This window comes from Hypanus sabinus, chromosome 8 (genome assembly GCF_030144855.1).
Source record: "Hypanus sabinus isolate sHypSab1 chromosome 8, sHypSab1.hap1, whole genome shotgun sequence".
Taxonomy (NCBI): Eukaryota; Metazoa; Chordata; class Chondrichthyes; order Myliobatiformes; family Dasyatidae; genus Hypanus; species Hypanus sabinus.
In genome coordinates, this window is record NC_082713.1 from 41234519 (window position 1) to 41378697 (window position 144179).

Genomic DNA, 144179 nt, shown 5'->3' on the forward strand with positions numbered 1-144179 from the left:
GACAACATACGTCTTCAATTCATGCTGTTCAGTGTCAACCAGCGGGTTCAATTACTGCTGTTACAGTGCCAACAACCTGGGTTCAATTCCTGTTGTTACAGTGCCATCAATCCAGGTTGAATTCTTGCTGTTCAGTGTCAAAAACCCAGGTTGGACTTCTGCTGTTACAGTGCCAACAACCCAGGTTCAATTCCTGTGGATACAGTGCCAACAGACTGGGTTTAATTCCTGCCGTTGCAGTGACAAGATACGTCTTCAATTTCTGCTGTTACAGTGTCAACAAAGGGGTTCAATTCCTGCTGTTGCTGTACCAACAAATGGGTTGTATTGCAGCTGTTCTGTGCCAACGAAAAGGTTCCCTTCCTGCAGATACAGTGCCAACAGCCTGGGTCGAATTCCTGCCATTGCAGTGGGAACCAACGGGTTCAAATCCTCCTGTTACAGTGCAAACAAACCATGTTCAATTCCTCCTGTTACAGTGTCAACCAACGGGTTCAATTCTTGCCATTGCAGTGACAACATACGTCATCAATTCCTGCTGTTACAGTGTCAATAAACTGGTTCAATTACGGCTGTTACAGTGCCATCAACCCAGGTTCAATTTCTGCTGTGTTAGTGCCGATAAACGGGTTCAATTCCTGCTGTGATAGTGCCGACAAACGGGTTCAATTCCTGCTGTTACTGTGCCAACAACGCAGGTTCAATTCCTCCTGTTACAGTGCAAACCAATGGGTTCAACTCCTGCTGTTGCAGTGCAAACCAATGGGTTCAACTCCTGCTGTTGCAGTGCCAACCAATGGGTTCAATTCCTCCTGTTACAGTGCCAATAACCCGGGTTCAACTCCTGCTGGAACAGTGCCAACAACTCGGGTTCAATTCCTGCTGTTACAGTGCCAACAAATGAATACAATTCCTGCTGTTACAGTGCCAGAAACCCACGTTCAATTCTACCTGTTACAGTACCAACAAACGCGTTGAATTCCTGCCATTACAGTGCCAACAAACGAGTTCAACTCCTGTGTTACAGTGCCAACAGCACAGGTTCCATTCCTGCTGTTCAGTGCCAACAAACGGGTTCAATTCCTGCCATTTCTGTACCAACAAATGGGTTCAATTTCTGCTTTTCAGTGCCAACCAAGGGTTTGAATTCCTGCTGTTACAGTGTCAACAAACAGGTTCAATTCCTGCGGATACAGTGCCAACAGCCGGGGTTTATTTCTTGCCATTGTAGTGACAACATACGTCTTCAATTCATGCTGTTCAGTGTCAACCAGCGGGTTCAATTACTGCTGTTACAGTGCCAACAACCTGGGTTCAATTCCTGTTGTTACAGTGCCATCAATCCAGGTTGAATTCTTGCTGTTCAGTGTCAAAAACCCAGGTTGGACTTCTGCTGTTACAGTGCCAACAACCCAGGTTCAATTCCTGCTCTTCAGTGCCAACAAACAGGTTCAATTCCTGTGGATACAGTGCCAACAGACTGGGTTTAATTCCTGCCGTTGCAGTGACAACATACGTCTTCAATTTCTGCTGTTACAGAGTCAACAAAGGGGTTCAATTCCTGCTGTTGCTGTACCAACAAATGGGTTGTATTGCAGCTGTTCTGTGCCAACGAAAAGGTTCCCTTCCTGCAGATACAGTGCCAACAGCCTGGGTCGAATTCCTGCCATTGCAGTGGGAACCAACGGGTTCAAATCCTCCTGTTACAGTGCAAACAAACCATGTTCAATTCCTCCTGTTACAGTGTCAACCAACGGGTTCAATTCTTGCCATTGCAGTGACAACATACGTCATCAATTCCTGCTGTTACAGTGTCAATAAACTGGTTCAATTACGGCTGTTACAGTGCCATCAACCCAGGTTCAATTTCTGCTGTGTTAGTGCCGATAAACGGGTTCAATTCCTGCTGTGATAGTGCCGACAAATGGGTTCAATTCCTGCTGTTACTGTGCCAACAACGCAGGTTCAATTCCTCCTGTTACAGTGCAAACCAATGGGTTCAATTCCTGCTGTTACAGTGCCAACAAATGAATACAATTCCTGCTGTTACAGTGCCAAAAACCCATGTTCAATTCTACCTGTTACAGTACCAACAAACGCGTTGAATTCCTGCCATTACAGTGCCAACAAACGAGTTCAACTCCTGTGTTACAGTGCCAACAGCACAGGTTCCATTCCTGCTGTTCAGTGCCAACAAACGGGTTCAATTCCTGCTATTTCTGTACCAACAAATGGGTTCAATTTCTGCTTTTCAGTGCCAACCAAGGGTTTGAATTCCTGCTGTTACAGTGTCAACAAACAGGTTCAATTCCTGCGGATACAGTGCCAACAGCCGGGGTTTATTTCTTGCCATTGCAGTGACAACATACGTCTTCAATTCATGCTGTTCAGTGTCAACAAACAGGTTCAATTACTGCTGTTACAGTGCCAACAACCTGGGTTCAATTCCTGTTCTTACAGTGCCATCAATCCAGGTTGAATTCTTGCTGTTCAGTGTCAAAAACCCAGGTTGGACTTCTGCTGTTACAGTGCCAACAACCCAGGTTCAATTCCTGCTCTTCAGTGCCAACAAACAGGTTCAATTCCTGTGGATACAGTGCCAACAGCCTGGGTCGAATTCCTGCCATTGCAGTGGGAACCAACGGGTTCAAATCCTCCTGTTACAGTGCAAACAAACCATGTTCAATTCCTCCTGTTACAGTGTCAACCAACGGGTTCAATTCTTGCCATTGCAGTGACAACATACGTCATCAATTCCTGCTGTTACAGTGTCAATAAACTGGTTCAATTACGGCTGTTACAGTGCCATCAACCCAGGTTCAATTTCTGCTGTGTTAGTGCCGATAAACGGGTTCAATTCCTGCTGTGATAGTGCCGACAAATGGGTTCAATTCCTGCTGTTACTGTGCCAACAACGCAGGTTCAATTCCTCCTGTTACAGTGCAAACCAATGGGTTCAACTCCTGCTGTTGCAGTGCCAACCAATGGGTTCAATTCCTCCTGTTACAGTGCCAATAACCCGGGTTCAACTCCTGCTGGAACAGTGCCAACAACTCGGGTTCAATTCCTGCTGTTACAGTGCCAACAAATGAATACAATTCCTGCGGTTACAGTGCCAAAAACCCACGTTCAATTCTACCTGTTACAGTACCAACAAACGCGTTGAATTCCTGCCATTACAGTGCCAACAAACGAGTTCAACTCCTGTGTTACAGTGCCAACAGCACAGGTTCCATTCCTGCTGTTCAGTGCCAACAAACGGGTTCAATTCCTGCCATTTCTGTACCAACAAATGGGTTCAATTTCTGCTTTTCAGTGCCAACCAAGGGTTTGAATTCCTGCTGTTACAGTGTCAACAAACAGGTTCAATTCCTGCGGATACAGTGCCAACAGCCGGGGTTTATTTCTTGCCATTGTAGTGACAACATACGTCTTCAATTCATGCTGTTCAGTGTCAACCAGCGGATTCAATTACTGCTGTTACAGTGCCAACAACCTGGGTTCAATTCCTGTTGTTACAGTGCCATCAATCCAGGTTGAATTCTTGCTGTTCAGTGTCAAAAACCCAGGTTGGACTTCTGCTGTTACAGTGCCAACAACCCAGGTTCAATTCCTGTGGATACAGTGCCAACAGACTGGGTTTAATTCCTGCCGTTGCAGTGACAACATACGTCTTCAATTTCTGCTGTTACAGTGTCAACAAAGGGGTTCAATTCCTGCTGTTGCTGTACCAACAAATGGGTTGTATTGCAGCTGTTCTGTGCCAACGAAAAGGTTCCCTTCCTGCAGATACAGTGCCAACAGCCTGGGTCGAATTCCTGCCATTGCAGTGGGAACCAACGGGTTCAAATCCTCCTGTTACAGTGCAAACAAACCATGTTCAATTCCTCCTGTTACAGTGTCAACCAACGGGTTCAATTCTTGCCATTGCAGTGACAACATACGTCATCAATTCCTGCTGTTACAGTGTCAATAAACTGGTTCAATTACGGCTGTTACAGTGCCATCAACCCAGGTTCAATTTCTGCTGTGTTAGTGCCGATAAACGGGTTCAATTCCTGCTGTGATAGTGCCGACAAACGGGTTCAATTCCTGCTGTTACTGTGCCAACAACGCAGGTTCAATTCCTCCTGTTACAGTGCAAACCAATGGGTTCAACTCCTGCTGTTGCAGTGCAAACCAATGGGTTCAACTCCTGCTGTTGCAGTGCCAACCAATGGGTTCAATTCCTCCTGTTACAGTGCCAATAACCCGGGTTCAACTCCTGCTGGAACAGTGCCAACAACTCGGGTTCAATTCCTGCTGTTACAGTGCCAACAAATGAATACAATTCCTGCTGTTACAGTGCCAAAAACCCACGTTCAATTCTACCTGTTACAGTACCAACAAACGCGTTGAATTCCTGCCATTACAGTGCCAACAAACGAGTTCAACTCCTGTGTTACAGTGCCAACAGCACAGGTTCCATTCCTGCTGTTCAGTGCCAACAAACGGGTTCAATTCCTGCCATTTCTGTACCAACAAATGGGTTCAATTTCTGCTTTTCAGTGCCAACCAAGGGTTTGAATTCCTGCTGTTACAGTGTCAACAAACAGGTTCAATTCCTGCGGATACAGTGCCAACAGCCGGGGTTTATTTCTTGCCATTGTAGTGACAACATACGTCTTCAATTCATGCTGTTCAGTGTCAACCAGCGGGTTCAATTACTGCTGTTACAGTGCCAACAACCTGGGTTCAATTCCTGTTGTTACAGTGCCATCAATCCAGGTTGAATTCTTGCTGTTCAGTGTCAAAAACCCAGGTTGGACTTCTGCTGTTACAGTGCCAACAACCCAGGTTCAATTCCTGCTCTTCAGTGCCAACAAACAGGTTCAATTCCTGTGGATACAGTGCCAACAGACTGGGTTTAATTCCTGCCGTTGCAGTGACAACATACGTCTTCAATTTCTGCTGTTACAGAGTCAACAAAGGGGTTCAATTCCTGCTGTTGCTGTACCAACAAATGGGTTGTATTGCAGCTGTTCTGTGCCAACGAAAAGGTTCCCTTCCTGCAGATACAGTGCCAACAGCCTGGGTCGAATTCCTGCCATTGCAGTGGGAACCAACGGGTTCAAATCCTCCTGTTACAGTGCAAACAAACCATGTTCAATTCCTCCTGTTACAGTGTCAACCAACGGGTTCAATTCTTGCCATTGCAGTGACAACATACGTCATCAATTCCTGCTGTTACAGTGTCAATAAACTGGTTCAATTACGGCTGTTACAGTGCCATCAACCCAGGTTCAATTTCTGCTGTGTTAGTGCCGATAAACGGGTTCAATTCCTGCTGTGATAGTGCCGACAAACGGGTTCAATTCCTGCTGTTACTGTGCCAACAACGCAGGTTCAATTCCTCCTGTTACAGTGCCAACAACCCGGGTTCAATTCCTCCTGTTACAGTGCAAACCAATGGGTTCAACTCCTGCTGTTGCAGTGCCAACGAATGGGTTCAATTCCTCCTGTTACAGTGCCAATAACCCGGGTTCAACTCCTGCTGGAACAGTGCCAACAACTCGGGTTCAATTCCTGCTGTTACAGTGCCAACAAATGAATACAATTCCTGCTGTTACAGTGCCAAAAACCCACGTTCTATTCTACCTGTTACAGTACCAACAAACGCGTTGAATTCCTGCTATTACAGTGCCAACAAACGAGTTCAACTCCTGTGTTACAGTGCCAACAGCACAGGTTCCATTCCTGCTGTTCAGTGCCAACAAACGGGTTCAATTCCTGCCATTTCTGTACCAACAAATGGGTTCAATTTCTGCTTTTCAGTGCCAACCAAGGGTTTGAATTCCTGCTGTTACAGTGTCAACAAACAGGTTCAATTCCTGCGGATACAGTGCCAACAGCCGGGGTTTATTTCTTGCCATTGTAGTGACAACATACGTCTTCAATTAATGCTGTTCAGTGTCAACCAGCGGGTTCAATTTCTGCTGTTACAGTGCCAACAACCTGGGTTCAATTCCTGTTGTTACAGTGCCATCAATCCAGGTTGAATTCTTGCTGTTCAGTGTCAAAAACCCAGGTTGGACTTCTGCTGTTACAGTGCCAACAACCCAGGTTCAATTCCTGCTCTTCAGTGCCAACAAACAGGTTCAATTCCTGTGGATGCAGTGCCAACAGACTGGGTTTAATTCCTGCCGTTGCAGTGACAACATACGTCTTCAATTTCTGCTGTTACAGTGTCAACAAAGGGGTTCAATTCCTGCTGTTGCTGTACCAACAAATGGGTTGTATTGCAGCTGTTCTGTGCCAACAAACAGGTTCTCTTCCTGCAGATACGGTGCCAACAGCCTGGGTCGAATTCCTGCCGTTGCAGTGGGAACCAACGGGTTCAAATCCTCCTGTTACAGTGCAAACAAACCATGTTGAATTCCTCCTGTTACAGAGTCAACCAACGGGTTCAATTCTTGCCATTGCAGTGACAACATACGTCATGAATTCCTACTGTTACAGTGTCAATAAACTGGTTCAATTACGGCTGTTACAGTACCATCAACCCAGGTTCAATTTCTGCTGTGTTAGTGCCGATAAACGGGTTCAATTCCTGCTGTGATAGTGCTGACAAACGGGTTCAATTCCTGCTGTTACTGTGCCAACAACGCAGGTTCAATTCCTCCTGTTATAGTGCCAACAACCCAGGTTCAATTCCTGCTCTTCAGTGCCAACAAACAGGTTCAATTCCTGTGGATGCAGTGCCAACAGACTGGGTTTAATTCCTGCCGTTGCAGTGACAACATACGTCTTCAATTTCTGCTGTTACAGTGTCAACAAAGGGGTTCAATTCCTGCTGTTGCTGTACCAAGAAATGGGTTGTATTGCAGCTGTTCTGTGCCAACAAACAGGTTCCCTTCCTGCAGATACAGTGCCAACAGCCTGGGTCGAATTCCTGCCATTGCAGTGGGAACCAACGGGTTCAAATCCTCCTGTTACAGTGCAAACAAACCATGTTCAATTCCTCCTGTTACAGTGTCAACCAACGGGTTCAATTCTTGCCATTGCAGTGACAACATACGTCATCAATTCCTGCTGTTACAGTGTCAATAAACTGGTTCAATTACGGCTGTTACAGTGCCATCAACCCAGGTTCAATTTCTGCTGTGATAGTGCTGATAAACGGGTTCAATTCCTGCTGTGATAGTGCCGACAAACGGGTTCAATTCCTGCTGTTACTGTGCCAACAACCCGGGTTCAATTCCTCCTGTTACAGTGCCAACAACTCGTGTTCAATTCCACCTATTACAGTACCATCAACCCGGGTTCAATTCCTGCTGTTATAGTGTCAACAAACGGGTTCAATTCCTACCGTTGCAGTGACAACATACGTCTTCAATTCCTGCTGTTACAGTGCGAACAAACGGGTTCTATTCCTGTGTTACAGTGCCAACAACCCCGGTTCAATTTCTGCTGTTACAGTGCCAACAATCCGGGTTCAATTCCTGCCGTTGCTGTACCAACAAATGGGTTCAATTCTTGCAGTTCAGTGCCATCCAACGGGTTCAATTTCTGCTGATACAGTGCCAAGAAATGGGTTCAATTCCTGCTGTAACAGTGCCAACAACCCCGGCTCAATTCCTCCTTTTACAGTGCCAACAGTGGATACAGTGCAACAGTCTGGGTTCAATTACTGACATTGCAGTGGCAACCAACGGGTTCAAACCCTCCTGTTACAGTGCCAAGAAACAGGTTGAATTCCTGCTGTTAAAGTGCCAACAAATGTAGGTACAATTCCTGCTGTTACAGTACCAAAAATCCAGGTTGAATTCCTGCTATTACAGTGCCAACAACTGCAGGTTGAATTCCTGCTGTTCTGTGCCAACAAACAGGTTCACTTCCTGCGGATACAGTGCCAACAGCCCGGTTTCAATTCCTGCCATTGCAGTGGCAACATACGTCTTCAATTCCTGCTGTTACAGTGCCATCAACCCAGGTTCAATTCCAACTGTTACAGTGCAATAAATGGTTTCAATTTCTGCTGTTACGGTGCCAACAACCCAGGCTCAATTCCTGCCGTTGCTGTACCAACAAATGGGTTAAATTCTTGCAGTTCAGTGTCATCCAACAGGTTCAATTCCTGCTGATACAACAAACGGGTTCAATTCCTGCTGTTACATTGCCTATAACCCGGGTTCAATTCCTCCTTTTACAGTGCCCCCAATGCGGGTTCAATGCCTCCTGTTACAGTGCCAACAACCCTAGTTCAATTCCTGCTGTTACAGTGCTAACCAATGGGTTCAATTCCTCCTGGTACAGTGCCAACAACTTGGGTTCAATTCCTACTGTTACAGTACCATCAACCCAGGTTCAATTCCTGCTATTACAGTGCCAACAACCCGGGTTCATTTCCTGTTGTTCAGTGCCAACAAACAGGTTGAATTCCTGCGGATACAGTGCTAATGGCCTGGGTTCGATTCCTGCCATTGCAGTGGCAACCAATGGGTTCAAATCTTCCTGTTTCAGTGCCAACAAATGGGTTCAATTCCTGCTGTTACTGTGCCAAAAACCCAGGTTCAATTCCTGCTGTTACAGTGCCAACAACCTGCATTCAATTCTTGCTGTTAAAATACCAACAAATGGGTTCAATTCCTGCTGTTAAAGTGCCAACAAACTCGTTCAACTCCTGCTGTTACAGTGCCAACAAACGGGTTGAATTCCTGCCATTGCTGTACCAACAAGTGGGTTCAATTCTTGCAGTTCAGTGCCATCCAACGGGTTCAAATCCTGCTGATACAACAAACGGGTTCAATTCCTCTCGTTACAGTTTCAAGAACCGACGTTCAATTCATCCTGTTACAGTGCCAACAAACGGGTTCAATTCCTGCTGTTAAAGTGCCAACAAACGGGTTCAATTCCTGCTGTTACAGTGCAACAAACTGGTTCAATTCCTGCTGTTACAGTGCCAACAACCCACGTTCAATTCCTGCTGTTCAGTGCCAACAAATGGGTTCAATTCCTGTTGTTCAGTGCCAACAAACAGGTTGAATTCTTTCTGTTACAGAGCCAACAAACCGGGTTCAATTCCTGCCATTGCTGTACCAACAAGTGGGTTCAATTCTTGCAGTTCAGTGCCATCCAATGGGTTCAATTTCTGCTGATATAACAAATGGGTTAAATTCCTCTCGTTACAGTTTCAAGAACCGACATTCAATTCATCCTGTGACAGTGCCAACAAACGGGTTCAATTCCTGCTGTTACAGTGCCAACAAAAGGTTCAATTCCTGCTGTTACAGTGCCAACAAACGGGTTCAATTCCTGCTGGTACAGTGCCAACAACCGAGGTTGAATTCCCGCTGTTACAGTGCCAACAACCCGGGTTGAATTCCTGCTGTTCAGTGCCGAAAACCCAGGTTGGACTTCTGCTGTTACAGTGCCAACAACCCAGGTTCAATTCCTGCTCTTCAGTGCCAACAAACAGGTTCAATTCCTGTGGATACAGTGCCAACAGACTGGGTTGAATTCCTGCCGTTGCAGTGGGAACCAACGGGTTCAAATCCTCCTGTTACAGTGCAAACAAACGTGTTTAATTCCTGCTGTTACAGTGCCAACAACCCACGTTCAATTCCTCCTGTTACAGTGCCAACAAACGGGTTCAATTCCTGTCATTGCAGTGATAATGTAAGTCTTCAATTCCTGCTGCTCACTGCCAACAAACGGGTTCAATTTCTGTGTTACAGTTCCTACAAACGGGTTTAATTCCTGCTGTTAAAGTGTCAACAAAGGGGTTTAATTCCTGCCATTGCTGTACCAACAAGTGGGTTCAATTCTTGCAGTTCAGTGCCATCCAATGGGTTCAATTCCTGCTGATATAACAAATGGGTTAAATTCCTCTCGTTACAGTTTCAAGAACCGACGTTCAATTCATCCTGTTACAGTGCCAACAAACGGGTTCAATTCCTGTTGTTACTGTGCCAAAAACCCAGGTTCAATTCCTGCTGTTACAGTGCCAACAAACTCGTTCAACTCCTGCTGTTACAGTGCCAACAAACGGGTTGAAATCCTGCCATTGCTGTACCAACAAGTGGGTTCAATTCTTGCAGTTCAGTGCCATCCAACGGGTTCAAATCCTGCTGATACAACAAACGGGTTCAATTCCTCTCGTTACAGTTTCAAGAACCGACATTCAATTCATCCTGTTACAGTGCCAACAAACCGGTTCAATTCCTGCTGTTACAGTGCAACAAACTGATTCAATTCCTGCTGTTACAGTGCCAACAACCCACGTTCAATTCCTGTTGTTCAGTGCCAACAAACAGGTTGAATTCTTTCTGTTACAGAGCCAACAAACCGGGTTCAATTCCTGCCGTTGCTGTACCAACAAGTGGGTTCAATTCTTGCAGTTCAGTGCCATCCAACAGGTTCAATTCCTGCTGATACAACAAACGGGTTCAATTCCTCTCGTTCCAGTTTCAAGAACCGACATTCAATTCATCCTGCGACAGTGCCAACAAATGGGTTCAATTCCTGCTGTTACAGTGCCAACAAACGAGTTCAACTCCTGCTGCTCAGTGCCAACAACCGAGGTTGAATTCCCGCTGTTACAGTGCCAACAACCCGGGTTGAATTCCTGCTCTTCAGTGCCAACAAACAGGTTCAATTCCTGTGGATACAGTGCCAACAAACCGGGTTCAATTCCTGCCGTTGCTGTACCAACAAATGGGTTGTATTGCTGCTGTTCTGTGCCAACAAACAGGTTCTCTTCCTGCAGATACAGTGCCAACAGCCTGGGTTGAATTCCTGCCGTTGCAGTGGGAACCAACGGGTTCAAATCCTCCTGTTACAGTGCAAACAAACGTGCTTAATTCCTGCTGTTACAGTGCCAACAACCCACGTTCAATTCCTCCTGTTACAGTGCCAACAAATGGGTTCAATTCCTGTCATTGCAGTGATAACGTAAGTCTTCAATTCCTGCTGCTCACTGCCAACAAACGGGTTCAATTTCTGTGTTACAGTTCCTACAAACGGGTTCAATTCCTGCTGTTAAAGTGTCAACAAAGGGGTTTAATTCCTGCCATTGCTGTACCAACTAGTGGGTTCAATTCTTGCAGTTCAGTGCCATCCAACAAGTTCAAATCCCGCTGATATAACAAACGGGTTAAATTCCTCTCGTTACAGTTTCAAGAACCGATGTTCAATTCATCTTGTTACAGTGCCAACAAACGGGTACAATTCCTGCTGTTACAGCGCCAACAAACGGGTTCAATTCCTGCTGTTACAGTGCCAACTAATGGGTTCAATTCCTGCTGTTACAGTGCCAACAAATGGGTTCAATTCCTGCTGGTACAGTGCCAACAAACAGGTTCAATTCCTGCTGTTACAGTGCCAACAACCGAGGTTGAATTCCTGCTGTTACAGTGCCAACAACCCACGTTCAATTCCTGCTGTTACAGTGCCAACAAACGGGTTCAATTCCTGTTGTTCAGTGCCAACAAACAGGTTGAACTCTTTCTGTTACAGTGCCAACAAACCGGGTTCAATTCCTGCCGTTGCTGTACCAACAAGTGGGTTCAATTCTTGCAGTTCAGTGTCATCCAACAGGTTCAATTCCTGCTGATACAACAAACGGGTTCAATTCCTGCTGTTACAGTTTCAAGAACCGACATTCAATTCCTCCTGTTACAGCACCATCAACCCAGGTTCAATTCCTGCTATTACAGTGCCAACAACCCGGGTTCATTTCCTGTTGTTCAGTGCCAACAAACAGGTTGAATTCCTGCGGATACAGTGCTAATGGCCTGGGTTCGATTCCTGCCGTTGTAGTGGCAACCAATGGGTTCAAATCTTCCTGTTTCAGTGCCAACAAATGGGTTCAATTCCTGCTGGTACAGTGCCAACAAACAGGTTCAATTCCTGCTGTTACAGTGCCAACAAACGGGTTCAACTCCTGCTGTTACAGTGCCAACAACCGAGGTTGAATTCCCGCTGTTACAGTGTCAGCAACCCGGGTTGAATTCCTGCTGTTCATTCCCAACAGCCGAGGTTTAATTCCTACCATTGCAGTGACAACATACGTCTTCAATTCCTGCTGTTACAGTGCAACAAACTGGTTCAATTCCTGTTGTTCAGTGCCAACAAACAGGTTGAATTCTTTCTGTTACAGTGCCAACAAACTGGGTTCAATTCCTGCCGTTGCTGTACCAACAAGTGGGTTCAATTCTTGCAGTTCAGTGTCATCCAACAGGTTCAATTCCTGCTGATACAACAAACGGGTTCAATTCCTGCTGTTACATTGCCTACAACCCGGGTTCAATTCCTCCTTTTACAGTGCTGCCAACGCGGGTTCAATGCCTCCTGTTACAGTGCCAACAACCCTAGTTCAATTCCTGCTGTTACAGTGCCAACCAATGGGTTCAATTCCTCCTGTTACAGTGCCAACAACTTGGGTTCAATTCCTACTGTTACAGTACCATCAACCCAGGTTCAATTCCTGCTATTACAGTGCCAACAACCCGGGTTCATTTCCTGTTGTTCAGTGCCAACAAACAGGTTGAATTCCTGCTGATACAGTGCTAATGGCCTGGGTTCGATTCCTGCTGATACAACAAACGGGTTCAATTCCTCTCGTTACAGTTTCAAGAACAGACGTTCAATTCATCCTGCTACAATGCCAACAAACGGGTTCAATTCCTGCTGTTACAGTGCCAACAAACGGGTTCAATTCCTGCTGGTACAGTGCCAACAAATGAGTTCAACTCCTGCTGTTACAGTGCCAACAAACGGGTTCAATTCCTGCTGGTACAGTGCCAACAAACAGGTTCAATTCCTGCTGTTACAGTGCCAACAAACGGGTTCAACTCCTGCTGTTACAGTGCCAACAACCGAGGTTGAATTCCCGCTGTTACAGTGCCAACAACCCGGGTTGAATTCCTGCTGTTCATTCCCAACTGCCGGGGTTTAATTCCTGCCATTGCAGTGACAACATACGTCTTCAATTCCTGCTGTTACAGTGTCAACAAATAGGTTCAATTCCTGCGGATACAGTGCCAACAACCTGGGTTCAATTCCTGTTGTTACAGTGCCATCAATCCAGGTTGAATTCTTGCTGTTCAGTGTCAAAAACCCAGGTTGCACTTCTGCTGTTACAGTGCCAACAACCCAGGTTCAATTCCTGCTCTTCAGTGCCAACAAACAGGTTCAATTCCTGTGGATACAGTGCCAACAGACTGGGTTTAATTCCTGCCGTTGCAGTGACAACATACGTCTTCAATTTCTGCTGTTACAGTGTCAACAAAGGGGTTCAATTCCTGCTGTTGCTGTACCAAGAAATGGGTTGTATTGCAGCTGTTCTGTGCCAACAAACAGGTTCCCTTCCTGCAGATACAGTGCCAACAGCCTGGGTCGAATTCCTGCCATTGCAGTGGGAACCAACGGGTTCAAATCCTCCTGTTACAGTGCAAACAAACCATGTTCAATTCCTGCTGTTACAGTGTCAATAAACTGGTTCAATTACGGCTGTTACAGTGCCATCAACCCAGGTTCAATTTCTGCTGTGTTAGTGCCGATAAACGGGTTCAATTCCTCCTGTTACAGTGCAAACAAACGTGTTTAATTCCTGCTGTTACAGTGCCAACAACCCACGTTCAATTCCTCCTGTTACAGTGCCAACAAACGGGTTCATTTCCTGTCATTGCAGTGATAACGTAAGTCTTCAATTCCTGCTGCTCACTGCCAACAAATGGGTTCAATTTCTGTGTTACAGTTCCTACAAACGGGTTCAATTCCTGCTGTTAAAGTGTCAACAAACGGGTTTAATTCCTGCCGTTGCTGTACCAACAAGTGGGTTCAATTCTTGCAGTTCAGTGCCATCCAATGGGTTCAATTCCTGCTGATATAACAAACGGGTTCAATTCCTCTCGTTACAGTTTCAAGAACCGACGTTCAATTCATCCTGCTACAGTGCCAACAAACGGGTTGAATTCCTGCTGTTACAGTGCAACCAATCGGTTCAATTGCTGTGTTACAGTGCCTATGGGTTCAATTCCTGCTGTTACAGTACCAACAACCCAGGTTCAATTCCTGCTGTTACAGTGCCAACAAATGGTTTGAATTCCTGCTGTTACTGAGGAACTAACTGGTTCAATTGCTGTGTTACAGTGCCAACGGGTTCAATTCTTGCTGTTACAGTGCCAACAACCCAGGTTCAATTCCTGCTGTTAATGTGCCAACAAACGGGTTCAATTCCTGCTGTGACTGTGCCAAATACACAGGTTCAATTCCTGCTGTTAAAGTGCCAACAAATGGGTTCAATTCCTGCTGTTACAGTGCCAACAACCTGCATTCAATTCTTGCTGTTAAAGTGCCAACAAACTGGTTCAATTCCTGCTGTTACATTTCCAACAAGCGGGTTCAATTCCTGCTGTTACAGTGCAACAAACCAGGTTCAATTCCTGCTGTTAAAGTGCAAACAAATGGGTTCAATTCCTGCTGTTAAAGTGCCAACAAACGGGATCAATTTCTGCTGTTTCAGTGCCAAAAACTCACTTTTAATTCCTCCTGTTACAGTGTCAACAAACAGGTTCAATTTCTGCCATTGCGGTGACAACATACGTCTTCAATTCCTGCTGTTACAGTGCCAACAACCCTTGTTCACTTCCTGCTGTTCAGTGCCTACAAACGGGTTCAATTCCTGCTGTTGCAGTGCAACAAATCGGTTCAATTCCTATGTTACAGTGCCAACGGGTTCATTAGCTGCTGTTACAGTGTCAACAAACCGGTTCAATTCCTGCTGTTACAGTGCCAACAAACGGGTTCAATTCCTGCTGTTACAGTGCAACAAACCGGTTCAACTCCTGCTGTTACAGTGCCAACAAACGGGTTCAATTCCTGCTGTTACAGTGCCAACAAACGGGTTCAATTCCTGCTGTTACAGTGCAACAAACCGGTTCAATTCCTGCTGTTACAGTGCCAACAAACGGGTTCAATTCCTGCTGTTACAGTGCAACAAACCGGTTCAACTCCTGCTGTTACAGTGCCAACAAACGGGTTCAATTCCTGCTGTTACAGTGCAACAAACCGGTTCAATTCCTGTGTTACAGTGCCAACAAACCGGTTCAATTGCTGCTGTTACAGTGCAACAAACCAGTTCAATTCCTGTGTTACAGTGCCAACAAATGAGTTCAATTCCTGCTGCTAAAGTGCCAATTTCCTGCTGCTGTCTGTAAGGAGTTTTCATGTTCTCCCTGTGACCACATGGTTTTTATCTGGGTGCTCTTGTTATCTGTCACATTCCAAAATGTACAGGTTATTAGGTTAATTGGTCATCTGGATCTATTGGGTGGCAAGGGCTGGAAAGGCCTGTTATGGTGCTGCATCTCTAAACAAGAAGTTTTATATTTTTGTTCATGTGTGTGGTCCCTCTGATTGTTTGTGAAATAAGAAGGCAGTAACATTCAACTAATTGGTGTATCTAGGGTCACATCGTTCAACGTTAAAAGTTCAATACAAGTCTATTATCAAAGTACGTATATGTCAGTATATACAAACCTGATTTTTTTTTCTTGCAGGCATTCACAATAGAAGAAAGAAATATAATAGAATCAATGAAAAACTGCACACACTGAAAAACAACCAATGTGCAAAATAAGACACCCTACAAACAGAAAAGAAAATTATAATAATAATAATCTTAATAATTCATAATACTGAGAACATGTTATGTAGAGTCATTGAAAATGAGTCCAGAGGTTGTGTAATGTTCAGTGTTAAAGTGAGTGAAGTTATCCACATTAGTTCAGGATCCTGATAGTTGAAGGTACTAACTATTCCTGGACGTGGTGGTTTGGGAGCTAAGGTTCCTATACCACCTTCCCAAAAAGAGAGCATGGCCTGGATGGTGGAGGTCCTCGATGATGGATGCTGCTTTCCTGCAACAACACTCCTTGTAGATGTGCTCAGTGATGGGGAAAGTTTTATCTGTGATGGACTGGGCTGTATACACTACCTTTTGTAGGATTTTCCATTCAAGGGATTTGGTTTTTCCTGATGTGGCCATGGTGCAGTCAGTCACTGTGATCTATCGGAGTGTGTCAAAGTTCTAAGTGACTAACTGAACCTGCACGAACTTCCAAGAAAGTAAAGGCACTGCCATGTCTCAGAACCAATCCTCTGATATTGAATTGTGTAAGGTAAGGGAAACAAGTAGGGAAGTTATGGAAACTATGACGATTAAAGAGGTGTATGCACTGGTACTTTTAAAGGAATATAAAAGTGGATAAGTCCAGGTCCTGACAGGATATTCCCTAGGACCTTGAGGGAAGTTAGTGTAGAAAAAGCAGGGGCTCTGACAGAAATATTTCAAATGCCATTAGAAATGGGGATGGTGCCGGAGGATTGGAATATTGCTCATGTGGTTCCATTGTTTAAAAAGGGTTCTAAGAGTAAGCCTAGCAATTATAGGCCTGTCAGTTTGACGTCAGTGGTGGGTAAGTTAATGGAAAGTATTCTTAGAGTTGGTATATATAATTATCTGGATAGACAGGGTCTGATTAGGAACAGTCAGCATGGATTTGTGCGTGGAAGGTCATGTTTGACAAATCTTACTGAATTTTTTGAAGAGGTTACAAGGAAAGTTGATGAGGGTAAAGCAGTGGATGTTGTCTATATGGGCTTCAGTAAGGCCTTTGACAAGGTTCCATACGGAAGGTTAGTTAGGAAGGTTCAATTGTTAGGTATTAATATTGAAGTAGTAAAATGGATTCAACAGTGGCTGGATGGGAGATGCCAGAGAGTAGTGGTGGATAACTGTTTATCAGGTTGGAGGCCGGTGACTAGTGGTGTGTCTCAGGGATCTGTACTGGGTCCAATGTTGTTTGTCATTTACAAACGTACATTAATGATCTGGATGATGGGATGGTGAATTGGATTAGTAAGTATGTGGATGATACTAAGGTAGGTGGCGTTGTGGATAATGAAGTAGGTTTTCAAAGATTGCAGAGAGATTTAGGCCAGTTAGAAGAGTGGGCTGAATGATGGCAGATGGAGTTTAATGCTGATAAGTGTGAGGTGCTACATTTTGGTAGGAATAATCCAAATAGGACATACATGGTAAATGGTAGGGCATTGAAGAATGCAGTAGAACAGAATGATCTAGGAATAATGGTGCATAGTTCTCTGAAGGTGGAATCTCATGTGGAAAGGGTGGTGAAGAAAGCTTTTGGTATGCTGGCCTTTATAAATCAGAGCATCGAGAAAAAAATAAAAAAACATGAAATGCTGGCAGAACTCAGCAGGCCAGACAGCATCTATGGAAGGAGGTAATAACGAAGTTTCAGGCCAAAACCCTTCATCAGGAGTGAAGTCACATGGGATGGTTGAGGGGGAATAAGAAGTGGGGGAAGAGATAAAGTAGAGAGCTGGGAAGTGATAGGCTGGAGGGAAATGGGCTAGGGGCAAGGTGGAGAATTATGGGAAATAAAAGAGAAAAAAAGGTAGGGCTGGGGGGAGAGATTATAGTGAGGGGGGAAAAAGAGACAGAAAGAGAACCAGACTAAAATAATAGATAGGGATGGGGGTAAGGGTGGGGGGCAGGGGTATCAATGGAGGTCAGTGAGTTGGATGTTCATGCCGGCAGGAAGGAGGCTAACTTGGCGGGAGATAAGGTATTGCTCCATCGACCTGCGTGTGGCCTCATCTTGACGGTAAAGGAGGCCATGGACAGACATATCAGAGTGGGAGTAGTCTGTGGAATTGAAGTGTGTGGCCACAGGGAGATCCCGCCACTGTTGGAGGACCGAGTGCCAGTCTGCGGCGGGTCTCCACAATGTATAATGATGTAATGTTAAAATTGTACAAGGCATTGGTAAGGCCGAATTTGGAGTATTGTGTACAGTTCTGATCACTGAATTATAGGAAAGATATCAACAAAATAGAGAGAGTACAGAGAAGATTTACTAGAATGTTACCTGGGTTTCAACACCTAAGTTACAGGGAAGGTCTTTATTCTTTGGAGCATAGAAGGTCGAGGGGGGACTTGATAGATGTATTTAAAATTATGAGGGGGATAGATAGAGTTGACATGGATAGGCTTTTTCCATTGAGAGTAGGGGAGATTCAAACAAGAGGACATGATTTGAGAGTTAGGGGGCAAAAGTTTAAGGGTAACACGAGGGGGAATTTCTTTATTCAGAGAGTGGTAGCTGTGTGGAATGAGTTTCCAGTAGAAGTGGTAGAGGCAGGTTTGATTTTGTCATTTAAAGTAAAATTGGATAGGTATATGGACAAGAAAGGAATGGAGGGTTATAGGCTGAGTGTGGGCCAGTGGGACTAGGTGAGAGTAAGCGTTCGGCAAGGACTAGAAGGGCTGAAATGGCCTGTTTCCATGCTGTAATTGTTATATGGTTTTATGATATGATAACACAAAGGAAATTAAAGTTACTGACCCCCTTCCCCTCCAGTCCCTTAATGACATGGCAGATTTTCTTCCCAAAAATGAAGCAAGGAAATTCATAAACAATCCAGTAGTTACATGATTGGAATCACTGAGACTAAATTTTACAGAATTAAATCATAATTTTCAACCACATCCCCTTTTTGTATGATACATGAGCGTCAGAGTGATGTCTGCTTTGTAATCATATTGTTTTCTATGACGCTGACTGGATTCCCTGCAATCAACTAGGATTTATCAAACTTCTTTTGTCATTTGCCCACCTGCCTCTCCACCAATGATTTAGCTGGATAATGCTAATGTACGAAGAGGTAAATTTTGATTCAAATCTCCATAGTGGTAATCCAAGAGTTTTTTAAAAACATGTAATTATTGGAATTCTGAAATAAAATAAAAAATATTGGAAGTATTTAGCACTTCAGCCGGAATCTATATAGAAAGAGATAATGTTAGCAATTCATTTTAAGAATGTTTATCAAAAAGTTAATCTGTTCATTTATTAGTACATTCATAGAAAAATGTTGCAAAGGGTTTTCAGGCACACTGGACCCCAGTTAGAACATTAAATTTAATTAAACGTCATTCACAAACATTGGCAGTGGATTTTGACTGTGAAACAGTGATGTCATCTGAAAGAAGATATTTGAATTTCTGGTATCATTTATCAAGAATAGTCTAACTCTGAGCAGCCTTACTTGTTCTTTATTTCTTAGTTTCTTGCTTGGGACAATGATGGTGGAGCTACATTCCATGAAGCTGTGGTACATTATTTATTTTGCTTTAATTTTCTTTCTTCTGAACCCTCTCCAACACAAGTCTTTAGTTGCTCTATTGTTAACCTATGGCAAGATAGTATTCCTTTTGTGTAAGCCTTGTCAATGTATATTCAATGTATTTGAAAGCAGAATTAAATTGCCAATTATACATTAAGATTCCATGCGGAGCGATTTGTTGGTTTTTGTGTGTGACTGAGAGGATTGGGGGTTTGGAGTTTGATGTTCTAGCTGGCATTTTCTGTGTGGAACGATCTGTTAGTTTTTTGTGCGAGGGAGGGGGCTGTGGGTTTGAGGCACCCGAGTTTTTGTTTCTTTTTTTTTGTGCGGGGCGGAGTTGATGTCTTTCTTTCAATGACTTCCGTGATTTTCTTTGCTTTGTGGCTATCTGGAGAAGTCAAATCTCATATGTATACGCCATATATACTTTGATAATGAATCAACCTTTGAACCTTTTTTGAACCTCTGAATCTACTTAGAAACTGGACACAAGCTAGCCTTATTTTTTATGCTTGTTCATTCATTTCCTTTAATGTTTTGCCTATTGTGCAGGATCGTTTTTCCATTGTTCCCTAAGAAAATTAGTGAAGTGTTTAAACACAAGATTGTGCTATTTAATTAGATGTGTTCCTCTCTATGGATCAAATATAACAATGTCGATAGCCCAGTAGTCAGTGTATTTGAAAATGTTTCGGTATGTGTGTGAAATCATTTTGGGATTTTTTTTGGATGAATATGATAAACTGCTAACTAAAAAAAGTCTTTCTTCAGATTATGTGATATTGTAGTTATTAGAAGTGTCAAATGCTAGTAATACGTGTAGTTAACAAATGTAAACAACTAGAACTGGCATGTTTCTCTAAGCTGTTCATATGAACTAAGGAGAAGCAGGAGCAGAGCAGAAGCCCCTTCAATCTGCTCCTCCCTTCAATGTTCTTGTTCATTTTACATCTCCTTCACTTTCCTCTTTTATCCCCTTGATGTTCAGAAGCCAATTCATCCTGCCCACAATCTTAAATCAGTGAAAATCATTCCAGTTGCATTAGAGTTTCGGGCAGCTGTCTGCGGGCCAAAGTAGAGAGTGGTAACGTAAAACTTTTCATCCAGAGCAGTTGAATGCTGTAATGGAACTGCATTATTTCACTTAAGGATTCTGAATAAAAACATGAAAAATATAACTTCCCCTTCCCTGCTCTTCCTACTATTCTTTGTTGGCTTTTAAAATCCAACATTACTGCTCCCTGAATCATCACATGTCCAATGTACATTTTGCTCATTTTAACCTTGGTCAATAATGTGGGACACGTCCTTCCAACCGAAAGCACACATCCACCAAACCAATGATTATCACCATTGTTTGAGACAGTTCCTTTTCTGGCAGAATATGTGTTAAAAAAACAATTTACAACAATGTATGGTCTGTTTGGAGGCTGAAAGGAAGGAAGGAGACAAGAATGATAAGTGGAGACAAGATTGATAAGTATCGCAGGAAACATTCTGAGTGATAGTCCTTTTACTTGAGACCTCTGAGAAAATCATTGCTGGCTTGGGAATGGTGGGAAACTACATACTGACTTGGGCTATGGGCCCTGGCATCAGCCAGTGGAAAAGGTCACTGTGCAGATGGAGTTCCTTGAGTGACTTGGCAAACCCCCACTGTCTTTTTCTTTTAATATAAATTAATGCTTACTGGACAGTTAAAGTTAAAAAAATCCACTGTAAATTTTAATAAAAAACCTCATGTGTTCAGATTCCCACTGAGCAACGTAGTGTAATAAATACATAGATCTTCGAACATGATGTTCTTACAAAGTGCCTTATTTTAATTTCATCCTAACACTACTCCCCAACCCCCATGACACCCACTCCCGCTGATTATTCTCCACAATGCTTTGAAGAAACTGGGCAGGGACACAACTGAAATAAAGACAGCCTCTTACATAATGTGATGCTGCTCATGAACGGAAGAGGCTGAAGAACTCAGGCTTGGCAGCTGAGTGTAAGGAAGCTGACTGCAGGACCATCACCTGCCCTGTGGTGGTAGGATGCCAGGGCTTCATCGGCACATTGACGTCAAGGTTACTCCATGATACGGAGTGACTGGAGAGAAACCCAGGAGGGCCACCGGGGAGTTGGCTGAAGAAGCAGAAAAGGGCAGCTTTTGGCTGTGGCTGAGGAGGAAGGACAGGAACTGGCGGACTGGCTAATCTCATTGGAAACTACAGGGTTGGCAGGGAGATGTCCCAGGCACTGCTCTGCCACCAGGAGGGAGCAAAACACCGATGAATGGACATCCCTGGCAGATGACCCTGCAGCGACGTAAGGGCACTGCTGGAGAAGCTGCAGGCTGTGATGCCAAGCAGAAAACAACATCTTCCAATAAATCTCATTGCTGCAGCACCCATGTTAAGCTTCTAAGATTTCTATTCATGAGCGTAGAAGAATGAGGAAGGATCCAGATTGAACAGGCAAATGGGCCAAGATAGAAGTATGTAGGAAGGATGTTGCTCTTGGCTGAGTTAAGTGAAATAGAGTGTTATAGGACGAGATTTACGATTGAGATGAGAACAGGTTTCTTCAGAGGATATTGAAACTCTGGAATTTGCTTCCACAGAGGTCTACCAAGGCCAAGTTGGTGAATATTTTTAAAAAGATAAATTGTAGATTTATAAAGCATCCAGGAGTGAGGTGAGAGCTCGGGAACATGGCATTAAGACTGAGGATCAGCTCTGATGATATTGAATGTGGGGCAAGTTCAAAGAAATGAATGGCTTTCCTCTGCTCCTATTTTCTATCAGGGGAATAAAGAGAAAAGGAGTGAATGAATGAAAAGCATAAAGATTCATCTAGCTTGGCTTTTACTTACCTGACCGTCAGAAACATGGTAATAGATTTGCTGATTAGTCTCCATCAATTTGTCTGCAAGAGGTTGACATGGGATAAAGAAAATCTTTGTGGAGGAAAATGTTGTGAGCCATCTGCTTCACTTGCTCTAGGGGGTTGTTCGAATTATCCATATACTATATCTGAGGGTAATCTTGCTTCAAATGCTCACCTAGGAAACCTGTTTAATAATGAAATAATTGCTTCCTCCTTCCAGTACAGTCTTTATCCACAAGTTCTATGTTTTTGAATAGGATGGCATGTTCTACATCATCCTGTCCAAATTCTAAAGAAGCCGTTACATCATCTCTCACAAACATCACTTCTCGACCACTTTAGTTCCAGTGAGAAAATTACACAAACTTAATTATATCCAATCCAATTATTTGGGTAACTCAGTCCTGATGAAGAGTCTCAGCTTGAAATGTCGACAGTTTATTCATTTCCATTGGTGCTGCCAGACCTGCTGAGTTCTGCCAGTGTTTTGAGTGTGTTGCCCTGGATTTCCCGCATCTGTAGGTTTTCGTCTGTTTGCAATCATTTGGCCAGCTGTTTTCTTTACACCTTCCATAGATCTAATATCAGTTCTGTAATGTGGTGTGCATAATATTTTTTGTGTAATCACAATGACCATTGCAATTTTCAATACGAAGGGACAAAATTAGAATGGATTTTAACTTTCACTAAGAAAAGCAAGCAAATATGTGTGGCTCAAGTCTGAAAAGTATCAGATTATGTCCCTGTACAGATCACTCCAGACCACAGCTAAGCAGGCCTGACATGAAACTTTGAGTTCCTTCAATTTAATTATAACACTTATCACATGGTGAACATGATGCTCACTGAATCAAACGCTGAAGAATGATTTAATACTGAGTCGCTTTGATCCCTGGTCTGAACTAATTTTGTTGCTCTTTGCTGCAGCAACTGTAGGTTCAAAGAACTGGCCAAAGTACGTGTGGGGAAAGAAGGGCTAAGTGCCAACATTTCCACACCAATGATCCCTGCAACATTTATCTAGCTGAATTGGTCTCAACTGCGATGGCTTTCCTAGTCAAGTAAGGTTACCATGAATCACTGCCTGAGTTGCAACATGAAGGCAGTCTTTTGATTGAAGGGCTGACTAAATCCAGGGATAAATACACCCTAATGAGTCAACTCTCTCGAAATCAAAAATCCTTAAGGCAAATAGGATTCTTAACTATTGGGAGGGAATTCAATCCAATGCGGATACACAGTGGCTTACTTTCTGTTGGTGGCACTTATACACAATTTCTCATAGTGTGGTTATCCAGTGAAAAGTCTTGACCCCAAATGTTAATTGTGCATTTCCTCTGTAGATGCTACCAGACCTACTGACTTCTTTCAGCAACTTGTTTCTTAAACATAATGATAATCTTAGGGTAATAGGAGCAATCTATTTACTTTATATCAATTTGGAAAATAAAATTTCACTCACTAACCTTTGGAAGGTTGAGCACAAAGTAAACATTGACATGAAGGACAATGTGAATCACAGCTACCTTGTGAGTGCAAATTAAATTATATTGTGCACCGATTAAACCTCTCTAAGGCCTGAGGAGGGGATTATGAAGTTGGTCAACATTGGACAATTCAGGTGGGATTTTGAATACTCTGGGAGTATTAAACTATACGCCTTTTACTCGGCTGCTTTCTTCTGTGCAGGTGCTATCATGAAATATCTGACTCATCATTAGGTTCACAAAATTGATATTAAATAGACAAAAGTTGCAAATATTTTGCTTATGATGAATATTCATCAAAGATCTAGTTGGAATCAGTGTAAAACCCAAGTCTGACCCATGCTACGCCCATTTTCTAGAGCATGCTGTGGACCCTGACAATTAACCAAAGGGTATGTGGATCCCAGTATAGGAAATCCTGCTCTGGTGTATGCAGAGTTAACTGATTAAAGCCAGGAATTCAATAAGATAAATAGTCTGTGAAGCAAAAAAATCATCCGATATGATATGCGAGCTCTCCTTTATATCTAATGGTCCCTTGCACAAGTGGAGGCTCTGGTAACTAAGGGTATATGCATTTTAAAAATTATAGTATTTACTATCTTGGGAACATTCACTATCCAGGAAAAAAACACATCTCTATACAGGTAGATTGCCAGTGACTTCAATTGTACTGCAGCAATCTATTTATTTATTTAGAGATACAGCATGGAACAGGTGCTTCCTGCCCAATGGGTGGCACCGCCCAGCAATCTATCTATTTAACCATAGCCTAATCATAGGACAATTTTACAATGACTAATTAACCTCCTAATACGTACGTCTTTGCAATGTGGAAGAAAACAGAGTACTTAGAGGAAACCATATAGGAAGGAGGAAACCTGAATATTAAAGTAAAGGAACAAAAACTACAGTATACTCTCAGCCATCTGGTATCAATGAGGAATGGGGTATGCTAGTTGTATGAACAGACTGGTTGCATGGGAATTGGCTGAAAAGGTATTCAATGTATAAGTTGCTGAGCTGTATGTCATCTCCTTATTCTTTTGAATAAGAGTTTTAAAAGCTATTCTGTATTTTAGACTAAACAGCATTAATTAAAATACAGCAAAATAAATGAGTGACAGCACTAGCCATCCAACTCCAAAGGGAATGTTGCTGATAATCAGCCTATAACTGCACAAATACACTAAAAATGTTTTAACACACTTTGTATAACATTTGAGGTGAAATTTGGTGTTTGTGCTTATTTTTTACAAGAACATTTTTTTTAAAAAGTTCAACATAAATTTATTATCAATGTACATATACGTCACCATATGCAACCCTGAGATTCATATTTTGTGGGCATACTCAATAACTTTATTAATAGAACCAACAAAAGATCACACCAACTTGGGCGGTCAACCAGTATGCAGAAGACAACAAACTGTGCAAATATGAGAAGAAAGAAACAATGACAATAAGTAAATAAATAAGCAATAAATTTCAAGAACATGAGAAGAGTCCCTGAAAGCGAGTCCATAAGTTATGGGAATGTTTCAATGAGGGACGAGTGAAGTTTGGTTCAAGAGCCTGATGGTTGAGGGATAATAACTGTTCCTGAACCTGATGCTGTGAGTCCTAAGGTTTCTGTACCACCTTCCTGATGCCAGCATTGAGAAGAGAGCATGACCTGGCTGGTGGGGTACCTAATGATGGATGCTTTCCTGCAACAGTGCTCTGTGTAGACGTGCTCAACGGTGGGGAGAGCTTTACCTGTGATGGACTTGGCCATATCCACTACTTTTTATAGGATTTTCTGTCCAAGGGCATTGGTGTTTTCATACCAGGCTGTGATTCAGCCAGACAACATACTCTTTACAGACATCTATAGAAGTTTGTCAAAGTTTTAGATGTCATGCTGAATCTTCTCAAACTCCTAAGGAAGTAGAGGCACTGGCATGCTTGCTTTGCAATTGCACTTACATGCTGGGCCCAGGACAGGTCCTCTGAAATGATAACACCAAGGAATTTAAAGTTGCTGATCCTACGAAGAGGACTGGCTCATGGATCTCTAATTTCTAGTTGCTTGAGAATTTCAGCGGCATGAACACAGAAAACACTGGACAACAATTTTTTTTCGTAAGTGTTGCTTCCTCAGGATTTTTTTTGTGTATGACAAATTACTTGAAGCTGAACACAAATCTAATGTCAGACTACTCGTATCACATGGGAATTTGGAGGAACAGGAAATTAACTTTTCTTTTGAATATAATGTGTTTCATTGCATAACAGTGCTGACACATTGCAATAGTTCAACTCAGCCAAACCTGTTTTGTTGATGATTTTCATTTGTATTCAGTGTCTGAGGCTTCTCGCTAAGTGGCCAACAATAATCAGCAAGCACTAATGGATTCCAGTTGCCCTGATACCACTTCTCCATGACTGCAATGTTCTGCTGAAACTTTTGACCATGCTCGTCACCAACAGCGCCAATATTTGGAGGGAAGGAGTCAAAATGGGAATGCAGAATGTGAATCTTTTGCAAAGAAAATTTCAGTTTGTAATAGAACTAAAGCATTGCAACTCAAAATTCTGCATAGAGCCCATCTGACTCCAGATCATCTCTCAAAATTTAAGACGGGGGTTTCTCCAATGTGTTCTAAATGTAAAGTAAATACTGGAACTTTCACCCACTGTTTTTGGACTTGACCTAAACTTCAGGCATACTGGAGTGATATTTTGGGTGACACAGAAAAGATTCTGAAGATGGAGGTTGAAATGGACCCAGTGTCTTTTCTCTTAGGCTTCCCCAGCAGTATTATTAATGCACATAAGAAAAAACTTTTTAACATTCTGACTTTTTGTGTGAGGAAGAACATTTTACTTTGTTGGATATCCGATGAGGCCCCTGGACTTTTTGGGTGGTGTGAATTAATCATGGAATACATTCCATGACTTTTTAACATGTATGGTACACTCAAAAACAAATAGTTTTTTTATGAAACATGACAACCTTTTCTGCAATAGGTAGATGTAAACCTGTCTGCTATACTAATAAGGACTTTTGTATAAGATGCAGTGGTGATGTTTATATTTTGATGGAAGTGTTCTGACAGCTGACATCTGTGAGGGGAAGAAATGTAAATGTATCTGGTAATTGAAAGTTTTGTTATGCTAAGCAAAATATATATATATGTAAAGAAAGTGAATCTTCAGTGACATGTTGCACTTCATGGTTTTGTATGCTTGAAGCATGTTGTCAACCAGCTGCATGTAGTTTGGTGCTTTGTAGTTGCCAAGAAAAGTTTCAACAACATCCTTGAATGCCTTCCATGTGATTTCTTCCGGTCCCACGAGAAGTTCTTTGAATTGCCTATCACTTATGGCCTGTTTGATTTGTGGACCAACAAAAATACCTTCCTTTGCCTTGGCATCATGTTATTCTGGGAAACATCTGTCTCAAATTTCAAAATCCTTCACCTTCCTCATTCATCGCTTTCACAAAATTTTTCATAAGCCCCAGTTTTATATGAAGAAGGAGGCAAAAATATCTTTGTTGGGCCTAGAAGCAGCTTATGTGCCACACTTTTCAGGCCTGGAACCAACTGCTTGTGAAGTGGCCAACACTTTTGAAGGTTATCAGATTCTTTAGCTCGACTGTCCCATTCGTAAATGAAACAACTGTACTTGCTGTATCCATCCGAGCTGCATTCCTAGTAGAAGCCTTTTAAAAATCTGTCCTGCTACGCAGCTTCTGTCCTGCCTAAGCATGCCCGGGTATGCCTGGACAAGATAGAAAACCTTCCAGCTTACATTGTGGGCGACATTTTGATTTGACTTGAATTATGAATTGAAATAACAAATATAGACAACTTCCAAACAATGCTGCGTGATGGGGAGATTTCATGGTGATTTCCATGATCAGTAGCCCAAAGTCCATAAGATACACCCAAAAGTATTCAGGAAACAAAATCATTGTTGCCCAGTGTCCACAGTTTAAAGTAAGTTCATCTGCTAGTGATTTAAGACACTCATTTAAAAAGTTATGTTAATAGCCTGAAGATCAAATATTAATGGTGTTAAATGAATTTATACTTTAATACTAATCTATAATGAGCAACAAATGAGAGAAATGAAAGGTGTTATTTCTCAAGATTGGGGTATTGTCTAACAGTGGATAATGGAAACGAACTGTATTAAAATTCCTTTGTCCCAATGAATGACTCTTGAACTTTTGGTGTATCCTGACCCTTGCTGGACTGAATGGATGTCAGAATTGGGTTAGGCTGTGTTGTTGCCAACATGATATGGAGCACCTTAATGATGCTCATGGTGCTATGAGGCATAACTCCAGTTGTGGAAAGATTTTCTCAAGATTCTCAAATTTTACCGGCCCCTTTGATGCCACAACACCAGGTGTAAACTTAAGACTGAAGTGAAATGAATTTAATTTTCCCCTGGTATTCAGCCTTTTTATGTATGCTTGGACCAAGGCTGTAAAAAGATCATGAGGTGAAAGTTCCTGATGCAACTCAAACTGAGCACCGAGGAGCTCAGCAAAGAATAAATTCTGCTGAGGATGATTTCTCCTCTAACTTTATTTATTTATTAATTTTACTGCTGATATAGGTGGTAATTTGCTGGAATAAATTTGTTCTGCTTTTGTAGACGTCATAATATGGAAACTAAACTCCTTTATGGAATAGTTATTAAAATTATAACTGCAACCTGACATGGCTGGCTCCAAAGGATGTCGTCTGATCTGCAGTTGATATATTGATGCAATGCTAGACCCTTTGGAATATCCACTACTTTCCTGGGCAGCTACTTATCCATAGCAATTCCAACTCCCTACCAACTTGCTTGATTCCTTCCAATTATTAATCTTTCACCTTGCCCGGTCTTCAATGTCAATTACCTGTCTGTTGTTCTGTAACTTAATTCCTGCCATCCACTGATCTACCAAACCAGTCCCTCCTCCTCGACCTGCTAAACCGACACATCCATTGTCCTTGCCGCCTCACAATATCACTTCTATGATAAACGTCCTTCTGTTTCCTTTCAGTCCTCCCTGTTCTTGGGCATCTCTCACTCCAGGATGCCAGCACTGCTTTCCACCCTGGATGACACTGGAGCTGCCTGGTATCCATCATTTTATCCACATTAGTGATGTCTAAATGGAAAGGCATTTCTCATGTGGACTTTGTGCACAACAGAGTATTGTTGAAGGCATCTACCCAATAAAATTTTGTTTGGTTCCCTCTTTTTAGAGAGTTTAATACACCGAAATAAGTGCAATTTAATCTCTGGGCAAATCCATTTTATGGATAATGGTTGAGGGATAGGTATTGTTTGGGATATCAGGGCCAATTTTCCTTCTTCAAAGTGATGCTGTGGGATCTCCTACATCCACACAGAAAACAGCTAGGGTCTCCATTTAACAGATGGCATAATACACCATCGAAATGACACACAAAACGCTGGAGGAACTCAGCAGGTCAGGCAGCATCTATGGAGAGGAATCTATGGAGGCAACCTTTCAGGCAAGGACATCCATGGAATGACCGCTTGTATGGTCCACCAACAACTTTGTACTAACTGGGAGAGAGTAACAACAGCTCCAACTATGGACCTGTATCCCAGAGGAAATGGGGGTCGTTGCAAAGGGGAAAACAATACAAATAAAATAATTGTAGAAAAAATGATGACGATACGGGGAAAGATCAGGGGAATAACTAGCTCATAGCCCTCAGGGGCCAAATGACCATCTTCCGTGTTACGGTTCTCTTTTATTTTAATCTCAGGTACAGTTGGGTACCTTAATTTGCATGGTTAATCCCCTCTGGGTTTGCGTGAGTGGGCGTGTAGGAGGCCCAAGCTGAGAAATGACACATGATCTCATTTTGAGTTGTTGATTTCAGATTGCAGCCTTACTGCAAACTCGCCGCAGCTGCGTAAAGAAACAGTTTGTTCCAATGAAGGCGAAGTGCGTTGGGCGCTGACTCAGTTCCTCCCCTTCGCTTTGCCGAGCGGATTCGGACGGAGAGCGCGCCCCGGCGCGGACGATGCCCAGCGCTGTCCTCCGCAACACACTCGGCGTACGACCCGCTTGCCGCCGGCTCCGGAGCTGCGATATCGGCGGTAATGGATGGCTCCGAACAGCCCAACGCCTTCAGAAGGTCCCGCAGCTTCCACTTAAAAAACTTCAGAACATTCCTCAACAAAATGAGCCACCGAGGAGCGATAGGTAAGAACAGATTCTGCCTTTCTACAATTCGTTTTAGCGAATGAGCTGATTGGTAATATAGAAAAAGAAGGCGCAAACAGTAACGAGATTCTGCTTTTGATAGGAGCATGGTGAATTTATGATAGTGTCTGAGAGCCCCCTTTTTCTGGCTGAAAGTTTATACAGTGTATAACAGCACATCCGATGCAGAGCTCCCGAGAATTTCTGCATTCGCTCTGTACTGTTCTACGCTGCTGCCCCTTGGCACTGAAATACTGTACCAGCTTCGAAACGGAGTCGATTTGACAGTACCGCGTTTGAAATACACAGTCGGGTTGAAACGTCAAATAACGACTAATCTTCTACCTGATTATAAAACAGAGCCTGTGCTAGTTTGGCCGCGTGGTTTCCCTCTACACACTTACCATTCTCACCTTTCATGTCACAACTTCTGGTCTTTCAGCATTTATACGAAAAATATTATTATGATTCAAAAATAAAATAATCTAGTTGTAAGGCGGAGTGTTGAAGTGCGGTTGATTTGAAAAGTACCTTCAGAATGTTTGTAAGGACTTTGGTTTGTCAAGATGGTAGTTTAACTTGCAACATCTGGTGTTTCATTTTCACTTACAACCAGCTTGTTAAAACTGCCAGTTTGGAAAGTTTTTAATCAAACTGTAAACCACTACAGGATGTTCACCACAGACTTTGAATATTGCTGATTTTGGTTGATCTGGAGTGCTTTGAAGGGTTCTGTGTTTGTTGGCTGGCCTCTGGAGGGGCAGGATTTAAGTCCTTTCTATTGGCTTTGGCATCTTTGATCAGAGAAGGGTGGAATTCAGCCATTCCAGATTACAATGCAGGGACATCTAAAGAGATTTACAGGCAGTTGGTATACCTCCAGTGAGAATGGGATCAGGTTAAGTTGTGATCCTCTCCGGTGTGTGTTTTTCGCCCATGTTCTGTACGTGGACTTGCACGTGGCTAGTTACAAGCATTCTGAAATTGAACTATTTGTGCTTTACAAATTACTGTAGTTCATTCTAGTCATACAGAAACCAATTTTCACCGTAGAAAAATGTTGGAAATGTGCACCAAGATGTCTTGTTTATATTGATTATGATAATGTTAACCAGGACAGCACAATTCTCTTCTGAAAAATACGCAGTGATTCCCTCCTGCCTTTAATATCCGCATCTGACGGAGAGTGATGACAGTTTTCTATAATGTCATGCTTAAAGCAGCTAAATTAATTCAAAATGCACTTCCAAGTGCAACAGCTGGAGGCAGTCTAAAAGACAGTATTACTGAGATGAACCGACAAAAACATTGATTATTTGGGCCTATATTCTAATTACACAGAAATATTCAAAGTTCAAAGTAAATTTATTATTTACGTGCTAGTACTGTATGTCACCAAATAGTACACTACCCTGGAATTAATTTTCTTGCAGGTATTCACAGTAGAACAAAGAAATCAATAGAATCAGTGAAAAACTACACATTAACAAAGTCTGGCAAGCAGCCAATGTGTGAAAGACAAACTGTGCAAATTTGGTATATTTAGTTTTTTGTAAAACTAAGAATAATAAATATGTTAGTAAATAATACTGAGATCATGAGTTGCAGAGTTCTTGAAAGTGAGTCTATGCAACCTATAGGTTGTGACCATTGATCAGTTCAGTGTTGAGGTGAGTGGAGTTATCCAGGCTGGTTCAGGAACCTGATGGCTGAAAGGTAATAACTGTTCCTGAACCTGGTGGTGTAGGTCCTGAGGCTCCTGCACCTCTTTCCTCATGGTACCAGTGAGAAGAGAGCATGGCCTGGATGATGGGGGTCCTTGATCATGGATGCTGCTTTCTTCTGACATCTGTCTTTGTAGATGTGCTCAATAGTGGGGACGGCTTTTCCTGTAGTCATTTGATATTTCAACTAGCATTTTTCCATACTTGCTGCTGACTTAAAAAATGTTTGAATATACATTTTCAAAACCCATTCTGTTAACTTCCTTCATATTGCTGATCCAATCATCAGTGGTCCATAAGACAGTTTGTGCCACCATTTGAGCATGGCTGACCTACTTTCCATCTTAGCCCCATTCTCCTGCCTTCTCCCTATATCCTTTGCTGCCCTTATTAATCAAGACTATTTCAACCTGTGCTTTAAATATACTCAATGATTTGGCCTCAAATGAAGAAAGACAAGATCATGAGTTGATAAAGGGGGATATGAATAGAGTGCTAGAATAACCTTCACCCATGAAGCATTTGTAGGTAGCTCATGTCTTCCTCCTTCCCAACTTAGTCAGCTGTCAAACCAGCTTAATGCTTAGGATGGTCTATGCAAGTACAATTTCATCCAGCAGTTTTTCAGTGTGACTGATGGGGAATTACTGTAACATGTGCTCTGTTACTGGTACATAAAATAACCCAAAGTGGGCGTACAGCCTAGAAAAGGCTGGCAAAGAATGGTAAAGAGCAAGTTCAAGGCTTCAGTATTTGGATGCGAATATGTAGAAATCATGAACTTGCTGCTAATTATGTGGGGAATACAGTGGGAATTTACAAACAAGATGTTAGATATTTCCACAGAGCTCATCAAATTCAGGAAGCTGATCAATCCTGAGAACTCATCAAAAATTTGGAAGGTATATTTCTGTATAATCTGCATTGAATATAATCATTGTAATCTTAGACATCATCTTAAAATGTAATAATAAACAGACATAGTCAGAAATCAGAAATGCAAAGGAGTGGAACAAAGTGCTGAGGTCACTGAGATGCTGTCTGGGGAGATGAATGTCTGGTTATTCTGGCTTCTCACCACATAGTCCTCCGAAAGTGAACTCAGTGTGGCTTTGCACTAGACTGAGTCTCCACCCAAATAATATTTTAATCTCTCATTCTGGCCAAAGGGACTTGCAGTGCCAAGGTTACCTTAAATTTATTGGAGGAGAAGCAAAACAAAGGACAAAAAGGTTGTTGTGTCATTAATGACATCTGTCAATCTCCGGCAACATTATAGGGCACTCTGGAAAATATTGACCAGCACACAAGTCACGCTGCAAATTTCATTGGAAGATATTGGTAGGAAGTGGAAATAATTATGCAGTTGTGCAGTTTTTCCTGTCTTTTGTATGGAGTGGTTATATCTGCAGAGATCCTGTATTGCTGTTGTCATTTAAGCATGTTATCTTAAGGCTCGTTACTACGAAGGCCTAAAGCTATGAATTCATTTTCAGAGGGTTTCAGGTTATTCATAAGGGAAATCTCATTTGAAGTGTCAGCAAATCCACTTTTACCTTTAGGCAATCATCTATAATTCAACTTTATAATGAAGAGGAGAGGCTCAGGGATGGGAGAGGTTTCTGATGGTGTCAAAAGAGAATAAGGAGAATGCAGTTAACCAGCTATCAGATGGTACAGAGCACAAAATCTTCTGTTGTCTCAGGAGACTCAGTACTCACAATTAGGTGCTTCAAGTTTTACGCAAGTTCTTGAAATCTGACCTGAAGCCATGTTTGAAGAGTTCTATTACTTTGTTTGCAGAGGTGATGACATTTCGCAGATCAGAATGCTTCCAGTTGCAAAAGATCTGCAATATTTCATTTGTGATTCACCATGGATATTGGCAGGTGATAAGAACTTCCATACTTATGTCATCTTTATGAAGGTTGTTTCTCAAAGTGAGGGATCCAAAGTGATAGCATACTCAAAGTTGAAGGCACTGTGTTTTGCACTCATATAAGAAAAGTATGGTGTTTATATCAACAAGAAGGAATAATATTCTCCAAATATTCAGCTGTGATCAAAGGATATGATCTAGACGATCAATATGAAGTACATTATTAACTAAATGATGCCTGGTCATTTTTGCAATTAAAGAAAATATCAGTGGTGGTTACTTGGAGATAAGAAATATCCTGCGTGAGAATTCTTACAGTAATGTTGAAGAGTGGATTGAGGCTAGAGTTAGAATAGAGCATGTGTTGGAATGCTGAAAGGATAAGTCTTACTATCTTCACATTTTTGATGAAGATACATACTATATACCCTATGCTGCAGCATTTAATTTCAGTGACAGGGATTGTCTTTTGAAATTTGCATAATTAAATGCACAAAGGCTCCGCCAGGATAAAGGGGATAAACAATTTCAGGAAATTTGTGACTGAGATAAAGATGCCCAATTTCCGTGAGTGTATCTTGTGCCAAAGTGGCTGTCGGCTCTGGCACCCACAGTGCTGGTAAAGCATAAACTGCAGGACTCATCGCAACTTGATACTGCATTAGGAGCATTGTCAGACTGGCAGCGAACGGAATCTGAATCTTGGGAAAATCTGCATCCCAGTCACTAGGGCTGGTCATATTCTCCAACAGGACTGTGATTTCTGGAAGGTAAACTAAAACTAATCCTCTTACTGAATTAGGGATCAATTTGACGCTCCTACTGTTGTTAAATTTTCATCAAATTGCTGAAATATAAATGGGGCTAAAGTTATATGATAGCCATGTGCATATTAAAAATTTGTAATGAGTCATACCAATTGTATGCAAATTTACCAACCTAGTAGTGAAACTCATAGCACGGGAAGTTGAAAGAGAAGCACATGGGATGTTGATGAATAAACATTATTAAGTAATGGCAAATTTTGGAGCTTGGTCATTGGCAGAACAATTATGCGGAGAGACTAAGGTGGTGGCTGTATGACATATTCAACAAGCTGGAGGCTTCTGATGCAAAAACATTGAACTTTGATAAATGTGCTGAGATCAGTGGTGAGACTAAAGATCAGATGTGCAGATATGCTGCACTTCCCCTGGTGAAAAGAGGAACTGAAAGTTTAGACCTTATGAGAAAACTAAATAAACTATTGAATTTGTAGCCTAGGGGTTTTTGATGAGTTCATTTTCTGCTTGACAGAAGTAATCACAGCAAATTTAATGCCACTAGACACCGCTCCTTTTCCCCGCTTCTCAGGATGACCTTTAGAAAAAGGCAGCTTCTGGTTTTGCCTGAACCGTAGACATGTATCTCCCTGATGGGGAAACCATTTCCCCATTCCGGCTCTCGTTAGGGTGGCGTGGAGTTTGTTACGGTTCGATAAAGCTTATATAGCTCATTTGTGCCTTGGGCGAGAGCCTGGCCTGAGTTCAGGATAATGTTGCAAATAGTCCTCAGAGTGGTTTAGTAACCTGCTCCTTAGCAACCTCTAGAAGATGAAAGTTGACTCCAAGTGCAGTCCCTTGTAGCACTAAGAATTCTTTGTTATAGAACGCTTTCCCCACCCATCTTCATTGTGGGACTGTCAGTTATGATACAGTCACCATCCTCATTACATGAATGTCATGGCAAACTTCACCGTCATTATACAGATGTCTGATAATAATTTGTTATATCTACCCCTTTTGATAGTCCTTTAGCTACGTATTGCCATCAATAAACTTTTGAGTACATGCCACTGACATTATAACACTCCTTTCATCATACATCACTCCTGATATAAACCATCCCATTAAAATATTGTCTCCATTGCATGCTCTTTCCCTCCTTTTAATCACATCAACAAGGCTGCTGTGTTTTGCCCCCACAGGATCATGTTATGCGCATGGGAATCCCAATCTTGAAATTGAAAGGTTGATATAAAAATGGGACAATACAATCCCTTTTTTCTATGCATATAACTTTTTATTACATAGGGATTTTAGGAAGAAATACTTTTAACTTGTTTCTGCTCACAATTTAGTCTATGGCTGTTGATAGTTACCGAACTTCTGATAAGATCTGGAAAAGTAATAGTCATCGAGTTATATGATGTGTAAACAGGCCCTTTGGCACAACACATCCTTGCTGACCAGGATGCCTTCCTGAATTAGTCCCGTTTGCCTGCATTAGACCCATATCCTGCTAAACATTTTCTAACCAATAATCTGCCTAAATGTATTTTAAACATCCCCATCTCTTTCACTTCCTCTGGCAGCTCTTTCCACATACAAACCACCCTGTATGGGAAAAATCTGCTTCTTGGGTCCTTTCCCACATCAAAATCTTTGCCTTCTCATTTGAGACTCTCCTACCTCAGGAAGTGGACTATGATAATCCATCTTACCTAAGCCCCTTATGATTTTGTATACCTCTAGAACAGGTGTTCCCAACCTGGGGTTCCACGGATCCCTCTGTTAATGGTAGGGCTCCACGGTATAAAAAAGGTTGGGAGCCCCTGCTCTGGAACATTGTCACTCCTCAACTCCCTTCACTCCATTTCTAGCCTGCTCTTAAAATTAAAGCAACATCATTGTGAATCTGTACAATCCCTACTTTTAAAAATAATCCTTCTTAAAGCATGGTGATCAGAACTACACAGCATGTTCATGGTGCAGTCTCACCAACGTCATATACAACTGTAACATGATGTCTCAACTCCAGTACTCAGTATCCTGTCTGTTGAATGCCCTGTACCTCTTTCACCACCTTGTCTACCTGAATTGCCACGTTCAGGAACTATGTACGTGCACCCCTCGAGTTCTCTGACTGACAATATTTCTCATGACCTGTCATTCACTTTGTATATATTTAATTTTCTAAAACATGCCACTTTGCACTGGTATGAGTTAAACTCCATCTGCCTGTAGCCACTTGCACAGAACTGAAGCACAGGACGAATCTTTGTGTTTAATTCCTTGTCAGGCTGGATCTCCAGCTGAGATTTCGAACGAATCGCAAAAGCATTTCAAAGCAACTAGCCTTTTATTTATTTGTGATAGAAACACCTGACTTCAATCTTGACTTTCAAATTGAGGCAGCCACTTGTTTGGGAAAACTCAAAAAAGCAAAAACTAATCTAGAATAGGGCTGGGATTTCCTTTGTTTATTTAGGATGCTATGCTGCTTAATTGGGACAGGAGACTGTTTCTGAACGGTTTCTAGGATCAGTTGCATGCTCTTGGATGGCCGTTAGGCACAGCACTGTGCTTAGAGTGAACAGTTTTTAAATAGCATCAGTTGCATGTGTTTGTGTTCAAAAAGCAGTGATTTTTGTCACTGGTAGTTGTCAAGAAACAAGCAGTAAGACATTTCAGAACTGTTTTGCTCACTGCGGTTTTAAGCACTCAGGCTTTGAGATGCCAGAAATGACAGGTGTGAAAATGAAATGATGTTATGACTTCAAATTTACAACTGTAAAAAAAATTTGAAAGTATTGGTGATCATCTTGAAAGTTACAATGAAAATGAAGATTTTGAGTATGTAATCATCATTGGATGAATTCCTCCGATAACTATTATGAACGAATACAAAGTTTTATAGTACTGTAGTGGTATTGGTATTGTTGTAATTTGTTCTGTATTTGGTAGTTTGTCTTTTTTTATACCTTTTAACTACATACATGAAACTTTGGCCAACTGGGGCAGCCACTTAATTAGGCCAAAATGTACTTGTCTTGTGGTGTCCTAATTAACCTGAATCCATTGTATTTCTTGGTGGTTTAGATGGTAAAAGTAATCTGTTGTTGCTTTGTTGCTAGGTACCTTCTGTTTTGTGTTCTGTCTGGTTCTGCCGAGCAGGATGACTGGTGCAGGAATGTGTGACGACACTTACCACAAGCACATCCTTGAGTTTATTAGTTGTTAACGTAAATGACACATTTAACTGTATGTTTTAATGTGATAAACAAACCTGAATAAACAAATACACCACTGACATATTGACTAAGGAGATTCAAATCTGAAACTTTAACTTATGCCAGGTCTACTGATTTCATTTGCATGATAGCATGTTGTTTTTGGGTGCTTGTTTGCTCCTGAAGAGTATTTGATATTTTGGTTGAAAAGTACAAATGTTTAGGATCTTTTCCCAAAATGTTGACTCTTTATTTCCCTCCAAAGATGCTGCCTGACCTTGGAGATCCTCCAGCATTTTGTATGTGTTGCAAAAGATTTCCAACATCTGTATAATCTCGCGTTTACAAATGATTACGAGTCAGGTTTGGAAATTCTGTCTCACTGCGATTTGATTCATGTCGAATGATTTCCTGATGTTCATCGAAAAGAATGATTTGTTGCCCAAGGATTGTTGACCTCAGTATTACTAAACTCAGTGAAAGCAAGCAAGGATACATCACAAAACTGAGTATTGCTATTGCTTCCCTTCCTCGTTAAGTGTGTACGGTGATCAATGTTGTGTTAGCACTGTTGGTTTTTAGCATCCTGGTTATGTTTTGTGCTTTGGTTTTACTAATGTTTTATCACTCTGCTTCGGGCCAGACTGGAATTTAAAACTTGTGACCAATAGTTTGACCAAACTTATGTCCAAACCATTTCAAGTCAAACAGCAACTTTCCATGTGGTGGATTTTATTTTCTCATATGATTTAGAAGCAACATAGTAAATATAAAGATTAGTAAACATACAGTGACTGGCAGCAAAGAGACTATCTCAAAATTCTGTGTTACTGCCTGTAAGTTATGGAACCTTACATGATCAACCATGATAAAATGTCACAAAAGTGAAGGACAATTCTTCTCACTTCCGTCTTCACATTTTGCTTTCTGTTTCCAGCTTTTATCTTAAAATAGTTTTCATTTCTTTGTTATTAATTGTACCAGCATCTTTTCTGCATAATCCAACTCAGTGGGATTTTCATAACTTGGTTTCACATTTACTCTTCTGGTTGTAGAGACAGAATTATCAGCAGTGACGTCTCTTCCCAGGTCTCTTCACTCTTGCCTCTGGAGTTCTAACCGGGTTGATACCTCTTTCCTTAACAAGATGATACTCCTTGGAGGTGCAGAACCAAACTCCAAATATTCGCCAGCAAAACCCGTGTTATTCTCTATCTTGGCAACCTCACTTCAATGTCTCTGTGCTGTCTGACGTATTCCTGGATAAACCATGGTTGCTTTTAGCTCTCTGTTCAGGTCATTTAAGTTAACTTGCTTGGACCTTGGCCCAATTTCTGTGTGCTCAGTTGATTTTAATTCCCTCAGTCAGCCACAGATTCAGGTTAAGATGGACTGTATGATGGCACCAGAGAAATACAGTTAGTTTCATGTGGATCTCTTTTCATTTTCTTATGACTCTGATAGTCCCCTTTGCTTCTTTACAATGTTGTGCTCCACAAATAGATGTTCTGTTATGTACAGGATGATTAAAAATCATCCAAGACACACTCATCTCTGATTTCAATACACAATTATATCAATGTTCATTTCCCAATTCTTGCTACTTATTTCATAATTCATTTAATATCTTATTCTGCTTTTAAAGGATCTTGTGTTTGTGGAGGGGAGAACAGAGTAGTGAGTGGAAGGGATAATATAGAGACAGTAATTGAAGGCTTGAGATAATGAAAATAATGTTGAATTAAGTGAGAGACTTGGAGGATTTAGACCAGAATGGAAATATAAAACTGTCATTGGGGTGTGGGAAAAGCAGTCCAAACAAGTACTTAGTTTGAATTAGAAATCATCATGTCAGCAAGTGGCACAACTAAAGGCATTGATTATAATATATAAGGGTGAAACTAGTTCTGGTGTCTATATAGAGTTAAATACTTTTCAGAATCACGGAATAGAATTGAGTTAAATAAAGAGGTTGCAAGTTCCTTAGTTCAAGGAATAAATATTAGGAATAAGTGCAAAATTGAGGATGTCAGACAGACTAAAGAAGACAGTGAACAGAATGAATCTCTGTTGACCGTCTGTAACTATGCAGGGAATGTTTACATGCATTGTCTTCCCAGAGGGGAAAGTCATGATGTAACCAAATTGGTAAGAGGATGGTGAGACAACATGATCTGTGTAAGCACCACGTGCACTGAGTTCTACGCTTTTAGAGTTGGATAAAGCAAAAATCAAATGCAGCAGATGTTCAGAATCTGAAATAATAACAGAAAGATCTGGAGATATTTAGTGGGTCAGGCAGCAAATGTGGAGAGAAAAAGAGAGAAGCTCTATCCTCAGCTAAGTGGGCAATTTTAAATACCTGAGCTAAGATTGTTACAATGGTGGACTATTGAGCACATCATCTGAGTTTAAACCTAGTCACACCTGCCATACGTGTAACAAATCAATGCATGTTGTCATGCACCAACAGTCTTTATTTGTGAAATGCAGATGCAGGTGATCAACAAAGCTTAACAACAATAACATACAATAGCTTGGGCAATCTACAGTTGGAAAGAGGGGAGAAGAATATGTTATCTGAGCCAAGATCTTTTTTGAAAGTTCACTAAGAATCTGAAGGAATATTAAAATATTCCCCTGCACCTACTGACCTTGACCATTCAACCAAGCGATGATTTGTACACTTCTCTTAATACCTCAGTTTCTTGTGTAAATCAGAACTATGGGAGAATGGAATTCTTTCCCTCTTGTTCACCAGGAGCCAGTTTTAACTTGGCTTATAGGAAACTGGTGGGTTTGAGTTGAATACTGGGTTCACAGACACTGGTTATGTTTACTTTACAATGGATACAGTGGAGAGTAAAATTTTGGGTGAGCGCATAGGGTGGACACAGGTGCATAACTGGCATTTCCATTGATTTTTTGCAAGTTGGTCACCTTGTGAGTTGGGTAAGGATTGTACCCCCAGTTTCAGCAATCATGCAGGGCCCACACATGTGAAGAGTAAAGCTTCACTACACTGCATTAAGGTACAAACCAAAAGTAATACCATGGCAGTGGAAAAGCAGCTTGTTCTGCACCAGGCTGTCAGTTCTGAATTCCCTAAACAATAGTCATTGAGATGATGGGCAGTGAACTATTTCCCCTGGACCTATGGCAATTGAGAATTGGATTACATTTTTTCAAAATCCATTTTTAGTTCTAGTCTCACCCAACCTTGGTGGAGAAAGCCTGCTTCCATTTACCATAACTATACTCCTTATTTTTATATGCCTCTACCAAATCTCCCCTTGTACACCTATGCTGCAGGGAATAAAGCCCTAACCTTTCACTATAACTAAGGCCATCAAGTCCTGGCAAAATTTTGGCTAATTTTCCCTGCACTCTTTCGATCCTTTTGATATCTTTCCTGTAGGTAGTGATCAAAACTACATACAGTACTTCAAGTTAGGCCTCACTAACATCTTATACAACTTTAACACAGCATTCCAACTTCTGTACTCATTACTGTAATTTATGAAGACTAATGTGCCAAAAACTTTCATTATGACTGTACTTAGCTGTGACGCCACTTTCAGGAATTAATGATTGATATTCCCAGATCACCCTACACTGCCACACTTCTCAGACCCCTACTCCTCACTGAGTAACACACCTCACACTTGCCTGAATTAAATTTCATCTGGTATTTTTCATCCCATTTTTCCAGCTGGTCCAGATTCTGCTGCAAGCTCTGGTAGTCGTCCTCACTGTTCACTAACACCCCCTTCCCCCCCTCCCCCTCCCCAGCAGCCACAGGCCTCTAGTCAGAGAGGCAATCATCTACTACTTCTCTCTGACTTCTCTTACAAATCCAATGTCTAATCCAATTTACTACCTCACCTTGAATGCCAGGCGACTGAACCTTCTTAACCAACCTCCCATGCAGGACTTTGTCAAAGGCTTTGCTAAAGTCCATGTGTACAACATACATTGACTTGCCTTCATCAATTTTCCCCAGTAACTTTCTTGAAAAACTGGAAGATTGGTTAGACATGACCTACCATGCACAGAGCCATGCCGACTATCCCTAATCAGTCCCTGTCTATCCAAGTACTTGTATATCTGGTCCCCTATGTTATCTTACAGTAACTTGCTCACTACTGATCTCAGGCTCACTGGCCTGTGACTTCTGAAATTATTCTTGGTGTTTTTCTTTAACAACAGAACAACATTAGCTATTGTCCTATTGTCTGGCACTGCACCCATGGCTAAGGACGTTATAAATTTATCTGTTCGGCCACCAGTAATTTCTGCATTAGTCTCCCATAGGGTCTGACGGAACAGCTTATCAGGCCCTGGGGATTTATCCACCCTAATTTGCCTCAAGACAGTAAACTCCACCTCCTCTGTAATCTGTATACAGTTAATCATCTCACTGCTGTTTTGCCTCACTTCTAAAGATTCTATGTCTGTCTTCTGAGTAAATACAGATGTAAAACTCCTTTTAAGGTCTTCCCCCGTCTCTTTTGGTTCCATGCATAGATGACCAGTCTGATCTAAAAGAGGACCAATTTTGTCCTTTGCCATCCCTTTGCTTTTAACACTGTATATCTGTAGAAGCCTTTGGGATTCTTCTTCATGTGTTTGTGTGACATGCAACAAAAAAACAACTTTAAACAATTATAACAAATAAAGATTTGTATAAAATAAAGTTAGAAGTACACGAATACCAGCATGTATTTACAATGTAGACATCATTAATAAATAGTATCTTGAAGTGCTTACAGTGCAGTGACTCAAGTAATAGTGGGAGGGGAAAGTTTGCTTTCGATCTTATGAGTATTCTGATAAATGGAAGCATTTGTTTACATAGTACTTACAAAGACTTGCAAAAGGAAATCAGCTTAATTTTGTAAACTTTTCTAGTGTTTTAAAAAAGATGATAACGGATTTATATTTACACAGTTTCTGAATGAACCTTAAATTGTTACAGCATAGTAAGCTGCTGATAAAGTGAGAATAGTACTGATAGGTATGATGATCAGCGAAGGGTCTGCTTTGAGCTGTGTAACATTGCACTTAAAATATTACAATGTTCAGGACTGTAATTTGCTATAATCTTACTGAGTACAGTCTGTAGGATGCACTGGACTTGAGGTTAATATATTGAAAATGTGTGACTGTGTAAACTCTGGAAATTCATTGCATGAGGCAGGATAAGGGACGGTTTAGAAAAATTAGGCTGCTTCTCTATTACTACTTGTTCCTATCACTCAGCCATAATGCTCATTATAAGCAACTGATAAGCTGAATGAAGGTTGTCCTATTTTAACAGGAAATTCTTTCTCATCAAATTGAAGGATAATTGAAATGGAAAAGGGAATTTGGTTTATTTTGAGCATCCATTGCCAATGTCATGCACTCTTGTCATGTATACAATGGTTTGGATTCAGGGGAAAGTTCTATCACATCCAATAATATCTCTCATTCTATTCTTGTGTCTGTCCTTTTTCACCTTGTCCGTCTCCTGCATTTAGGCATTCTCCAATTTATCTGAGTAAGGTTGCCGTTTGAAGTTGGGTCAGAGGGAGGTTTACACAGTGAGCTCATATCCAGAGTTGAGAATTTGTTTCTCATGGAATCTTAAAAAAAACTAGAATTGTACTGATGAGGATGAGCTAGATTTCCTTAAGGTACCTATACATTGTGGAACAGAGAAGCTGAAAGCCACTACTGAGATAGACAGGGTAGTGTTCAAGGCCTTTAACATGCTGACCTTCATCAGACAGGGCATCGAGTTTAGGAGTGGGGACATTATGATCAGAATCAGGTTTGTTATCACTGACGTATGTTGTGAAATTTGTGGCAGCAGTGTAGTGCAGTAGCTATAAAGTAACTGCAGTGCCTTGTAAAAATACCCAGTCCCCAATCCTCTGTTCACATAAATGAGTATTGCAACAAGGGAGTTTGATCAATTTAACTGGGAGTTTTAATTTGAGAATCTAATGCTCCTTTTTCACTTTAGAGTCCAAAAAAATGGAGAATTGTAAAGCGTGAACAACTAAAAATACAAAAACTGTAATGTTTGCATTTCTAAGGTATTCATTCCCCATTGCTCAGAAGTTAGTTGAACCACCTCTTGCAACTATTACAGCCGGTAGTCTTTTTGGATAAGTTTCTGTTAGCTTTGCACAACGTGATGGAGCAAGATTTCCACATTCCTCCTTTGAAAAATTGCTCAAGCTGTGCCAGGTTAGTTACGCCACATGTACTGCTGAAACAGAAAGCATAACCTTGCCTGTAAAGACTTTGCAAAGAATCACTTAGAAGAGACTATAAAGATGTGGTAGATGGTCTTGTCGTCGGATAGGATTAAAGTGGAACTTTTTGGCCTCAATGCTAAGTATGATAATCTAACACTGTGTATCAGCCAGATAACACCATCCCTACTGTGAAGTGTGGTTGGAGTATCCCCATCATGCAATGGGGATGCTTTAAAGCAGCAGTGACTGGAAATCTGGTTAGGATTGATGGGAAGATGAAGGCTGCTAAAGACAGAAAGATCCTGTGTGTTAAAACTTGCTAGCCTCTGCCAGAAAGCTTAAACTTGGGAGGATGTTAGTCTTTCTGCAGGACAAAAACCCACAGAACACTCCACACACCCCACACACCCATGGAGTGATTTCAAATGAAGAAAATTGATATCCTCGATTGGCCCAGTCAGAGTCCGAACTTTGAATCGGACGTCTCTGGCAAGACCTCAAGTTTGCTGTCTGTCGTCGCTCCCCAACTTACCTGGCACAGCTTGAGCAATTTTATAAGCGGAATGGGCAAATCTTGCTTCATCATGTTGTGCAAAGCTAATAGTGACTTATCGAAAAAGACTACTGGCTGTAGTAGCTAGGAGAGCTGGTTCAAGTAAGTGCTCAGGAGTGGGTGATGACTACTTATGAACAGCTGACATTTCAGGGTTTGAATTTTTGGCTTTTAGTGCTTTACAATTTTCCCTGTTTTTTTGGGATCTATCTAGAAAAAAGGAGCATGCGATTTACAAATAAAAATTCCCTGTTCAGTTGATCAACTCAAACACAAAGAAGTTTTGCAGATGCTGGAAATCCAGAGCAACAAGCATAAAATGTTGGAGGAGCTCAGTAGGTCAGGCAGCATCTATGGAAATGAATAGATGTTCGGTGTTTCGTGCCAGCCCGAAAGAAGCTCCTTGGCCTGAAACGGTGACTGTTTTTTCATTTGCATAGATGTTGCCTGACCTGCTGAGTTCCTTCAGCATTTTGTATGTGTTACTCTGAGAGGTAACTTTTGTACACAGGTTTGTGAGTTGAGGTGGGCATAATATTTGAGGCATTTGGATAGATACGTGGAGGGGACTAGAAGGGTTATGGGCTGAATGTGGGCATCTGGGACTAGTAGGACAGAAACTGGTATGGATCAGATGGGCTGAAGGGCCTGATCCAATGCTGTATTATTCCATGTCTCTATTCTTTACCTTCCCCATCTGAGAACAGGAGGGTTTATACGTAGTGAGGCCAATAGCTGTGGACCACCATATAGTTAGAACCTCAAATGCCTGCAATTTTATTTCTGTCAAAATCTCATTTCACTTGAGAGCTATACTTTTCTTTTTCTGCTTCTTGATAAGGTACAAGCTTTAACCCAGTAAAAACACTTTTTTTTAAACATACATTTGGGTTTGAGCTGCACAAATTTAGGTAGCTACGCAGCCAAGTCCATTTCTATCTACAACTGAACTCCCTACGAAGTTAAAAAAAAACTGCAGCTGCTAGAAATATGAATTTTTAAATCTCAGCAGGTTAGGCAGAATCTGTGGAAGCAGGAACAGTCAATATTTTATGTCTCTGATTCTGCACCAGGGCTGGAGAGATGAATATTGCATGTCCTGCTAACCTTTTTCCAGCATTTTCAGCTCTCATTTCACACTCGCCATGTACTTGTTGCAACACAGGCGGCTATGAGGAGCAGTTGGCTAAATTACAAGCATAAGCAATGGTCCCATTGCTATATCATGTCAATACCAAATAGGGTGGCCTCGGCGCCATTGGGTGAATGTACAGGTCCGATGTCAATCAACTTGAAATGGGAAGGAGAGAGGAAAGTGCATTATGTGTTTTCGTTTGAGCAGCGTCTTCCTTGCTGCATCAAATTGGCATGTCCTTTACTCCACACAAGCCCTATACCAACAATGAGGCTCTCAGATGCTGATGGAATGAGCAAGCTGCTGTCATCCTTGGCTTCACACACTGCGGCCCTTGTTCCGGGATCCTGTCAATAGGTAATTCATGGGCCGTCTCTGCGTCTCTTTCCAATTTCCTGTGAGAAGTTTAGCCTGTGAGTGGGCTCTTTGATTCCAATTTCCTTGCAGTCAAAAGGTCGCCAGAGGAGAATGCAGTTTGTGCCTGTATGAAGGAGGGGCAGCAATTCATTTTTAAAAGTCTTTTTAACTGGTGTTCAACATTTCATAATATCTAGCTTGCAATCAGTGAAGTTTATATTTGCTCCTTAAAACTTTCCAGGGAGCAGCTCTTGAATGGAAAAAAATCAATTTGGGAGTGGGATTAAATGATTTAGCCCACTCATTATCTGAAAATAATTCTGATTTATTTCCCTGAGATCAAGTAACAAATTGTTACAAGATTTACCTAAAAGTTACAAAGGACCATGTTCCTTCTTTTTGCCAATCATTTTATTTTGCCAGTTTTCCCTCTGGTTCTAAACTCTGCCATTTAGCTGTTTGAGTGTTCTCATTGTTCATTTGGGAGAGCTGGAAATTGCCGCTAATTGTGTTGCTAAATGTGCTTCTAATGCACATGCAAGAGGTTGACGTCATTACTACACAGAGCAGTAATGACCCATTATAACCCATGGTGCTGCAGCAATGCACGTAAGAACAAATGCCTGTATTGAATAAGGACATTGAGCATTGTTCATTGTTGTGTGAATGTAACATTGCTGCATATCAAGGAGATGTCGTAGGACCATTTTTTTGGGGTAAAAAGTACATTGTATTGCCTTCTTATAAATGAAATCTGAAATGAACGTTAGCGAAGTTGCTTTGCTTTAAATTCTTTCATTTTCTCTATGTTCTAGCATGCTTCTATGTGCATCCGTTCTCCAGATTGCCCATATTCAATCTGAAGGCATTTTAGGAGGATTTTGTAAATTAGAAATTGAACAGAATCAGTATCAGGTTTTTTTTTAATCACTGAAATTTGTTATTTTGCAGCAGCAAAGCAATACATCAAAATGATAAATGTATATTATATAAACTATAAATATATATAATAAATCAAATAAATAGTTCAAAAAGAAAGCAGAAAATTGGGACGTGATGTTCATGGGTTCATAGTCCATTCGTTGTGGACAGGAAGAAGCTGTTCCTAAGATGTTGAATGTGTGTCTTCTGGCTCCTGTTCCTCCTCTCTGATTATAGCAATGACCTGGGTGTTGAGGGTTCTTAATGATGGATGCCACTTTATTGAAGATGTCCTCATTGGTGGGAAGCCTACTGCCATGATGGAGCTGACAGAGTTTTCAACCGCTGCAGCTTCTCTCAATCCTGTCAGGTGGTCCCACCATACCAGATGGAGATGCGACGAGTTAGAGTGCTCTCCTCGGTACATCTGTAGAAATTTGCTAGAGTTTTGGGTGACATACAAAATCTCCTGAAGCTCCTAATGAACTATAGCCACTGTTGTACCTTCTTTATAATTGTGACAATACGATAGGTGCAGGATAGATGTTCTGAGATGTTGACACCCAGATAACTTGAAACTGTTCATCCTTTCCACTGCTGAGCCCTGAATAAGGTGGGTGTTCACTCGATTTCCCCTTCCTTGAATCAATTCAGAATCAGTTCCTTGGTCTCACTGGTGTAAGGTTGTGTTGATAGATCTCACTCCTGTACACCTCCTCATCACCATCTTAGAATCTGCCCGTATCAGTTGTCTCATATTATATGATTAGATATTATATTATATTATATTATATTATATGACACAATTTATAGATGGTGTTTGTGCTGTACCTGGCCACACAGTCACAAGAGTAGAGAGGGTAGAATAGCAGGTTAAGCACACATCCTTGAGGTGCAAACCCAGTAATTAAGCTTTGATTTGTGGATTTTTTTATAGTTTAAATCTTAACTTTTCTGGATATTTTTATAGGTTTGATTTGTATAACTTTTCTACATGTATTAATCATTATTCATTTTATATACTGGAATTTGACTCTTATTTCCAATTTGACTGTTTTATCCACTCTAATTTTGGTATCTGATTTGCTAGAATAGATTTGGACTCCTTGACCACTGAAAGCAATCTTCAAATATGTTACTGACCTTTAGTTACTACAATATTACACCCAGGTACACGTATATATCCCAGTGTAAAAGGCTTCTTGTTTATGTTGACTGTTAAATTTTCATCACCAGCACACTGTGGTTCAGGGTATGTTATCTAGAAAAAGAAAACACAGCAGTTATTCACCAAGGCTTCATCAGCTTCATCCCATAACCCACAGTCTTTACCACCTAGAGTATGAGGTTACAGAGGTATGGAAACATCCGTGTCTTCAGCTTTCCCTTCTAGCCGTATGCTATCTTGATATGCAAAAATATTGTAGTTCAAAGTCAATGGAGAGTTGTGGGCTATACAGGAGAGAAGGGTTGATTAAGAAGCAGGTTTATATATTTCGGCACAAAACTGTGTGCCGAAGGGCCTCTACTGTATTCTATGAAATTACCTACCAGCTGTGGGTGTGCCTTCAGCAGAATGGTTGTAGCAGTTCAAAAAGCTGACTTGCTACCTTTTTGTTAAGGAATGGCACAAAGTGCTGCCCTTGCCAGCAATGCCAGTATACCTTATAAGTCAACTAGATTGCTAGCATTCATTCCAATTAGCTTGTAGCATAGTTGGAGTCACATATCATAAAGCAACATTTGATTCCTACATTGATATGTGAAGAACTCTGATTTATGATGCTCTGCCTGTCCAGCGTTGACAACTGGATTTGAGGCTTTCTGAGAATTTGTGATGGTAAAGGTCATCTGGATTACAAGAAGCAATAATTGAGTTTATTTGTACAGTCTTTCATACTTGAATCTCCCTTTAACTGCACTACTTTTACTTTACATTATTCAGTTTTTCAGAAATTTGTGTACAATGGTTGTTTGGTCCAATCACCAACAAGAGAAAATCTGCAGATGCTAGAAATCAAAACAGCGGTGGCTGTTTTAGTTCAGTATTTGATTGGGAAAAGACCTTCACAATGACACTGAGAATTGGTTTACTTCCTATTTCTATTATCAGAGGTCCTAATAACAAATGTGTTGTGGCATCCCAGAGAATGAACCCTAATTAGCTGGAGAAATTGAATCGGCTGAAAATGGACACTGAATAGAAGATGAGAACTTACTGATTTAGTTGTGATCTGGAATGCGTTGTCAATGGAATGAGGGTAACAGATTCATTGGCAACTTCCAAAAGTAGCATCTCTTTAAATAACCAATTTGTATGGTCTTGTATATAATTTAGTTTTCCTCCATCTATTGCCTATTCCATGGTCAATAAACATTGCTACTGTATGGTAATTATGGGGTTACACTACATTTGAATTCACTATAATAAATCTATCTTGTCTGCAGGGAGGTCATTTGAACAACAGGATAAGGGGTAGTTACTGTATATTGATATGGGCTTCTGGTTTATTTGTCAGGGCATTGAAAATCTGATGTGAATTCATCAGAATGTGGGGTAATCACTGTGAATATCCTGATCTGTAGCTGATAGAACAGGAAGAGAGTTTGTGTGATTTCAGTCTGGGTTTTATCAGAAGATGAATATTTCCATTTCCCATCCTTGCTAGGGTTTATTGCATATTAGCCAAACTGCAGTGTTTTTATTTATTCATGCTCAATGCTCTGCTGGGCTTTGCATTCCATTGATAATTAATAAGTTATATATTTCACTATAAGTGAGTTGTTCAATGGGGCTGGGTGGTTAATATAACTAGTGATCATATTCAACTGGAAAGAGCAATTAATCCTTGTTATTCTGGGACACTCTGCATTGATTTTGAGTCTGTTTGATTTCTTGGCTCATTTAGTACCCTTCTAATGTTTCCAGTTTACTTGGTGTATATGTGAATTAATTTGTTCAGCCAGGTCAAACATTGGGACCGCTGACAAAATCAATGGATGTCATGGACTCTAGTTATAAAAAATACCAATCATAAAGGCCAAAGCTTTTCAGGATTTGGAGCTGGAATTTTAACAATTTGTAGGTTCTTGTTTCAACCTTCTCTTTCCAGAATGAACTGGTATTTGTGAGAATTGTTTTGTGAGTTGAACATTACATTGAAACCATATACGTTTTGTGAACATAGATCATGATTAATCTGCAAAATCTATTCAGGAGTAAAATTAACCTTGAACCACCTTGCACAAGGAAGGAAGGAGTAATAGGACTAATTCTGTCTGTCTGTGTTCCTGCTGTATGTGCCTTTATATAAATCTGTCTTCATCTTCCCGTGTCCCCTTCCATTATCTTCATTGCTTCCTGTCTGTACCTTTATACAGCAGATTCTGGTTGATTGGAACACATCGGGACCAGTACATATTGGACCAATTAAGCAGCTGCCCTAATTAGTGGAAATAGTTTAAGAGGTATAAGAAGATAACTGAATAACAAATTAAATAAAATACAGAACCAATTGGAACACTACCAATACTACTACAGTACTACAGACCAGTGTATTAGTTCCTACTAGTAATTGATCGAAGAATTCATCCAGTGTGGGGTGTTCAGGGAGGGGTAGCACCTCTGGTGAAGGGGTTTCTCATGTCCATTCTGGGGAAGTTCACTCACCTTTGTTCTCCACTGGATACTCAGCTCTCACCTGTGGATACAAGTGAGTGTTTGCATGCAACTGCGGCCACAACCATTGTGTCGACAGGGGTCTAAACTAAGTGAGGGTAGCCAGTGTCCTCGTAACCCAATGAGAAAAGGATGTGCCTGTCCTGGCATGTGAAGTTGGCTCTGGTAGACTGGGCAGATGAGATTAATGGTGAGATCCAATGGCCAAGAAGGTGATTCTAAAATACTCCATGGAAAGCAAAAGGCATGATGTGGCACAGATAAGACAAGTCATGGTTATCCACTGTAACCACAGTTTGTGATGACTACTCGTAGAACTGGACTTGAATTTCTGAGGTTGAGAGAGTGGAACTGTCCCAGTGCAACTACTTCTCTACCTTACAACCTCTCCCACACAGTTTCACTGTCATTGTTGGATATGAGGGACAACCAACACACTGCCGTGTTCTTTGCTTGACTGTAAATGAATGAAAATTAGTACAGGCACCTGGTGCAGATAATGAACTGCCTTCATACAATGTTTTTGATTGCATCCTCCAAATCTTTGTTTTCATTATTACATTCAAGATGATTGTAATTACCTTCAAATTCCTCATTATTCCCCACCTACTAAAATAGCGAAACCATTCCAATTTCACTGTCAGCAGTTTCTGGCATCTGCAAGCCTAAATGCTTGAAAACAGTTCTGAAATCAGATCTTGGTGCTTATTTATCACCACTGCATATATCTGTTTCCATCCTTTGGACATTTCTTTACTCCTTTTCTGTTTTTCTGTGTTTAGTTTCTTTCATCTGTTATTTGACTTCACTTTCCTTCAATTCCCCTTTTTCCTCATGTTCTCATTCCTTTTTCACCCTCCCTATTAACTCCCTACTTCAGCAGCTATTTTTTGATTCACCTTTTAGTTTATCTTTCTAAGTTTTCCTTTATATTTTTATTTTAAGCCTACTGTTAGGATGTTCTGGGGTGGTAAAATGGCAGATACTAGATGTGGTCTTGAAACCACCTGAAAGCAGCTCAAGAAAGGAGCCTGGAAGTGAGCGACGAATGTAAAAGGCCACTGTAACATGAAGTAAGATGAATAATATGATTGTGAACCTGATTTTTGGGTTACTGTCATAACTGTGGATTGGAAGTTATTGCTTTGATTGATATGTAAATATAATCAAGCTAGAGGAGGTGAACCCTTCCCATCAGCATTATTAATAACTTGGAGTCACAGAGTCAGTGCATGGAGACAGGCCCAGCTGATCCATATTAACCAAGAATGCTGCATTCACGCTAGTCCTATTTGTTAGCATTTGGTCCATAACCTTATTAACCTTTCCAAGCCATGTATCTGTCCAACAGTCTTTTAAAACTTATTATTGTACCCTCAACAACTTCTTTTGGCAACTGATTCCACAAGGATACCACCATTGGTGGAACAAAAAAAAAGGCTCATCGTTCCTATTAAATCTTTCCCCCCCCCCCCCTCACCTTAAACCTATATCCTCTAACCTAAATCCTCCAGCTGTGGGGGGAGGAGGAGATTGAGTGCATTCACCCTCTCTATGTGTCATGTTTTATACTCCTCTATATGATCAGCTCTCGGATTCCTATGCTCTCTGGACTAGCCTGTCTAACCCTCTCCCTATAATTTAGTCCTTCACATCCTGGAAGCGTCCTTATAAATCTTTTGCACACCCTTTCCAACTTAATAACATCTTTCCTGTAGCAAGGTGACCAAAACTGAACACTACAGTCCAAGTGTTATCTCACCAGCACAATAACCTCTTTTTCTACTCAGTTCCCTGACTATTGAAAGCCATCATGCCAGATGCCTTATATAACAACTTCTCTATTTGTGACTAATTGTAGTGAACTGTATACTCTGAGGTCCTTCTGTTCTATAACACCACCCAAGGCTCAGCCATTCACTGTGAACATCTTACCTGGATTTGACTTTCCAAAGTGCAACATTTTGATCTTATCTAACTTTAAATTCAATTTAATATGCATTGGCCCTCTTAATCAGCTGATCAAGATCACCCTGTAATTTTTCATAACCTCCTGCATTGACCACTATACCATCTATTTTAAAGTCATCTGCAAACATGCTTACCATGCCTTGTACATTCCTATCCAAATTGTTGACGTAAATGACAAACAACTGGCCCAGCACTGACCCCTAAGGCACACCACTAGTCATATGTTCATCATTACTACTACTTGGCATACAAAGAAGAAAGCTCCAATCCCAATCTGTCTCATCCTAATATTGGAGTGTGTACTAATTATATGGAAATCTGTTTCCACACGAATTGCTAATCAGGACCAGGATAGCACAGCCCCAATGAATATGTCTGATTGCATACTCACAAAAAAGACTGAATTAAGTATAATTATGAATAAGTTCTTCTTGGGCTTCCAACTGAGTACAGATATTGATTATAACTGGATGTTTCAATGACAATCACCACCATCTTCATCAGGGATGATGCCTGGGCATGTCTAGTCTGGTAGTATTTATATCCCTGTAGACAGTCCCTCTTCATTGATTAGTCCTGATCCAATCAGGTTTCCTCTCTCCCACCTTGTTTACAGTCAAACTCCAGTTCTTTCTTAGAGCAAGACCTTTGTCTTTGTTAAAGTTCTTTTACCCTAGTTTTATTTCAAAGGCTTCCTTTACCTGGCGGTCCCAAAAGCCATTGGTGCAGCACAGTAGGTTTGTGCCGTCGAAGTCAATCCTATGGCCATTGCGAGTGCAATGTTCTATTACCACCGATTTCCAAATGGATACACCTCCTGTGCTCCTTGATGTGAGTTTCACCATGTGTCCTGTCTGGTTGATATACACTGCTCCACATTCACAGGGAATCCTGTAAACACCAGCCAACCTGAGTCCTAGGTCATCGTTGACCCACATAAACTGTGACATGACATTCCGTATGGGGTCGTGGATGGTAATAATCTGATGTTTCTTTGGGATCCTGCCGATCCTTCCAGAAACCGTGGAAATATCGGGTTGACAGGAGGTAGTGACAGATTCCTCCTCTTTTTTTAAAACTATAATTATTTTCATATCTCCAAGTTAGACTTCCTTTGGTAACCATCGTTCTGCCAACAGACTGTTGGTTATGAGCAGATGCTTCAAAGCCTATCTTCATACTTGCATGAATTTTCACTGCTAGTCTTTGAGTTTTCTTCAGGAACACTCTGGCATGATAATATTTGCAACTTATGTTGCATTGTACACATAATGCCAGAGGATTAAAATTGCATCTTCACTGAATGAACAGTAACATGAGTGGGCAGATTTCCCCATCCCTTCATTGCCCTTTCAATTAATGATTGGTGGATTGTCATCAATGAAGATGGACATATACTTCAATATTCTAATACTGTATCTCTTCACCTGTTTGGATTGTTCAGGCTGCTCCTTATGTAATATAGAGTGAAATAAAACTCAGAATAGGGCAACCTATCTACCAAAGATCCAATGTTTTATTTTGAAAGGAAAAATGTTTGAATTTTTGTTGAACTCATTCAGGCAAAAAAACTTGGCATCCAGTCAGTGCTTTGGAATGTAATGATACACTATATCATCAAAATCTCAACTTCATTGAGTTGAGTTGCACATGATATGCAACGCAGATGCATTTCATGTTGCTCAAGGGTCTTGTGCCGTTGTTTTACTCTTGGCACGGATATCCTTTTGCCAAACTGTCGGCTGCTGTTTCTGTCACCCTTGTTGATTTTACTAGCTCTGCCATCATTCCACCTACACTATCAATTGGATCAGTTAGTAGGTTATTTGGTCATTGGAAATTGTCCTGTGATCAGGCTAGGTTTAAATAGGTGGATTGCTGGGCAGTGTGTGGCTCATTGTATCTCTAAATGAAAAAGAACTACTACTGAGTTCCATTCTCCAGCCTCGGGGTACAAGCCCCTGAGAAGGTGGTTGTGAGCTGTCTTTTTGAACTGTTGTGGACCTTTGCTACTCCCATTGTTTTGCTGGGCAGGGATTTCCAGTGATGATGAATGGTACATTTCCAGGTTGGAATACTGTGTGTGCCTTGTGGGTATACCATTTTATTTCCTCAAGTCTCCACGTGGGAGAAACCCACACTTTCCTGTTTCAAACCACTAAAAGCTGTTAACTGAACAAAGGTAATAATGCAAGTAAAGAGTTAAATTCTTAAGTTCTTCCATTCTTTGTGTAAAGCCTTCTTCTCTCTTTGTGCTTCCCAGGGCTGTTTCCTATTTATGAAGCTTTGTTTGCAGTGCACATTTTCAGAGGCCCATGATTCACAAGACAGTTCACTTGAATATTGCCAAAAATATTCTGAGCCGCTTCCTTCCCTGCCCCCCAGCTGCCCACCGTCAAATAGGCCTGATTGAGTAAGGAAGGAAACTGCCTGGGAAGGCTTGTCCGCTCTGGTAGAATATCAAGAATTTTTTTTCCCAAACACTTTTTCAGAAGGACACATCACCACTGCATAAGAGGTTTTCCTTATGTTCCATTTCTTTGAATAGACTTCTCAGAAAATTTCGAGTTTGCAGCACGCTTAAATATATGAGGAACGTGAAATTCGAAATGCATGGAAATTTACAGCACAATCGGAGGCATTTGGCCCATTGTTTCTATGCTAGCCAAATATGGGGCTTTTTGGACTAATTCAACTTCCCAGATCATAGTCTCTGCCTTTTAAGTTTATATGAAAAAGGCACACATCCAGGTACTTTTTTTAAAGTGATGAGGGCATCTGGCACAACAGTTGGCCTCTAGCACCTCACTTAAAATAGAGCTATTCTGATGGCCAGAAAGGTGCCTTAATCAGTGACAACAATGCACCATATTTCTACCCCAAAATTTCTCCCCCCCCCACCCCCGACCCACTCCCAACCATCCTATTAAAACATCTAGAAAATGGTGAGAGCCGTAACGGGTCAGAATGGTGAGTTGATACTTTCAAAAGGAGGAGAGCAGCATGGACCTGTGGTTAAGTAATCTGCCGCTGCAGAGTGTGCTTCTGCTGGAAGGATGGGTGTGTCACTGAGGTTCCAGAGGGTGGTTCTTCTAAGGCATTATGGCCCAACTACAGCAAAACTCCTTGTGGTTGGAGGAGAAAATTGAACTGTTGATGATGGGGGTGGGGGGGGGTGTGGAATGTGTGATGGTACAATGATAAATAAGAATAATATATTAAATGTATTTCTGTAAAAGACATAGATCAAGAGGGAAGTAGGTGGAGTTAATCTGAAGTGAAGGAATGCTTTCTTAAGATTAATGGCTTTTTCCTGTTCCTAAAAATTCCTCTGTTCTTATGTAATGGATTTTGTGTGTGTGTGTGTGTGTGTGTGTATTATATCAATGCATTTTTTATGTTTGTGTGTATGTATGTTTCTGTGCATGCCTTTTTGCCTGTGCACTGAGTGTGTGTGTGTGTGTGCCTATGTTCCTGTGTATGTTTATACATGTGTTTGATTGTTTGCCTCGGGGGTGGTGGGCATGGGGGTGTGACTCTACAGTACACAGCCGTTGCTGCCCATCTAATTTTAAACTCTGGGTCACTGCTTGCTTTGGGCTGGGTTTCAACTCTGGCGCCAGGATGACCCATGTAATTAGAAGCAAGCTGTGTGAATAAAGGCTCAATGACTATGTTCAAATGAAAACTTTTTTTCCTTCTTTCCACTTCCCATGAATGAGGTCACTCCTTGTGTGTTTGGGGGGAGGAAACATAAAACAGATTGGTCGATTTAAAGGTGGGTCTCACTTCTCAGGGAATGAATACTTATTTTCATCAAGGCATCTGGATAGAATTCCAGCTGGGATTTCTTTGAGATGCAGTCTGTGGGGTGTAGTAGTAGATCCAAGGAATTTTCAGAGATGCTGCTAATTGTTTTTCTATGCAGTACGGTTGACATTGCCAAGAAAGATTGCTTTCAGCCAATTCTCGTTCATACCTCTGTGCATTTGTGAGTGAGTGTGTGTGTGTGTGCGCGCGCGCGAGAGCGTGTATATGTACATTCGTGCTTGTTTGAATGTGTAAATACTCGTGTAAGAGTATGTATGCGCCTGCATGTATTGTGTGTTTGTGCAAGTCCACATGTCTGTTTGTGTGAGAGAGTGTGTATTTTGTGTTTGGGTGCTCTTGTATGTGTGTGTAATGCAGACACATATATCTGTGCTCATGCATGTGTTCATAATTTATTGATTGATAAATTGTGTCTGGATAAAAATTGCCTCTAAAATTTAATGGATGTGCAGTTAAAATTGAGTCAAATTGAGTCCAGTAACTTGCATTAGGAAAGAAGTTCTGGTAAGTTGTGAATTGTGACAAATTGCTGAATAATTACACCTTTTACATTTGGCTTTGCTGAAATACCTTCTTGTCCTACTAGTTTTTGTGAGTTTCATTAAATTACAGTATTTACATATTAATTATCAGTTCACTTACTGTGGAAGGTTAAGATTATTACTTAAAATGAAAGGTTCCCAAAAGCCTTTCAACTTCTCTGGTCTCAAGGGAAGATGATCTAAAAGATTGGATCAAAGTTACCTTTAGACAGATTTTCTTCTTATTTCTGTCTCACTTTTCACTCTGAATCCAAACAATTTTTCCTTTGATTTTTATTCTTTTTTTACCCTTCTTCCTCTTTATTTCTCAACAATGGGGTATATAAGTGGGAGACTCTTCCTCAGGACTGGAAAGGAAGGGGGAAGAAGCCAGAATGGAGGAGTAGGAGAATAGCTAGAAGTTGGAAAGTGAAGCCAGGATAGGGAAGGTAAATAGCTGAAGATGAAGGAATCTGAATGGAGAGGAGAGTGGACCATAGCAGAATGGGAAGGAGGGGATCCAGGGGGAGGTGATAGGCAGGTGAGAAGAGGTAAGAGCTCAGAGTTGGAAATAGAAGAAGGGAGGGGGAGACATTTTTTTTAACTGGAAGGAGAATTCAATATTCATACCATCAGGTTAGAATATAAGGTTTTGCTCCTCCCTCCTGGTGATGGCAGAAGAGGAAGCCACGGACACATTAGTATGGGAATCCGAATTAAAATGTTTGGCAACTGGGAAGTTCCGTTTCTGGTGGATGGAGTGGAGGCGCTCGACGAAGCGCACCCCCCCCCCCCCGCAATTGATGATAGGTCTCACCAATGTAGAGCCGGTGTGTCCAGTGCTCCCGATACAATAGATGACTCCAGCAGATTTGCATGTGAAGTGTTGCCTCACCTGGAAGAACTCTTTGGGGCCCTGAATAGAGGTGAGGGAGGAGGTGAATGGGCAGGTGTAGCACTTTGACTACTTGAACTAAGTTCCACTTACTATGCTCAGTAAGATGGGGTCCTTGGAGGAAAGATGATAAATTTCTCCCTCTGTATTACACTGCAATAAACATCTTAAAATGGCTCTTAAAATATGTTTAATATGACACAAAGGTGTCATTTCTAGTACCACAACATTCCTTTGGCTGCTCATTTGCAACTTGCAAGTTAATAACAATTTGTAGGCCTTATGAATATAAATTATGATATTGGTTAAACATCATCATACCCTCAGTACTAATCTGTAAGCTCCAAAACCTGAGCCTCTGTACCTCCCTCTGCAACTGGATTCTTACTTCCTCATTGGGAGACCACAGTCAGTGTGGATTGGAAAGAACATCTCCTCCTTACTGACAAACAACACTGGTGTACTTCAAGGATGCGTACTTAGCCCACTGCTCTGCTCTCTCTACACCCACCACTGTTTTGATCGGCACAGCTCAAATGGCATTGATAAATTTGCCAAAGACACAATTATTGCTGGCAGAATTTCAGAGGGTGATAGATCAGCTAGTTGGGTGGTGTTGCAACAACAGCCTCGCACTTAATGTCAGTAAGACCAAGGAATTGATTGTGGACTTCAGATAAGGGAAGTCAAGGGAACATTAAGCCAGCCTCATTGAGAGATCAGCAGTGGAAAGGGTGAGCAGTTTCAAGTTCCAGATTGTCAGCATCACTGAAGATCTATCCCAGGCCCAACATATTGATGCAATTACAAAGAAGGCACAACAGTAGCTCTATTTTAGTAGGAGTTTGAGGAGACTTGGTGTATTACCAAAGATCCTGACAAATTTCTACAGATGGAGCATATTCTAACTAGTGGCATCATCATCTGCACAGGATCAGAAAAAGCTGCAGAAAGTTGCAAATGCAGCCAGTGCCAACATGGGCACTAGTCTCCCTAGCAACAAGACATTTTCAAAGTCGATGCCTCAAAAAGGGCAGCATCCATCAGCAAGGACCCCAGTGCCCAGGATATGCCCTCTTTGCATTGATACCATCAAGGAGCAGGTACAGGAGCCTGAAGACACACACTGAACAGCTTCTTCTCCTCCAATATCAGATTTCTGAATTGACAATGAATCCAAGAACACTACCTCATTATTTTATCTTTTTTAGCTCTCTTTTTGCACCAATTTCTTGTTGTAAGTTATCATTTTTATTATTAAATATTGCAATGCACTGCTGCCACGAAGTAACAAATTTCATGACACATGCCAGTGATTCTGATTCTTTTGATATAGAAGCCATTCATTGGCCATTGTGAAACAGCTTCTCAACTATTGGGTTACAATGCCTTTATCATGAGTGAAAGTGATGATAAAAATTGAACTAGCTCTTTCACATAGATTCAACCAAATATATTAAGTTCATACTTGTATACAATATGAGTAAGTTTTGAATATAGCAATACATATTTCTAAACTCTGCCTTTCCACTTACATAAAGTGGCCTAGATTCTCTCTTGTGTAGAATGCTGAAAGTTAAGGTGAAGTGAAGTTAAGTTGAAAGTTAAAGTGGTTTGCACTAAATGCTACTGTCACCAGGGCTCTTCCACTGCTTTAGGGAATCTTGACAGTTGCTTTCCTCGTGGACTAGGAGGATTGTGGCCTATTCTAGTTCCTCATCTGTTGCTGTGGTTCACTTGTAGATCAAATTTGGGACTTTATCTACATCCTACACCAGTAGCTACTTGGGAATGATTGGAAATCCCTAAAGTAATTAAAGCACGTAGGACTTCTATTTGTGACAGTTTTCTTTGTGTAGTTTGTGACATTCCTCTTCATTCTGAACTCTTAAGGTCCACTTTCTATACTTGAGTTTTTTTTTCATTGTTTTTACATGCTTATCTGCTGAGGAAGCTGTTGAAGGACATACTGATTGAATGCTTGGCTTCATATCCTTTCATTGTAATGGTGAAGTGGTTTGAATTTCCTGTTGAACCCAGCAGCTAACCTGCTTCAGAGATATTTTATTTTATCAAGTTTGGATTTAAATTCAACCTTCAGCACAAGGTCTTTTTCCAGAGAAGTCTTTAGCACTCATTGCCTTGAGGGCTCAAAGCTAGGTAACCTAGTCGTGGATTTAGGATTCAAATCTTTCCATAGTTTCTTCCGTCTTTCGTCATCTAAGGTGGTTAAATGAATTATGATCTTCACACATAAAGAGTATGAAGACTTCTGGGTATCTTTTTAATACCACTATCACATGCATCAATATTTCTTGGCAACTCAGTGCAACATCTGGCAAGTATGCAAGGTAAAGACTTTTCTCTGTGGTAAACACTCTCTCCAGTAGAAATTTTATGTTTTATCACTGCGTTATGTCATTTATTACATACAAGAATTTAAATTTGCCCTTTTTAAAAGAAACTTTGAACTGAATATATATATAGAATTGTGTATGGGCTCATCATAATATTATGGACACACCCATCCCCTCTCCAACGCTTTGTGAACACCTCCAACTTCGTTATATAACTTGGGCATAGAATGAAAGTTCAGGAAATATTTGTTGAGATCAGGATCAGAATTAGGTTTATTATCACTGGCATGTGACGTGAACTTTGTTAACTCAGCAGCAGCAGTTCAATGTAATACATCATCTAGCAAAGAAAAATAACAATAATAAATAAACAAGTAAATCAATTACAGATATTGGATTGATTTAAAAAACATTGAAGAACAGATGTACTGTATTTTGTTTTTAAAAGTGAGGTAGTGTCCTAAGATTCAATGTCCATTGTTGACGGAAGGAATAGCTTAGCTATCAGAAAGTGATCAAGGGGGGGGGGGTGCAGTAAGGGGTGTTCACCATTGGAGCAAAGATGAATGAAACATTCAAAGTTGGAAAAAATGGATGGAGAGCATTGGAGATGCGAGAGTTTTCAGATGCTGTATTCTGGAACAAACTGCTTTTGCTTGACCTTTTACATTCAATGGCATTTTGTTTCTCACAGCTCTGGCAATTGACCTCTTATGAACTTAAGAACAAAGATATTAGTTAGTTTTTTTTATACAACAGTTAGATCACCAAATACCCTTCTATGGGAAAACACTATTCACCAACTAAAGAACTATTTTCAAGTTCAAGTTCAGCTTATTACCATTCAGTCATACACATGCATAAGGCCAAATGAAACAACATTCCTCCGGACCAAGGTGCACAATACAATATGTAACTCAAACACCTAATTCATAAAGTAATATTGCTACAAACAAATTAACAAGTGATAAGATGGGTTTAGGGCATAATTAAAAAAGTAAACAGTATAATGCTACTGTGATGAGACCCAGGTAGTAGAAGGGAATTCAGTAGTCTTCCTGGGCTAAGAAGCACCTTCCCATCCTCATAAAGTAGTTCTTGCCCTAATGCCTTGTGGTAAGAAGCCAAATAGACCGTTGGAGGAATGGAAGGGTTCATTGACAGTGGTCAAGGGCTCCGCCGTCGCAGCATTCAGAATAAATATCTCTGATGGGTGGACGAGAGGCCCTGATCCTCGCAATCCTTTGTAGGGACTTGCAATTCTCGCACCAGATGGTGATGCAACTGGTCAGGGCGCTCTCGATGATGCTCCTGTAAAGTTTGGTTAGAATGGCGGAGGGGAGGGGGCGGTGTAGCCTCGCTCGCCTCAGTCTCCTCGGGAAGTGGAGACGCTGTTGTGCTTGTTGACAAAGAGGTGGTGTTGAGGGAGCAGGTGAGACTTTGTGAGGAAAAGGTCGGGAATAGGGTTAAGTGGGAGAACTTTGAGAGGACCGGTTAAAGGAAACAAAAATAAGGACGCTAACGTTAACTGTTTAGGGGATTGATGATGACGGCACGGTAAATGCCCCAAGTTCCGGAAGCCCTGGGTGTGATATTCCCTGATCCTTGGTGCCCAATTTGCCGCTGGTGCGTGTGTGAGAGATGCAGGCTGCGTGAGGTCACTCCCACCGCCGTCAGATCCACTCGAATTCCCTCGGCTTTGCTCGCCAGTTTCTCAGGAAATTACAAACGTGGAACCGGGAGTGATTCTGACCTGCTCGTTTTCAGTGCTGTACCTTTGTGAATCTGGATGGTGGGATGATTTTGACAGCCTGCGGTAAATCGGAATGAATTAATTGCAGTTATTCCCTTTTAAACATCCAACGGGATCAAGATTCGTCAGGCAGAATAAAACCATTAATTTTCCGATTTCGGCGGATGGAACTGCATCCTTGTTTTCTTCTTTGGATATGCGTGTCGGTGCAGAAGTGTGTGTCCATAGGGGCGCCGTTTGCCGATTGAGTTTCTGTAGCCACTGTCAAGCGATGATCCCCCAACTTTCTGATGAATTTGATGTGTACCGAGCGTGGCAGGGACGAGTGGAGATACCATTTTAGAAGCTTGTCGCGGTGCAGGTGTATGCTCCCTTCTGGTCCCACTTCGCAACAAGCCCCAAGCCCCTCTCTGCTCTTCGACAAGCTCGCTCGGGGAGAGGGAGGAGAGGTGATGGGGAGAGAAAGAGTGAGAATGGGGCAGGGAAGAGAGGGGACGGGGGTACTGTTGAAGGCAAGAAATAATAATGTGATCTTTGCGTTTCCTGTTGATTCGGGTACCTCGGCCCTGCGTGGAAACAGGCGCAGTATTTTCTTATTGGCAGGTAAATGTATAAAAATCGTAACTATTATCTGGACAGGGTGGTTGGCAGTTTGAACGGGTCTCTGCTTCATTTTCTGAAGACCAGATAACGGTGATAAGGTATTAACGTGAATAAGAACTCTGTTTTAAGTCTCATCGGCACCCAGGTAGTAGTTCGCCAAATTACAAACCGTAGTCGCCAGGCTATGAAATAAAAATTTTAAAAAGTTTCACATACATCAGAATTTGACTGACTAAGGCCATTTCAACAACTAAATACTGGTTGTCTGAGATTGCTGGCTGTACTTCACAGGTCAGGTGACATCTGCCGGGTGAGTACCAGTTAAGGTAAAATCCCCTCAGAAATATTTTTCTGGTCATGGTAGTCCTATTTATGAGAGCTAATTAAATTTTGTGGGGCTGGGTTGAGTATCCAGGCCGAGGTCCTCAGATTGTTTATCTCAGCAGAAGCTTCGATTCTTGGCTTAGCCTGTGTGCCAGCTACCAGGAGCTTTTCAATGCTGTGAAGAGTTTTCAGATTGTATTTCATAGAGCTGCCGGAGTTGTGCATGATTGGGCTCAAAGATCTCACGGATTTCAAGACTTTTTGATATGGGCAATGTCTTGAGTGCCTGACTTTAAATTAAAAATCTGATGTGAAACATCTTTCAAGCTGACCTTCCTAATTGTGGGTATCTAATAATGAACAGGTTAACATCCCTTCTGCAGGTGTTAGGTTTAGTGATTATTATTTTCTTGGCTCTGAATATAGACAATACTCAGAGCACAGAAGGAGAAAGCCAGGGGTAAAGAGAGGGAAATTAGTACTGGAGTACATTATTCTTCAAACCACACCAAGGTCAAATATTAAATTAAGTAGAACTGAGTATTATACCAGCTTTCTGAGCAGGATGTTTTCACATCTTTGTTGTGAAGTTTGCTATGAATGAGGTATGATCCTATTTTAAGCAACTAACATAATTGAGAAATCCCTTTGTCCTTGGTTATTTCTTGACAGAGACCGAGCAATCCTTGATATTTCCTACTCTGTATGAATAGGAGATCTGCACTGAGAACTAGTAATTGGAATCCTCCCTCAAGACTAAGGATCTCCTGACTTAGCATATCTCGTAGTGAAGATTAATGGCACATTTGTACAATATTAAGCTTCAATGCAGTAGTTGATTAAAAGAATGGATTTTCAGTAATGACGTTGTTCACTGGCTTCTGGGCTGCGAAGACTGAAGAACAACATTGCAGGGAGGACAGATTTAGTATTAGGGTCCAAGGATAGATGTTCTGTCATTTTGCCAGTTGATTTTTTGTAGATCATACCTTGTGGTGAATGAGCTCAAGCAACACTTATTGAATGAATTGAATAGGTGTAATTTGCATATAATCCATTGAAAGAGTGAGTTAGCAATCTTATTTCCATCTTTGTGGATCTAGAATTGGCTTGCCCACAGAAGGCAAAGGGTGGTTGTAGATGGTTCCTATTCAGCATGGAGGAAGGTGACCAGTGGTGTTCCCCAGAGATCTGATCTGGGACACCTCCTCGTTGTGATTTTTTTAATACATAAATGACCCCGATGAAGAAGTAGAAGGGTGGGGTTAGTAAGTTTGCTGATGACACAAGAATTGGGAGTGTTGTGGATTGTTTGGAGGATCCGCTGAGGGTACAGTGGGACATCGATAGGATGCAGAACTGGGCTGAGGAGTGGCAGATGGAGTTCAACCCAGATAAATGTGAACTGGTTCATCTTGGTAGGTCAAATTTAAAGACAGAATATAACATTAATGGTAAGACTCTTGGCAGTGTGGAGGATCAGCGACATCTTGGAGTCCATGTTCATAGGACACTCAAAGCTGCTGCGTTGTTAAGAAGGTTGTTAAGACAGTGTTGCTAAGAAGGTGTTTGGTGTGTTGGCCTTCATCAACTGTGGGATTGAGTTCAAGAGCCGTGAGGTAATGTTAAAGCTATATAAGACCTTAGTTAGACCCCATCTGGAGTACTGTGTTCAGTTCTGGTCACCTCACTACAGGAAGGATATGGATTCTGTAGAGAAGAGTGCAGAGGAGATTTGCAAGGATATTGCCTGGATTGGGGAGCATGCCTTATGAGAATAGGTTGAGTGAACTCGTCCTTTTCTCCTTGGAGTGACAGAGGATGAGAGATGATCTGATAGAGGTGTATAAGATGATGAGAAGCAATGTTTGTGTGGATAGCCAGAGGCTTTTTCCCAGGGCTGAAATGGCTAACATGAGGGGGCATAGTTTTAAGGTGCTTGGAAGTAGGTACAAGGGGGATGTCAGAGTTAAGTTTTTCCACAGAGAGTGGTGGGTGCATGGAATGCACTGCAGCAAGGGTGGTAGTGGTGGGTACAATAAGGTCTTTTCAGAGACTCTTAGAAAGGGTACATGGAGCTTAGGAAAATAGAGGGCTATGCAGTAGGGAAATTCCAAGCAACTTCTTGGGTAGGTTACATGGTTGGCACAACATTGTGGGCCGAAAGGACTGTAATGTGCTGTAGATTTCTTTGTTCTATGTTTTCTTGTTTTTTTTTTGTCAAGAAAGGGTTATTATATTTAGAGGTATAAACTCCTCTTGGGCTTCCAGCAGGTACAGGTATCAATTTTAATCAACGTTTCGATGACAAATTCTGCCATCCCTAATGAAGATAGTTGAGTTTGTCATTGAAACATCGGTTAAAATCGATACCTCTACCTGGCTGGAAGCCTCAGAAGAGTTTATTCATCATGTATGCTGGGAAAGCACTAGATCTATTTTCATATTTTGAGGTGTTTTACACTTTCCCCAAATTCCTCTGTATTCACAGCAACAATCAGGGTCTGATTTAGGAGGCTGTTTTGTTCTTAAAAGCTCTCTGGGGCCACTTATGCTGTTAATGTGCAAAATGAGTTCATAATCTGAGTCTTGTTCATGGCCTCTTTCTTAGCTGTTATCCTGGCTACTAACATTTAGCAGAGTGAAAGCTTGTGAGAGATTGCTGTCTCTCTCCTTCTGGCGCTGGTCTGTTTTTTCACTATTCACTGAGGGATAAAGTTTGTCAATATTTTGACGTTGAAAGGACTCTCTTAGTATTATATCCCTCATGAATTCAGTAGACATCTTTTACCAGCCTTGCTATGATGCTGGGACCTGATATCGCCTATTGATCTGTCTTCCAACAGAAGAGAATAGTCAATTCTAAAGCTAAGTAGGTATTGAGAGAAAAATAAAATGAGTGGAAGGAGAAAAAGTATTAAAATATTTAAAAAATTAAAATAGACACGACAAAAGAATATTGATGACAAGTATTGTTGTTTATTATTTGGCTATTGTCGAGAACTTTGAGTTGTATTTATTTGTCTGTTATCTAATATTCATGCAAAGCACTTTTGGTACTTATAGAGCTGCAGTATTTTCTTTTTATGAATTTTAGGAATATATCCAGTTGGAAATTTTGTTGCCCTAATTCTGGCTACCTTACATTAAGTAGTTTTCATGGTGAGTTGTATGATAGCAAAAAGATTAGGAAAAGACTAATCTGAAGAATACAGAAACAGGAGCCTTCCCAAGTGCAATGCTTAATCCCAGTGGCCTGCTGTTATGGAAAGCTGGGATTTTTACAGACCACATATGTAGCTAACAATCTTGTGGTGTCCTCAGCTGCCTCTAACAACTCTTGATAAGAGTTTGCATCCTTTTAAATCTTACATAAACATCTGGAGCTTCCTTTCCCATGACATCTGTTTCTTGAATGTGTGACTTGAACTGAGGGAGGCAGGAAAATGGTTTCAACTCCTATTTTTACAACAGTAAATGAAATGTCTTAAATATAGGTGGCCATTGTTCACTAGTAACCAACTAATGTAAGCCTGTTCCTGCTCAGGTTCACTGGCTGAATTCATTGTTTTGTTGTTTGTTTGCTCACTTGCCTTTCTCTCTCAAGGATGATTGTATTCGCGGTAATGGGAAGGTCACTGGACATCAGCTTCCCTTAGTACCTGAGTCACTCTTCAGATTTGAGGTTGGGCAATGAGGACTAGATTTACTCACCTAAACCATATTTCTAATCCTTTTTGTATTACTTAACTTTATTATTAATATATCACTGACAGGGAAAAATGACACTGCGATATCAACAGACATTTATCAGAATGGAGAATCAGGTTTTTTTTTATCACTGACATGTTAGGAAATTTGTTGTTTTGCGGCAGCAGTACAGTGAAATTCATAAAAATTACTCTGTTACAAGAAGAAACATAAATATGTAATGCAAAAAGAGAACAAAAGTGAGGGGAGTGTCCATGGTCTGTTCAGAAATCTGATTTCAGAGTTGAAGAAGCTGTTGCTACATTGTTAAATGTGTGCCGTCAGGCTCCCTAATGGGTAGCAGTGAGAAGAGGGCATCTTGGCAGGTGAGGAACTTTAATAATAGATTCCACCTTTTTAAGGCATCATGTTTTGACGATGTCATTGATGCACATCAATAGGCAGCAAAGCTGAGCCCCAATGAGCCTCTGATCCAACATCCATCCACTTTACAGCAATGAGTCCGAGCAGTTTCTTAGTCTGTGTAGCCGAGAGCTGCTTCTGCAGGCCCATTTGTTATCTGAGCTGTGAGTGCTAGTGATAGTATGAGTTTGTGGGTTTCAGTAATGAAGTTCCAGTTTCCAGAGAGTATAAAGTCATGCCATATTCTGTTCCATTATTATTCCTTTCTTATTTGAAGAAATTCAGAGCAACTACAGCATGCATCACCGCTATTAACCAATCCACAGTGCAGAGAGGTCAGATGTCTTAAGTTACCAAAGCTGCTTTAAAGGGCCCCAGTTTTGGAATAGTCTTTTGGTTGCAGTGGTGCACATTTTTGCCAAGGTACAGAGAGCGATAGAGGCCTCCAAGGTGACAATTCAAGTGTGGTCTCCATGGTTTTTGTACAGCTTAATTTATAGGTTTAAAGATTATTTTGTAACCAAGCAGAATTTCATTCTGCATCAGTATTCTAAGTCATTGTACTGTTTAAATTATAATGCTATCCGCTGGGCTGGTCACAGTTCACTCAGTTGAGCAAGCTGTTTGTTGTCACGTAGTGATAAAGGTAACTGCATAAACACTGCCATCAAACCTCAATATCAGATTTATTATCACTGTCTTGTATGACATGAAGTTTGCCCTTTTGTGGCAGCAGTACAGTGCAAAGATATAAAATTACTATAAATTACAAAATAAGTAAATAGTGCAAAAAAAAGAATAATGAAATGGTGTTCATGGATTCATGAACCATTCTGAAATCTGGTAGCAGAGGGGAAGAAGTTGTTCCTGCATCACTGAGTGTAGGATTCAGGCTCCTGTACCTCACCCCAAATATAGTCACGAGAAAAAGGCAGGTCCTGGATGGGGAGGATCCCTAATGATGGATGCCGTCCTCTTGAGGTACCACCTCTTGAAGATGGCTTTGGTGGAAAGGATTGTGCCTGGGTCTACAGCCCTGTACAGCCTCTTGTGGTCCTGTGGATTGGGGATGCTCCATACTATACTGTGATGCATCCATTTAGAATGCTTTCTACCGGACACAGATGGGACCCTGCAGCAGATAGTGAGGTCAGCTGAGAAGATCATCGGGGTCTCTCTTCCTGCCATTACAGACATTTACACCACATGCTGCATCTGCAAAGCTAGCAGCATTATGAAAGACCCCACGCACCCCTCGTACAAACTCTTCCCTGTCGTGCCATCTGGCAAAAGGCACCGAAGCATTCGGGCTCTCACGACCAGACTGTGTAACAGTTTCTTCCCCAAAGCCATCAGACTCCTCAATACCCAGAGCCTAGACTGACAACAACCTACTGCCCTCTACTGTGCCTATTGTCTTTATTGTACTGCCTGCACTGTTTGGTGCACTTTATGCAACCCTGTGTAGGTCTGTAGTCTAGTGTAGTTTTTGTATTGTTTTACGTAGTTTCAGTGTAGTAGTTGTTTCATGTAGCACCATGGTCCTGAAAAACGTTGTCTCATTTTTACTGTGTACTCTACCAGCAGTGATGGTCGAAATGACAATAAGAAGTGACGACTTGAAGTTTGCAAGAGTCTTTGGCAATGTACCAAATCTCCTCAAACAGCTAATGAAGTAGAACTGCTGGTGTACCTTCTTTATTATCCTTTTCTGTAAGAATCTTAATTAAACAACCGGTTGTAGTGCTGAAGGATTGCTTCTGGTGCCTGAATCACCATGAGCAAACTCTCCATTACTCTTCTGTGAAAGTCCCTTTGGTGGCTGTGTTCTTCACTTTTCCAAAAGACCTAATTGTGGGAAACATCACGGTGAAAAATGCCCCAGTTCTGCCACTCAGTGTACGAGCAGCAAAGTAAAGAGATGATGGACCATTTGTAACAGCTTAGAAAAATCATCCACTAATTTGTGACCAGAATTCCCAAACTGAAGGCTGAAGATTTGGGAATTATTCCTGAACTGACTCCAAGATTTTTGATCCATATTGAAATAAAGCGTATATTTGTTTCAGAGACTGCATTAAAAAAAAAGATACTGTTAAAGTTAGCAGAGATGAGATGATCCAAAATGTAGTGGCGGCTTTGATACTGTCAACCCTCTTATGGTGCCTCTTAAGCTGGTGCAGTGATGGTGGATATATACATTACATATTTTTATTGCTAGTGTGAAGCAAGAAGTACATTTCCTTTTGCATTTGTAGAGGCCTCATCCCTGGGCAGTTATTGGAAATTGTAACCGTTTACATCATTAATTGCCTGGCAACAGTTAAGTGTGCTTGTGCACTGAGAAAGGGAAAGGAATTGGATAAATGACTGCTTTCTTAGCTGGATGAGGTAAGCTGTTAGTTTTTCCAAATTCCACATGCAATACTGTGAATCTCCTTTCCACTGAATCCTTGCCAAGAGAAACCGAGGTTTCCTTTAATGAAATGCCATCCAGTTGATGCCATTTATTTATATGAGCTGTGTCCTCAGTAGTATGAATGCTTAACTAGTGTGAAAATATTCTATTTTGAGCTCTCAATTCTGTGTATCTGGTTACCTATCTCTTTGGAAATGTCCTGCGGTTGGAAGACATTACACGATGACTTCCTTACTCCTCCATCTAGTGAGTCATACAGCTCTGAAACAGGCCATTCGGCCCACCCTGTCCATGCCAACCATCATTCCCATATGATCCAGCAGTGTAACTTAGTTGGTTACAGAGTAGAAGTGTTATTGGTAATATTATTAGTGGGGAGTGTGGCATGGGAAGTATTTACTAGAATTGTATTAGTTAGATGAATTGGATATGACAATAGTCCCAGCGTTAAGTACCATGCGCAAATGATGATCATATTAAAGTAATGCTTTTAGTATGTCAATAAGACATTGGAGCAGAGTTAGGCTATTCGTCTCATAGAGTCTGCTTTGCCATTCCATCATGGCTGATTTATTCTTCCTCTCAACTCCATTTTCCTGCTTTCTCCCTGTAACCCTTAACGCCATGACTAATCAAGAGCCTATCACGTGCTACTGTAAATACACTCAATGACTTGGCCTCCACGGCTGACCATGGCAATGAATTCCACGGATTCACCACCCTCTAGTTAAAGAAATTCCTCATTATCATGTTCTCAGTGGATGTCCCTTTATTCTGAGGCTGTGCCCTCTGGTCCGAGACTCGTCTACGACAGGAAACATCCTCTCCACCTCCACTCTATCCAGGCCTTTTCAATATAAGGATGTTTGGTAAGGTGTCTTGCCAGAACAGTTTGGTTTTAATACTACAGGACTAGATTGTGCCCTTTGAGATAAATCCATTACCTACCCCAATCAGTCCTTCAGAATGGTGGCAGACTCTTAAAGACAAGAAGTTAGTACTGCTCCTGTGCTCCTTTATTTATTCTATCACCTCTGAATCTGCTAATATATGCCTCCATTTTATAAAAACTGCATCTTCTTTTCTCTACTCCTTTATTGTTTTTTTAAATCTTGTTGTCAGAGCCCTTCCTAAAACTGTGCTGTGACTCTGGGTACTGGTTTTCATTGTGGTAAGATCCTAATCCCTCTGCCGTCACACTTCTTGCCTCTGTAGTTTCCATTGTGTAGTGGTCCGCTTGCTGAAGAAAAAATCCCGTTCCCAGTTCCATGCACCTTGGGGGAAGTGAACATTGTGGTTGTCCCTCAAAGATTGCACATTCTGGGACAGTATTTGAGATTATGCTCGTGATGGACCAATGTCTTGGAATTGCATCAGTCACCTCCAGTTAGGAGGAGAAGCTTAGAAAATATAAAAAAAATCCCAAAAATCTTTAATCGCATAGTATTGCCTAGCTGTTGGCTTTTGTGGTAAATCTTTGTGTAGATTGTGGTAACTCCACCTGTGCTCTTTAAAACGCTACTGTGCATTCTGCCTGTATGGATGAATCTATCTACATTGCATTGTGCACACACTAGTACAGGCATGGGCAAACTACGGCCCGGGGGGCCATATGCCATAAGCTTTTTAATCCGGCCCGCAGAACTTAATGAAATTATATTAATAAACCTTGTTAACGTTTTTTTCCCCACAATTCTGGCGTTTTCCCAATAGATGATGCACTCTATATACATTGACCTTTGTTGAGGTGCAGCGTATTACTCCACATTTGCGCTTTACTCTTTGTTCGGCTCGACCTATTTGTGTGAACAGGCGTTCAGCGTCATGAACATCAACAAAGCCACCACAGATCCAAGTTAACTGACCAACACATCAGATCCATCCTGAGAATTGCCACAACAAAACTAAATCCAGACTTTGATGCACTGGCTAAAAAGGGAGACCAACAACACTGTTCCCACTGAAATTAAAAATAATTTTCTTCGTTGTGTTATGTAAAAAAATGCATTTGAAAATATTTTTTTCAATAAGCCTTACATGTTACATGTCATTTCTGTTAAGTGATGGACATGAGTAGTGCGCAGGTGCGCGTACGTTCTCAAAATAAAAAATGCGCTCCAGATCAAATAACGAGCTCCGCATACTGGCGCGCTGTCACTGTTCTGTCCTTGTGCTGGTCGTTGTGGAGTTTTGGCACAGGGGACAATTGAATAAGAAGGAGCAGGACAAGTAGACCTGCATCTCCTACCGTTTTTGAAATAAAGACAGGCAGGAGGAGAGTGATGATGATAATATCTTGAAGGATAACAGAATTTTCAGTGCTTTAAAATAATAATTGTTACTATTAAAAAAAGCTGCAGTTTATTCATTTAATTTTCAGTGTTTTAAAAGTCATTTCAATAAATAGCTAAATACCATGGGACTTCAAAGACAGATATTTTGTTGTAATGCATTTGTTCATTTTCAATTGAAATTAAAGCACATGTTTTCTACATATCCCATGATATTTTATTTTCTCTTATGAGGTGTATTACCAAAACACTCCATCCATCTGCTCCTGCTCCGGACCCCCTGTCAAATTTTAGAACCCTTTGTGGCCCACAAGTCAAAAAGTTTGCCCACCTCTGCACTAGTATCTCCACACCTAACTATATTTTGTGCATGCAAGCAAAAATCAGTTGGTCAAATATCTCTGATGTTCACAATACTGACAACCCAGACCAACCTATATATGTTCTTCAGAGTGGTCTGGAATCTTGGTTTTCAACAACGACACTAAGACAGGAAGAGTCCAATTCCTCTGTAGTAAAATTGTTTGTGTTGGGACAATTGAAGAGCTAATAGGGAATTTGCAACCAGTGTACAATCTGACACAGTAGCAAAAGGAGGTGAGAAGAGAAACCATGAGGTTTTGGCTTTAAAACAGTATAAGGTTCCATAAGACAGGCATTAGACAGGAAAAGTGTTCGAAATTGCTCGTCCCGAGAAAGGAGTGAAAATATTGTGTGTTTTTAAGGGCACGATGAAGAATATTAACAGCACCTCTTTCACCTCAGACGGTTGAGGAAGTTTGGTATGAGCCCCCAAATCCTAAGAACTTTCTACATGGGCACAATTGAGAGCATCCTGACTGGCTGCATCACTGCCTGGTATGGGAACTGTACCTCCCTTAATTGCAGGATTCTGCACAGAGTGGTGTGGACAGCCCACCACATCTGTAGTTGTGAACTTCCCATGATTCAGGACATTTATTCAGCAGTGATACTTCCAAGATGGCGGCGCGACGCAGTTTGCAGCAGCCTCTCCAGAGTTGATATCTGTTATTTGTTAAGCGGGGTGCCGTGCACAATCCTAATCTGATGAAAAACGGACGTGGGAGCACGGAGGAACATCTGGAAATCTCCAGGGTAAGGCCTTCTTCGAAGCTGCTGCTGTTGTGATGTCCGGATCTCTGCTGAGAAGAACAGGCCCCCAGTCCTCGGGGTCATGTTGCTAGTGACGGGGGCGTTGTAGTGCGCTTGGCAGAGGATGGTGCTCGGAGAGGCTGTGCCAGAGGGGATGGTCAGAGACTCGGAGGTTCGATGGACTCAGAGTCAGCTGGGGTTGGGCCGCTTGCATTGTGTGCTGCGTCTGCGAAGCTGAGTCCGGCGGTGCCTTGAAGTCCATAGCAGGGGTATTCCCTTCTGCCACCTGCGTGGGATGACGAGTCCATCAGGACCCTGAGGACTTGTGGAAACTGTGTGGTGGTTTCTTTTCAACTTATAGTCTTTTAACATCTTTGGACTATTTTTACTGTGCCCATGGTCTTTTTTTTTTAACAATTATGGTAATGTCTGCACTGTTGTAACTATATGTTAACTGTAACTGTGGTTTTGTGTAGGTCTTGTAACTTTAATTTTTGGTTTGTTGGGTGGTAGAGTTGGTCTCCTGACTTGGTGTGTCTGGGTAGTCTTGTTTTGTCTGGTGGATTTGGAGCTCCTTTCCGGGGAACGCGATAAGATGGTAGCGCGACATTAATATGCAGCAGCCTCTTTGGACGCTGGATTTGGGGATTGACAAACGTTATGTGGATTTTCTGGTGTAGTCTGTTTTATCTTGTGCTTTTGTGATATCATTCTGGAGGAACGTTGTCTCATTTTTTAACTGCATTATATTTGTGGTTTCGAAATTACAATAAACTGAAATTCAATTCATTTTACAAGGACAGGTGTGTAAAAGGGGCCCATAGGATCATTGGGGACCAAGCCATCCCAATCACAATCTATTCCATCTGCTACCATCTGGGAAGTGGTACTGCAGCATAAAAGCCAGGACCAACGGGCTCTGGGACAGCTTCTTCCACCAGGCCATCAGACTGACAAACTTGTGCTGTTTTGAGTGTACTCTATATTACATCGGCAGTTTTAGTTATTATAAATTACTGTGATTGCACATTGATGGAGATGTACCATAAGAATTTTTACTCATATACGTGAAGGATGTAAGAAATAAAGTTAATTCAATTCAGTTCACTGAGGAATGCCGAACGACAGAGAGCAAATGAAAGACAAGCTAAATATAGGGGAAGGGGAGTGTGAATAAAGGAAAATTTGAGTATTCTGATGAAAATAGACAAAGGCGGTGGGAGAACTTGTGTGGAGCTAAGGGTGAGCTAAGCCAATTGATCTGATCTGTGCAGCACTCTCCTTGTATCTCTCTGTAAGTGAAAAACTTTGCTTATTTTGTTCTTCGGTTTTGATACTGTAAAGTGAAATGTTGTTGTTCCAAGAATGAATTTACTGAACTCTTTATTACAGAGCAGGAAGCTAAGGATGCATGTGATTGGCTGCGGGCAGCAGGATTTCCTCAGTATGCACAGCTCTACGAAGGTGGGTGTGCTCTTAATTCCTTATTTATTTGTTTGATTTGGTTTCTGAACGGGAGAGGACCAATGGGAAACTGTGGTCCTAAGACTGAGAGAAATTTGTTTTAATTTACCAAGTATAAACTTGCATGAGGACAATGGTGCACCTGTTATCCCAGGATGTTTGATATTGTTCTCCAAATAACAGTCTGTGTGTCTCTTACTTTCCTTTCTGTTGCCCTTCGCTTATTTGTCCCAGATAATATTTCTGAAATGTAACATAATAGTTCCAGGCCACAAGGGTGGTAATGGTCCCAGGCAGCCCTCCACTACCTTCCCATGTGCAATTACGACATAACAACCTTGTCAGTAAAGCCCAAGTCCATTCAGCGAATGAGTTCCTGAAGCAACTAGTTAATTTGCCCATACAAATCCTAACTCAGAATTTCCATCTTGCCTCCTCATTTTGTCAGCCAGTTGATTCATGTATGATTCGAAATTTCAGATGGAAAATGCACAGAAATCCCAGACAGATGAAAAAGTTTTGTTGTTCTTCTGTTGAAATTGGAGGGCTTTTTGGGGATTTTTTTTGTGTGGTAGCCTTGAAGCTTACGAAAGACCAGTGGTGAATCTGAGTTCAGACGTCTCACAGACGACTTAAGTCCTTCAAGAAGTTGTGAAAGGCAAGGTTACTTCCCCCAAATCAATTTTAATGTTATTAATAGACAATTATTACTCAAGACACTTACTCTTGATAATTTATTCAATAATTTAAAGTTGAATGTGGTTTAGACTACCGCTTTTGCATTTGTCTTTTTGTTTGCCAATTTCTCAAACGTGGGCACATAGTTGACTTATTGCAACCTATTATATCTCCCCAGTATCCATTATAACATGAAAGCTTGATTGATGTTACGGGCATATCCTGAACACTAAACACTTTGCGTTGAATTCTGCAACCACCTTTAGTCAATGTGGTATTTTCTAAAGGTTATTCTGCTACTCAGGGTGCAGACCTACATACATGCTCATCTTCGAGCACCTGGACAAGGCCTCCTGGACCATGCCTCCAAGAGGTCAGCAGAGCCACTGTTAGTAAATCTTGCAGTCCACATTGTCTTGGGGAGAGTTACCTCATTTGCAGCCAGAATTCACCTGCCTTCAAAAAGATAAAGGCAGAAGTGAAGGTAAGCTGGGGCCAAGCTAGATTGGTAGATTACTTAGAAAAGACTTCCTGCTTCATCTGCTGCATTAAGATTCCAGCAGTAATGCATTGTGACATAAAGATCCCTGAAAGGCACAGTGTGCCTTCTCCAATTTTTTTAGATCTTATAAACCAGAACTAAGTAAGTTCACAAATAGTTAACTTCTACGACTACGTTTGCTTTCAATATTTATTATCTATTATAATGGAGCTTCCTGTTTTAAAATTCTATTCAAGCTTTTCTGTGAAGACTTTATATATTTAATTAAAGCAAACATTTGAAGTGCAATAAAAGTTTGACAGTAACTTTAAATGACCCTGGGAGGGTCAGCAGGGAACAATTACTGGAAGTAAAGCATGCTGGGAAATGATCTTTAGCAAATCTCCTCTCTGCTAATCAACCTTCACCCTCCGGCTAACAGCTTGCCCCTCAATGAGAGCACATGTTGTTGCTCCCTTTGGGAAAATTACTTTCATCCCAGAAAAAAATCCCAGTTATTGCTGCCTGACTTTGTTGAGTGGGGCTTGTTAAATCTCTGTTGAACTGGGTTGGGGGCAGCAGGAGGGAACTGGAAGCTCAGAAATGAAGTTGTGCTTATATTGGCCTTTTGGTTTTCCTCAGACGTTGTTATTCACTGCCGGACTAAGCAACCTTCATTATCTTGAGATCTGCTCTGGTATGACTGCTCAGTGTTCATGCTGCTCCCTCACTTCATCAACGCATGCTGAGACACCAACTGCACTAGACAGTCTCTTTCATCTGCACTGCACTAAACGAGACTGGTCCTGTTTAAATGATTTCTGTGACATTAATGGAGTTACAATTCCTTTACTTACTGCATTTACTACTCTAGATTTTTGATGACAGTTGTATAACCAACTGATCCCATGAGAATCCAGCTTAAGCACTTTAAGTATAGTACAGTTCTCTCTCTAAATAATTGACTCAGCACATGGTAGGGGAGAGCGGAGTTTTCCATGCACTTTTTTACAATTGTGTACCATGCTAACATTCACTGAAGTTCACTCCCTGACTTAGAATCATAGAGAACCTACAGCACAATACAGGCCATTCAGCCCACAGAGTTGTGCCAAACATATCCTTACCTTAGAAATTACCAAGGGTTCATCTATAGCCCTAGATTTTTCTGAGCTCCAAGACCCCATTGTATCAGCCTGCAGCACCGTTGCTGGTAGCCCATTCCACACACCCACCACTCTCTGCGCAAAAAACTTACCCCTGACATCTCCTCTGTACCCACTTCTGGGCACCTTAAAACTGTGCCCTCTCGTGCCAGCCATTCCAGCCGTGGGAAAAAGCCTCTAACTTTGCCCTTCATCTGATACAAATGCATCCAGGTATACAACACACTTTTTGCAGAAGGGAATCTTTAAAACACTGATCATAATTGATGTATTTAGAAAACTGTCATCTTTGTTGATGCTTTGATGTGAAAAATGGTCACTTCTTCATCTGTGAAGATTTGAAAATTGAACCTCAGTGTGTTTCAGCACCTGAAGAAGGGAGAAATTGTTGGTAAAGTTGATGGATCATGCAGAATCTGATGACTGCAAGGAAAAATATTTGGGCCTTCCTTCAGGGAGTTACCTTCTGAAAGATTGTTGAAATCCTGATATGATTGAATAAATTTCAATCGTAGCTGGATCAGGCAAGTTTAATTTTTTGCAACTAAGCAGAGGGAGTAAGTCAGGCACAAGTTGATGAATGATTTTCTCCTTTGCTTTTCAGACTCCCAGTTTCCCATTGACATCACAGCGGTCAAGAAGGATCACATCTTTCTTGACGAGGATTCTTTGAAATCTGTGTGCAGGTAACTATTGTGAACCTTTTTAATTGTGGCTACTCCTTTTTTTTCCTCTAAAGGTTTCTGGCTCGAAATTCCACAGAATAGTACCACGTTATTATTATATACGTTATACCACGTATATGCCATAATCTTTTATATGAAATTTCTTTGCTGAATTTAATTGACAGCACTTGTGGGATTTGGAAGATTGTCGTCTGGCACTCCGCACAAATGACATACTTAAGTACAGAACCTCCTGGTACAGAGTGCGTGGTTGATGCCTCTGTTGTTATCTCCTTGTACCAATGCAAGAATTGGATGCAATTCAGAAGGTGCAGGATAGATACATCCCAAAGAAGAAGTAGTATTCTAAAGGCAGGATGACGCAACCATTACTGACAAGAGAAGTAAGAACCACCATAAGAGACAAAGAGAGGGCATACGATTGAGCAAAACTTAGTGGGAAGTGAAGGGACTGTGAAGCTTTTAAAAACCACCAGAAGGCAACTAAAAGGCATGAAGAATGAAAAGGTGGAATATGAAAGTATATGAAGCTAGTCAATAATATTAAAGAGGATACCAAAAGATTCTTCAGATACACAAAGTGTAAAAGAGAGATGAGAGTAGATATCGGACCGCAGGAAAATGATGCTGGAGGGCTAGTAATCTGTTGATGTTGTGTACTCAGATTTTCAGAAGGCCTTTGACAAGATGTCACACATAAGAATGCATAACAAGCTAAGAGACCATGGATAAAGCAGTGGCTGATTGGCAGAAGGCAAAGAATGGGAATAAAGGGAGGCTTTTCTGGTTGGCTGCCAGTGGTGTTTAGGGGTCTGTGTTGCAATTGATTCTTTTTACACTATGTGTCAGTGATTTGAATGACAGAATTTGATGGCTTTGTGGCTAAGTTTGCAGATGATACAAAGACAAGTGGAGGGGCAGAGGGTATTGAGGAATCAGAGAAGCTATGGAAGGACATAGACAGTTTTGGAGAATGGGTAAAGAAGTGGCAAATGGAATACAGTATCAGAAAGTGTATGGTAATGCATTCTGGTCGAAGACTGTCTTCTAAGTGGAGGAGAAAATTCAGAAATCTGAGGGGTAAAGGGACTTGGTAGTCCATGTGCAGGATTCCCTAAAGGTTAACTTATAGGTTGAGTCTGGTGCACAAGGTAAATCCAATGTCAGCATTCATTTTGAGCAGACTAAAATATAAAATCAAATATGTAATATTGAGGCTTTATAAGGCATTGATGAGACCTCATTTGGAGTATTGTGAGCAGTTTTGGGCCCCTTATCGAAGAAAGGATATGCTGATATTGGAGAAGGTTCAAAGTAGGTTCAGAAAATAACTCTGGGATTGAAAGGCTTATCGTAAGAGAAACTTTTGATGGCTCTGGATCTGTACACATTGGAATTCAGAAGAATGAAGGGGGATCTCATTGAAATCTGTGGAATGTTGAAAGACCTCGATAGAGTGGATGTGGAGAAGATGTTTCCTATGGTGGGAGAGTCTGAGACTAGAGGAGACAGCCTCAATAAAGGGGCGTCCATTTAGAATGATGAGGAAGAATTTCATTAGCCATAGAGTGGTGAATCTGTGAAATTCATTGCTACAGGTGGCTGTGGAGGCCAAGTCATTGGGTAGATTTAAGGCAGAGGTTGATGCGTTCTTGATTAGCTAGAGTATGAGAAGTTATGGGGGAAGGCAGGAGATTTGTGCTGAGAGGAAAATAGATCAGCCATGATGAAATGGCAGAGTAGCTATGATGGGCCAAATGGCTTAATTCTGCCCCTATATCTTATGGCATTATGGTCTTCAATCAACAGTTGAAGTTTCAGGATGAGACCCTTTGAAGGGTCTCAGTCTGAAACTTAACCTGTTTGTTCATTTCCATAGAAGCTGCCTAACTTGCTGAGTTCCTCCAGCATTTTTTGTGTGCTGTTCTGGATTTCCAGCATCTGCAGTATCTCTTCTGTTTATGGTCAAGTCCATACATTATGAGTAATGCACCACTGAGCACATCTACACAGAGCGTTGTCACAGGAAAGCAACGTCCATCATCAGGGACCTCCACCACCTAGACCATGCTCTCTTTCCATTTCATTTTTAAAATCTTTTTTATTGATTATTATTGAAGATCAACAGAAATATATATTAAGGTAATCAAATCAATATATCATAATGTACAATGAAGAATTAAATTAGCAAATAACTGATTAACAAAGCCATTGGATGTCCTTGTGTCTTTGTCAACCTAATGCTCTTGTTTACTTGCTTAACATGGATCACTTAATGCCATTTCTCTGGTGTAGATTTTGACCAGTGCAATGGAGGTACTGAAGTTACATGCCATGAATTATTGGTGGGTTAGATATTTTTTCTTCCTCTTCTGATTTATCTGGAGGAGGAAAAGAGGAAGAGATATTGGAACAGGTGGTTGAGGAGTGTAATTTACATGTGACTTTCAATGAATGTGGTGAGTTTGAGGTGGCTTCACGTTAGAATTTGCTGACAGACAATGTGAGTGTCATGGGATCAGTTCAAAATATAATAAGGAATTTGCAACTGCAGCTGCTCCCACACTTCCTCATCTCTCTGCTGTGCCTGGTCACCTTCCTCAGTATCAGCAAAGCTTCCTTCTCTCAGAGAGAATGAAAGTTGAGGTTTGCTGGTGCCAAAGTTTGCCTTCTGCTTCATTGAGTTTCACAAGAAGTGGGAATGACCTTTCATTAGCCCAAACTATCACTCTGAATGAGTGCTCCAAGCAGTTAAGCTTCCAAGTGAGACCTTCAGTGGGACGACTCAACATAAGACTAAAATAAAGACCCTTTTGGCATTGTTAGTAAGCACTTAAAAAGAATGCAAGGGAAAGTCATAGATTTTCAGATATACAGTGCATATAAAAAGTGTTCCCCCTCCCTTGAAAGCTTTTGTACTTAATTGTTTTACAACATTGGATTATCATGGATTTGATTTATTTTTTGACACTGATCAACTGAAAATACTCTTCAACGTCAAAGTGAAAACTGATCTCTACAAAGTGATCTAAAGTAATTACAAATATAAAGCACAAAATAATTGATTGCTTAAGCATTCACCCCCTTCAAGTCAGTATTTAGTAGATGCACCTTTGCCAGCAATTACTGTCTTGAGTCGGTGTGATAGATCTTTATCAATTTTGCACATCTGGTCACAGCAGTTCTTCCCCATTCTTCTATACAAAACTGCTTACGCATGGGGATCGTAAGTGAACAGCCCTTTTCAAGTCCAGCCACAAATTCTCAATTGGATTGAGATCTGGACTCTGACTTGACCACTCCAGGACATTAACTTGGTTTTTTTTTTAAAGCTATTCCTTTGTATCTTTGGCTTAATGCTTGGGGTTGCTGTCTTGCTGGAAAACAAATCTTCTCCCAAGTCGCAATTCCCTTGCAGACTGCATTAGGTTTTCCTCCAGGATTTCCCTTTATTTTGCTACATTCATTTTACCCTGTACCTTCACAAGCCTTCCAGGGCCTGCTGCAGTGAAGTGTCCCCACAGCATGATGCTTCACAGTAGGGATGAAATGTTTTCGATATGCCAGACATATTATTTAGCCTGATGGCCAACAAGCGCAATTTTGGTTTCTTCAGAACCTTCTTCCAGCTAACTTCAGTGTCTCCCACATGCCTTCTGGCAAACTCTAGCTGAGATTCCATGTGAGCTTTTTTTCCAACTGTGACTTCCTCTTTGCCACTCTCCCATAAAGTTGCGACTGGTGAAGCACCCAGGCAACAATTGTTGTATATGTAGTCTCTCCTATCTCAGCCACTGAAGCTTGTAACTCCTCCAGAGTTGTCCTAGGTCTGTTGGAGGCCTCGCTCACTCGTCCCCTTCTTGCACAGTCACTCAGTTTTTGAGGACGGCCAGCTGTAGGAAGATTTACAGCTGTGCCATATTCTTTCCATTTCTTGATAATTGACAACTGTAGTCCAAGGGATATTTAATGACTTGGAAATTTTCTTGTATCCATCTGTTGACTTGAGCTTTTCAATAATCTTTTCGTGGAGTTGCTTGGAGTGTTCTTTCATCTTCATGATGTAGCTTTTGCCAGGATACTGACTCACCAGGAGTTGGACCTTCCAGATGCAGGTGTATTTTTACTACAATCAATTGAAACACCTTGACTGCGCACAGGTCTCCAAAAATAGATTGCCTTTTAATTTAATTATGTGACTTCTAAAACCAGTGATGATTTGGTGTGTCACATTAAAAGGGATAAATACATATACAATCAATTATTTTGTGTTTTATGTTTGTGATTAATTGAGATCACAGGTGTAGAGATCTGTTTTCACTTTGACATGAAAAAGTGTTGTTTTTCTGTTGGTCAGTGTCAAAAAAGCCAAATTAAATCCACCGTGACTCAATGTTGTAAAACAATAAAACATGAAAACTCCCAAAGAGTGCAGGGGGAAAAGTTTATATAGGCACCATAATTATCCAGGAGTATAATTGGAAAGTGTGACTAATGCATGCATAATAATATCATGATCCTGTTCCTTGCACTGAGTTGCCTTGTGTGGTAAGTTTGCCTGCCTTGACCACTTCTTGTACTTCTGCTAAATTGGTTTGCACGTAGGTTGTTTTAGCTACATGCCAAATTGGCTTCTTCCCTTTATCTCACTCATTGCAGAAGGACTTTTGCTATATTCTTTAGAGAGCCTGAGGTGTCTGGGGCTTCTCTGAAAATGCAACTATTCTCAAGTATATTGAATGAAACTAGTTCCACAAATGATTTCAAGTACTCCAGATCCAAGGCAATTACTATCAGTAATTGTTATTGGAGAGCAGTTGTGCATTGGGACCAAGGTAGCAAGTGGTTATTGGTGATGGGTACCCAAATGATTTACTTTCCTGGTGTCAATGACATCTGCTGTGTGGTCGGTCTTTGGCAGGAGAAGAAAATTACTGCAGCACTACTATGGCGGGTGAATATTTTTCAAGTGTTCAGTGCCAAATATTCATGTTCAGCTAATGGGTCAGTACCCAGAGCTAATCCTGTGAGCTTGTACTTAGCCAATCAAGAGGGGCTTCTCTAACTCCACATTAAAACATATAATCACATCGTTGGTTCTTGATTTTCCTTCATTCATAAGGCACTTGCTTCAAACCAGAGTCTCAGACCTCTGACTGAAGCAAGAATGTAATGGTGTTCGGAGTGATTTTAGTCAGAATTCGGGTGGGATAATGAATTTATTATTATTATTCATAAAGCAGTCAATAATTTAGTGAAATGTAAGTCAGACTGTCTCACTTGTGATCCCTGAACCTTTGTCTCTAAATTACTGCCTGACGTGCTGACTGTATCCCAGCACGTACTGTAAACTCGCCGATGACACCACTGTTGGTAGAATCGCCGAGGAGGTGCACAGGAATTAGATCAACCTGGGTGGTGCGGCAATAGCAACCTTGCACTCAATGTCAGCGAGACCAAGGAATTTAGTGCAGACTTCAGGAAGGGGAATTTGGATGAACCCACATCCATCTTCACTGAAGGGTCAGCAGTGGAAACGGTGAGCAGCTTCAAGTCCCTGGGCATCAACATCTCAGAAGATCTATCTGAAGACCCACACTCAGTGTATTAGGAATGGCTTCTTCCCCACTACTGTCTGCTTTTTGAACAGTCCTTGAACACTGCCTCACTATTCTCCTCGAACTATTTATTTAGTTTACAATAATAATAACTTTATTTATAGAACACTTTTCATACAATGTTCAAAATACTTTGCAATGGGAAAAAATACAAACATGAAAAAAAAAGACAAAAAGATGTTAGTTAAAAGCAAGATTAAATAAATAGATTTTGAGGTGGTGGTTAAAAGCATCAATGGAGCCTGCTCCTTCTAGTTTTAGGTATTGAATTTAAGTTTAGGAGCTGACCATTGTTTATATTTTTGAGGTCGGTGCAAGAAGACCTGAGATTATAAAAAAAATGTTTTGGTGATGTCCTAGACCATTAAGAGCTTTAAAAACAAGTAAGAGAGCTTGAAAATCATTTTTAAAAAATATAGGAGGGCAACATATAGCAGCTAGTATGGGAGTGATGTGTTCCCACATCCTCATTTTTTTGTAGCCTATTGTATATTTTGGCTTTCACTCTACTGTTGCCACAAAACAGCCAATTTTATGACGTGTCTCAGTGGTAATAAACCTGATTCGGTTAGTGATTCTTTTTACTTCAGTTTCTCAGGATCTGCAGTTGTTTTTGTGTTGTCTTTGTGCAGCTGCTCTTTGTTAGTGCTAAGATTTCAATATTCATATGTGTCTGTGCATCTCATTGACCACGTCTCCAGTTTTAATCGGATAATTTGCAGTTTTTGTTATTATGGTCTATTTCTATGTACTTCTGTATCAGGAGACTAGTTCAGTTTTTTAATCTTGATCTAAGCAAAGTCTACTTCTTCCTTTATGCTGTGGCTTTGTCACGAGGCACCTCTCCTCTGCAGTCAGCAAATAATTCACATCACTTATTTTGAAATCTGATGTCTGTTAATTTGCAGTGGTATTATGTTCTGAGGTTTATTTATGATTAATATTCCTGTATCATCTGTTTACCAATAGGGAATGGTCTCAGCCAAATGAAAATGGCCAAAAGTCAGCAGCACCTGTGCACAATGCTCAAGGCGATATCTATTCCTCGATCATCATCTCTCAGCCTAGTCTGCATGCTGTAAATTAACTTTGACTGGCTTAGCAGGGCACTTATGCGTGTCCTTCAGATCATGGTATGAGCATGTCTCTGCACTGATAAGCATCTCACTTTTATTAACTGGTTACTGGGTGCTGCTGCCTTGCCCACAGACTTGGCTGAGGTGCATCATGTGCAGGAGCACTTGCTTTAGGTCTGTGTTTCAAAGAGCTGAGTTATTTATCAGTGCAATGAGGAGCGTCCGAAAATGCCAAAGGTCCCTGAGGCAGTTGTGTGTTTTCAGCCGTTACTTCCCCATTGCAAAACTCACATAGATCATTAGGTTGTGAGCTTGGCAAAATTTAACCATGAGCCACATGAATATTAAGAAGATAGAGGGATAAGGACATCATGTAGGTAGGAGGGATTCATTTTGATTTTTTATTGAGTTTTTGTCATGGGCTGAAGGGCCTGTTCCTGTGCTGTGTTGTTCTATGTTCTGTTTCAAATGGGTGAGACATTTTGTGTAGTATATACTCAAATTTCTGATACATTTTATTTATGCGGTGTTTCTAAAATGTCAATCCACGTGCTATTGTTTCTGGAGGCACTAAATTCCACTCCAGGAGTGCTTCATCCATTAAGGACTTCATAAGGGCTTCCTCAGTCAATCAGGTGCTGGTGGAAGTACCTAATGAGTGAGACACCATCTATAGATATCATATTCACTTCTAATCGAGGGCGTGTTAGTCCCATATGTCCAGGGATCTGATGAGTGTTTGAATCAGGAAGTACCACTTTGTATCAAAACCAATTTTTCTCGCGTTCATAATCAGCTAACGGGCTCGCCAACCATTGTGAGCTCTTGAACCTTTGGGATTCTTCACAATTTTTGAGTGCTGCATTGCTGGGCTTCGCTTTGTGCAAAAGGAGGTGCTGAAGAATGTAATCACCACCTTCTTCCCCTTCTCCCCCCATTATCAAAAGTATGGCTGACAAGACAAACTAAAATGGCAGAAAATAAATATTCAATTATCCATTTGAGTGGGTTAGCTCATTAAAGTTGGTTATTTGAAAAATCGGGATCAGAAATAATCTGCAGGAGGCCAAAGGGATAAAGATAGAAACTGGAAGAGAAAGGGGCATGAGTAAAATTTATGTTCCTTTTCTGAGAGCACAGAGTATTCAGGAAGTTAATACTTGAATTTCTCTCCTTTTCCTTAGAAAATAGGTCTTTCACCATGGATTATGTTTTGAAAATAAATCCACCAAATTCATGCAATTCTCACGAAAGTGTATTCAGATGACTAGTGGGTGCTGATGACCAAAGGGTGATGTGGAGCAGAAAAATACAAATTTTGATCTTTGATCTGTGCTGGGTTATCTTATCTTCATTAAGATAATTATAAGAGCAGAATTGGACTTTGCCCTCTTAGGCTTTTATTTCTGATTATTGTTCAATGAGCCCTGATTGAAAATGGATACAAAATAATAATAAAGGCTTCTTTTGGTGTCCCTTGAGAGTAAACTTCTTGCTATACCACAGCAAAGTCAAAGCAAGAGGGAATAATGTAAAGTAGGGGATGTCTTGCTGACTCCTGTGGCTCTGTGACATTCTATCCTCACTGTGCAAACGAGTCCCAATTTATAGAGAATTAGCAGGTGGGGTCTTGAGTGCCTCTGAAGTCATTGCTGTAAAGCAGTTTATGATGAGGTATCCTTCATTTACCTTGACTTTATCTTTTTTTTCACAGACGGCTGGTAATTCTGAATAAATATACCTTTATAAAGTCTGATACCAACACTACCAGGAAATTGGTAAGTTAACATGAATGACTGCACTGATTCACTGCTCTATTTTCTGATTATCTAAGTGTTCAAAATCTAAAACTGATAATTTTAAAATTCTTTTAGAAACTTTCTATATATTAAACATTGCTGAATTTGTCAAAATCACAGTTATGGAAACAGAATCTATATGAAGTTGTTGAGTCCAGAGCAACATTTGGAATTGAATTATCAGACTACCAATAACTATTCATCTCTGTAGGCAGTGTATCATAATGGGGATCACCATCATACCTTTTGAATCTTGACAAAGAATTGAGACCCTTTTGGGTCCTAAACAACATTGAGATCCTGTTCCACCCTTTCCAGTATTACACCTGTGTAGGAAATGATATATTTCCCATCCCATTCTCAATTTGTTTTACCAATGCAGCTACTCCCTGTTGACATTCAAGATTTTAAAGAAATGGTCTCCCATTACTTGTCTATGCCAGGATGGATTAGTATCTCTGTGCCTGGATTTTGTATATGTACAACCACAATGTTGTAATGGTGAAGTTGGCAATCCTTGAAAAATTAAGCACAGTCACGATCTTTTCCACCACAGCAGAATGGCAAGCCCTGTGGTTAATTTTGTAGTCTTAATTCTGTCTGCCCTCAGCGTGGTACATGGCTAAGACCCTTCAGCTTTGGCTGCCAGTACATAAATAGAGAACACAGATGAGAGAAGTTCAGAGGGATCTAAGTGTTCTGGTATATGGATGAAAAAAGTTAGTAGGCAGGTCCAGCTAGTAAGCAGGAGGGCAAATGGCATGTTCTCTGTTACCTTAAGGAGGTTAGAATTTAAGAATAGGGAGGTTTTTCTATATCTGTACAGGGTACTGTTGAGACCACAGCTGAATGCTCAGTGTTGCTTTGGTCCCATTGAACATAGAGCAGTTCTGCACAAGATCAGGTCCTTCAGCTAACAATGTTATGCTGAACCGGTTACATTAGTAATCGAATGGCTAACTAAACTAATCTCTACTGCCCTCACAATGTCTATATCCTTCCATTTTCATCACGTTCGTGTGTCTGATAACATCTCTTATCAGTCTCTAGTGCTCCTGACTCTACCACAGCCTCTGGAAGTGCATTTCAGGCACCCACCAATCTCTGTATAATTTTAAAAAATTTGCCCCTCACATCTCCTTTGAAATTATCCCCTCTCCTGGTAAACCACTTCTGCACCCTCTCCAGGGCCTCAATATCGTCCCTATAATAGGATGACCTGAACTGTATGTAGTACTCCAGATATGGCCCAACTAGCGTTTTATAGAGCTGCAACATGCAGTAACTTCCTGACTTTTGAAATCAATAAAGACAAGCACAGCATATACCACCTTAACCATCCTATCAACTTGTGTAGCCACTCCGAGAAAGCTGTGAACTTTGACCCCTAGAACTCTTTGCTCATCAACACAAGCATCTTGCCCATGTCAGTGCACCGTCTCTCTGTTTCTGTCCCATTACCTAAAAACGTAACAGTCTAAAGAAACCTGAGCAGGCTGGTTCCTGGGATGAGAGGGTTGCCCTATCAAAATAGATGAGAAGTTTGGATTTCTTTTTCTTAAAGTTTAGGTGAATGGTGGGGGGGGGGGGCGGGGTGGAGTAGGAAATGATTACTCTGGATGGATAGATAGATATTTTACTGATCCCAAAGGAAATTACTGTGTCATAATAACATTACAAGCGCATAGATATACAAATATTTGAAGAGAAGTAAGAAATAATAAAAAAAAGTTGTCTCAAACAGTCTAACAGGAGAGGGGGGGGGGGGGTCATCACTTCTCCAGCTATAGGTTGACTCATTATAGAGCCTAATGGCCAAGGGTAAGAATGACCTCATGTAGTGCTCTTTGGAGCAGCACAGTTGTCTTGGTCTGTTATTAAAAGTGCCCCTCTGTTCAGTCAGTGTGGCATGCAGAGGGTAAGAAACATTGTCCAGAATTGCCACAATTTTCCGTAAGGTCCTTTGTTCTACCACAGCCTCCAGCAAGTCCAGTTTGATTCCTGTGACAGAGGCAGCCTTTCTAATCAGTTTATTGAGCCTGTTGGCATCACCCGTGTTGATGCCATTGCCCCAGCATGCCACAGTTTAGAAGACTGAACTGGCAACAACAGACTGGTAGAATGTGTGAAGGAGATGCCAGCATATTCCTCAGGAAGTGAAGACGACTCTGCCACTTAATGTGCAGATCCTCTGTGTTGGTGCTCCACTCAAGTCTGTCATTCAGCTGCACCCCCAGGTACTTGTAGGTCCTCACCACATCCATGTCCTCACCATCAATAGTAGCAGGGGGCAGTGTGGGCTTAGTCTTCTTAAGGTCCATCACCATCTCAATATTATTGTAATATTATCCTCTTCTTCTGCTGTCCATCGATTTCAATGTCGATTAAGGCCCAGGCAAGGTTGTATGGAAGACCGGCAGTTGCCATGCTGCAAGTTTCCCCTCTCCACGCCACCAATGTTGTCCAAGGGAAGGGCACTAGACCGATTCAGCTTGGCACTGGTGTTGTCACAGAGCAATGTGTGGTTGAGTGTCTAACTTAAGGACACAATGTGCTGCCTCAGCTGAGGCTCGAACTAGTGACCTTCCGATCACTAGACCAATGCCTTAACCACTTGGCCACGTGCCAACATTGTAATATTATAGTGTTATTTCAAACATATAAGTTTGACATGGTGGAGATTTTCCACTGGTGGGAGAGTCATGAACAAGGGTCATAAGTACAAAATAAGGGTCCGGTCATTTAAAATGGAGGTGCAGAAAAATTTCTTCTTACAGAAGTCAGTGAATCTGTGGAATTCTCTGACCCTGAGCATTGTGACGCCAGAGAATTAGATGTACTTAAAACAGAGATAAATGTTTGAAAGATCATCAAATTGAGGATTACATGGATTTGCCGCAGAAGAAGAATTGAGACAAGTATCGATCAATCATGATCACATTGAGTGATGAGGCAGGCCTGAGGGTCCAAGTGCTTTCTATTTTCTTGTGTATCTAAAGGTATGGTTCAGCACTGCTGTGGTCTAGTGTTGCTAGACAGTTGGTTAAGGAACCAGAAACTATAAATGGGTGGCAAGATTGCCTCATTGGAAAAGTCATGCTTCTTGAGTGCAAGGCTTCTCTTCTTAGTCATAGAGCAGTGGTATAGTCAGGAGGAGGGGGAGGGGATCTCCAGTAATCTGGTATAGGAAGTTATTTTGACCAAGAGTTGAATGACTTCATCTCCTTTTACGATGACTATGGTAATTTTCCATACTTGGCTTATATAAACCATGTCGCAAAAGCGGTTGGGATGGGGGATAGTGGGGTTGGTAGCAAGCTGCTGAATAAAGCCTTCAGGGTCTGTCAAAGCATTTAAGAGTCTGATTGGTTAAGTATGCCAGTAAAGACATAGTAGGTGATTAAGGGTACTGCCTTTCACAATGGAGGAGTAACATTCAGTTATCAGATGCTATTTAGGATCATATTCACCACCTCTGTTTCATTATTTTTATCCTTGTGATGTAGCCCTTTTAACTCTCTGTTATCATTCCAGGGGGATGATTCTGATGAAGATGCCTGTGCTATCAGTGACCGTTGGGCATTTCAGCGAGAGAGCAGGAGATGGTCTCGCCTGACAGTTGCTGACTTCCGGATGAGCCGAGCCGAGGTCCTAAGCTCGGTAATGAAGGAGTCTGCCAGTCGTGAGAGTGTTCTCTCCGAGCTCAGTGATCGCGAAGCCAGCTCCGCGCGCAGCAACAGCAGTGTTGGGAGCATCCAGGAAGTGTTGGGGGGTCACTCTTCAAACAGTCAGCTGGCAACGAGTGAAAATCCTGAGACAGTCTTGTTGGCTCATTCCCAAGCAGCAGAACAGGCTCACAACTGCACACTCGATAGCAGTGTTTTCATGACCACTCCAGACGTTACCGAAAGCCCCAGAAAGCATCGGACCAAGAGCTTTCTCCGACGAATTGAATCCCTTCGGTTTAAAACGCTTCGCAATAAATCCAAAGTGGCTTCAAAGAACAAAGAGACAAAAAGTATCATAACAGTATTACAGCAATACCATGATCCATTAGACTGCTCTAGTCCTCTGAAAACTGGGAGCAAGAGCCCAACGGGCTTGGTGAATAATGTATCTCCATCTGACATTCCTTCACTGGCTGATTGTGGATGTCTAGAACATTGTTCAGGTAAATCTAGGAGGAGCCATTGTGGACTCTACTTGGAAGACTATGAAATGGGCTTTGCAGCTTCTTCCAGTTATAATAGAAATGATGATCCATGTTCTCAACAAGATTATGTTGTTCGTGTCCCAGCAAATCACAAATTAGGAACCTTTCCCAAAGCTCTCTCCATTGAAAGCTTGTGTCCTGGTGCTGATAACCATTTGGTAAAATGGAGATCAGGAAACAGCTCCTTTGGGATGTCTTTGTGTGGGAGTGCCAACAATGTTCAACGACTGAGTCTTCAGGGACAAAGAGATTCTTGCAGCTCCATGGACAGCAGGCAAAGTTTTTATGACAATGTGCCTGAAACCCATCCATATAACAGTGTTGGTGGACAAGAATACTATTTTAAACAACTAGATGATGTTTTGAAGCATGTTAATGGTTTACAGCAGAGAGTAGATAGTTGGTCAAAAATGATATGCACTGATTACAACGACACTGAGTCTGACTCTACTGGAGAAACAGTTTTTCCTTTGCCAGGTTTGAACTTTGAAGACCGCTCAATGTCTGATGTGGGAACAACTGCAAGTGATTTTGATAGCACTGGGAATTCACTGAATGAAGTGGAAGAAATGGAGATGAGGGAACGGAGAGATTCTGGAGTAGGGGCTTCATTAACCAGACCAAGCAGGTAGAGACTTCTGAACTTCTGTTGATAGTCACGAAAATCAAACACAGGCCATTTTGTAGACCGTTTCTGTTATTCAGAAACACAAAAGACTCTGCAAATGTTGTAAGTCCAGTGTAACACACACCAAATGCTGGACGAACTCAGCAAGTCAGGCAGTATCCACGGTGAGGAATAAACAGTCGATGTGGACCGAAACCTTCATCAGACTCTTGGTAAAGGGTCTTGGCTTGAGATGGGTCTGTTTAATCATCTCCATGGATGCTGCCAGGCTGGGTTTTTTTGGCTTGTCTTATAATAGATAAGCTCTCTTTTCTCCTCCTGATCTCTGGTTACTCACTCCTGCTTGAGTTGCCTTCTGATCCCCGTATGAAGAGAGTCAAAGTTAACTAACAAGTTGACCAACTAATTGAAGCTTTTGTGTGAAGAGTTACCACTCGGTGAAATGTTGTTCAAGTGATTCCACACCCTACTCCTTAGCTGACGGGAGCTTAACTCAGTGTGTCATTGCTCATGCTGCTCATGATATAGTGCTCGAGTATTAAAATAGAATAGATTTTATCTGTTCTATCTGGGTGTTACACAACATTAGCTCAGCTCGGGCAGTGCTTACGGAAAGGCAGCAGAAAGGAAAATCTGGAGGGAAGTTTCCCTGCTGTAACAGAAACAGCTCGAGTTTCCTTCCTTTCAAGTATTGTACAATTAGGGCGCCAAACTGGTTCTCCTCTGGCAAGCCGGCCACATTTGCCACTTAGACACATGGCTTGCTTTTTGAGGGTTTATCTTGTGAACACGCTTGCAGAAGCTCTTGCAATTCAAACTGGCAAACCAGCAGGGTGTCATGTGGTACAGTGTTGCTGTGGGAACTAGCCACAGCTCTGTCCACAATAGAGCTGAGAAAAAGTCAAGCACGAAACAAGCCAAACATGACCCCTGGACTTGCCAGCTTTTAAACCTGGCAAGATCTGTGAATATTTGAAACAGTCCAATCAATAACAGAAAAAAGTGTACCAAATAACATCTTAAAATAATCAAAACTAAAGATGTATAAAATTCACCAAAAGTTAACAATATTTTAAGCAACTAATAACTCAGAAATGTGTAAATCATATTCATTCACGAGCCTTACTGCCAGATGTTTCACCTCATTTGAATGAATGGACTCCTATTTCTAAGCTAGATCAGAGCAGGCAAGGGCAAGAAACCCAGTGGACTTGTAGAGAACTCCAGCACTTTTGTGTTCTTCTACAAGGCTCCCTGAGGAGCTCCGTGTTGGGCAGAAGCTGAGAAAGATCTGATGATGTTGGGTAGAAGAGTCAATTCCCTGGTAGTCAATGGGAATTATACGCTGACAGTACAGTATAGAAAATCCCAGCAAGTTGCAGCTTAATAACGAATCCATACAAGTCATAAGTATCTTAAGTAGTTTCTAATACAAATGAGTGTAGACTGTTACTGTTTGGCAACACTGTGTTGCATATGAGCTCTGTTTACAGCCTTCATATCAATATTAAAGATCCCTTGTATTTGTTGGTTGGTCTGGAACACATGATTTGAGCAGGTGGTGAACAGGAAGGTACTCCGATACTGGGCAACAACTTGAATTGTCAGGGCAGAGACGGTTTTGGACCAAGTACTACTAAATAACAGCTGTAGAGGTGATACTTGATTGTTAGACTGGACAATGGGCCTATTTCTGTGTAGTATGATTCTATGACTGTTTGACAGACTGCCCTGGCTAGAATTCCAGCAGGTAAACACCACCAGAGATAATTTTGGTTTAGTTTTTGGTACTTTCCTGTGTGCAAAATGGCTTATAATAGCAGTGTGTGTCTGAGAGTAATCCTATATTTCTGAAGTGCTTGGGGATAAATGCTGTAAAATGTAAAATTTATATAATTCATAAACTCAAGAGATTCTGTAGATGCTGGAAATCCAGAGTAACACACAAAATGCTGGAAGAACTCAACAGTCAGGTAGCATCTATGGAGGGGAATGAAGAGTTAACGTTTTAGGCTGAGATCCTTCATCGGGATGGATTTTGGCCTGAAACATCAGCCCTTTATGCCCCTCTATAGATACTGCCTGACCTGCCGAGTTCCATCAGCGTTTTGTGTTGTTCCTTTTGTATAATTCACTTGTTTTTTCTGGCTGGTTCATGTAATTGTCTAATTCAACTATGTTTGATTCAAAAGTGCTTTGGAAATGGCTTGCATGTAGTCAGTGTTAACTGGCTCATTTTAGATGGGAGCAGCCATAGTTATTCCCAGATCTTATTGCTGCAGTGGGCATGATGGGAAGGAAAATGAGTCAGGATTCCTATCCTTGGTTACGGCCCATTGATGCCTCTTTGAAACTCTACCCGAGTGGACAGTGAATAGAGAGACAAGAACAGATTTTGTCTGGATGTCCTGGTAGTCTCCTATCCCAGTATTCACACTTTGGAAAGATAAAACTGGGCAAGTCAGCTTCCAGAAGAACACAGTGATAGCTGTGAAGAGAATTAAAAACAGAACAGCAACTTTCCATTAGGATACATTTCATAGTTTGTATTATTATTGTTTTTTTCATCTGCATGTGGGCTTCAATGATTCACTGGTGCTGGTTGAATATGATATTTCCTTTTTTTAATATCATTTTCTTTTTAATAAATAACAAGAGTCAGTAGAATAGTTGTCCTGTAGTGTGTGTTTGTTCAAAAGATTGCAATTCACCAGGATCACTCGTATGTTAGTAAGTACCTTGTGCTTAGTGACGTTACTGATAAGCAGATGACAATTCATTTGTTCCTGGATGGCACGCAACACTTTGTAGCCCTTTGCATTATTTCCTGTACTTTATAATGTTCTTCTAACAGGTACCTTTCCTTACACTGAAAGTGCAGGTAGAAAGTTTATTTTCTTTAAGGGATGCTTTGTAACCTTACTAATATCATAACCAATATCATAAGACATAAGCAGAACTGGGCTATTTGGCCTATTGAATCTGCACCGCCATTACATTGTGGCTGATTTATTATTCCCTCACTATCCCATTCTTATGTCTTCTTCCCATAATTTTTGGTGCCTTTACTAATCAAGAACCTATAAACCTTCACTTTAAATATACCCAAGGACTTGACTTACACAGCTATCTATGGCAATAAATTCCACAGATTCACCTCCTCGGTCAATTACCTAGCAGGAAGGCACCTCATTAACTCAGTGGACATTCGTAGCAGATAATCTATTACTCCAAAAATCAATTGTAACAAAGACACGCTATTCCCGCACAGACATTGTTGAAGATAGCTGGTGGCCTGTCATATGGAGACAAAATTAGGTTAGAACTCACATTACTAATATCCTAGCCTGTGTAGAAGGTTACTTTGAAGAGAAAAAATTGCGATTCCATTACAAGACTAGCAAAAGATGTTCTGGAAATCAAACTGAGGCGTAAGGTGGCAGGGAAAATTTGCAACTTGCTGTGTCACCCACCAAGATACAAATGTGATGTCAAAGGTGGTTGGTAGGAATTTTGAAACTGGGGTCCTTTGTGGTATCTGTGCAGGGATGCCACATGTTGTTTCAGTTATGGTGCTTGATGTTCACTATTCTTTGCATTTTCTTTCCTCAGGAAGCTGCGCTGGCACAGTTTCCAGAACTCTCACCGCCCCAGCCTGAATTCTGCGTCGATGGAAATCAACAGACAGTCGGCAGCTCAGCTCAACCTCCTGCAGCGATTCTCCTTGCTGCGTTTGACTGCCATCATGGAGAAATACAGCGTCCGCAGCAAGCAGGGCTGGAACTGGTCAGTAGCTAGGATTCCGACAGGGTGGGTAGGGGTCTTATTTGCTGCATCGGCCAGGCGCATGAATTCAGACAACAGAGCTGAGGGAGACTTTCGAATGTTCTACATTAGTCTGAATTTTTTTGTGTGGCTAAGTCAGACTTGCAATGACCGATAATGGAAATTAAGTGTATGCCATGTGAGGAAAGCAGCAGGTAGAGCTCATCATAGGGTGGGTGGCAGCAGAGCTGCTACAGCTGCTGTCCCACAGTCCAGTGGCCTGGGTTCAATCCTGAACTCCAGTGCAGTCTCTGTGGAGTTTGTATGTTCTCCCTGTGACTCTTGGCTTTCCCCTACATTGCAAAGGCACAGGATTTGATAGGTTAATTAGCCTTTGTAAAATTGCCCATTAAGTGTAACTGAATGGTAGAATCTGGAGGGGGTTGGGGTAATATGCAGGAAATAAAAGTGGTGTACCCCTTAGCAACAAGTGTGTCCGTTTTGATACTGCTGGGGTTGGGGGGGAGGGTAGTGACCTATTGGGGCACAGCAGCAACAGCCAGGCCAGTGGCAGTGAGGCCAGCTCTGAGGCTCAGCAGGGAAGGGTAAAGTCAGGCAGGGCGGTACTGTTAGGACTCTTGATAGTTAGGGGGATGGACAGGGGGTCTGTGGCTGTGAAAGAGAAACCAGGATAGTGTGTTGCCTCCCAGGTGCTAGTGTCCAGGTGTCTCAGAGCGGCTGTAAAGATTCTGAAGGGGGAGGGTGAGCAGCCAGAGGTTGTGGTGAACATCGGTAGAAAGGGGGAAGAGGTCCTGCGCAGTGTATATAGGGAGTCAGTGAAGAGGCTGAAGAGCAGGGTCTCCAAGGTACTAATCTCTGGATTACTCCCAGTACTGCATCATAGTCTGGGCAGGAATAGGATGATAGTACAGATGAATGAGTGGCTAAGGAAGTGGTGCAGGGGGCAGGTTTTCAGATTTCTGAATCTTTGGGATCTCTTCTGGGGAAGGTATGACCTGTACAAAAGGCTAGGGTTATACCTGAATGTGAGGGGACCAATATCCTTCAGGAGAGCTTTGCTGGAGCTATTGGGGAGATTTTAAAACTAAGTTGGAAAGGAGGTGTCAACTGGAATAATAGGGCTGAGGATGGATTAATTGGCATACAAACTGGTGTAGTCTGTAGTAATACTGTGAGGAAGATCAGGTAGACGATGGGGCAAAACTGCATTCAGCAAGATGAGGTGAAGTATAACATGGGGGCAAAAATGGAAAAGGGTGATGAATACTGGATGGAAAGTGTTTGAATGCACACATAATATGGAAAAAGTTCGATGATTGTTAGTGCAGTTGGAGATTGGCAGGTATGATGTTGTGGGCATCAGTGAGAGCTGAAAGAAGCTCATAGTTGAGAGTTTAACATCCAAGGATACACGTCGTACCAAAGGGACAGGCAGGTAGGCAGAGGGGTTGGCGTAGCTCTATTGGTTTAAAAAAAAATGAAACTAAGTCCTTAGAAAGAGGTGACATTGGACTGGAAGATAGAGAATCATTGTGGTGGAGTGAAGAAACTGCAAGGATAAAAAGACCTTGATGGGAATTGTATGCAACCCTCTGAACAGTAGGCCAGGATATGAGATATAATTTTCAACAGGAAATAGAGAAGCCATGTAAGAGGGACAATGTTGTGATTGGTAGTCATGGGGATTTCAATATGCAGGTAGATTAGGGAAATCAAGTTCGTGCTGGATCCCAAGAGAAGGAATTTGTAGAATATCTGTGAAATGTTTTTTTTAAAGAGTTGCTTGTGGGGGTGCTCACGAGGGAAAAGCAATTCTGGATTGGGTGTTGTGTAATGAAGCAAATTGATTAAGGAGTCTAAGGTAAAAGATCAAGTTTGAGAAGGTGAAGCTAAAATTGGATGTATCAGTATTACAGTGGAGTATAGGAAGTTACAGAGGCATGAGAGTGGAGCTGGCCAAAGTGGACTGGAAGGGGACACTAGCAGGGATGATGGCAAAACTGCAGTGGCTGGAGTTTCTGGGGCAATTTGGAAGGTGCAGGATAGATACACCCTAACAATGAAGAAGTATTTTAAAAGGAGGATGAGGCAACCATGGGTGATAAGGGAAAATAAAGCCAACATAAAAGCAAAAGTGAGGGCATATTATATAGCAAAAAAAGTGGGATGATAGAGGATAAGAAAGCTTTTAATAACCAACAGAATGTGACTAAAAAAAAACATAAGGAGACAAAAGATGACGTATGAAGTTAAGCCAGCTAAAAATAGCAAGGATTCCAAAAGCTTTTTCAGATATATAAAGACTGAAAAAAGAGGTGAGATGTTGGACTGCTGGAAAATGGTGCTGGAGAAGTAGTAGTGGGTACTTAAATTAATAAATCTTTTGCAGCAGTCATCACTGTGGAAGACACTCACAGTATGCCAGAACTTCATGAGTATCAGGGGACAGAAGTGAGTGTAGTTGTTATTACAAAGGAGAAGATGCTTGGGAAGCTGAAAGGTCTGAAGGTTGGTAAGTCACCTGGACCAGATAGACTACAGCCCAGGGTTCTGAAAGATGTAGTTGAAGAGATTGTGGATGCATTAGTAACATTTGTTCAAGAATCATTAGATTCTGGTTTGGATCTAAAGGTTTGGAAAATTGAAAATATCACAAAGAAGGGAGGGTAGCAGAGGAAAGGAAATTAGCCTGACTTTAGTGTTTGGGAAGATTATTAAGGAAGAGTTTTGGGGTACTTGGAGCTGCATGATAAACTATACCAAAGTCAGCATGGTTTCCTTAAGGAGAAATCTTGCATGACAAATCTGTTGGAAGTCTTTGAGGAAATAACAGGCAGGATAGACAAAGGAGAGTCAGTGGTTGAGATTTACTTGGACTTTCAGAAGGGCTTTGACAAGGTACCACACATGAGTGCACTTCTTAAAATAAGAGCCTGTGGTATTACAAGAAAGATGCAGGCATGGAAAGAAGATTGGTTTATTAGCAAGGGGCAAAGAGTCGGAATATAGATGTTCTATTCTGGTCGACTGCCAGTGATGGGTGGTGTTCTGCAATGGTTGGTATTGGGACTGCTCGTTTTCATGTTATTTGTCAATGATTTGGATGACAAAGTTGATAGCTTTGTTCCTAAGTTCGCAGATGGTAGAAGGATAGGTGGAGTGGCAGATAATATTGAAGAAACAGGCAGTCTGCAGAAGAACTTCAACAGATTGGAGAATAGGCAAAGAAGTGGCAGATGGAATATAGTATAGGGAAGTGTATGGTCATGAATTTTCGTGAAAAAATAAAGGTATAGACTATTTTCTAAATGGAGAGAAAATTTTAAAAAAAACAGTGCAAAAGGACGGGAGTATTTGTGCAGGATTCTTTAAAGATTAATTTGCTTGTTGAGTCAGTAGTAACAAAGGCAAATGCACTGTTGGCATTCACGTTGAGAGGAGTAGAATATAGGAGCAGGGATCTTGTGCTGCGTCTTTATAATGCATTGGTCAGACTGCACTTGGAGCATTGGGATAACAAATCAGCCATGATGGAATGGCAGAGCAGACTCGATGAGCTCAGTGGCCTAGTTCTACTCCTATGTCATATGAGATCTGGGTGAATAGAGGCTTGATGGTCAGTGTGGATTGATGGGTGAAGAGCTTATTTCTACACTGTACCATTCAAATACGCTCTCTATGAAATTGTTGTAAAAGTAACATGAAACCTATATGGATCATTGAAAGAATCACATGCAGTGCAACAGAAGGCCAGAGAGATTTGAAAGAGAGATATAAATCATTTATGCAGACACACAAGAATCTGATTCATTAATTGGATAGATTACATAATAACAAATGGTTTTTAAAGGCTATCCTGAAATGTGCTCCCTAACCTGTGACCTGTACGACTAAGGCCAAGGGCAGCAGGATCATGGGAACGCCATCTGCCATAGGTTCCTCTCTAAGTCCAATCTGGATTGAAAATGTATCCCTGTTTATTCATAATCACTGTGTCTAAATCCTGGAAGTCCTTCCCTAGAGCACTGTGAATGATGATTGCTTTGGTTGTTTGGAGATGGGACGGTTCTGCAGCCAAATGTCTTTCACTTAGGATGTGAACCTCACCTCCAGGAAATGTATGAGAGACATGGATCTTGGGGGCTTGCTCCATGTTTTATTATTGTAATAAGTAACCTGTTGGTGATTGGTAAAATTTGAACCTGTGTGGCCTCAGAGTGACAGTACAATTAGATTATTTGTGCGATTGCCGGAACCGTCCCTTCCTTGCTTGTTTGATTGCTCAAATCTCCACAGTGCTTACAGGAACCAGCCACGCATAGTGTCACTGGCCTGTGTCCTGGCGATTTGAGAGGACTCATCCCTTGTGCTTCCTTGAGGGTAAAAAAGCATCCAATTGGATATGAGCCCTGCTATTGTGTCTCTTTGCATTTACTGCAACCAGGCAGAGAGCGTACAATAACAGGAATCCACAGAACTTGGAGTCAGTCCAAGCATGGCCTTTGACCCTTGGAATTTTACAGATGGCTTCCTCCATGAAAGGATAGATGTTGTGTCAAGTCACAGCTGTGTGGGGGGGGGGGGGGGCGGAATGTGGAAACAGGGCAGTAGCTGGGAGTGTTGAGGAGGTAGGGAGTTAAATTGTTTGAAAGCTCACAAAGGGTGGAAACATCTTGGAAAGGAATTCTTTGTGTTAAAGCAGTCAGAAGGGTGCATTGTAAACAAAGGCGAGCAGCCCGTGAGAAAGGAATGGGTTGATCCACAACCACTGGACACAGCCTAGAAATCAGATGGCTGGCTGTCTCGAAATTCAACTCTGTCACAGCTACAAAATGGGCTGAGGTTGCAGTCAACACCTGGCCATGTTACCTTGTTGCTTGGTGTCTGAAAAAGAAAATCTGAAGGCAGTGGACCTAAATCCCTATTGCACAGTTTGTGCTCTGATGTTAGGTGGGAGGGGATATTGGCATCCTTGAAGTTTCATCCGCCTTTGGTGGTGGGCCTTGCACAGGAGCCCTTAAAGATGGAGATTGTGTCCGGCTACAAGATTAAGGGGACCCCCAAAGGGAGATGATACATTTATGTTTGATCTCCCATTAGTCTTTAGACTTTGGGGTCTCACAGGCCTTCTACCTTCCATACCACCTGTCAGTACCAGTCTTTGCTGGAGGAACATGCTGGGAGCACGGGTGAGCCCGTGTGCTTTACTTGGTCTGTACTCTGCCTGGAGCAGAAAGCATATAGGAGAAAATCAATAACGTCCAATGCTGTGTGATGCTGTCCCTGAGGAAACTGCTGCTGAAATTCATTTTGTACACACTTCCTATGATGTAATGTTGAGGCAGATTCAAGGATCCAAAGAGTGGAACAAAAGACACAGATTGCGAATGGTTGCATTATTTATTTAAGTGAACAATGAAATGCTTAACAGGTGCTCATCTAAACTACCCTAAACTACACAAAACTACAATACTGAACATTCAGTCACCCATTAACTTAACGGGTACTGCATTAAATCTCACTAAATTATAAGACTGAAGACCTAAACATGCTACAGACAAATATTAAACTGAACAAATGCAGGGGGTCTGTCTCTTCCTGTAATGCTCTTTCTCAATGGTCCTTCAGTATGGATCATGTCTTCAGCCTGATGTGAGCCCAGCAGAGGAAAGAGGCCAAGCCTCCTGCACTTGCTATTCTTATAACTCCGAGGCACCTGGAACCGGAAGCTGGTGCTGTGCCACGCAAATCAACCAAAGGCTACATCCTTTAACTGATCAGTGACCGACATGGCAGAAGTGGCTTTCGACTGGCAAATAAGCCAGTTCCACACATGACTTATGATGAGAACTTGAGAAGAATAAAAACACTGGAAAGAATCGTGAGAGGCAATTTTAGAAAGTGATGGGTTACAGGAAGAAGAATGAATGGAAAAGTAATATAAAAGGGGGTAAATTGTCAGCAGTTATTGTTTTCAATCACTTCACAGGATTTTAGTGTTTTATTAATTCTTATGCTTTTATTTGCTCCTGCAGGGGTGTTCCCAAATTCATGAAAAGAAGCAAGGAACCAGATTACCGAGGCAAAAATGTATTTGGTGTTCCACCATTAGTAAATGTCAAGAGGTCGGGGCAGCCACTACCTCAAAGCATTCAACAAGCCATGCGCTACCTGCGTAGTCAGTGCATGGGCCAGGTGTGTTTCTGTGTTCTGTTACAAATCAGAACCAATTGTGTTGTTTTTCAATAGGTTTTCTCTTTACATTTGGTTAATCTCAGCAGTTACGTATATATATATTACATAGTTTTCAGATTGAGTTCACTGTGTTGTCGAAGGTCTCTAAAGAGCCTGTGGTCTTTCAGGTCATTAGATGTCTTCTGGGTCATTGAGTTATGAATATATCTACCAAAAATAATTTTTTGCTCAATAGAGGCTGGCTGTTTAGTTAATGATTTTATAAGCCATTGAGCAACAGAACTTTCAGAATGTTTCAGTGTTTGCATGGTGTGCCCAGGAGCCTATTGTATTCCTTCCGTTCATCAAGGAAATATGAATAATTATTAAGACTTTGGGAAGTACATCTATAGTTGGAGGTGGTGCCTCGTGTACATGTTCATTAACCACCAACAAACAATAAGCTTATACTGCTAGTATGTTCTATTTTTTTTACAGCACCTGTGAGAGTTCACTGCGTTGCAGTGCAATAGTGAGGTAGTTGGGAGGGACTGTACTTGGGTTTACGGTATACAGGTACGAGCTCCCATGGGATGAGTTTGAGGCTCCAGTGGTCAGCCATTAGCTAATTTTGGAAGCAGGAAAGCAAGGGTGAAAACTAAGTGGTGTCATAAATCTCATAGTGCCCAAGTCCTGGATGACAGAGACTGAAGTTGGGGTAAAGGCCTTTCATGAACATTTCCTAATTGATTGTAGCTGGTGATTGATTAGGGAAGACCAGAAAAAAAGAATTGGGAGAAATTGAATAGAAAACAATAGCCAGCTACGAACCATTACAACTCATAGGCAACATGTTTCAGCTAACTCATCAGCCCCTTGCATATGTTGATAAGGTTCTATGTTAATTCATGCCTTCTACGTATGTCCAGTCACAGGAGAGGATGTTGCGTATATAAACTGATGTTTTTTTGTTATGGTTCCCAAAGACAAATTCTGAAAAGATGTAATAACCTCTCTAGCATTGTTGGACCTGTGCATTCATGTACTTACTGTTGAGTATTTGGATGTCCATTAACTTCTCATAATGAACTGCCAGCAAGTGAGGGCATTGTGCACTTGCCTGTTACCAGTGTTGTATATTTACAAAGGTGTTCTTCAGTAAGAAAGTTGCATTGATTAGAGAATGAGGATGTCTAATTTTATTAATTTGTACACAGGTTGGTATCTTCAGGAAGTCAGGGGTGAAATCGCGAATCCAGGTCCTCAGACAGATGAATGAAAACAATCCTGACAATGTCAATTATCAGGGTCAATCAGCATTTGATGTAGCAGACTTGTTAAAACAGTATTTCCGAGATCTTCCAGAGCCGATTTTCACCAGCAAGCTGACAGAAACCTTTCTACAGATCTATCAATGTGAGTGTAATAGTGAAAATGTTTTTTTACTACTTTGATTTAAAAATAAGTTATAATATAACTTGTGTATCTGAGTCATGCATTCTGAAGAACCTACAGAGGACTGTTCTCTGTGTAATTGAGTTGTATCAAGAGGGGGGGGTTTGTGAGCTTGAAAAATGCTTTCCAAGTAAATACTTTGAACCAGTAAAAACAGTTATGTTGTGGTTGGCTTGGAAATTCCCTCTTCTTTGAAGTATCAGTGTTCTATGCTGCCATTGTGAACTTTCCACTTCCATAACTGTTATTTTTGTACTAAAGTTTACAGTGGGGTACGCCCACTGGGGACCGGATTAAGGCTGTCGTGCACACAGATCACATAAATCCCACACAACCAATGGACAGGATTTCACTTGTGTCAGCTTCATTGGTTATTACTGTATGCCTTAGAGATGCAATTCCAGTTTTTATAGAGTCATAGAAGATTACAACATAGAAACAGACCCTTTGGCCCACTTAGTCAGTGCTGAACTAGTCTCATCCACTACTTTCCTGGTACAGTAACTTCCTTGAAACGCTCTATTTTAGATACAGTCTATCATGTTGACTATCCCTGGTCAGTCAGTCTCTGTCTATACAAACACTTATACATCTGGTACCTTAGAACACTTTCCAATAACTTTCCCACTACAGATGTCAGGCTCACAGGCCTATTATTTGCTGGCTTATTCTTGGAGCCTATCTTAAATAACAGGACAATGTGCAGTTGCTATCCACCAATCTGCTGGCCCCTCACCTGTGGCTAAGGATGTTTTAAATTTTTCTGCTGGAGCCCCTGCAATTTCTGCATTACCTTACCACAGGTTCCAGGGAGACACCTTGTCAGACCCTGTGACTTTATCCACCCTAATTTGCCTCAAGCCAGAAAACACCACCTCCTCTGCTTTACCTGTATGGACTCTGTCTGTCTCCTGTGTAAATACAGATGCAAAAATTCCATTTAGGATCTTGCACATCTCTTTTGGCTCCACACATAGATTGCCACTCTGATCTTTCAGAGGACTAATTTTGTCCTTTATTGTTCTTTACCCTTAATATATCTGTAGAACCCCTCAACGTTCTTCTTTGCTTTATCTGCTACAGCAACCTCAAGCCTTCTTTGAGCCTTCCTAATTTCCTTCTTGCATTTCTTATAGTCCTCAAGTACCTCAATTATCCTGCCTGCATTTACCTACTATGCACTCTTTTTTTAAACAGGGCCACAATATCTCTCAAAAACCAACGTACCCTAAACCTGTTATCAAAAATTTCACTGTTGAAGGCCTCCCACTTACCAAGTACACCTCTGCACAAAACAACTTGTCCCAATCCACACCTTCCAGATCCTTTCTGATACCATCAAAACTGTGCCATCTCCAATTCAGAATCTCCACTCGAGGATCAGACTTGCCCTTTTCTGCAATTACCTTGAAACTAATGGCACTGTGATCACTAGATGCAAAGTGTTTTCCAACAGAAACTTCTGTCACCTGCCCTGACTCATTCCCTAATAGGAGATTTAGTATCTCTCCCTCTCTCTATGGACATCTCTATGGATAATTAAAATCACCTACTATCACAACCTTGTGTTTCTTGCAACAGTCTGTGATCTCTCTACAAATTTGCTTCACTTGTCTCACGGACTGTTGGGTGATCTATAATATAATTAATGTGGCCGTACCTTTCTTATTCCTCAGTTCTATCTATAAAGCCTCATTAGACAAGCTCTCCAGTCTGTCCTGACTGAGCACCACTGTGACATTTTCCATGACTGGTAATGCTTCCCTTTAATCCCTCTTGCTCTATCACATCAAAAACAACAGAACCCTGGAACACTGAGCTGCCAGTCCTGCCCCTCTTTCAATGAAGTCTCACTAATGGCCACAGTGTCATAATTCCCCATGTTGATCCATGTCCTAAGCTCATCTACCTTTCCAACAGTCTCCTTGCATTGAAATATACACATCTTAGAACATTAGTCCCACCATGCTCAACCTTTTGATTCCTGACTTTGTATGAAGCTTAACAACATTCTTCTCCAAAACCCAACCACTCCACTATGTTCTGGTGCTCTGGTTTCCATCTCCCTGAACTCCTAACTTAAAACCCCCTGTGCCTCATTAGCAATCCTTCCCACTTGAATATTAGTCCTTCTCCAGTTCTGATGCAAACTGCCTCTTCTGTACAGATCCCTGGAAGAGAGATTAAAGATCCAAAATCCTGAAGCCCTCCTTGTGCCATCTCTTTAGCCACATGTTAAACTGTATTGTCTTCCTTTTTCTGGCCTCACTAACTCACGACACGGGTAGCAATCCTGAAGTCACACCCTGGAAACCCTGGAGGTCCTGTCCATTAACTTCCTGAACTCACTTTGCAGAACCTTGTCATCCCTCCCACCTGTATCATTGGTACTGACGTGGAATATGACCTCTAGCTGCTCTCCCTCCGACTTAAGAATGCTGTGGACTCAATTCGAGATGTCCCTGACTCTGGCACCCAGGTGACAATGTAACATCCAGGATTCTCATTCTTGTTCACAGAGCTTCCTTTCTGTTCCCCTACCAACAAATCCCCTATCTCTGTAACTCGCCTCTTCTCCCTCCTTCCCTTCTGAGCTTGTAGAGCCAGACTCAGTGCCCGAGACTTTTTTAAATTCCCAAAGCTAACCAGTGTTTTATAGTTTATGATACAGAGGGCAGTAGTGAATCAATGCCACTAGAGATGAAGTCCTTGTTTGCAGGTTGAGCCACATTATCCATGTGCAGAATATTGTTTTGTCATTCCCTGTGTCCCAAGCATTGCTATGGTCTTAGATTTGAGTAAAGTTCATGGTTATTTAGATGATTTCTGACAGTTACTTCCCTATGTATTTATTCATTCATGAGTGTTCACAAGGCCAGCATTCGTTGACCAGTCACTGATTCTTTGTATGTAGAAGTGAGTCACAATCTGAAACTGCTACAGCACATTTGGTGAAGTCTCAAGAATTGCGAGAGAAAGGGTGATTATTTTCAAGTCAGGCATTGTACATCGTTTGGGTCATTTGGAAGTGGTGGTATTCTCATACATCTGACCTTTGTCAGTCTGAGCAGTAGAGGGTTTGGGTTTGGGAACTGCATGGAGGGGCCCTTGCTGGGTTTGAAAGTTCATCTTGTAGTTTCACCCCATACTTGGAAGTAGTTAATTGATGGAGTTGTCCTGATTTCAAATGCTAAAGTAATAATAATGTGGAGATTGATATAAATCCTTCTTTCCCTTCCTCAGATGTGCCAATGGATCAACGTCTCCAAGCTGTTCAGGCTGCCATTTTGCTGATGCCAGATCAGAACCGTGAGGTTCTTCAGTCCCTATTGTACTTCCTAAGTGACATTGCGTCTGTGCAGCAAAACCAGATGACTGCTGGAAATCTGGCTGTGTGCCTTGCACCCTCACTGTTTCACCTTAACGTGTTGAAGAAAGAAACTTCCTCTCCAAGGTGAGCTCCATGTCGACTGAAACTCTGTGGTTGATAGCTTACTATAGTCCTGCTGTACTCTGAAGGAAAGAAGTTCTTACCACAAAACCTTATACCATCATCATTGACTCAATTTTCTTGGCTATTAAGAAATCCAGTTGCTGGGTCAAAGGGCATCTTACAGTTCCTGAGTTTGTAAAGAATAAGAATGAAGTTAAAATAAATCATGTAGTAATTAGCTGACATCTTATTAGATTTTTAAAAGCCTGTAGATAGCAAGGAATTCCAAAATGTTTAAGTTTTAGGAAAGTGACCAGTGTGGTGTGCTAAGTCTTGATTTGCTTCACTCTCTTGGGCTTGATAGTCAGTGCTTTGCAATGTGCTTGCTTAAAAGCTCAGAGAGGAGTTACATATAGCTACCCAGAAAAATGAAATAAAAATGAGGACTTTATGAAATTAGTAATTCAATGCTTCATTGGAGAGTCATCCTTGACTGTGAGTTCTAGGTTCAAATACATAATTTTAAAATTGGCAAGGGAGAACACTGCTAAATGAAGTAAATACAAAAATGGATAATTCAATCTACCTACAACATTTATAACATTGTGAGCATTGTGGTCTTGTCCACTGGTTCTGGCCTCAAAATCAAGAAGGACATTAATGGAGAAGGGCAGCATATGAGGCCTTCTGTTGGTCGGGGTTGACCATTGGATGTGGCGTCATAGCTGTCTACGCGAGTCGCAAGCCAGGGAGTGTGATATGGAGAACGAGCGGTTGACCGTGCAACAGGTGCCCCCTCTCCACCCAGCTGATGAATCCAAAGGAACGGCAGAGACTGGTACAGTTTTGCGCTAGCAGCGTCTCAGGAGTTGCTAGTCAGCACTGAACTCAACGTAGGACTGCTTTAGGGACTCCAGCTCCTTGCTTCCTTGGGGTTTACTCCTGAAGCCGTCCCCATGAGTGGTTGTAGCTGCAAGGCAGCAGAGGTTAGGTATCAGAGTTTTCCTTCTTGAAAGATAACCTTCATTATCCATGTCTGAACTGAACTTAATTGTTTCTAGTTCACAAGAACAGTGGGATAGACAGTGATATGGAGTGGGGAGAGGGAAAATAGTGAAATAAAAGTAGACTAAAGGGAAGTCAGTCAGATATGTGGTGAGAAGATAAAAATTGTGGCTTAACATAAAACTTTACCCTCTCATGATTGCTGTTGATTAAGAAATTTAGAAGTAACAGAACAAGGTTCATAAAATTTGTATCATTATACAAAGAAAAGTATCAATCACAGAAAGTCGGCCTGCATCTCTGTGCACATAGATGTTAAAAAGTCGAAGCTGCGTATTACTGTGATCATTTGTGTAACTGATACATTTTAGTTCTATGTATGTGCTATGTTTTGTGAAAATTCTTAACCTTTTTTTTCTGGCCTTGTTATAGGATGATCCGAAAGAGAGTTGTTCTAAGTAAACCCGATCAGAGGGACCTCAGCGAGAATCTGGCAGCAACTGAAGGATTGGGTCACATGATCACAGAGTGCAAGAAACTTTTCCAGGTACCTCAAAACAAACTTTAGGGCTCAGACCTTGGCATTTCTACAGTGAAGGATTAACAGTAAAAAAAATTTCGATATGAATTGAGTAATGTTAGTAAAGAATACATTACTGTACTTATGTGATTTAGTTAAGGCCTTTTGTGGTTACTACTTCTTCTCTGCAGTTTTATGCACCAGTATGTGCTGTGTGTTTTAGTTACATAGGCTCTTGCAGTTGCTGCCTTGTTTTTTCTCTGGTTCTAACTATGTTTTAGGCTATCCACCATGGGAACTTGGAAACGAGGATACCCCCATGCAGTCCCATGAGCTTAAGTCACCGATCAGTAAGGTTATGGCTGATAACTACATCCAATAACTGGCCTCCATTGCACTTATTTGTAGAGAATTACAAAGACTCACAACATTCTATATAAATTGCCCACCCCTTAGTCTTTTCGCCCTAATCCTGGAGTCAATATGAAATACTGTTTCAGCTTCTATTCTGTTGTTCCTTCTCTAAGTTCCTATGCCTCCTCCCTCACTTCGAACCAGGAGCATAAATGGTCCTTCCAGGTGAGGATAAAGTTAAGTGCACCTCCTCCAACTTGGTTGACTTATTTGGTGCTCCCAGTGTGGCCTCTTTTGTATCAGTGAGACCAAGCACGGACAAAGCGACTGACTTGCAGGCCACCAGCACTCTGTCCACGGTGGCGTTCCTGAGCTCCCGGTTTCCATACCAAAATATCCGTGCTTGGCTCTCCCTGTTGCCGGGACAAAGGATGATGGGTAGAATGGGGAGGGGAAGGAGCGGAATTGGGAAAGGTAGGCAGCTCGGTGTCAAAGTGGAAGCAGACAAGGAAAGGAAATAATAAAAGACAGTTGTAGTTGGACTCCGTCTGCCCAATATCCTTCGCCCTTTGTTGGTTCACCTATCACCTCCCAGCCTCTGTCTCATTCATCTTCCTCTCTTTATGCCAGCTTTCCTCCTCTCCACACTGAGTCCTGATGCAGGGCTTGATCCAAAGCTTTGACAATCCCTTCTCCCTCTCTGTCTGCTGTGTTTCTCCATTAGCTTGTTCTTTACTCAGACTCCAGTTTCTGTACTCTCGTTTATCTCCATTTCTGTTTTGCTGTTCTATTCAGCAAACTGAATACCTTCCCATTCACTCACTTAATTTGGATATGTTCCATCCAAGTTATTCACACAATTTGCTCTCCATCTTTGTGTTGCCTGGAAATGTGGACACGTTACATCTGAGGTGTAAATATCTGAGTATATGCATTGATCCTGTGGCATCCCTTGTGTAACAATTTGCCAAGCTCAAATTGCTCCATTCATCTGGATATTCTATTTTCTTTTAAAACAGGGTTAATAATCTTCAGCTCACATTAACTGTTTAGGCTGTATTTGATTTAATGGCCTATTGTGTAACATCCTTTCAAAAATTCAGAAATACTACTCCTGCAGATTCCCTCTTACTGATTTAGACTAGAACATAATCAAATACTCTATTAGACCTCCGTTACAGCAGATATCAGAACAACTGGTCTGTTGTGCTCTAGTTGAATAATGATATTAAGCTTTCTACCTCATTATCCACCAGGGTGCTCACAGACTTAAGGGAATAACAATGAAGTGCTTAGGAATTTTGTTCAATGTTTCGAGGTGTGGGAAGAACCTGATAAAGTTGAAGGAGAAAGTTAGGACTTGGGCAGGTTGGATTAAAATGAAGACCCTGATTTCATTACCTCTCACTCTGCTTGCTACAGGTAGTATAAAAACTGGAAACTGGAAAAACTCAGCAGATCAGGCAGCATCGGCAGCAAGAGGAACGGTTTATAGTTAATGGTTAATATTACCCTAAAGCATTAACTGTTTCCCTTTCCACAGATTCTGCTTAACCTGGCAAGTTTTCGCAGCATTTACTGTTTTGTTTTTCACCTGTCAACATCCGCAGATTTTTGATTTTCTTTTACAATACTAAAGCAGCCTTAAGATTTGTGCGTGTTTGAGTGACCTTGATCCTCATTCAGGATTTGTACCAGTGTTCCATTGACCCTGTGTTCCCTATGTTTTATTCAGGGTTTGTGCCTGTCTTTGAGTGACCCTGTGTTTTATTCAGGGTTTGTGCCTGTCTTTGAGTGACCCTGTGTTTTATTCAGGATTTGGGCCTGTGTTTGAGTGACCCTGTGTTTTATTCAGGATTTGGGCCTGTGTTTGAGGGACCTTGTGTTTTCTTCAGGATTTGGGCCTGTGTTTGTGTGACCCTGCGCTTCATTTGCCTTCACTGTGATTGAAAAATGTATAAAGGGTATTACTGTATTCAGTAATAACCACTCTGGATGGAATTTCTAGCTATTTTATGTGGTGTTGTAGTCAGATATGAGTGCACTTTAAATAGAAAGTATTCAAAATGCTTAAAGAAGTGACCTGCAACTTTCGACTTGAAAGAATGTCGAATGTGTTTCTGAAATTTAAGATGATTTTACATTATAGTTCTTCTTTCCATTAGATTCCCCATGATATAATGGTGCAGTCTCGGAACTCCTATATTGCAGCTGATGCTCACCCGTTATCTACAGAGGGCTTCAGGAGACATGCTGGAGGCATTGTCAAGGATTATATGGCCCACATGGAAGATACAATCCAGGCTCTACTAAAAGAGGTGGGAGATAAGTTTAAAGGCTGGACCAGCACCGTAGGACCTGTGAACACAGAACTTTCTTACAAAAAGGTATTAAACCGAGTTTTCCATGATAAGATGTCTTTCATTGCCATAATTATTACTTTTGCTTTATTTTGGACTATTTCAGGCCAACATTTAGTCATCTGCTTTTCCATCCTGATTGGAATTTACAGTTTTAAACAAAAGTTAAACATCCCACTTAAATTTTGATTTGACATTTTACATGTTTGTGTATGCATTTGTAACTTTATTTTACATGTTTAGCATCTAGGGTATCATTTCAGGAAATGATTGAAAATGACTATCACACTTCAGTTCAGACCTGAAATGTGAACTGCTTCGCTTTTAACTGATGTTGCCTGATTTGTTGAGCTTCTCTGGCATTTTCTGTTTTTATTTCATGATTAAATATCTGGGCCTGTTTTCTTAAAACTTAGTATGAGTGTGTTGGGTCATCAAGCTATATTTTAATTCACACTGAACAAAAATACTCAAGTTATCTACTACCATGTGTATTTAAGAACTTTTTCCAGACTCTGCAAATCAGAAAAAGGTGCTGGGTTGCAGCATTTTCTTTGTCTTTTTGTTGACTTCTCCACTATGCTGCCTGTTAGCTCCACTGAAAATGAAAGGCTAATTTCACATAGCTCTTTATTAGTCTCACTCTGAACTGGTTCTAAAATGTATCAAAGTTGTTTATAACATTTTCCCTTCCTGCTCGCGTCTGGACTGTTAACCAGAATAGTACTGGAATAATGCTATGAATTGTGCCAATTTATCATTCAGTTCTCTGCTCTCAATCTCAGTTCTCTTCCTCTTTGTTAAGTGCTTTGTCTCTTACTCACACTGTATCATCTACATTCCATTTCATCTGGTTTCAATGGATAGAGATCAGGGTCAGGAATCCTTGTCACGGAATTTAATCTGTCCCAAGTTCAAGGCAATAGTAACGAACCGGAACCACCCTGTCTGTCACAGACTGGGCCTTCGAATGTGTCTTTGATCATTCATCATATGTATTTACTGTACAAATGCTCGATTTTGCTGAGTGTTCTAATGGATGTGTGTTGTCCAAACAGCCACTGAGCTTTGGGATGAATGATCGATTACATGAAAACTATCAGAAAATGGGGAATCAGTAAAAGCCTTTGTCTCTTTAGTAAATAATAAAATTCTCCATTTCTTACTCACTGGGAAAATCCCACTGTGTTTGAATCATTTGCAGTTTTCTTTTTATCTTGTTATTTTCTCTGGGAAGACATTGGGTGATCTCAGACATTTTGATTGTGAAAATCAGATAAAATCACTGACCATAACAAAGTGAAATTGTCTGCAGATACTGAGCTCTTAAAAGAGCAGTCTCTCTGCGTCATTACCGACTGTAATGATTCTGGTGGGTTGCATGCAGGACTTTAACCAAGCAGAACAATCCTATTTCCACATATTCACAATATTTCTATTGCCCAGCTATTGATTAATGATTACTCATCACTCTTTAGCCAAATTTATACCATCTTGGTGAGGAGTTTCAGTAAATGTCTAAAGTTAAGTTTTCACAATGAAGAGTGTCTCCCCCGGTGTGGGCCCTGTTTTATAAAGAAGATTGTAAGGAAATAAATGAGAGAAGGAGAATGGCAAAGATCAAATCCAGCTAAAATTCAAAATTGCCCGAGCGTTAACATGTTAGTAACAGTAGCTATTTCAATTTATATAAACTCTGTACAATAGGTTGATGCAAAGCGCAGTAGTAATATCTGATATTCTCTATTTAAATATGGCCCTTCTGTTTAAAGTTTGTTTTATAAAAGATTCCATTATGTCCTTAAATCCCCAACATTTAACTCGGGTTCATTGACAAACTGGAAACCAATTTTAGTAATTTGATGTAATTTTGTAGACAAATCTAACAAATGAAGTTTAAAGAGGCCCAATTTTTATGCTATTTGTGCCTTGTGTCTGTCACGGTGACATCTTTTAACAGGACTGTATTACTGATATATATTGATATAGCATTCTCATTATTTATTTACCATACTCCACTGATTTTGATTGTTGTACCACTGCTGTAGCGACTAAGGGTGCTTATCTTCAGACATTGGAAGAAAACTTATATAATTAGCAGTTATGTGGTTGGTGTCTTCTGTCCAGTGCCCTTCTATATTTATATATGAGTCCATTAGAGAAATATGTTCCACATTCCTTGGGGTTGTGTAGTAGAAATTCTTGATAAGTTTTAATGGGACAGACAGTGAAATAAACATAGAATTACTCAAAGTGTGCAATTGGAGAAGATCCAAGAAACTCATTAAATATGAGCATGCTCTGAAGTATTTATTTAAATTGATCAATAATAATTGTCATGATTTAGGACACTGATCCCTTATTTTAAAGAGCAATTTTGCTAGAAGAGAAAAGACAAGCCTCACAATCTGGACCTTTCCAGGAGAGCCTGAGTCAAATCTTGAGAGAAGGAAACGAGGGAAGACTGAATCCAATTAAATCAAAACTTGTTTTGCATAGTAGCTCTTAGCAGTGATATTCTCCAGTCACTGATGTGACTCATGTCTTTTGTTTATTGGGTTATTTATATGTGAAGTACGCTGACCATATTCTGGTTTTCCTTGTTCTGACAGGTTGGTGACGGATATCCCATCCGCTTGTGGAAAGTGACAACGGAAGTAGAAGCAGCCCCAAGCTCGGTGTTACACCGTCTGCTCCGGGAGCGACACCTCTGGGATGATGATGTTTTGATGGGAAAAATTGTGGAGCATTTGGACAAAAACACTGAGATTTACCATTATGTCCTGGACAGCATGGCGCCACATCCCAGGAGGGACTTTGTTGTTTTGAGGTACAACGAGCTAACGCATTGGCAACATTGCAATTTTGTATACCCTTCAAGTGTGTCACACTGCACTCCTGATTCATAGCTGACCAAACTGAGGAATCTTGTGATTGACGTCACTGGCATTCACTTACCACAAGTAATGGTTGAACAAGACTGTTGAGCAGTTTCATTTTGTGCTAATGAGTAGTTTGCTATACATGCCACTGCAAGAAAAATCAGTTGGTATAGTTGTGTTTGCATGTTCCTTATTTGATTGTGAGTAATTAGGTTTGGGCTTCAGGCTAAATGAATGGCTTACCTCTTCCGTGTTTTCTTGATAAGCAATTGTGTAATTTCCCTCTAGTTATTGGACACAATACTCAAATTCTGCCTTACCAATGTATTGTATAACTTCAACGTAACATCCATCTCCTGTACTCAATACATTGATTTATGAAGGACAATGTGCCAAAAGCTTTCTTTAAGACCCTATCTACATGTGATACCATTGTCAATGAATTATGTACCTGTGTTCCCAGATTCCTTTGTTCTGCGACACTCTTCAGTGCCCTACTGTTCACTGTGTAAGACCTGTCCTGGTTGGTCCTACCAAAGTGCAGAATCTTGCACTTGTTTACATTAAATTCCTTCTGTCATTTTTGTCAGCCCATTTTTCCAGCTGGTGCAGATCCCTCTGCAAGCCATGAAGTCCACTACACCCCCAATCTTGGTGTCACCTGCAAATTTTCTGATTCAGTTGACCACATCCGTGTGTTCATCCAGTACCAGCTCCAACTCCTTAACAAGGTCTGTTAGAAGCTGCAGCTGGATGCACTTCTTGTAGGTGTAATCATCAGGGATACTGGAGGTCTTCCTGCCTTCCCATGTCCCGCAAGATGAGTATTCCAGTATCCTGCCTGCAATGTTCTAGATGTGCAAAAAGAAAGAATAAATAGAAGAAAAAATCTACTTATGCCCTATGCCTCTTCTCACTGAAGCCTCAATATGCCAAATCCTCAACTCCCCACTCCAGTACTGGCCCGCTCACACAATGGCTGTTTGCTTTAACCCAAATTTTTTTTAACTGGTCCTTGCTAGGTGCCTAATTATGCACAATCCAATGTCTCCTTGGGAACTGTGGCATGTAAAATGTGGTGCTCACTTCTTTTAAACGCTCTCTCCCTCTATGCAATTCGATTGTAAGTTATTACTTAGTATGTTGTGGCACCTCATCAGTTATCATAAAGGAAATTTATAAACCTACAAAGAAATAAAGTCAATATTTTACAAATGAGATCTCATTTGGAGGAATTCATCTAAACCTCAGCATTGCAAAAAATTTGAAATATAATTTTGAAATGTCAAACATCTCTGCAGTGAACATGTACAATAAAAACCTGGAGTGCAAACCTGTTTTTCTAGCACTGACAACATCAGAAGGTGCCCTGGAGAGACTTATTTAATCTAATTCCTTTTACTGTGTTTAGCCTGTAGTCTCAAAGGTTACACCATAACAGCTATGTATCTAAGTACTTTTTAAGTACTAATGAACTGATGTTGCCTTGTTCATGTGTATTTCATGTCCAAGTACAATGTGCCTCACTGTTTGTCCAAGGTATCCACCAACTGTCTTTGAAAAGGGCCAAGTGGCATCTGATTGGATTCACACATTCCTTTGTTATCAGTAAATAGAGATGCTTGCATTTTATAAACTTGAATTGATTATGCAGTTTAAATCCACTACAATATTTGAATTGTTTGCTTCTGTTTCAGGACCTGGCGAGCTGATTTGCCAAAGGACATGTGCGTTATGGTAGCAGTCTCCGTTGTGCATGACTCATTGCACTTGGAAGGAGGTGTAAGAGCTGTAGTACTGAACTCTCAGTACCTGGTGGAGCCTTGTGGTTCAGGTAGATCCCGGCTCACGTACATCTCCCGAACTGACCTAAGGTATGTGTTAAGTGCTTCCTCTTCCTTTTGCCTTCATGAATTACAGGGAACTTCTCCTTGTGAACCTGGGTAGTGGGTGCTGGCTGCAGGAGGTTTTAGTGAATGGGGTCGCCTGTCAGTTAGAACCATTGCTGACAAAGTATCAGCACTTCACATTCAGTTCACTTGATTCAGTGAAGTTACTTATATATCGAAGAATGATAAGTGACCTGTGTGAGGTCTATCCCTGTGTCAGATAACAATGTGCATATACTTTTCAAGACATTTTACTCATTAGAATTTTTTGTTCATTAATGTTGAGGGGTTAATGTTGAGTACTGCAATAGAAGAGAAATAGAGCTTACTCAGCTTTGAATCAACATGTCTGAGATACACTCTTAGAAAAGCTACCTCTTGTCCTGTAGAGCAAAGTTTCTTCCTTGGTTAAGGTAGTGGGGACTTATTTCATGGTAATCTTTATTGACATCAAGATAAAGCCTGTCAATAAAGCCTGATGCTCAGCACCCAATGTGTCTTCTGATGCTCGAAACCGAATTGTATAAATAAGTGATGAATTGTTACAGCCCTAATAGTACAAGCAAACACTACTGAAATAGTTTGTGGAATGCCCTGTACCTTTGGGTCATGTTTGCTGTACAAAATGTTGGTGTTTGATCGCCATGCAGGACTGCCCTTGTCATTCTTAATATGTTGGGATTGGACTTCTGATTTTTTTTTTCAACCATGACTATGGAGATATTCTGAAGAAAAATGCAGATTGTACTCACTTCAAAACATTGATACCATAGAACATTGCTCCCACATATGTAAGATACAGAAGACATAGTGCCAACTAATTTTAAGACAACTGTTCTGAAGCTAACTTTACCTGGAGCATGTTGACTGTTTGGAATAATCGGGTGAATGGCGTTATGTTAGGAGAAACTTTAGGAGTGTGTTTGAAATGTAGATGGACATAATATAATGGGAAAATTAGGCTACTTGTGAGTCTTGTACTCATTGTTTCTTGTATTCTTCCTTTCTATGTATTTTCCAGGGGAAGGACTCCTGAATGGTACAACAAGGTCTCTGGATACCTTTGTGCTGTAGAGGTTGCTAGGATACGCGACTCCTTTCGGCCACCAAATTCATAAGGATTAAAGATCAAAATCGGACTTGAACTGACACTTCAGACGGAAGAAAGCTGTTTTATTTGAGTGTGCATAGTGGCAGCTGTCATTGAATAGTGATTGGTTTTCAACCTATAGCGACCAGACAAGTTATAGCACTGGTTCAGATGAAGGTGGCTCTGCAACCCATTTCTTACTGTTTATTTAAGATGCGGAGTATCCTGACATCAACCATCATCTTTGAACTTCTCCTTGACTGTTTAGTCAGTATTGTATCAACATAATAGTTCTTGTGATGGTGACATCCCCGGAAGAAGAGAGGGTTTTTCTGTGGAGTATCTTGGTTTAATTTTCTTGTCTGTTCGTGTGACCCTGTAACTCCTGGCATTTCTTGCACCCATGCATTTGGAACAAAGAAGTTGAGCATCATAAATTGAGTTCAGAGTTGTTCTATTATCCCTCTTGGTTTGGTATGAATTGTTGTAAATCTGAAAACAGTGATATTGCTTGCAACATATTCATCTGGTAAAAAGATGTACATGAAAGGATAAGGCTTGAAATGCAGTTGAGGCTTTAAACAATGGGGAAAAAAAGGAAATATGAGAGTGATATAAGATTTAATGTTCAGGATTTTTTTTATTTACAGTATATGTGAGGAGATGTTGGCTAAGATATGTTGTGGGCTATGGGAGAAGTTGCTAAGCGGAAATGGAGTATGTTTAGAGCATTTGCTGTGAGCAAATACCAGTTGAAGTGACACAAGCTGTTCACTGTAGTAAATCTGGATATTTAAACTATTTGAGGTTATTTTTAACCTCATGCTTATATTTTACTATTTCTATAAAGTACTGCACTAATATTTTACGTTGGCCTTTCCGGACACAGGCTCCCTTAACATAGAGTATCAGGTATATAACTTTTTGATTATATCTAAACTGTTATTTCTAAGCTTTGGGGCAGGCAATTAAGACTTCAGGTCCTTGTGATTTTAAACCCAAACACTAAGGGATGTCTAATGTCCCCTTCCCTCTTGGATCTCCACATAGGCCCTCCACCCTCCATCCAACTCGCTGGAGATAAACAGCTTATCTAAGCCCTTAACTGCCTGAAACTATGTGACCCCTAGCCTTCCTCATCCAATGAAAACAGAAGGATTTCCTCAACTTTTCCCTGGCACTTAAAATCCTGTTGCTCCCTCTGCTTTTGGATGTCTTTCATAATGGGAGAGTATTGCTGGAAGTTTGTTGACATTCTTTTACATTTTGCTTGACTTGACTTTTAAAATTTGCCAAGTTTCTGTTTATTTTAACTTGCCGTAGGCAGACCATCCCACCCTGTATCTTTAAAGGGAAGAAATAACACAGGCCACGGAGTTGGGTATTTTGAGTCCCAATAGCAGAATTCAGTGGTGTTTTCCTTTTGTTGCTACTTATCCTATTCCAGTTATTTATTTTGCTGTTTTTTTTTGTTTAAATGATTTTATGACTGGAGGAGAGGAACTTTGTACTGGATTTCTCAATCCTGCCATTCCAAAGATTCTGTGAATATTTTTAGTTGTTTTTGCCACTGGTTAGTTTGGTGTTGTAAATAATTCCATGTTGCTTTGCCCTGGCTTTGATGATATCCCCGACCAGGTGGGTGAATTCTTCGTGAACCCCAGAAGGTTAGATCTTCTGCAATAAATATTTTAATGCTGCCTTTTTAAGAACGAGAAAAGATCTGCTGCTTGAGAGCTTGAAGAGCTTTTCACCTGCATTTGAATTGTCAGATTTATGCAGAGAATGTGCTCCCCCACCCACCACCCCAATATGATTGTATTTTTCCTGCATTGCCTTCACATATAATTTTCAAATTTCTTTCATAAATCAGTTATTGAGGTATTTTTGTCTTGGCTTAACCCAATGATTATATTGATACCACTTCCAGGACTGAGGCGCAGCTCTTAGAGACCGAATTTCACATGTTGGCCTTTTTGTGATGGGCATAAAGTAAAATTTCATTACGTAAGACTTGAGAGCAGAGTTAACATCACAATGGATTCATGATAATTCCACCATCGTTGGGAATGTAATTTGCAGTTGTGCTTGTAATATTTAATAGCGTTGCTGCTTTAAGACAGAGCATCTCGTGATCCTTGGCTATGAACCTACTGAGTCGTGATCATTTTCAGTGAGGTGGTAATTACAAACTGTTTTAATTACCCTCTGTGATTGCCTCTCTGGTTCTTTTAGCACCTGGAAATTTTACTTTCACTTTAATTCAATTAAACTGAGCAGCTGTTCAGAGCCAAAATAGTTTGTCAGGTTTTTACCCCTCACTTTCAAGTGCACATGCTCCAGGTTCAAATCCTTGGCTTGGCCCTCAGGTTACAAAATGACAAGAACCATGAGCTTGACTGATAGTTCTTTATTGCAGTTCCCAAATTTATTTGTTCGTGCAGCTAAGAGCCAAAAGATGATCTAAAAGACCTCAGGATAGATAGGTTGAACTTTTAAGCACAATGAAGATAAATTAATTGGTTCAAAGTAAAAGCGAGGCCAACTATTTAAAGGAGGCTTGAAGAGGGAGGATGAGTGAGTAGATTTACAATCTCAGGTCATTAGGAACAACGGCATTCACAAGAGCTCTTTTTATTAATGAGAAACTGTGATAACATGGAAAATTTATTTGTAGCCTCCTGATGAGATCAGAACCGCTCCTGAAAGTAAATGTCTTCATCCTGTGAATAGGTATTTAAAGTTTGCATTAAAGAAATGTGAAGTAATGTAACAATGAATCTCTATATTTATGGAAATATCAGACAAAGGAAGGCAACTCTCAAAGAAATATGGTAAGATTTACTGGAGATTTCACTGAATGATTTTAGGAACTATATATGCACATCATCATGTGCCTGATCATGAGTTCATGACCTAGTGGGTCTAACAATGGCTTTTTTCAGCCTCAGTTCTTTTTGAACTCTGACTTTACCAACTTCTCATAAAATGAAGAAATGCAAAGGGCATTATGTAAAAGGGACATTGTAAAGTTGTTTTTTATTTAACTGGCATTCCATGAGTGAACTGTACAGAACTGTGCTCTCAGCAGAGAGCTGGCATAGCGTAGAGATATATCACAAGTGCAGTTTGCATGCTCTTTTGTTCATTGCAGCCAACAGATAGAAAATATACAGAGAGTATCCACAGTTAGTATAATTCCAGCATTACTATTACAGTATTGAATTCACATACGGGGAAGCAAAATGGACATACGGAATGCTCTTGCATGAGCTCATGTATGTTCTCCTTGGAGATATTGAATAAAGTGGGGTATTGTATCAGTGAGGAGTGTGTGTGCGAGAGAGAGTATTCAGGGAATGTCACGTCTGTAAGAACTCATAATGGCACAGATAGCTATTTAATATTGAGAATATGTCTGATCTCAGGTATTTAAATGTATGAGTTTTGTTGCCAACTGTACATATGTTGTATTCCTGCAAAATATGTGCACCCATGAGAAATATTTGTATGGAAAGTTTTTTTTATATTGTCATATATGAAAAATATATTTTTTCTCAACAGTCTGCTCAAATGTACAGGTCATTTTAATAAATTTTGCTTCTGACTCAAAAATCTTCCTTTACTCTGAGTAATGTTCTTGGTATTGCAACATTTTAGTATTTTGATCCCTGTGGAGCGAAGTAAGTTCAGGAGGGTGGTTCCAAGTGATCTCTGCATGAGATATCAGGCAAAAATTCTAATTGAAAGATGCCTGCTGGAACATTTAATATGTGTGAGAAGTTGTGGTACATGAAAAGAAATTGTACTGCTTATCCATTGTATTAAAAGCAGTAATTTTGTCAACACCTCCTCACTGTCCCCCTCACCATTTCATAAAGATAGCACATGGACAAAAGTGTATATTAGTATTACACTTTGCACGCATGGCAAGTTATGTGGATGATGATGACTCAGGCCTGAGAGGCCAGCGTCGGGCAATTTCATGCCTTACAAGGCGCGGGATGAAAGACTGTGTGACACGCCACTCCTCACACAGACATTTTGCAGTATTTTATCCTGTGAGGTCGAGTTGCACGCTCAGCACTCGACCCGGCACGGATGGAAAGCGTACTCGGGAACGAGCCGACTGGATTTGAACCCGGGAACCTCTGTTTCGGAGTCCGGCGCTGCTGTCATTGTGCCACCAGCTGAGCCAAGTTATGTGGAGCTGATGGATAATTCTGTTCCTCCCCTCTAAGTTCAATAAGAGAGCGGTTGCTGTAAAAAAAAAATTATGGAGCCAAGCGGCAAAAACGCTCTGTGTGTTTGGGTCACTGAAAGAGGGAGAGTCACCGGTCTCCCACAACCCGCTTGCTCACGTCGGGTTCTCTGTAAAGCCCGAGTTCTTTTGGGGCTTCAGACCTTGCCACAGGAAACAGAAACAGCATTCAACCCAAACAGACCATTCTGGCTTTTATGCTCCACTTCAATGTCCTTCTGTCTTCCCCTTTTTACTGTAAATGCGACAGTCTTTTTCTCCTCTCTCCTTTTAAATGCTCTGGCAATCTTGAGCAACGCACCCAAGTTGCTGGAGGAACTTGGCAGGTCAGGCAGCTTTTACAGAGGGAAGTGGAGAAACGGATGTAACGGGCCGAAACCTTTCATCAGGATCCTTCATAATTCTGACAAGTCACCTAAAATGTCAACAGTTAATTTCCTTCTGTACATACTGCCTGATCTGCTGAGTTACTCCAGCATTTTGTGTGTGTTGCTCCCCTTAAAAAAATATTCTTCTCTACTCGCTGGACTTCTTAGAAGCTACCTTTATAATGATGGTTGCATCACACGCTGAACTTTTCCACCATTTTTTGTGTGTTGCTCCAGATTACATTATCTGCAGTCTCTTGTGCCTCCTCTTGGGATTGAGTTTAGGAGCCGAGAGGTAATATAAGACCCTGGTCTATAAGAGGTAATATAAGCTATATAAGACCCTGATCAGACCCCACTTGGAGTACTGTGCTCAGTTCTGGCCACCTCACTACAGGAAGGACATGGAAACCATAGAAAGAGTGCAGAGGAGATTTACAAGGATGTTGCCTGGATTGGGGAGCATGCCTTATGAGAATAGGTTGAGTGAACTCAGCCTTTTCTCTTTGGAGCAATGAAGAATGAGAGGTGACCTGATAGAGTTGTATAAGATGAGGAAAGGCATTGATTGTGTGGATAGTCAGAGGCTTTTTCCCAGGGCTGAAATGGTAGCATGAGAGGGCACAGATTTAAGGTGCTCGAAAGTAGGTACAGAGGAGATGTCAGGAGTAAGGTTTTTTTACGCAAAGAGTAGTAAGTGTGTGGAATGGGCTGCTGGCGATGGTGGTGGAGGCGGATACAGCAGTGTCTTTTACGAGACTCCTGGATGGATACATGGAGCTTAGAAAAATAGAGGGCTATGGGTAAGTCTAGGTAATTTCTAAGGTAGGGACGTGTTTGGCACAGCTTTGTGGGGCGAAGGGCCTGTATTGTGCTGTAGGTTTTCTACGTTTCTGTGTTTTTTTTAAATGATGATGGTAGTTATGTTGTTCTCCCCAAGTGGATCCTTTCCCTTTGCAATTCTGGCAAAACTTTACATAATTTTAAAGATTTTTGTTAATAGGCTCAGTCCATCTCTTTCTGCTCTGGTTTCCCTCACATTTTTAATCTTATCCTAGTATATCTGTTGCAACTTCTAGTGATTGGTGTATTTGAACTCTATCTGACCAAAGTGTAGCCTCCTGCTTTTCAGTGCTGAACTTCATTTGCTAATTCTATTTCCCCATTCTGTGAGGTTATTAATGTATTTCTGTAATTTGCTGCAGTGCTCCCCAGTATGGAGCATCTCCACTACAATGAGAATCATTTGGAAATTGGAAAATCAGGGGTTTTCAAGTTCAAGTTTATTGTCATTCAACCATACACATGTATACAACTAAATGAAACAGCGTTCCTCCAGGTCAGTGGTTTAAAACACAGTACCTATACGAACACGTAACTCATACAGTCACAAAATAATTATAGCACAAGTCCCTCAGTGTCTTGAAGATTGCTGGTGCATGGGATGTTGTCGTGGAGCCATGTTTCTTCAAGAACAAGCATGTGACAGGCCTTCGCCTTGCACTGGGTCGGCTGCAAACAAAGGCAAACCAGCTTGTCTTCCAGGGGGCAAACACTGCAACAGGAGAGGCGGCCTGTTGGGGCCAGCTCCCAACACAATGTGGATTCCAGCAAGCCCGTTACCTCTGTTTCCTCCGGCCCCTCCTCCCTTGCATGGCTGTACCAGGCAAGGCTGCGGTTTGAGTACCTGCTCTGCCCAACAATCGAAGCCATACAGCTCCCCCGACGTTGGTCTTGCCAATCAACCAGACTTTGGAGTATTTTGTATTTCCAATATCCTGCAGGGTCTTGCAATCACAAGAAAAACGTTTAGGACAAATATTTGCACCATTTGTTGGCCGTGGAGAGGCTCCTGCGACCAAGTGTGCTGCCATCTTACCAGAAACTTATTTTGATTCCAGAGTCTCAATTGCTTATGTGAATTTTGATGGTCCCCATACTGATTCTTGTCAAAGTAAGTTTATCAAAGTGTATATATGTCTACCTATGTACAGCGTATACTATATGTGGAAAACTATTGCCCCCCATTAAGGGTGAAAATAATTTCTTATGGGATTGTTGTATTGCTAACAATGGTGATTTAATGCATTTGTACTGATTTGTGTCAGCCACCTTCTTACCACAAGATCAAACCAATACCATTTCTCCCTTGTCCATCTTCCTCCGCAGTGACTAGCTACTCTTCACTGACAGACTCTGCCTCCTGTATTAAAGCCAGTCAGTGATTCACTCGGTTAGTTGTCCCCGATTTTAACCTGGCTGACTTCAGTTTGCTCTTAAACTGATCTGAATTTCCTCAGTTCAGTTCACACGTTTAAGGAGGATCGAAATATGATTGGAGTCTCCTCTCTGACTTCTGCCAGCAGACTAAAGTGAAACCATGGATACCTAGTGACTGATTCCCCCCAGGAGCTTACCAGAATTCCATTTAATAGTTATCTCCGACAACTAGCCAGGAAAACTTATTAAAGCCCACACCGTTTAAAAAAGATTTTGTGTCATCTCTAAAATTAATTTTCTCTGTTATCGCTGCTTTTCTTCAAGTAGCAACATGACACCACTTGTATGTTGCTGCACAGGTCAATACGAACCCTGCTTAACAGGACACCTAAAAAACACAACTCTGAGAAGGCTGATACTGTTCCTTCTCCCTGCATACTCAGTGTACAGTATTTACAATCAATATCAAAAATTACAAATCCATCACAAATTACAACTTCGATTCTATCAACAAACATGTGATTAGTGCTAGAAAATAACATTGAGAAATAGCATTGAAATGGCTGGAAAATGACATTCAGATCTTTTCACTTCCCTCTAATAGAGCAGATGACACAAAGACTTGAACACGTACTACTCGTCTCAAGGGCAGCTTCTCTCTTACTCTTGAACAGACATTTTATGTAATTCTTGATCTGTAAATCTACCATCATGTCCTCAGTTCACTTATCCCCCTTTTTCTTACTACCTTGATGTAGTTATGGTTGGAATGATCTCTAGCTGGCATACAACAAAAGCTTTTTGCTGTTGCTTGATGCATGATACAATAAACCAAATGTGAAGATAAAATGTCAATTCTACTCACACTGATTGGCAGAACGGTCTTATTCTTTCTGTTCTTACCCCTTCCTTCTCAGTCCTAAAGAAGGATCTTGGCCCGAAATGTTGACTGTTCATTTCCACAGATGCTGCCTGACCTGTAGAGGTCCTCCAGCGTTTTGTGTGTTTTGCTTATTCTTCCCATTCCTGGTATGTTCTTAAATCATTCTTTCTAAATCATAAGCCTGTGCCACTGGCCTCTAAACTTGACTTTCTGTGTGATTCAGCATCAATCATTTTACATCCTTGTACACACAGCTTCTTTCTAGGCTACTGCACCCAGGTTTGGTCTGTCATTCTGCATTTCCCATGAAAATCAAAATAAAAGACTGGGCATTCTTTAAGTTCCTTATGCTCTGTACCCCCCACATTCCTCATTCCCCATCTCCAAGTTTGTTTATGCCAGATCTTTTTCTGGGGGCTTTCCAGCTTATCCCAAAGAAGAGGAACTTTTGCATGTGTTTTTCATATGAAATGAGACAAAGCTTGAAGCCAGGACTTTCCATTGCTCTGACTGAAGGCTGATGCAGGTAATCAGTTGGCAATGAAACATTGGGAAAAAGTTTTTACATCGGCATTTCCCAGTAGATGCTCCAGATCTGGGAAATGTTCTTTTTTTTGGAAATACATACAGCAACAGGCCCATTGAGCCTGGATTGCCTATTTACAAACATGTGATCAATTAACCTCCTAAGCTGTATGTCTTTGGAGTGCAGGAAGAAACGAGAGATCCTGAAGGAAACCCCACATTCATGGGGAGAATGTACAAACTCCTTAAGGACAGCAGTGGGAATTGAACCTAGGTCACTGGCACTGTAATAGTGTTAATGCTAACTGCTATATCACCAAGCCGACTGATGTTGCCTGTACACTCTATAGTTTGTCAAGAAGGATTGGCTTCATCTGCAACTCGTTTTTCCATATTTAGAATACTACACTGCATCTCAAATGACCTGGAAGATTTTCATTAAAATATTAATAGCCTCTGCATAAAATATAAAGATAGATTTGTACTGCAGAAGAGGGTCAAACTTGCTCTGAGAAGACAAATTTTCTGAGGGGCTGATATTACAGAGGTCACAACAGGTGAAGAAAGACCTGGCGCATTTTCCAAAATTAGATGAAGATAACTGGTAGGCTGTGTATTTCCAGCAGTTTTCTCTTTAATTTTTATCTTGAAGGTTTCATTTGGGAGATTGTAGAAAACAGAAAGAGAGAAAAGGAATTGTGCTCTTACTTGCAACCTATTCCCTCACAAAATTCACAGATGATACGAAGATACGTGGAGGGGTAGGTAGTGTTGAGGAAGCAGAGAGGCTTGGATTAGGAGAATGGGCAAAGAAGTGGCAGATGGAATATAGTGTAGGGAAGGGTATGGTCAGGTACTTTGGTAGAAGAAATAGAAGTGTAGACTATTTTCCAAATAGAGAGAAAATTCAAAGATCTAAGGTGCAAAAGGACTTGGGATTCTTTGTGTAAAATTCCCTAAATGTTAATTTGCAGGTTGAGGTGGTGGTGAGGAAGGCAAATGCAATATTAGCATACAAACGAGAGAGGACTAGAATATAAGATCAAGGATGTAATGCTGGGGCTTTATATTGTATTGGTCAGACCACATTTAGAGTATTGTGAGCAGGTTTTGGGCCCCTTATCTAAGAAAGGACGTGCTGACTTTGGAAAGAGTTCAAAGGAGGTTCATGAAAATGATTCCAGGATTGTAAGGCTTATCATATGAGGAGAGTTTGATGGCTCTGGACCTGTACACTCTGGAATTCAGAAGAATGAAGTGGGATCTCATTGACACCCATTGAATGTTGAAAGGTCTCAATGGAGTGGATGTGGAGAGGATGCTTCCTATGTTGGGGGTGTTTAAGACCAGCAGACTCAACTTCAGAATTGTGGAACATCCATTTAGATTGATGAAGAACAATTTCTTTAGCCAGTGAGGGGTGAATCTGTGGAATTTGTTGCTAAAGGCGGCTTTGGAGGCTACGTCACTGGGTATATTTAAGGCAGAGGTTGATAAATTCTTGATTAGGCAGGGCATGAAAGGTTGAGGAGAAGGCAGGAGACGGGCTGAGAGGGAAATGGATCAGCCACGATGAAATGTCAGAGCAGCCTCAGCAGGCCAACTGGCCTAATTCTGTTCCTTTATCTTACAGTATTTTCTTTCAGTTTTTCTACTCAATGACTTCTGTTTGCTTCTTGATGCCCAATCCTTGAACTAATGGTCCTCTACTGCCACCTGATGTAGAACACAGTAACAGCAATCAAGTGAACATTACTGGCTGGGTGGAACCTCTGACCAACCTACTTAGCTGCATTTTGACTTCCCAATGGATTGTCTTAGTGGATGCACTCACTATCTGCTGAACAGCTGAGCTTCTGACCACCCTGTATGTGTCAGTATAGTTTTCTCATTTACTCATTAAGATGATGGAAGATAGGAAATTACCTGGATTAAGAACATAAAAACATAAGAGATAGGAGCAGGAGTAGGCCAATCGGCCCCTCAAGCCTGCTCCGCCATTCAACAAGATCATGGCTGATCCAATCTTAACTCTGGTTATCACCGAATCCCACAAGGCAACAGTGCCAACCAACTGGGCACCATGCCGCCCATTTTATTTTATTATTCATCCCGCCCAAACCCACGCGATCACCTGGGGAAAAAAAAACATGATTTGCCAATTGAGGAGAAAAAATCTGGAAAATTCCTCTCCGACCCATCCAGGCTATCGAAAACTGGCCCAGGAGATCACATGGCTGATCTAAACCTAGCCTCATGTCCACTTACCCACTCGCTCACCATATCCCCTAATGCCATTTTTATCCAGGAAATTGTCTATCTCCGTTTTGAATTTATTGAGTGTAGTAGCTTCCACAGCTCTCTGGGGCAGTAAATTCCACAGCCCCACTACCCTCTGAGTGAAGAAATTTCTCCTCATCTCAGTCCTGGAACAGCATCCTCTTATTTTAAGATTATGCCCCCTAGTCCTAGTTTCACCCATCATTGGGAACATTCTCCCCGCATCCACCCGATCAAGCCCCTTCACAATCTTATATGTTTCAATAAGATCGCCTCTCATTCTTCGGAACTCCAATGAGTAGAGTCCCAATCTACTCAACCTCTCATCAAACATCAACCCACCCATCCCCGGAATTAACCTAGTGAACCTTCTCTGTACTGCCCCGAGAGCCAGTCCTTTCTTAAATATGGACACCAGAACTGCACGCAGTACTCCAGCTGTGGTCTCACCAATACCCAGTACAACTGCAGTAAGACCTCCCTGTTCTTATACTCCATCCCCCTAGCAATAAAAGCCAGCATTCCATTGGCCTTCTTGACCACCTGCTGCACTTGCATACTAACTTTTTGTGTTTCCTGCACCAGGACCCCCAGATCCCTTTGCACAGAAGCACTTTCCAGTTTCTCTCCATTTAGATAATAACTTGCTCTATTATTTTTTCCTGCCAAAGTGCAAGACCTCACACTTGTCAGTATTATATTTCATCTGCCAAATGTCTGCCCAATCACAGCCTATCTACGTCCCCCTGCAGGGTTTCAATGTCCTCCGCACTCATTACACTCCCTCCCATCTTTGTGTCATCAGCAAACTTCGATACATTGCACTTAGTCCCTTTCTCCAAATCATTAATATAGATTGTAAAGAGTTGGGGTCCCAACACCGACCTCTGCGGAACAACACTAGTCACCAACTGCCAGTCTGAGAATAAACCATTTATCCCAACTCTCTGTTTTCTGTTAGAAAGCCAATCCTCCACCCATGCCAGAATATTATCCCCAATCCCATGATTTTTTACTTTAAGTAATAATCTTTGGTGTGGCACCTTGTCAAATGCCTTTTGGAAATCCAAATACACCACATCCACTGGTTCCCCTTTATCTACCCTATATGTTATGTCCTCAAAGAACTCCAACAAATTTGTCAAACATGACTTCCCTTTTGTAAAGCCATGCTGACTTTGTCCTATTAAGCAATGTTTATCCAAATGCCCTGTTACTGTTTCCTTAATTATCGATTCCAACATTTTGCCAACCACAGATGTTAGGCTAACTGGCCTATAATTCCCAGCCTTCTGTCTATTGCCCTTTTTAAATAAAGGAGTTACATTAGCATTTTTCCAATCTGCCGGGACCATTGCCGAGTCCAGCGAGTTTTGAAAAATTATCACTAATGCATCCACAATCCCGACCGCCACTTCCCTTAAGACCCTAGGATGCAAGCCATCCGGTCCAGGGGATTTATCCACCTTAACTGACAAGTGTTCAAGACAAGGCAAAGTTTGTCTACTCTCATGAGATGACATCTTCTCAGTGTCGGCAGAAAGTTTAGCTGGAATGTTCTGCCATTATTGTTGGACTTTGCTAATTTGTTATGCAGTAGTAGGTTACCTGACTTAATTCTTAAAATAGCACTAAACAATTTTACATACACACAACTGTTACATAGAGTGATATTCAAACCCTGCGCCAATAGTTATCAGAATCTCGCAGCCTTTGTGCAAGCAGATGGCCTCTGTTGCTCGTAAGTCAGGCAGTAATGAGTTTATTGATGTACCTGGACTGCAGAATGCGGAGATGTGATGGTGATGGGGCATACATGTAAAAGCACCAATGGGTATAAGATATAAACTTGGGTATAAACTCTGTGGATGTATGGACCCCTAAAAAGATACATCATAGTAAGAGCATGCAGGCAAAACTATTAAGCAGAGGAATGGTAAAATCAAGTGGATTTTGAGCTTATTCTCAAGGCAAAAAAAGGAAGCCATTCAGAACAACAAGCCAATGCCGTCTGTCAGAACTCCCTGCAGTCTCTCAAACCCTTACTTATGTCCTGGTAATCTATTCTCTCTCACGTTCTTCTGCCCACATTCTCCTGCCACTCACCTACAGAAGGGGCAAATAGAGTAACTATTTGACCCATGTATTAGGGGCATGGGAAGAATCTGAAGCACCCAAGAAAACTCACAGGGAGAACTAGAAGTGCAAGTGAAGCTGGGGTCACTAGAACTCCACAAGCTGCGCCATCCTGCATGTTGGCCACTTGCTTAATAGAGCATCATTGACATCTCCTCACAAGGAGACTCTTGGTTTATCATTGCTAACTGGAATAACTGGCCAGTACAATTTATTTTAAACCTTAAGACACAGGATCAGAATTAGGTCAAACACCTCATCAAGTTTGCTCTGCCACCTACTTAGTTTACTAGATAAATAGTAGTTTATTAGATATGGAAATGGGAATATTCAGTCTGCCATCAGTTAGAATGCTACAGTCCACAAGGAGAGTAAGTGAACCTACCAGACAGGAAACACCACCAATATTTAAAACTTGTTTTTCTTTTTAAAAGTTTTTTATTTTCAGCAAGTTAATGGTATTAGCTGCCAATATCCTGCATTCATTTGGTACAGATACATAAAACTTCTTGTGCATTTATACTAGAGTAGTAATGTTGTATTTTTAGCTTGGTGATGTGTCATTCTGCAGTTGTGTGTTTCTGTTTGTGGACAGTGTACTCCCAATTTAGTTATAATTATCTGATCTGTATACCATTCATATGAACTGAAAATACCAGCTGTGGATAGAAAAAGGAAGCACATACAAGGTTTAGGAAGCTGAAATCAGACAAAGCACCTGAGGAATATAAAAGAAGCAGGAAACAAGCTAAGGAAGGAATTAGGAAGGCTGAAAGAGGCCATGAAATGTCCTTGGAATTGTAAGTTGTTTATTATTGGTACAAGTACCAAGGTGTAGTGAAAAGCTTGTTTTCCATACCATTCATGTAGATCAGATCATTCACACAGTGCATTGAGATAGACCAACATAAAACAACCACAATGCAGACAGCTACAGAGAAAGGGCAGTTCAGGAAAACAATAATTTCAAGATCATAATGAGGTAGATTGTGATATCAAGAGTCTATCTTATATGGAAAACCTTGTAATAGGCTTATTACAGTGGGATAGAAGTTGCCCTTGAGACGGGTGGTATGAGAATCGTTGGGGTGTTGGGGTCTTCAATTATATTGCCGTTTTACTGAGGCAGCAAGAAGTGCAGGTAGAGTCCATGGAGGGGAGACTGAGATGTGTGCACAATTTTCTGAAGTTTCTTGTAGTCACTGGCAGCGCGGTTGCCACACCAAGCTATCTGTATCCAGATCGGATGCTTTCTGTGGTTATTGGTAAAAGATGGGGTGAATCAATGAAGGCATGCCAAATTTCTTTAGCCTGCTGAGCAAGAAGGCATATTGGTGAGCTTTCTTGGCTTCGGCATCTATGCGGTTGGCCCAGGTTAGGTATAGGTGATGCTCACTCCTAGAAAACTGAAGCGTTCAACCCTCCCAACCTCAGCGCTGTTGAAGTAGACAAGAGCAATGACCAGCAAGTAGGACTAAGGAGAGTCCCAAGACATGTTATCTGTATATTAGGAGCAAGAAAGTAGCTGGGGAAATAGTTTAGGTTTACTTAAAGACATTGAAGGGAGTTTATACATAGATCTAGAGATAGTGGGTGAAGTCCTTAATGAGTACTTCACATTAGTATTCACCGAGGAGAAGGACATGTATTATAATGAGCTAAGAGAGGGGTATGTTGATAGGATATGTTGGTATTAAGAAGGATGTTGTGTGTATTGACAAACATTAAGATGGATAAATACACAGGCCCTGATGAGATCTATCTCAGAATACTAAATGAGGCAAGGGGAGTGATTGATTGGGCCTTGACAGAATTCTTTGTATCCTCTTAAGCCACAAGCAAGGTTTCAGAAGAGTGGAGAAAAGCCAAAGGTGTTTCTTTGTTTAAGAAGGACCACAGGAACAAACCAGGAAATTATAGGCTGATAAGCCTTATAACAGTGGTAGAGAAATTACTTGAGAAGATTCGTAGGGATAAGGTTTACTTGCAGTTGTGTGGGGGTGGTCCTGTCTCACTAATTTGACTGAGTTTTCTGAGGAAGTGCTGAAGGTGATTGGCAAGGGTAGGGTAGGGTAGGGAATGTTAGTAAAACATTTGAAAATGCTTTAGAGGAAAGAGGAAAGAAATCCTGCAGCGTGACTTCAGAGAACTCGGAAGACAGCTGAAAAGCGGGACCTCCAGGGTGGTTATCTCTGGTTTGCTTCCAGTTCCTCCTGCTGGTGAGGGCAGGAACAGGGAGATAGGGGTTCTGAATGTGTGGCTGAGTTGCTGGTGCGTGAAGCAGGGATTTAGATTCTTGGACCACTGGGATCTGTTTTGGGGTAGGGATGAATTGTACAAAAGGGACGGGTTGCACCTTAACAGGTGAGGGACCAGCATTTGCCACTGCTACATGGGTATGTTTAAACTAAGTAGTGGGGGGGTGGGGGGGAGGGAGGAGATGAACTGGAAATATAAGGATGGAGTTAAAGGGAAAGAGAGAATAAGAAAAGTTAAGTAAGACAACAGAATTAACGGGGCAGAAAGCTCAGGAAGGGATCAGAGAGTATGGCCAAGTGCAATAGGGATCGATGTGAAAGGTGAGGGGAGTAATGGATTAAAAGTATTATATATGAATGCACGAAGTATAAGAAATAAAGTGGATGAGCTTGAGGCTCAGTTGGAAATTGGCAAGTATGATGTTGTGGGAATAACAGAGACATGGCTGCAAGAAGACCAGGGCTGGGAAATGAACATTCAAGGATATACATCCTATCGAAAGGACAGACTGACTAGCAGAGGGGGTGGGGTGGCTCTGTTGGTGAGGAATGAAATTCAGTCCCTTGTGAGGGGTGACATAGAATCAGGAGATGTAGAGTCAGTATGGATAGAACTGAGAAATTGTAAGGGCAAAAAGACCCTAATGGGAGTTATCTACAGGCCCCCAAATAGTAGCCTGGATATAGGGTGCAAGTTAAAATTAGCATGTCGCAAAGGTTTGTCATGGGGGATTTCAACATGCAGGTAGACTGGGAGAATCAGGTTGGTACTGGACCCCAAGAAAGGGAGTTTGTGGAGTGCCTCCGAGATGGATTCTTAGAGCAGCTTGTACTGGAGCCTACCAGGGAGAAGGCAATTCTGGATCTAGTGTTGTGTAATGAACTGGATTTTATAATGCAACTTGAGGTAAAGGAGCCATTAGGAGGTAGTGACCATAATATGATAAGTTTTAATCTACAATTTAAGAGGGAGAAGGGAAAATTGGAAGTGTCAGTATTACAGTTGAACAAGGGGAACTATGGAACCATGAGGGAGGAGCTGGCCAAAGTTGACTGGAAGGATACCCTCGCAGGGATGACAGTGGAACAACAATGGCAGGTATTTCTGGGAATAATGCAGAAGCTGCAGGATCAGTTAATTCCAAAGAGGAAAAAAGATTCTAAGAGGAGTAAGGGGGCGACAATGGCTGACAAGGGAAGTCAAGGACAGTATAAAAATAAAAGAGAAGAAGTACAACATAGCAAAGATGAGCAGGAAGCCAAAGTATTGGGAAACTTTTAAAGAGCAACAGAAGATAACTAAAAAGGCAATACGGGGAGAAAAGGTGAGGTACAAAGGTAAGCTAGCCAAGAATATAAAGGAGGATACTAAAAGCTTCTTTAGATATGTTAAGAGGAAAAAATTAGTTACGACCAAAGTTGGGCCCTTGAAGACAGAAACGAGTGAATTTATTATGGGGAATAAGGAAATGGCGGATGAGTTGAACAGGTACTTTCGATCTGTCTTCACCAGGGAAGACATAAACAATCTCCCAGATGTAATAGTGATCAGAGGACCTAGGGTCATGGAAGAACTGAAGGAAATTCACATTAGGCAGAAAATAATGTTGGATGGACTGAAGGCTGATAAATCCCCAGGGCCTGATGGTCTGCATCCCAGGGTACTTAAGGAAGTGGCTCTAAAAATTGTGGACGCATTGGTAATCATTTTCCAGTGTTCTATAGATTCAGGATCAATTCCTGAGGGTTGGAGGGTAGCTAATGTCATCCCACTTCTTAAGAAAGGAGGGAGAGAGAAAACAGGGAATTATAGACCAGTTAGCCTTACATCAGTGGTGGGGAAGATGCTGGAGTCAATTATAAAAGATGAAATAGCGGCACATTTGGATAGCAGAAACAGGATCAGTTCAGTCAGCATGGATTTACGAAGGGGAAATCATGCTTGACTAATCTTCTGGAATTTTTTGAGGATGTAACTATGAGAATGTACAAGGGAGAGCCAGTGGATGTAGTGTACCTGGACTTTCAGAAAGCCTTTGATAAGGTCCCACATAGGAGATTAGTGGGCAAAGTTAGAGCACATGGTATTGGGGTAGTGTACTGACATGGATAGAAAGTTGGTTGGCAGACAAGAAGCAAAGAGTAGGGATTAACAGGTCCCTTTCAGAATGGCAGGCCGTGACTAGTGGGGTACCACAAGGCTCGGTGCTGGGACCACAGCTGTTTACAATATATTTTAATGATTTAGATGAAGGGATTAAAAGTAACATTAGCAAATTTGCTGATGGATCAAAGCTGGGTGGCAGTGTGAAATGTGAGGAGGATGTTATGAGAATGCAGGGTGACTGGGACTGGTTGGGTGAGTGGGCAGATGCAGTTTAATGTGGATAAATGTGAGGTTATCCACTTTGGTGGCAAGAACAGGAAGGCAGAATACTATCTGAATGATGCCAAGTTAGGAAAAGGGGAAGTACAATGAGATCTAGCTGTCCTTGTTCATCAGTCACTGAAAGTAAGCATGCAGGAACAGCAGGCAGTGAAGAAAGCTAATGGCATGTTGGCCTTCATAACAAGGGGAGTTGATTATAGGAGTAAAGAGGTCCTACTGCAGTTGTACAGAGCCCCGGTGAGACCACACCTGGAGTATTATGCGCAGTTTTGTTCTGCAAATTTGAGGAAGGACATTCTTGCTATTAAGGGAGTGCAGCATAGGTTCACAAGGTTAATTCCTGGGATGGTAGGAGTGTTATATGTTGAAAGATTGGAGCGGCTGGCCTTGTATACACTAGAATTTAGAAGGATGAGAGGGGATATGATTGAAACATATAAGATTATCAAGGGATTGGACATGCTAGAGGCAGGAAACATGTTCCCAGTGTTGGGGGAGTCCAGAACCAGAGGCCACAGTTTAAAAATAAGTTGTAGGCCATTTAGAACGGAGTTGAGGAAAAACTTTTTCACTCAGAGAGTTGTGGATCTGTGGAATGTTCTGCCTCAGAAGGCAGTGGAAGCCAATTCTCTGGATGCCTTCAAGAAAGAGTTAGATAGAGCTCTTAAAGATAGCGGAGTCAAGGGATATGGGGAGAAGGCAGGAACGGGGTACTGATTGTGGATGATTCAATGATCACATTGAATGGCAGTGCTGGCTTGAAGGGCTGAATGGCCTGCTCCTGAACATATTGTCTATTGACAAGGTTAGTCATGGTACAAAGTTGTAGATTGGTCTATAAAGTACAAAGTACATTTATTATCAAAGTATCTATGCAGTAAACAACCCTGAGATTCGTCTTCCCACAGACAGCCACGAAACAAAGAAAACCATGCAGCCCATTCAAAGAAAAAAACATCAAACATGCTGCTCCCACATGGGCAAAAAGAACAAATTGCAGAAACAGCAACAAGAGCATCAGTCCCTGGCGCAAATGGCATCAAGAGCTTCACCCCCTATCCCCCATATAAAATACTGTGCAAACAGCAACAAGAACATCACCCCCCCCACTGCAAAATATAAATCGTACAAACGGCAACAAGAGCAAGCCCCCGTCCAAAAAAACCAAATCGCGTAACTGCAACAAGAAAGAATGAGCGTAAACAGTGAAAATACAGAAAATCAAAGGAGTCCGTATTCAGGTCAGCTCAGTGCTAATTACCTGCAGGCTGCCCATTCAAAGTCACCTAAACTAGCAAAAGAGCAACAGAAAAGGGATTGACCAGAAACTACAGTCCAATCCACAAACTTTGGTAGCAACTTCCAAGTGGGGGGAGGGGGGGAGAGAGAGGGAGAGAGGGAGAGAGAAAGGGAGAGGGAGAGGGAGAGGGAGAGGGAGGGAGAGAGGGGGAGAGAGAGAGAGGGGGAGAGAGAGAGAGGGGGAGAGAGAGAGAGGGGGAGAGAGAGAGAGGGGGAGAGAGAGAGAGGGGGAGAGAGAGAGAGGGGGAGAGAGAGAGAGAGGGAGAGAGAGAGAGAGAGAGAGAGAGAGAGAGAGAGAGAGAGAGAGAGAGAGAGAGAGATATATATATTCCTCTGGCTGCAGTGAGTGAGAGGCTTACCCTGTACTCGCTTACCCTCTGCATTTGCCTCGATGTTTAATGAGCGAGAGTGGTGGGCAATGGAGAAAGGTCCATAAGATTAAGTCACAGCATAGCAACAAGCCTTTTGGTCTCCGATGACCAAGAACATCCATCCAAGCTGGTCCCATCTGCCAACATTTGGTCCATAACCTCAATCTTCCTAATCCATGTGCCTGCCCAACAGTCTTTTAAAAGTTGTTATTGTACCTGCCTTAGCCACTACCTCTGGCAGCTCATTCCACATAGATATCAACCTTTGTGAAAGAAAAAAATCCCCTCAAGTTCCTAATAATGTTTCCTTCTTTACTTTGAACCTATGCCTTTTTAATTCTTGGTTTCCCTAGCTCTGGAAAAAGGGCTACATAAATTCACTCTGTCTGTGGCCCTCATGATCACCTCTGAGTCTCCTGCACTCTAAGAAATAAAGTCCTAGCCTGTCCAACTTCTCCCTATAACTCAGTTCCTCAAGTTCTGACAACATCTTTGTAACTATTTTCTGCACTTTACTAACACCTTTCCTTCAGCTGGGTGACCAAAACTGAGCACTATTCTCCAAGATGGCCTCAACAATGTCCTGTACAGCCACACCACAACCTCCAAACTGCTATACACGATGCCCTGACTAACAAAGGCCAGCATGCCAAAAGCTTTCTTCACCACTCTGTCCACAGGTGACTCCGTTTTGAGTGAACCATGCAATTGTACTCCAAAGTCGTTCTATTCTACAATACTGCCCAGGGCCCTGCCATTCACTGTGAGATTACTACCTGGCACTCATTTGAATTAAACCATGTGCTCACTTACTCAGCTGATCAAGTTAAATTGTAATTTTTGATAATCTTCTTCATTGCCCTCTATACAACCTACTTTAGTGTCATCAGTAAGTTTAGTAACCATGCTTCATAAAGTCTCATCATTGATAAAGATGATGAAATAACAATGGATCCAGCATCGATCCTGAGGTACACTGTGTCTCTAGTTTGAGAACTGATCTTCCACCATCACCCTCTGCTTCTTACTGTCAAGCCAATTGTGTATTCAATGAGCCAGCTCTGCCTGGATCCTAGCCTTCCAGAGAAAGCTGCCATGCCTTACTGCAGTCCGTATAAGCCACATCTCCAGCCTTGCTTTTCTTGGTCATATCATTATGTCCAGCTGTAACGCTTGGGGGTGTCATGTTTCAGCGAGGTGGACTGATGCCTGAGCACCAGGGGCAGTGCAGCTGGCTACTGAGTCTCTCCCCCAACCCCCAGCAGTTTAGCCTACCTTGCATAATCTCTTAGAAATGCATGGTATTATTACAAGGCAAGTCTTGCACATTAGGGATCAACTGTTGGGTGCAAAAGCCTACAGTCAGCTCAAAATCCTTCAGAATCCATTACTCCACACTCCAAAACACCTACAACTTGAATAAAAGTTGAAGAAATCACTAAAGAGTTCCTGGGCATTAATACCTCAGAGGATCAACATATTGGTGCACTCACAAAGAAGGCACCCCAGCAGCTACATTTCATTAGGAGCTTGAGGATTTTGCTCTGTCACCAAAGACTCCAGTAAATTTCTGCAGATATGCTTCCGAGAGCATCATCGCCTGGCAGGGAGCCTCCAATGCACAGGATTGAAAGAAGATTGTAGTCTCAGAGCCAGCTTCATCACAGGGCACACTTCCCCATCATCCAGCCTTCTTCAAAAAGTGGTGACTCCAGAAGGCGGCATCTATCACCAGGAGCCCACTCCACCCAGGACAAGCTCTACTCGATCATTGTGGAGGAGGGCAAGGAGCTGAAAACTTACACTCACTGTTTTAGGGACAACTTCTTCCCCTCTGCCATAAGATTTCCGAACACTCCATGAAACCATGAACACCTAACTATTCCAATTTTGTGCTGTTATTTTTTGAAACATACTGATTTTTTAATGTTTTGAATTGTACTCTACCCAAAACAATACATTTCACAATATATATCAGTGAAAATAAACCTGATTCTGATAGAAAGATGTCAACCATCAATTTACCAGCAATCAGTCAAACTTACGTACTGTACTGTAATTACACTGTTGAATTAGGGTTGGCATTTTTCTTCAATTGGCTGCATATTCAGTTGTAAAGTAGGCTTCAAAAAGAAGGCACTAGGTCCCCTCACCATCTGGGACCTGCCGTTTTTCATTGCTACCGTTGCGGAGGGGCTACAGGAGCCTGAAGACTGTCTCTCAATATTTTAGGAAGCTGTCCACCACCAGATTTCTGAATGGTCCACAGACCTGGGGACACTATTACTCTTTTGTTCTTCTATTTTGTAACCCGGTCTTTTTTTAGTCATGCCTGTCACAAGGTACAAGATTTCATGGCATATGTCAGTGATGATGAACCTGAATCTGATTCTGATCCTGGATGAGTCCCTAAGTGCCAAGGTATTGGAATCGACAGACTTAGAGCTGGTAGATGGAATATCACAGACATGGCAGGCTGATGAGCCTATTTAGAGTCATGGAAAAGTACAGCACAAAAGCAGGCCCTTTGGCTCATCTAGTTTGTACTGAACCATTTAAGCTGCCTACTCCCATCGGCCTGCTCCCAGACTTTAGCCCTCTATATCCCTGCAATCCATGTTCCTATCCAAACTTCTCTTGAACATTGAAATCGAGCTGGCATGCACCACTTGTCCTGGCAGCTGGTTCCATCCTCTCAGGACCCTCTGAGTGAGGCTCCCCCTCACATTCCACTTAGACTTTTCACCTTTCCCCCTTAACCCATGACCTCTGTGATTTCTGTGAGATATGACTCTTTGTTCATTATTTCAGATTTTCCGTATCTGTACACTTTTGAGTTTTCATTCATTTCGTCTCGAACTCTTATTTCATTGTCTGCCATTAGATGGCGCTTCTGCATCAAAATCACTGCGGGGAGCCTCCTGGTTCCAGACAACGAACGTCTCAGCAATGTTGGAACAGAGTACCTTCAGCGACCGTCATCTGTGGACGGAGCAATTCAGTCAATTCTCAATGTCACATTAACCTTTTACGGAGAGCAGTGACATTTGTGCTTGAAATCTGAAAGACCTACTCCTATAATTCCAACCATTTGTGGATTAGAGGAATTCAATACGGGGCTGGTAGTCGAGAGAGGGTTGATTGTTGAAATTTAGTCTAGCTTTTCATTTGGGCCAGTCTGTGCTGATTCCAGATCATGTGTCACTGTCACTAGTGTTTTGCAATGCAGTCAAGCAGAATTCTCCAGAACCCACTTTAGCCTCTTTGACAATTCTTCTTTAATTTGTTCACTCTCATGAAGGCAGTGATGTTGGCTCATTCTGTGGTCACCGGCAGCCAGATGCGTGAGCAGTGGATGTCAGAAAGCTGTTTAGTGTGGGAGGATCCTTGGTTCATTCCTCTCATGTATGGGGCGAGCTGTGACATTTGACAGGGAAGATATTTAGAGGTCATTTCTCAGGCTTGGGACCTAAAGCCAGAGGGCCTAGTCTCAGGATAAGCAGTTGTACAGTTAGGACTGTTTGAAAAGAAATTTCTTTCATTACAGAGTTAGTTTTTTTGAACATTCTTTTCTCTAGAAGGCTGTGAATGCTCAGCAGAGTTTTTCAGGCTGGGATTTATCTCATTTTGCACACTCCTGCTAATACTCTCATGGGCATGTATATCTGTGGCACGTTAGCGACAAGAAGGCCAGTGAGGCCTTTCTCTGAAGCAGCCTCAGGCAGGCAACATAATCTTCACACGGACACATCCTCCAGAGAACTATGCGGCACTGCTTTTCTGCTGAATGGGATAGATCCATCAGATCAGAACTGTCTGTCCTTGAGCGTCTGGTGGCTTGGTGGAAATCCTGGATCTATTTTTTTAAAACATCATTGGGAGAAGATCTTCACAATATGGCAGTGGTTCATTAGGAGAGGTCTGGAGAGTTAGGGATGGCCAATGTCGGTCCTGCCAACACCATCCACATCCCAAAGAAAAAATGTTCAACAAGAGAATATCTAATCTGAAAGTATAAAGTTAATTTGAAAGTGTGAAATTTTGATGAAAAACTTGTATGAAGAAAGGTGAAAAGTTATAATTGGAATGGTGATCTGAACCATTTCTCTGATGTTAAGTACGGCAACTGTCAAATGTTACAAAAATTCCATCATTGAAATTTCACCAATGACTCAATGAACAAGTTAAGGAAATGGATTACTGAAAATTAATTGAGCACATGGACAAGGAAAACCTCAATTACACCTTGGTCAGTGAAGATTCACCTGATTGAAAAATCAGTAGAATCTCTTAATAGGTTCAGCTGATGTCAGTATAGACACAAACACATACAGATACACACACATTCACAGAAACACACACAAACTCACATGCACTTGCACAAACACAGCGTGATACACACAGATACATGCACACAAGAGAACAATGTGAGTTCTGCAGCTTTCCCCCGACAATGCAAAAAAACGAATAGGTGTAAGCGTATGTGTGCATGAATCTGCATGTGTGGGGCTTTTCGTGTGTATTTGTTTGTGTGTAAATGCACGTGAGTTTGCATGTGTATCTGAGAGAGCGTGTCTGTCTCTATGTGTTTGTGCATACGTATTTGTGTGCATAAAAGCATGTGAGTGTGTGTGTCACAGTTTGCACGCACGTGCATGTGTGAATGTGTGTCTAAGAGTGTGCATCTCCATCTGTTTGTGCCTCTGTGTGTGTGTGTGTGTGTGTGTGTGTGTGTGAATGTCTGCATCTGCATATGTTTGTGTTTGGTGGGGGGGGGGGCCATAGGAGTACGTGCCACTGAAAAAATCTAGTGAACAAAGGCAGATCTTGTTTCGTTGTGATTCTACTTGTGGTTGAGATTCCCCTGAACTCCCATGAGCTTGGATGGGGAGGATGAGAGCTGTCTGTAAGATGTACTCCAGTGTGATTCATCAAAAGCAGAGAAAAAGCAGGAGACAGGCAGTGGCTTATTAGGGGGCCTAAAGCTTATTTCACTATGCAGTCAGGACTTGGCTGATCCGCACCTTACCACCACTCATGACCTTCATTTTTATCCATGTTTCTTCTAGGTTTACTGCCTCTTCCTTTATAAAGTCTTTCCTGCTTTCACTACCGGGGAGGTGGCTCTAACTTCAACAATTTACTCCCTCCTGAGTTTCTCCAACAAAGAAAATATTTCCTCTGTTGGGGGTACAAACCCGATCTCAGACATGAATTATGGTGTACAGATTTAATGTCTCACTAATCTGGGTTGTTCCATTGAGGTTCTCTCGGTGACTGTAGTGCATTAAATGCTCATAGCTTTGGCTTGTAGCAAGATCCCACAAACAGCAATGTGTGTCCTGTTAATTCTTTTATAGTGTTAGCTTAGAAAGGAATGTAGCTCGGGATATCAGGGGAGCTCGCTGTTTGAAGTATCTGGAGAAGCAGCTCAGAATGGAATATGGACATAATGTGCGAAATGTTATTCTCAAGTCCCTGAAATCAGTCAGAAATAATGAGCTTTCTCTACCGAGACACTGAGTCCTGCAAGATCTCACGTTCTTTATTAACTCTGGTAGCAGAATGTATTTTTTGATATTTATCCGAATGTACAGATGGGGCTTCAATTTAAAAATTTGAAGACACTTTAGAATATAGAGCACTCTCTTTCTGTAGCTCTGACTTTCAGTCTTGATTGTGCACTAACATCTTATTGTGGACTTTGAATCATAGACTCTGAGAAGAAAGTGTTACTAATTGAGCCAAGGTGCCACTCATTGCAATGATTACTGGAGCTGTTCCACGACACATAATGTGTGGGAGACATCACAACCCCCAGTCCAAGAGCAATTTCTCTCAGCTAACAGTGGAGAATACTTTCGAACAGACACAGATGGAAAAATATTCAATGAGGGAGTTAAAAATAAAACCAAGCATTCATAAGGAGCTGAGATATATTTGTGCATTACTTCTATGTGACTGTGTGAATTTCTTTTGTTCCTGGCTGCACCAGAAATGCTCGGTTTCAGTCACAAACAGTTTTGGGAAGAAACACTTGACCTCTATGAAAATTCCAAATGCTAGCTCAGATTATAAACAGTCTTTTGCTAATATTTATAACATTGGAAGCTGGAGGCCAGGGTAGGTGGGAGGTGCAGTGGTCTAAACTCAGAATGACCTAGATCTTGCGTGTGTGTGAGGTCTCAAGTTTGCAATCTTTACTGGAAACGCTGGAGGAACCCGAATGGCTGACTAGAAAATCTGAAGTCATAGCAGCCTAAAGCAGCCAAACCTGTAGGTTATAGATGAACTTATGAAACTATTCAGTCTGTATCTAATGTTTTGTGATGGTATCCAGACCCCTAGAGCAAGTAATGCAGAGGATATTTCTCAGGCAATGGCATCTCAGTGAACAAACAAAACATTTCAATGACATCTTAAATCCAGAGAGGGCCTTGTACATATCTATATCAGCATCTGAGTTCTGAAAATAGATTACTATCAATCTCATCACAACCTGTCTGTCACTTACAGCAGATATCAATGGAGCATTACTCAAAACTAGTTCTGCTATTTTCTGTGGTGGGGAGGTGTGTGGAGGGAGAGTGGGTGTCAATGTTACTTGCATCGAGTAAGGTGAAATTCACAGAGAAAATGTAACTCGTGGGTTTTGCTAACACTCTGGTCCACCCACCTGGAGCAAATACGAAGGATAATATGGATTCCAGGAAACTGGGTAGTCCTGGGCTGTCTTCCAGGATGTATGTCGGGAAGGAGAAGAGGGTTGTGGGAGGGTGGCAACTTCCTTACAGGGCCCCGAGGAATTCACTTTCTGCTCCTGGCCCTCTGGAGGATGGCAAAAATGTTACCTATTTGAACTAGGCCACCTTCCCCGTAGATCCCAACTTTGCCGCAACGACATGTCTGAAAAAAATTCCATTCATATTAAGGCAATCTGCAACTCATACGAGTCCCAGCGGCAGAAAGCCGAGCAGAAGACAGGTCCCAGATCCCAGATCCAATCAGTTTCCTGCTCAAAACTGCCAGGAACCAACTTCCGGCTGGAGAACTGATGGAAGATATTGGACAGATAGTGAACGCACCAAACTTTCCATTTAGGTAAATGGAGGGGGTGGGGGTGGGGGTGTTGAGAGCCTTGTAATCAGCAAGAGGATATAACCCTGGGTGGAACATGCATTTGGTTTCTAAGTGGCACTCCTGCCTCTTCTGTCTCACAGAGAAATAGTAATATCTCTTAGCTTTAGATAAATAGTAATAACTCCTTCACATCCCCCCCTCCCACCATCCTTGTTGTCAGGCAGGTCTCTCAGGAAAGACCTAACAACATTCCTGAAAAGTCTTCCATTGAAACTAGTGCCTGGAACCAAAGGCATTAGCATTTTTGAAGAAAGGTCCTTCAAGTGCAATCTTCTTTGATTACCTGGAGCTGGTCCAGATCATGACAAACAGGAAGGCAACAGAATAAGAGGATAATTTCCAACAGTCATTTTGACTGCTCACCCAATTACTGGCAAATGGGAAAATGTCAGAGTCATGTGGCATGCAAACAGGCCCTTCAGTCCACTTACACTCTTTTAGTCTCCCCACATTCTCCCTTTTCAATCCAAGTCTTTGGGATGAGTGAGAAAGTTGGAGCATCTGGAGAAAACCTACACAGGAGGAGTGTGACAAAGCCACACAAAGAGCACCTGAGGTCAGAACTAAAGCTGCTGGAACTATGAGACAACTGGTCTACCATTCTACAGGGACACTGGCTGAAATGTGAAAGATGACCATTTAACTGGAGCATTGGAAGGTGACACCCATTCTGAACCAGAATTGTGTGCAGATGATATGATCATTCTGATTACATTTTAAGATGAAGGCAAACTTTTTCAGTATCAAAAGGGTTAATAGAATTTGTAATACTCAAACTGTTTATCTTCTTTTTGTGGAAGTTGTGATCCTGATCTGGGATCAGAGTATGTTCATTTGCACTCCTTCCTCTTACATTCTTATTCAAACCAGCTGTAAACTTGGAGAAGTCTGGAACTGGCTTGTGCTCAAGGTTGCAAAGGACACACAGAAATGGGAGGAAGTCCTTTGAAAAGTGAAGGATGCTGGACAGGGGAAATAGAGAGAAGAGAGAAAGAGCACAGCTAATTGTTAACTATTTCTTTGCATGCAGAAATTCTCTGTCTAATTATCAATCATCACCAGTTTTCCAGGTTTGGGGAAAGTTGGTGTAGGGGCAGAGAGGGCAGATAGGTAGAGGCTTGATTAGACAATGGAAGTTGTGAGAGTTAAGTAGGATGTCAAAGGAGCCTAAGAGGGCTTCCTACAATGTGAACCCTAACACCATGATTGACTGTGATGTTTCACTTACAGATGACCTCACCACTTTTTACCCACGCTTTGAAAGGGAGAATAAAACTACACATTTGTGGATTCCTGTGGCATCTGGTGTCCCTGTGATCTCTGTACTGGAGGCCGATGTCAGAACATCTTTCAAGAGAGTGAAACCTCACAAGGTGTCAGGCCCTGAAGGTGTACTTAGTAGGGATCTGAAAAAGTGTGCCAACTGGTGGGAGTGTTCAAGGACACCTTCAATCTTTCACTGCTGCAGCCAGAGTTTCCCACCAGCTTCAAAAGGGTAACAATCGTACCAGTGCCTAAGAATAGCAGGGTAAGCTGCCTCAATGATCATTGTCCAGTGCCACTCACATCTACTGTAATGAAGTGCTTTGAGAGGTTTGATCATGACTAGCATCAACTCCTGCCTAAGCAAGGATCCGGACCTGCTGCAGTTTGCCTATTGCCACAATAGTTCTACAGCAGATGCAGTGTCATTGCTCTCCACTCAGCCTTGGATCACCTGGACAATAGTAACACCTATATTACTGATGTGGTTTTCTACTCTCTCTACCTCCATGTGGCTAGGCACAGCTTGAACTGAGTCTATAAATTTGCTGATGACATAACCATTGAATTTCAGATGGTGACGAGGAGGCATACAGGAGCGAGATGGATCAGCTGGTTGAGTGGTGTCACAGCGACCTTGTATTCAACGCCAGTAAGACCAAGGATTTCAGGGAGAGGAATCCGGGGGACACACACCAGTCCTCATTGAGGGATCAGCAGTGGAAGTACTGAGCAGTTCCGAGCTCCTAGCTGTCAACATCTCTGAAAATCTATCCTGCGCCCAACATATTGATGCAATTACAAAGAATCAGAATCACTTTACAGCCAGTACGTGAAACATACCAGAATTGATTGTGGCTCGGTGCCAGGCACAAAACACGGGGGAAAACCATAACAGACAACACGATAGCAACCAACAATTTACAAGACAATAGAGCAAACAGCCATGAGCAGTCAATCATTAGTGCAAACGTCAATAATCAAACTTAAATAAATGTGAGCTCATGAACTACAGCTATCAACTGGATAAGGAGAACATGAACGACCATGTTATACATGGACAGATAGGGTTTTACACCCAGGTGAATTTTGTTGAGAAGCTGGATAGATACATAAAAGAAGCTTTGGAGATGATGTGTAGGTGATGGGCTTGTAGTGTCTCCTTGGTGGTGCTTTGGTGAATAACTGACTGCTGGGCTGGAGTCCTGGAGTCAGCAGGAACTTTTCCTGCAAGTTTCTATAGCTGTACCATGGAGAGCATTCTAACTGGCTGCATCATTGTCCTGTATGGAGGGGCCACGGCACAGGATCAGGAAAAGCAGCTGAAATTTGTAAACTCAGCCAGCCCCATCGTGGTCAATAGCCTCCCAACATCAAGGACACTTTTAAAAGATGGCGCCTCCAAAAGGCAGCATCCATCTCCCAAGATATGTCCTCTTCTTATTGCCAACATCAAGGAGGAGGTATAGGAGCCTAAAGACACACACTCAATGTATCAGGAACAGTTTCTTCCATTCTATGATCAGATTTCTGAATGGACAATGAATCTATGAAT

General features: G+C 41.4%; 1 protein-coding gene across 1 annotated transcript; it reads left to right on the top strand.

Annotated features, from left to right (window-relative positions):
* The first annotated feature begins 29469 nt into the window (after positions 1 to 29469).
* Positions 29470 to 118846, top strand: stard8 (StAR-related lipid transfer (START) domain containing 8). The gene is made up of 14 exons (XM_059977028.1): positions 29470 to 29796; positions 73867 to 73938; positions 76868 to 76949; positions 85358 to 85421; positions 88977 to 90283; positions 93896 to 94069; positions 100105 to 100264; positions 101461 to 101659; positions 104942 to 105152; positions 106569 to 106683; positions 109176 to 109397; positions 111983 to 112200; positions 113950 to 114126; positions 115163 to 118846. Exons 1-14 carry the CDS (start codon positions 29694 to 29696, stop codon positions 115257 to 115259), a joined length of 3201 nt encoding a protein of 1066 aa, XP_059833011.1. The 5' UTR covers positions 29470 to 29693; the 3' UTR covers positions 115260 to 118846.
* Positions 118847 to 144179: the final 25333 nt, after the last annotated feature.

Excerpts from the sequence above, each read along its gene's own strand:
- stard8 (XM_059977028.1), top strand. The coding sequence starts at position 29,694 with ATGGATGGCTCCGAACAGCCCAACGCCTTCAGAAGGTCCCGCAGCTTC. Across the intron at positions 73,939-76,867 it reads GTATGCACAGCTCTACGAAG|ACTCCCAGTTTCCCATTGAC; the intron begins GTGGGTGTGCTC and ends TTTGCTTTTCAG. Across the intron at positions 106,684-109,175 it reads AGTGCAAGAAACTTTTCCAG|ATTCCCCATGATATAATGGT; the intron begins GTACCTCAAAAC and ends TCTTTCCATTAG.